Here is a 144,179-nt window from a genome sequence, read left to right as displayed (position 1 = left end):
AATGGTCTCTCAGCCTTTCTTCCAAATCTTTGAATTTGCAGGGTTTGGCTGTTCTTCTCAAGGCTGCAATGAATTCCTTGGCTGATTCACTTGCCCTCTGGTCCCTCTGTTCAAATGTGTGTCTCCACACAATGACAGACATCTTAGGCTGGAAATGTTCTTTCAATAACTTCTTTAAGTCTGGGTACGTTACAGACTCTAGAGGAGCAGGGGCCGTCAAATTTTCCGTAATTTTTTTTAAAAGGTTCTAAGGAAAGAGTCCAGTCAATCCATCAAACATTGAAATCTTTCTCTCCAAAATATACAGTTGGGATATGATGGTAAAATACAGATTGGGAAAATTGTGTTTCCTAAAAAAACTCATGAGATATGAAAAAAGATGTTACAGTTTATGTTAAGTCCTTGAGTTAATGGCAAATGAAGAGCACGCATTCTGTAACCAACAGCTCTTTATTTCTCTTCTGCTCACTCCAACAACAAACTCTGAGGCTCGCAGGCCTCTTTATCTTGTGACCGGATCCCCGGGTTACAGGGAAGGCGTGCTTTCGCGCCTCGTGCATGCGCGCAAGGCTGGCGCCACTCAGACTAGTCCTGGGCAGCTTGCAAACACCCGGGACCATAGCAATGTCCCGAGCCTGCTTTTGCAGGCTCAGGACACAACAGTTTAAATATAGCTTTTTGAAAAAATGGTGACAAGAATGGCATTGATGTCAAACTACCTGTAGTGGTTTCTATGTCAAACTATCTGCAGTGGTATCATTTAGTATGAGGTTCAATAGACAAAACTGCAAAATACATGAAAATTAAGGGGACCACAAAGCCACAGCAAAATTAAGGATTAAATTGTTTAATGAAAAAACACACAACACAACAGTAAGTGATAAAAGTTATTTGGGCAACTTGAGATATCTATACATATTAATTAGAGTGTAGAAGAGAGAGGAGGAGAGGGAGAGGGGGAGAGAAATACAGAGTTATTATTTGGTCACTAGATCCTTGGATTAGCTGGCACATTTGCAATGTGTGAAGGGTATATCTTGGATTCTGTAGCTAGCATGGGTATTGTTTTATCAGAATCAAGTCAAGCAAATTGAGGACCAAAAACAATATTCATGGACAGAAATCCCTAGATCCTAGATGTGCGGCTGTGCTATGTAAGATAAGTACAAACTATGCAAAGGTTTTGGTGTGAAAGTCTCCTTTTTATGATTCTTTGGGCTCAGAGGTTTAACTGTTTTGATTATTCTGAAATACAGGTGATAAGTCTGAGACTTCAGGACTGTGTGATTTACCTTTTTACATGTGTAACTTGTAATTTGACAATTGCAAGTAAATTAGAAATAACTTTGTTCTCTTATTCCTTCCTGTCCTGATATATACTAATCTGAGCATGCAACTTCAGAAAACAGAAGAATTATAAAATACTTTCACAGTAATCCATGTGTCTCCATATGGATAGTTTGTCCACAAAATAAAGTGTCCCCAAAAAGAACAGCTGAACTGTAAGTAAGATCAATATGTACATATTATTTATTTATCAATGTGTTTGATTGCTTTCTGGGGTTTATATGTCACACTAATCTAGCTGAGCAGCCTACATTACTTTCTTACATTAATTAGTCTAAAATAATAAAACAATATGACAAAGTGATAAACTAATAAAACCACAACAGAGAAACAGTAGCAAAAAATTATACACACAAAAATAATATTATCAGAGATACTATCCAACCATACCACTTACAGACCTCAGAATGTTAATTCTGATTTATATATATGATGTATTCACTTGAAGCTTTTATTAGTAACTGGATATAATTCTAATAATAAGGAAGAAGCAAATTCTTTTGTTTGTACTAATGCTATGTTAAATTGGTAAGTGGTTTTCATCTTCCAGTTGCTACTAGCTTGGGCAGATAGGGTGCGCCGGGGGGGGGGGGACGGAATCATCCACTCATGCATTTTTCTTTCTTTAAATAAAATGATAAGAAACTGATATTGCCTCTGAGATTTATATTAATGTCTCAGTGAAGAATCTAAGCTCATTTTCCATGCTTCCTAACAGTACTGTTTATAATTACAGCTATCTCCTTCCTAATTGGTTTGCATTGTAACCACAAAATGGACTTCCAAATCATTAACCTTCGATGTCTTTCAAGAAGGATGTACTTTTTAAAAAGATATGCTTGGAGAGGCTGAATTACTCCAATGAATTACCTGGACTCGTTCCCAAGGATTGCAGAGGTACCTTTTAACAAAAATGACATTTAATGTACTTAGCGTCAGATGAGCTTGACCCTAACCAGTAAGTGAAAAATTGCATTTTATGAGTTCAAGAAGTGAAGTAATCTTGGCAGCTGCTCACTCAAAATCATCCATCACCAGAGGGACAGAAAATAGAGTTTCTCACACATCACATACCTAGTGTTAAAATGTGAGGAAAAATAATCTCTTTTTACTTGGGTTCTGTTACACTTACATATTCTGTCAGTTACTAGCAGAGAAACATGTCTGCATCAGTCTCAAAAGAAATGGTAGGCTTTGGTGTTTTAGTTTCACGATACACACTTAGTCCATGTAAGCAAAATGTGAATTTCAAGGGTGCCCCAGGCAGAGTCAAACAAGTCAAGATGGAGGCTAGAACCATTATGTGCACATGAAAAAATCCTTCAGTTGTGTTGTTGCTATCTTGTCTTCTTTGAAATACCCACACAACTGGGTGGAATTCTTAACAAATTTGTACTTGAAAGACTTTCTCAAAATCTCTGCTTCAGTAGTTTTCCATTTATAAGAGGGGGGAATGTATCTCCTGCAGGAAGGGAAGAGAAGCAATTATTTAAAATTATTATTGAAAAGTATTTTTTTATTTATAGCAAGAAGAACTGATGGCAGGTGCACCAAGGCAGTCATAGAATGAATCCCACTTGATAAAAATCATCCAGAAAAGAGACTTAAAACAAGATGGATCAACGACATCAACAATTGTTGCAGGCCCAGTCAGCAAAAAAAGGTCAGGACCGTGTTAGTTGGAAACATGCAGAAGAGGCCTTCATCCTGCAGTGGATAGACAATGGCTAAAATGATGATGGTGGTGGTGATGATAATATTTAAAAATATGTTGCTAGATTGTTTTGATCACAGCAGTGCTATGGTGGGTGCAACAGACATTTTAAATTTTACACAGATTTTTTTCTTGTGGAATTTTGCAAGCGTGGGAGGAAGACTGGTATACAAAACAGTATCATCGCCATCACCTAGCAGTTACTCCTTTTTTACTCAAAACACAGCACAAATATAACAATGGTCTTGTTTTTAAAAGTTGCCGCCCATATTACCATGGCAACCTAAATTCTTCTGCACCTATTTGAAGTCTGTAAATGTGAACTCATATGAAGGTTTCTCCTATCCTTATCCCCATCATTCCTACATCTTTTAAAGGTTCAAACATCTCAAAACTTTCTTTTTTCCTGAAGAGTGGTAATAATAGTAATAATAATAATAATGATGATGATGATGATGATGATGTCCAACAAGAAGAGGATATCTAAAACGAATGCACCAGTTCTGGAAAGAACAACATCCAGAATCAGAAATAACAGAACAGAGACTAGCAGATCAACGCCGATTTATAAAACGAAATAAAATATTCACAGAAACAGAATTGGACGAACTGCAAAGGTTTACCCAGGGCAAAGAAATCAAAGCCTTACCAGAAGTAATTCAGAATGTAGAGGCAAACCAGGGGAAGTTGGCAGTGAAGGAATCCAGCAGAGATATACAACTGTTCTCATTTGGAAACCAGGCAACTCTTCCTCAGGAAAAACAAAACCCTCTAACTAAAGAAATAAAAGAATTGAAACAAAGAATAACTGAGCATCTAGAACAGCACAAAACAACAGAATAAGGCTACCTGCATTGAAGCTTGTTCCAAAGAAACAGCTAGCACAAGCATTAAAAGATGCAAATACTGCAATATCAAGTATAAGCACCAATTCACTGCAAGAAACAAACCAACTAATGTACAGCACAGCTGCCGTTATAACTGAATACCTGGGATGCAAAATCAACAAAGAAGAAAAACAAACAAACAGTGCACCACAAAAATGGAAGGTTAGACTAGAAAATAAGATCAGCAAGTTAAGATCACATGCAAGCAAGCTAGAACAGATGAAAGAAAAGAAGCTGAAGAACAAGAAGACCAAAGAATACATAATCAAGAAATACCACTTAGAAACAAGGAAGATCAAGGAAGCACTGGAAATAATAAAGCAACAAATAAAAGCTATAGCCAGGAAAATCAGTAGATATGAAGCTCGAATTGCAAACTATAGGCAGAACCTCCAATTTCAATCCAATCAGAAACGTTTCTACCAATCCATCAATGGAGAAACTGCAAGGAATCAGTCAGTACCTGACAAGGAAGAAACAGTGCAATTCTGGAAGCAGATATGGGATAACCCAAAGAAATACAACAAGGATGCAGCTTGGTTAAAAGAGGTGGATACAAATAAAAAAGAAGTTGAAATGAAAGAACTAGTAATAACAACAAAAATGGTAGAAAAAAGAGCAAAGAAAATCAAAAATTGGTCAGCACTAGGTGAAGATGAACTGCATGGGTTTTGGTTGAAACATCTAACTGTTATATACCCACTCATTGCCAAGCAGTTCAACAATATACTACAAGGAGGAGAAATTGAAAAGTGGCTAACAACTGGGAAAACCTACCTAATAATGAAAAATCCAGCAAAAGGGGCAACACCAGGCAACTACAGGCCAATTACCTGCTTACCAACAACTTTCAAATTACTAACTGGTGTGGTAGCTGATGCAGTACAACAGCATCTAGTTGAAGACAATCTCTTTCCACCTGAGCAGAAAGGAAACCGCCCCAATAGCAGAGGAACAAAAGATCAACTCCTAATAGACAAAATGATCTTGGAAAACTGCAAGAAAAGGAAGACCAACCTGAATGTGGCATGGATTGACTACAAAAAGTCATTTGACTCTCTGCCACATGACTGGATAATTAAGTGCCTAGAAATAACAGGAGTCAGTAGAAACATCAGAAAATTTGTGCAAAGATTGATGGCACAATGGAAGACACAGTTGCAGATCAATGGTGAGAGGCTGGGAGAGGTTAATATCAAGAGAGGAATATTTCAAGGAGATTCATTATCACCATTACTATTTGTTATTGCACTGTTTCCTCTGTTGACAATACTGAATAACTCAGGACATGGCTATCAAACATCAAAAACATCTGCCAGACTATCCCATCTCCTTTACATGGATGATCTGAAGCTATATGGAAAAACATCATCTGAAATAGAATCGCTGCTCAACACTGTCCATATATATAGCCAAGATATTGTTATGGAGTTTGGCTTGGACAAATGTGCCACACTTATTATCAAACAAGGAAAAGTAGTGAAAACTGAAGGAATCAAGACGCCCCACGAAAATAACATTAAGAGTCTGGATGAGGAAGATTACTACAAATACTTGGGTATTCTTCAAGCTGACAACATCAAGCACACTGAAGTCAAGAAAAAGATTAGAGGTGAATACATCAAGAGAGTGAAGAAGATCTTAAAGTCCAAAGTCAATGGAGGAAATACCATAAAGGCAATCAACAGCTGGGCAATTCCAGTCCTTAGGTACACATATGGAATAGTGGACTGGACTCAAGCAGAACTAAAAGCAATGGGTAGGAAGACCAGAAAAATAATGACAATGAATCATGCCCTTCATCCACGCAGTGACATTGACAGACTTTATCTACCAAGGCAAATAGGTGGGCGTGGAATGCTACAAGTACATCAGATGGTTGAAGAAGAAAAAATGGCTTGGGAAGAATATCTGAAGAACAATGATGAAGATGCACTGAAATTAGTATATCAGGAAGGCTTACTGACTACTGGAGACACCAAACTGGCCTACAAGAAAGACCAAATGAAGAACAAAATAGATGCATGGGAAGACAAAGCACTACATGGCCAATACATTAAAAAAATAGCCGGGAAAGCAGATATTAACAAGACCTGGCAATGGCTAAGAGCAGGAAAAAGAGACCGAAGGACTAATTCTGGCAGCACAAGACCAAGCCTTAAGGACAAATGCATGTAAAGTCAAAATTGAGAAGATAGCAACAGACAGTAAATGCCGCCTATGCAAAGAAGCTGAAGAAACAGTGGACCACCTGGTAAGCTGTTTCAGGAAGATTGCATAGACTGACTACAAGCAGCGGCATGACAAAGTAGCAACAATGGTGCATTGGAAAATCTGCAAAAAATATCATTTGCCTGTAAGCAAAAACTGGTGGGATCATAAAATAGAGAAAGTCATAGAAAATGATAAAATTAAACTGCTCTGGGACTTCAGAATTCAAACAGACAAGCACCTGCAACATAACACCCCAGACTTAACAATTGTCGCTAAGAAAGACAAAAAAGTCTGGATAGTGGGCGTGGCAGTGCCTGGAGACAGCAGAATAGACGAGAAAGAACTGGAGAAGATAACAAAATACAAAGACCTACAAATAGAAATAGAAAGACTGTGGCAAAAGCAAGCAAGGGTAGTACCAATAGTAATAGGCTCCTTGGGTGCAATCCCAAAACAACTGGAGCACCACTTGAACGCCATTGGCATTGACAAATTTGCTAGTAGTCAATTGCAAAAGGCAGCCTTACTGGGAACTGCTTCCATCCTGCGATGATACCTATAATACCATCAAACATCCATATTTGTCTGTCCCAAGTCCTGCGTAAATGCCAAATCCAGTCTGAACATCTGGCTGACTGTGCGATGATCCATAATAATAATAATAATAATAACAATAAAGTTGGAAGGGAACTTGGAGTCATCTAGTCCAACCCCTGCTCAGGCAGGAAACCCTATACCATTTCAAACAACTGGCTGTCCAATTTCTTCTTAAAAACTTCCAGTGTTGAAGCATTCACCGCTTCTGGAGGCAGGTTGTTTCACTGGTTAATTGTTCTAACTATCAGGAAGTTTCTCCTTTAGTTCTAGGTTGCTTCTCTCCTTGGTTAGTTTCCATCCATTGCTTCTTGTCCTGCCTTCAGGCGTTTTGGAGAATAGCTTGACTCCCTCTTCTTTGTGGCAGCCCCTGAGATATTGGAACACTGCTATCATGTCCCCCCTCGTCCTTCTCTTCATTAAATTAGACATACCAATTCCAGCAACCGTTCCTTGTATGTTTTAGCCTTCAGTCCCCTAATCATCTTTGTTGCTCTTCTTTGTACTCAACATCTTTTTTACATCGTGGTGACCAAAACTGGATGCAGTATTCCATGTGTGGCCTTACCAAGGCATTATAAAGTGGTATTAATATTTGATGTGATCTGATTCTATCCCTCTGTTAATGCAGCCCAGCACTGTGTTGGCTTTTTTGGCAGCTACAGCACACTGCTGGCTCCTATTTAAGTCATTGTCCACTAGGGCTCCGAGATCCCTCTCACAGTTACTACTATTGAGCAAGGTATCATCTATACTATACCTGTACATTTGGTTTTTCTTGCCTAAATGTAGAACCTTACTTTTTTCACCATTGAATTTCATTTTGTTAGATAGTGCCCAGTGTTCAAGTCTGTCCAGATCCTCCTGTATCTCAAGCCTATCTTCTGGAGTGTTGGATATTCATGCCAGCTTGGTATTGTCTGCAAATTTGATGAGTTCCCCATCTATCCCTCATCCAAATCATTGATAAAGATGTTGAAGAGCACTGGGCCTAGAACAGGGCCCTGGGGGACCCCACTACACACTTCCTTCCATGTAGATGCAGTTCCAGTGAGGACCACACGCTGAGTACGGCCAGTTAGCCAGCTATGAATCCATCTGGTGGTGATGCTGTTTAATCCACATTTTTCTATCTTATAAAGTAGTAGGTTGTGATCTACTTTATCAAATGCCTTACTGAAGTCCAAGTAAATTATATCCAGAGCATCTTATGATCCACTAATTTTGTCACTTGGTCAAAGAATGCAATAAGATTCTACAAAGGGCAGGTATACATTATTACTACACTTATTAATGGCAGCAAGAATTGTATTTGCCCAACATTGGAAAGATGAAAATTTACCAACTGAAGAAGTACTAATTAAGAAAATCCTAGAGTGTACAGAAATGGATAAATTGACTTTAAAGATTAAAGAGAAAGAAGACTCAGTGTACTTTAGAACATGGTATAATTTCTATCAATGGCTAGAAAAATGAGTCAAAGGAACATGATATGTAATTTTGAATATATATTAACAAGAAGAAGGCTATTGAGTGATCAATTAACATATTGTTTATGATAATTAACTATATCTATTATTGTTAGTTAAATACATGTACCCAGACATTATGCTGTTTGCTAAATATTGAAAATGTTATTTGGAAAAACCCCAACCCTAATCTCAAATCCCAACCCTAATTCCAATCCCATTTTATCCCTAACCCTATAAAAACTAATAAAATCTATATATATAAAAAAGATTTGTCTGGCATGATCTGTTTTTTGACAAACCCATGTTGGCTTTTAGTAATGACTTTGTTTGCCTCTAGGTATTTGCTGATTTGTTGTTTGATTATTTTTTCCAGAATCTTCCCAGGTATTGAGGTCAGGCTGACAGGTCTGTAATTTCCTGGATCCATTTTTTTTTCCTTTTTTGAAGATGGGAACTACATCAGCTCTTTTCTAGCCCTTTGGTAGTTTCCCAGTGCTCTTTTATCTTTGAAAAATATAGTTTAGTGTTTCTGAGATCACATCTGCCAGTTCCTTGAGAACCTTAGGGTGTAATCCATCTGGACCTGGTGATTTGAACTTGTCTAGGGTGGACAGGTGCTCACTTACCATTTTCTTGCCTATCTTGTGTTTCTATTCTGTTTTTTATGGCACTGTTTTTGATAAGACAGATGCAAAAAATGAGTTAAATAGTTCTGCTTTCCCTCTGTTGCTTGTCACCTTCTTGCCACTTTCCCCCACTAATGGACCAATCATTTCCTTAACTTTTTTCTTGTTTTTTTTTTGAAAGAAACTTTTTTTGTTATTTTTGACTTTGGTCGCAAGCCTTAGTTCATTTTAAGCCTTAGCTTTCCTCACTTCATCTTTGCAGGCTCAGGCTATTTGCTTATATTCTGTCATAGTTATGTGCCCCTTTCCACTTTTTATACTTGTCCTTTTTATCTTTCAATTTATCAGAGAGTTCTTTATGCAACCATTCCCGTGCACCGTCCTGATTGGTCTGTTGTTCGATCCAGTGTCTCGTTCCCTGCATACTCCTAAAACATTCTTCACCGCCGTTCCATTGATAGTACTTTGCATTCGGTCTGGTGTTGGTGAGCACCATTCTCGTTCGACCCTAATCCCCCGTGTTTACTCTTTACGGAGTTCCTCTGTCATAGCCGCAATTGTTGTTCCACCACATGTCCCCGTGTCAAATGTACTGGAGAGGGGTGTCTCCCGTTGTTTGCTCATGACCAAGTTATCATTATGTGTCTGACAGCATCACTTGTAGACAGCTCATCTTTGTCACCATCTTCAGATCTCATTACAACCCATCTGCCCTCCGGTCCCCCGGATCCCACCTCATTATTCTGGATGTTATCCTTCCATTCTAGGGGCAGTCTGTCTTTATGGCATCGTAGGGAAGTTTGCAGCAGTTGCCCGCTGGAGCTGATCTGCTGTTGACCAAGCACCAGATGGATACTCAGGGCATGCAGGATGTTGATTGAAGCTCGGTTGGTGCAGTTGAGCAGGGCATTCTCTCTGCCATACGATTTACAACCCGGTTCCCTCCGACGGCTGGGGCGGCGATCTGTGATCCATGTCCTTAGTGCCTGGTGGGCTGAGCACAGGTCCACAATAATATATACATATTATTTAATTTCTAGGTTTCTGCAAATTATTGTTCAGCCCACAGATACATGCTGAAGTGTTTTATAATAAACTTGTGCTCAGTGTAAAAAATGTTAATAACATTTAATTATTAGTAAGGCTATAATTCTTTCAATTATGTTGACTAGTAACAGGAGTGTTCGACAGAGATATTTCATTTGTAGGAAAAAAGTGATGATGGGGAAGGAAAGAAAACACACTTCAGGGCTAGACTAAAATAACTAAGGTATTACTAACATTCAAAAACTAATCTGGCCTTGGATTCTGTTTCTGGGACTTACAGTCTTATTTGAGGTGATTATTTGTGATGCATTAAGATCCAGTCCTTCAAATCCAATTATTTCAAAGTGTTCCTTAAACTAATGCAAAATTGTACAGTGTGTTATAAGAAGATACACATGACCTCCACATGAAGTGCAAATGAATTTATTCTGATCAGCAGCATTAATCAACCACTTAATGAATTCATCATGTTTGAATAGTGTATTATAAATCTCCCAGGCTTTAAGATCATTGAATTATGTCCCATACTTTTTCTCCTCTTTGAAACATAATGAAGCATAAACATAATGAAGCATAAAGGACCAGAGAAGATATTGTTTGAAGCATCATACAAGTACACCTTCATTTTAAAACTTCAGGAGAAAGTAATCACTTATGAGAAGACATACAGAAATAATTCTACTGGTAAAAGTCGTCTCAATCTCTTACTATATTTGAAATTAAAGTTTCTCAAAAGTTAGCTGATTGTAGTAGGAATGAGTCTCATATCAGCTACTTTCAACTGGAGCAAAAATGATGAGATTCTTCCTGCTTCAGAACTGATCTAATTTCTACAAGGCATCGATACTGGAGCAAAGGATAGAATTACTTTATTTTTATACTTCATGTAGATTTGCACCAACATACTGTATATTTTGTGAAATTGCAAGGGGTAATTATCATTGTTATTTAATAAGAATTCCCCATTATTTCAAAATAGCGGATTGTCTTCAAGAAAAGCTATTTGTGTGTGTGTGTGTGTGTGTGTGTGTGTGTGTGTATGTATATATATATATATATATATATATATATATATATATATATATATATATATATATATATATCCTTAATGGTTATAAAAATACGAATCCCGGGCATTGGTCAGCAAGGGGATAAAAAAGAACTTCCCACCCCCTAAGCCCCACTCTGAGGACGCTGGCAGAGGACCAGCGAAAGCTAAGTTGTGTTTAATCTTGTATATAACTGTTTTTTTTATTGTTTTAAATGTTGTTTTAACAATAAATAAATGGAGTATACTCTTCCGGAGATCGAAGATTGCTCATTGAATATATATATATATATATATATATATATATATATATATATATATATATATATATATATATGATGTCGCAGTTGGCGACTGCTGCTTGTGGATGGCTCTGGATTGAGCTGATACAGGCAAAAGAAAAGAAAAGAAAGAAGATTTCTTTCTCCCATATTTGGGCTGACAGGGTGCACATTCAAGGTAAAATCTCCTCCCCCTGTCTCTCTCCTGATACAGCTGACAAAGTGAGGGAGAGCCTGTGGCTTAGAGGTTATAACAACTGCCTAACATGCAGATAGCCCAGGTTCGAATCTCAGAAGAGTAAGTCTGGCTGAAGAGAGTTAAAGGAACTCGAAATAGCTATACCAGTTCTCTCTTTATTCTTTGTTAGCAACCTATATATATATATATATATATATATATATATATATATATATATATATATATATATATATATGTCTTTGGTTATTCGGGTTTTCTCCCACATCAAATTGGAAGTGTCTTGGCGACGTTTCGACGAAGTCTCATTCGTTATCTTCAGGCTGGTGTTTTTGGCTTCGTGTTTCTAGGAGCAATGTGTGATCATAGCTGTTTCTTCCTTTTAACTGCCAGTGGGGGTATGAACTGATTGGGTGAGAGCCTGGCTGTGTTCTGATTGGGTGGAAGTGTGTTCTGATTGGTTAGGAGCTTGGCTGTGTTATGATTGGATGGGGGGGTTGGCTGTGCTCTGATTGGATGGGGGAGTGTTCTGTTTGGGTGGGGGCTTTGTTGTGCTCAGGTTAGTCTGAGTTGCAGGGGGATGTGAGATGCTGAGCTGCATTGCTATTGTTTGGCTTTGCATTCGTGGTCGTGCCTCATCTTCATGGTGGGTGTCAGTTTGCTTCATGTATGGATTGGAGGGGTTTAAAGTGGCTAATAATGCAACTGTGGTCTGGCTTCTGGTCTGTGGTCGTGCCTTATCATCGGTGTGGGTTTGGGTTTGCTTTTTGTGTGGATGTGTGGTGGTGACATCCTGTGTGGTTATCATGAGTGTGGGTCTGGTGTCCTTCTTTGTGTTGGGGACTCGTTTTTCAATAAGGGCGGGTTTCCAAATGGCTGCTAGGCGGGAGGTATCATCTCGCTTGTTCATGCTGTGTGGGTGTTTTTCTATCTCGATGGCTTCTCTGATTATTCTGTTATTAAAGTGTTCAGTTTTGGCGATAGTTCTGGTCTTTTTAAAGTCAGTTTCATGTCCTGTAGCTTTAAGGTGTTGGACCAGGGAAGAGGTTGGTTCCTCTGTTTTGACTGAGTTCTTATGTTCTTCAATTCATGCACTTATTCTTCTGTTGGTTTGTCCGATGTATGTGGTGGGACAAGCGGTGCATGGGATTTCATATACGCCTTGATTTTCTAACTCAATTTTGTCTTTGGGGTTTCTTAGGATGGTGGATATTTTTCTGTTTGTGCAGAATGCTGTCTTGATGTTATGTTTGTGGAGGATCTTGCTGATTCTGTCTGTGGTGCCTTTTATGTATGGGAGGAGGGCTTTGCCATTTTCTTGTTCTCTGTCTTGGATTTTAGTGGGGGTTTCTTTTTGGATTAGTTTGGTAATCTTATTCCTTTGGAATCCATTGGATGTTAGTACATTAGTGAGAGTGTGTAGTTCAGTTTTTAGGTGTTGTTCATCAGCTAAGCATTTTGTTCTAGAGATGAGTGTTGATGGAAAAATTTGATCACAAACCCAAACTCTGGGTCAGATAAGTAGACGACACCTTCATAATCTGGCCACATGGGAAAGAAAAACTGGACAACTTCCTTACACACCTCAACAGCCTACACCCCAAAATACAGTTCACCATGGAAACAGAAGCTAATAACCAACTTCTCTTCCTGGATGTCTTAGTCTACAAGAAATCCAGTGGCTCCCTAGGACACACCATCTACCAGAAGAAAAAACATGCAAACCACTATCTGCACGCTCTCTCACACCACCACCCAGCACAGATCAACTCTATAGCCAAGACACTCATCTCTAGAACAAAACGCTTAGCTGATGAACAACACCTAAAAACTGAACTATAGACTCTCACTAATGTACTAACATCCAATGGATTCCAAAGGAATAAAATTACCAAACTAATCCAAAAAGAAACCCCCACTAAAATCCAAGACAGAGGACAAGAAAATGGCAAAGCCCTCCTCCCATACATAAAAGGCACCACAGACAGAATCAGCAAGATCCTCCACAAACACAACATCAAGACAGCATTCTGCACAAACAGAAAAACATCCACCATCTTAAGAAACCCCAAAGACAAAATTGAGTTAGAAATGAAGGAATATATGAAATCCCATGCACCGCTTGTCCCACCACATACATCGGACAAACCAACAGAAGAATAAGTGCATGCATTGAAGAATATAAGAACTCAGTCAAAAAAGACTGGTCCAACACCTTAAAGCCACAGGACATGAAATTGACTTTAAAAGACCAGAACTATCGCCAAAACTGAACACTTTAATAACAGAATAATCAGAGAAGCCATCGAGATAGAAAAACGCCCACACAGCATGAACAAACGAGATGATACTTCCCACCTACCAGCCATTTGGAAACCCACCCTTATTGAAAAACGAGTCCCCAACACAAAGAAGGACACCAGACCCACACTCACGAAAACCACACAGGATGTCACCACCACACATCCATGCAAAAAGCAAACCCAAACCCACACCGATGATGAGGCATGACCACAAACCAGAAGCCAGACCACAGTTGCATCATTAGCCACTTTAAACCCCTCCAATCCATACATGAAGCAAACTGACACCCACCATGAAGATGAGGCACGACCATGAACGCAAAGCCAAACAATAGCAATGCAGCTCAGCATCTCACATCCCCCTGCAACTCAGACTAACCTGAGCACAACAAAGCCCCCACCCAAACAGAACACTCCCCCATCCAATCAGAGCACAGCCAACCCCCCCATCCAATCATAACACAGCCAAGCTCCTAACCAATCAGAACACACCTCCACCCAATCAGAATACAGCCAGGCTCTCACTCAATCAGTTCATACCCCCACTGGCAGTTAAAAGGAAGAAACAGCTATGATCGCACATTGCTCCTAGAAGCACGAAGCCAAAAACATCAGCCTGAAGATGACGAATGAGACTTCGTCGAAACGTCACCAAGACACTTCCAATTTGACACGGGAGAAAACCCAAATAACCAAAGACCTACATACAAACACCCGCGAAAACCTACATACAAACACCCACAGGTGTTTGTATGTAAGTCTTTGGTTATTCAGGTTTTCTCCCGCGTAACACCAGCCTGAAGATGACGAATGGGGCTTCGTCGAAACGTCGCCAAGACACTTCCAATGTTACGTGGGAGAAAACCTGAATAACCAAAGACCTACACACACACACACACACACACACACACACATATGTATATACACATACATACATACATACTCAGATACATAATCTTTATTACAGTCCAAGGTGGTACAAAAATAAATGAAAACAACCCAAAATCATAACTGCATTATACTGCAACAGTTTATACATAGTGTGCTTCAGTTGGTAAATCTGGATATGATGTAACATTGCGGTAAAGGCACTGTAAGGACCTGCTTCCATTTCTCTACCAAGAAAGCAGAACTCTTGAAACTGGCATCATTTCAAAAGGAACTTATATTGGCAGGTACAGAAAGCAGGAAAGCTAGGCAGGATCTGAGGGCTTCCCGCCCAAATCAATAGGTTAAACCTGCAAAGTAATAACCCCACCCAACAGTCCATCCGGTTGGTTCAAACAAGCCAATCCACAGGTGACATTGGGCTGTAGGAAACAACCCAATAAGGCACCTCTCTCAAGGTTGTTAGGTCTTCTCTGGTTCCTTCTTCTGCGCTGAGATAAGGCAGATGGCCCCGAGGCATTCCATTTATACCCCATAGAGGATACATCAAGGCAAATAGAGGAAATGTTCTATGTGCACTACAAGGCCCTGGCCTCCTTCCTCCCCCCAGAGGAGAATGGCAGAACCCGAATAACCTAAACCCAGAGAATATGTATGATTCATAATTGAGGGTTCTGACAGGCACTTGGCAATTAAAAAGGTGACTTCAGGACACGGTCTGGCACAGCAGCTGCAGTGTTTTCACTGAGGTCCTGCCTTTTTCATGCATAAGGTATTTTTTTCATTTCTTTCAACCAGGCTGTGATTTAAAATTTCCTCCACAGATATTCTCAGCTTGTTTTTCCTTTTCACATTGCTCAGTATTTTAAACCAAGACTAGTTTTGGAACTTTAAGTTAAGGGCATATGCAAAGATTGTTTTCACCGATCAAAGAATTTGCCAGCATTTGGCAAGAGGCCTCTTGTAAAGGCCTCTTCCTCATCTAGTGCAAGTCTGAACACTTTGAAAAAATAACTGTGATCCACTATGCTAATAAACAACTTAGATTGTGTGTGTGTGTGTGTGTGTGTGTGTGTGTGTGTGTGAGAGAGAGAGAGAGAGAGAGAGAGAGAGAGAGAGAGAGAGAGAGAGAGAGAGAATATCTACCTAATAACCAAGATCTAAAACTCTAGCAGCAGCACCTATAATGCTACAGTGGTAAGTAATCAAACTGGACTTGAATTTTTACTAAACAAATATTTTTTGATGGCTGAAAGTTTGTCATATCTCTTTGAGAAATTTCCAGAAATAAAAAAGGGTATAGCTTGTGAAAAAAATGTTTATTTCTTAATTGTTTGCATATCCTATGGCATTTTTATAAAAAGTTAAATTTTCTATATTTCATAATAAAAACTTTAACTTATATTCCAGAAAATATTAGGTACATTTGTCTCTGAATTTTAAACACTTTTCAATGTAAATAAATTAAACTAGCAGTACAGAAACCACATTCTGAAGCTTGGCCTTACTTGGTTCTTAGTTTGCACTGAGCTCACAGAAAGAATCATTCATGTATGAAGAAATAAAGGTTCAAGTTTATGATTAAACACCTATGATGGTTGCTTTCTAGAACCCTAGGGCTTAAAACAGGGCAGCAGCATATTCCATGTCTTGAGTGTTAGGTAAAAAATTCAAATTCATCCCAAATTGAGAGATGATTACAGTTTCCATTTTGACAATCAGAAATGAGTTACAACTTAAAGTGAGCCTTTTGCATATGTAGAATTAAACAAGAAGAAACACATTTTCCAATTATTTGCAAATTCAAACTTGTAACGAAATGTCACTTAAGAAGTTAACAAGCAACAAATATCTTACCTGGGAATATTCTCCTTGGTGTGACTCAACTGTGTTATTTCATGGCTGTCAGTCATAACTGTATTCACAAAGAAATTTGTCTAAATGTAGGCTGTTAAAGATATATTGTACATTAATCTATCATTCAGGTACAGTGAAATGAGAAGTCTGACCATTGCCTTTGAATTCATAAGTTACAAAAAATAAGATGAGAGACTGGACTCTGATGTCTTCTTGAACTCAACAAGCATAAGCAATGGACCAATGGGACACTAAATTGCTGGACCAAATGACAAATGAGCTACTTCATCTTTCTCGTGCCATGCATCCAAGTATACGCCAGTACAAGGAATCCACAAACTGTATTCCTTTGTTAGCCTTCTAAAAGAGCCGAGGTGGCACAGCAGTTAGAGTGCAGTACTGCAGGCCACTTTAGCTGACTATGTTCAGCAGGTCAGCGGTTCAAATCTCACCGGCTCAAGGTTGACTCAGCCTTCCATCCTTCCGGGGTAGGTAAAATGAGGACCCAGATTGTTGGGGGCAATGTAAATATATATATACATTGCTTACTGGTGTACACCGCTTAGAGAGTGCTTGCACTTAAAGCAGTATATAAGTCTCATAAATAAAATAAATAAATAAATAATCTATTTTTTCTTTTTCATTTTTAAGCATCACTGTTATGTGAGCAGCTTCCTGCCATACCATAATGGTTTTTCTCAGTCATACATTGGAGCATTCAGCCAGCATATTTGCCTTCTAAAAAGTGTGGTGGGAAAGAGAGAAAAAGAGAAAAATTTGACCATTTTCTTTACTATATAGCAAGAAATCGGTTCTCTAGAGATTACTTTGTAATGCAAATAGATCAGGCATGAAACAGATTGCCTAAGTGAAACTGTACAATGACTATAGTGCTAATCACAGCTGCCTTTTCATAAAAGGATAGAAAAAGGAGATTTGAGTATGGCAAAGCTAGGAGATGCATTGCAAAAGACAGGAATCAGTTTTATTTTCCAAATTTAAAAAAATCCCAAAGACTGTCCCAAAGATAAATCTTCAGGCTTGGGTTGAGCTATACAGGCATCCTTGTATAGTCTAGCAATTTGTTGTACTTCAATAAATCCCATTCTATCTCCACCCCACTCTGTTACCTTCATTTAGAATGAAAAAGTGCTGCCAGAAAGCACATGGACATTCTGTTAGCTCTTTGGGTGTGCTTACTGAAGCAATTTGGAATGATTATATTCTCAGATGTGGCCGATTGCAACTTGCAAAGTGGTAAATACACCGTGCAGGGACAATGACCTCACTGGAAGGTATTTTTAACTTCAGTCAGCCTACATGTAGCACAAATCCTGTCATATTTGTGTCCTTTGGTTTGTTACATGTTTAATCCACTCCAAAAGAGGCAAGTCTAGGTAGGTTAAAAAGTTGTTAAAAGAAAACAAATCGATTTGGAAATAAAATAAAAACAGGACACAAGAATATATGCATGCATGTATGAACACTGAAAATACTAACCTTACTAATAAATTCTAAAATTTAAGAAGAATAAATGTGGCTTAGAATTACAGCAATATAGGTGACATATTACAATATGTCTCCCTGGGGGGGGCATTCCATCAATGGGGTCTCATCGCTAAGAACTTCTCCTTTTGTAGCTACTAACATAGCTGCATTGTCCAAGTAGTCCAGAGGAAAGCTCCTGGTGCTGACCCATATGAGAGGCATTTCTTTTTTAAAAAAATATCTTTAACTCCTAGTCCTTAAGTTATTCAAAGGTCAACAATGCTTTGAACTATATTGGCAGCCCCAACACTATTCTACATGATTGCATTGATTAGTCTACTAGTAACTTCCAAGCTCTGTTTGGAATTTACTGCCAGAAATTATTGTATAAAATGAACAATTACTTTCTCTTGCTCCATTTGATATTAATTAAATTCCTTGACCAAGAAACAAGTACGCTAGGTACTACTGAATCTTATTTATGATGACTTTATGACAGCTAGGTTATTTTACTTGGCATTGGCCCATGCTAACAATAAATAGACGAAGACTAAGAATTAACAACTACTCTCAAATACATATAGAATTCACACATTACAACAATGCTGGTGGACATAGAGATTTTTCTTCCCTGCTGACATTCTCCTGCATAAATTACCTGGAAATTGATCTTGTTTAAGGATTCCCTTTGTGGATTTCAATTCTTCCTTCTGCTTTGAACATGAACCCTGGTTCTGCTGGAGCATTCACCTATTTCAGGGAAAGGCAACTATGGCCCCTTTATAAGCTGTGGATAACCCCCAGAATTCCTCAGCCAGGAATTCAGGAATTCTGGACGGTGAAGTGTACAAGTCATAAAGGGGCCATACTAGGTAGTTACCCACCCCTGACCTATTTGCTTTCTTCCTATTTGCTGAATCTACCAGCAAACCAATAAAAATAAAACATAATCATTTCACCATTCTTTTTATCACTTGGCCCAGAAAGAAAAAAAAGATTCTTTTTTAAAAAAACTCCATGTTTCGCCATTTCATCAGTGAATGGTTCCATTGGTGATAAACATGTAAAACATGATTTTAGGCACTCTTTCTCATCCCAATTCAACTCACCTCACAGGGTTGCTGTTGGGGGAAAATAAAAAGAGGAGGAAGGAGGTATATTTGTCATCTTGAGTTATTTATAAAAATAATAAAAGCTGGATAACAAAAATCTGAAACAAAAAGGTCAAGCATTTCACTGATCCACCAGTAAAATGAAGAAAAAAAGAGATTAGCTGATAAAAACTGATCAAAATCATGGCCTGCAAAATGACCCTGAGCTGCATTGATCAACAGCTAGAGATAAGTATATGTTTCTGCTACAGTGCATAGCAGCCAACTGGAATTGTTTGCGAAAAATGAATGAAGCAAAGTGGGTGAACCAAACAGCAGTGTTTGTGCTGGCACAAGACAGAAAACACTCTTGTTGACCTGAACATGTAGAAAAACATGGTAGAGTTCACCTTCACGGGTAGAGGATAACATTGGACATTCCTGCCCTTGAGACTAATGAATAGCACATATTCACACTGGGGCAACCAAATTTTACAGATTTGTCTTAAATAATCTGTGTTCCAGCCTGCTCACTCTACTTTGTTTGTTTGATTTTGTTTTTTGATGGTCATCTTTGAACAACTACTGTCCAGTTTTACAGAGAAACAAAGAGAAATGTATTGCTATTCTGCTTTACAGATGACTCAAGATGTGACACATAACTGACATTTGCCCTTCTTATCAAAACAGTTATTTTGCAAATGGATATTGAGTTGAAGTAATAATTATGGTAATCAAAGTTCTGAAGGTAATATGAGTGAAAATGCCCTTTTTAATAAGAGAAGAGGCAAAACAACATTGCACAAAATAACCTGTGGACCAAACTTTGACAAATTGTTACTATTTTCTTTCTTAGAAGAATAATGAAACTATGCTGTAGTTACAAAAAGAATTGGCTTTGATCCACAGTAAACATATTTCAATTTTGCCTCAGCCATATTTGAAAATGGACAAATCTCGCTTTTCATTTTAACTTGATTTTGTGGATACCATCATCAGCTACATTGTTTTTCTCTTAGTGTTTTTGATTAAAATGAAGTGCCACATATCATTTTTCCAGCTATATTTGGTGGTCAGATTTTTTGCTCATAGTTTTGGAGGTATTTGCAGTAAATACTTATTTTCTTTCTGTCAACATGTATAAGGAAATTCAAGAAAAAAAATCATATTTTTAGTATGCCTAAATCAATTTAAAAATAAGCAATTAATGTGTATATATAAGAGCAAAACTTCCAAAGAGAAAGAAAATCCCAATTGTTTCCATATTTTAAATTATAATAGCTCTGAATACATAACAATCGCATCTTTGCTTAATAACCTGATAATTTAAAGGAGAGGTGATGTAAATTAATTGCAAAGAAAATACTAGCAAAAATAAATCTCCCATAAAATTAAGCTTGCCCCAAACAAGCTGTAAGCTTTTAGAATAGTATTTTCCACATTCATTTTCTGCCGACAGCTAAGGCATTGCAAATAAACATACAGATGTGAAAAGGGAATGGATCACAGTTTCCCAAACTAAAATTCCAAACCATAAAGCCTCATTACTTGAATACATATTTGTCATGTGAATCATTACTCAAACAGAAATAAGGACTAAGAATATGTGTAAACACTTGTTTATAATCTCAGAGTATACATGTCTTTTCCAAAAGTGATTATAGAGAGTGATCTCAAATTAACCAAGGTTACATGATTCAGCCATAACATTCTTTTTTTTCTTGTTTTTCAAATCTTTTTCATTTCACTTGAAAACAAAATGGAGTAACCCTGACATCAATAGAAACTTCCACTTCATGCCCATGGGAAAAATAAGTAGGGAACAAAACAAGCTACTTATCTAGAATAAGCTTGTTCTGAATTCTATAATAGTTTCAGTTCAGCTATTGAAAAGCTAGCTGTTAACAATAATCCCAGCTGAGTCTGGAACCAGGGATAAACATTGGGGGGGGGGATTTACTTTAATACTAAAACAGATTAATACATCATTCATAAAATGAAGTAATCAATAGCTCTTCTCTTTTAGCTGTTTTGTTATCAACTGAGTAAGATTAGCATATGTGGATACATCACAGTGTTTCTAGGTGAGTTTCTACAAGACCTGCCTCAATACAGGTTGGGTTTTTTATATTTGAAAAGATGAAGGTATTCTTCATGTTGACCTCATATTTATTTCAGTTTCTTGAAGGATATTATTTCTTTTGCTGTGGAATGTAGTCACAACTTATTTTTATCCACTTTCCTACTCTTTTCCCCTTACCTCACCTCACTTCACTTCATGCATATTATTTTCCTAGCCTTTTTTATGCCATGTCCTATTTCAGTTGAGCACATATTGTGACAAAACTGAAAGAATTACTGGGATTATGATGAATCAGCTGTTGAACAGGTACTTCATTTTCAGCTGTTGTAAATAAAGGCATACTTCAAAGCACACACATGTAACCAATTCCAGTCATTGAAAAAACATGAATCAGGATCCACCCATTCTTCAAATTGTAAATTTTATGTGTATTTTGGCAAATCTGCAGCTATAAAGTTCAATATTTTACACAGATTCACTGATTGTCCTTTTTACACATATTGTAGTATAAATAGTAAAGTACAGTTTCATTTAGTGACCATTCAAAGTTACGATGTCACTGACAAAAGTGACTTATGACCGTTTTTCACATGACCATTGCAGCATCCCCATGGTCACATGATCAAAATTTGGATGCTTGACAGCTGACTCATATTTATGATGCTTGCTGTTTCCAGGGGTCATGTGATCACATTTTGCGGCCCTTTGACCAGCAAAGTCAATGGGGAAGCCAGTTTCACTTAATAATTGTGTTATTAATTTACCAACTGCACTGATCCTGTGGCAAGAACATTCATAAAATGAGGCAAAACTCACATAATAAATGTTTCACTTAGCAACAGAAATTTTGGGCTCAATTGTGGTCATAACTTGAGGACTACCTGAAAGAATTACTGGGATTATGATGAATCATCTGTTGAACAGGTACTGCATAGACTTTGAGTAGACTTCCAAGTTGAGTTCAAGATGAAAGCTAAAAAGCTTTCTTAAGTGATGAAACACATATTATCTTAAAAGTAATGCTGGATCATGATACCCTCAGAAGGATTGGTGGTCCCAGCTTTAATGATTACTCTGCTGATAAAGATTGTGAACAATGTAGTCCAAATGAATAGTGATTATGCTACTTTGTCATTTATGCCGCAATAGGAAAAAAAGTTGTACAGTGTTGGATGAGGTTTAGTCAAGTCATCTGTTGGAGTACTCAGGATATGCAAATACAGGGCCAGAACCCAAAACAAGTGACAAAGGTCAGCAAATTCAGGAATGAAACTAGGCAATGGTGTTAGGCTTAAGCAAATCTGAAACTAAAAGATTCAAGGATTCAGTATAAAGATATCCATAGTAACAAGTTCAGACCAGAGTGCAAGTGCTGGAAGTTGGCTATAACCAGATGGTGTTCCAGGCTAATCTGCTTCCACCTAGAGGCTTATGCTCCCATCTCGAAACATTTCCTGGGGAGTTAGCAGAATTCTGTCTCTTGATCCAGATCAGATGCATCTGAAGATGACAAGGATTAACCTCCCATGATGGATTTAGATCAAACTGTTCCTTTCTCATCCACAAAACTCTTCAAAGCAGCTTAAGAAGATGTCCTCATCTTCTTGGAACAATAAAAGCAACCAGAAGCTACTGTCAATAGCTACCATATCAAGTCCTTCCATGATCTAATGTATGGGATCTCATGATGCAGTTTGTAACTATGTATGTATTTGATGCTTGTAGAAATCTTTATAAACCAATTTTCCTTACATGCATTTCTATAGTGTAAGCTTTTAAAACATGTTTTCCACTTAGAAGCTTTTTTCCCCTTTTAGCATTACTGTTTTTTACTTTGCACACAACTTTCAAAAATAAATGTTTTTCTTTTGGATAATTCCTCACATAATTTTTTTTTTAAAAAGCAATTGATTCAAAATAATGATAGTAGATGTTCCAAAGCCTCAGTAGAATCCATTATAGTAGATCTCATAAATCTTTTCCATTAACAATTCATGGAAGATTATTTTATAATTACTTAATGGCCAGAAGTCAAAACTACTGTGTGTATAAGCTTATGGCAGCACTCCTGTAGCTGTTATGTTAATACCCCACAGGATATATACATTATATTTTCACCATTGAGAAAGCATAAAGTTGAATCTCAGGTATTTTTGTCCTCTTCATATTCTTACTTTTGCTGTAGTAATCTTTCCAATCTTAGGTTTCTTCAAAAGTATTATCATCATGACTGTCTTCCTGTGAGATTCTCTGAGTTGACTGTAGCTTCCAAAACTTAAGTTAGTCATAGAATTCTAATTTCCCATAATGAAACTTTGATAGGTAAAGAACATCTGCTTTATCAGGAAAGATGAAAGACCTGAATTTAGATCACCAAAACAGAAGGGCAAAGTGGAGTGTGGAGTTCCAACACAATTCACAAATGACATTTCCATTTTTGTTCTCTTAAGTCATTAACCACTTGAAAATTATAAGAGTGGCTGTTAATAAATTCCAGCATATTCCTGCAAGGTCAGTGATTCTTGAAAATGGTGACAACTAAACAATATAATTTGACAGGTGTCCAGTGCATTGAGAGTAGTATAAAATATATAATCTGTATTACAGAGGAGGAGTTGGTGCCTGCCAAAGAAACATCTTTGGGGAAAGCTTCAATATAGAAGCTTTAAATTCTTTTAAATATTTAAAACATATTCTTTAAAAAGAATTTAAAACAAACAAAAAATATCTTGTATAGACAGCATAGATATCATAGGATGAGAACATGTGAGTCTATGTGGAAAAAAAATGAGGTAGCATTTTTTTCTGAGTAACAAATTTTATTAAAATGCTTTTTTAAGTTGAAGCTCACTTCATCAGAGGCATAGAGTGGCTAGACTGATGTAGCTTTAAATGGTGGGGAGAAAGGAGGAATGGAACTAGGTTGGTTATACAAATGCAGCTTAGATGTGAGATTGATTGTAAGTCTCTTATCAATCAACAATTGTAATATATTATAAACCATTGTGTATTTGATACCTTCTGAGGCTGCCTGAAATATTTTTTGCTTAATGACACTGGTAAATTCCCACTCAGAGTTATCCTGGGAGGCACAAATACTCTGACGATATTAAATTTGTGTCCATTACTTCTTTTGCTCCACTTCTTCTATGTAGAATTTAGAAGGGCAATGTTGGCAGATGAAGCATATATCTCAATGGATGAAAAGCAGATGGAGGCATCTCTAATTTTGTTGGGGCCTCTGATAGTGTTGTTAATGTAGGCAAAATGACATCTGGGTTTGTTGCACGGTCAGATTCCCATGTTGGAATCATAGTCCTGTTATTTTTGTTGCTTGTGAAAGGGGGATGGTTGTCCATATGCAAGAGTGTGCCTGCAATTCAATACTTATTAATAATGTCAATTATTAATAATGTGTTTGAGTGGCTTCAGGCATTAGCTGTAGTGACAACAAGTGGTGTTTATTTGTTCTGTTTCTGTGGATTATCTTTTAATAGATCCTCTCTGGGTCCTTTCTCTTTACTGATTTGTTTATTGATCTCTTTGGATTGGTAGTTCAGTTTCCTGAATGTTTGATTTAATTCTATCAATTGGGTGTCTCTGTCAAATGGAACAGAACAAATATAGTGTAGTGTCGAGCCTGGTTGTAAATGATAAATTTGGGTCAGTAAAATGAGGACACAGATTATTATGGTCGATATGCTGACATTTGTAAACCACTCAGAGAGTGTTGTTAAGCATATGAAGCAGTATATAAGTCTAAGTGCTATTGCTAGAGTTAGAAGCTGGAAGTATATAGATATGAATGACAATCTGTGGTTTTCCTTAATATCAATGTGTTTATGGGTCTTTGTTTACTTTATGATAACATCAAGGGACTGAAATTGTTCTATACATAGATCTAGGCTGAAGTTTCTAGTAGAATGCAAATTTTTGATGTCATGATGGAATTTGATGAGATATTCCTTTCTGTAGGTTTGGATAATAAATATATTATTAGTGAATCTCAAATAAAGGGGTAACTTCAGGAAGTAAAAGAAAATATTTTTCTAGATCAACCTGAAGATGTTGCCATTCTGAGGATCCATACCCATACCCATAGCTGTGCCCCTGATTTGGAGGCATATGTTATTGTCCAAGATAAAGGAATAATGGGGGAATACTAAGTTACCCAATTTGGTTGCAAAGTGTACTGCTTTGCCATCAGTGATATGTACTTGATGGCTTAAAGTCCCTGTTTGTGCAAAATATAGTGCATCAACATCTGACTAAAATGATGTCGTTAAAGAGATTGGAATTAAATTTTCTGAAATTTATGATGTGTTTTATATTGTAGGTAGTGGTTGTGGCATAAGGGTATGAAATGCATGACACCTGATATTTCTATTGTTATAGTTCCAATGCTTGAGACAATAGGACAGTCTAGGTTTCCTTGTTTGTTTATTTTCAGAAGTAGAAGTTGCCTGTTCTTAACTCGTGGGGTGTTTACATGTAAATGTATATCTTTAGGAAATTGTTTCATCATATTGCATAGTTCTGTTGAAATCCTGTGGGATTTGAAGAAGAAAGTTGATAAAATGTGGTGTTGGAAAGTTGTTTCTCAGCTTCCATAACATAATCCATTTTATTCAGGATGAAAATTGCCTCTCCTTTGACAACTTGTTTGATTTTGTCCTATTACAAAACTGTATAATTACAATGCAGTCACTAAATTATACTTCATTACAACAGGTAATAAATATTGGCTCAGAATTGTGATAAGAGTATCAGGGATTTTTTTAAAAAATAGTACAAAACTAGCAAAAAACAAAATTTGAAGCATGTTGAGGCAATGTTTTCACTTATTTTGCTAAGCTTAATCTTTATTCACAATTTTCTTATCCCGCTGTGCTTTTCCAACTGCAATATTTTGTTAATATTTGCAGTCAGTTAATCTATGAAATATCCCATACATTTTTGCCATTTAAGCTCAAGGAGCACTTTGAGGACAATAAACAACACAGAAGAACAACCATTGTCAAAGTCCATTCCTGATTCCTAACTTACTTTTCATTCACTATGAAAACATTGTCTGTATTAAAAGTTAACTGATACTTGATCAAGCCTCAAAAGTTTAGGGTGGTGATGGTAATAAAAAAAACTTTCTGATTCAGATTTTATTCTCTCCTTTTAAAAACGAAGTCATCTTTTGAATCTCAGATGTAAAACCGCAATAAATTTTATAACTGCTTTCATGTAGCCTTAATATAATTTTATAGATTATTTTTCCAACATTTCATTCATAGTAATATTAAATGTGCTTTACATTTCATAGCTTAGTGATAATATTAGGTACTATTTTTAAACCTGAGTCTCTATCACAATTCTGATCCAACATTTATTAGTTGTTTTACTGAAGTATAGTTTAGTTTACACCATAATTATTCAGTTTTGTAATAGGACACAGAATATTCCATAAAAATAAAATACTACATAGAAGAAAATGTAAGCTCAAAACTATTATCTTTTTACTGTGATGAGATTCCTGCAGATACATGGAGTTGGTATATGATCAAAGCTGAAACATAACCAGGAAGACTATGACAAGCAGGGCTGTCTCATTTACAAGACCTATTTCTTTGCAATGGATATTAAAGGAAGCTGGAAGGCAGGTGTTTGAAAGAACAACCAATTCCCAAAACAGTCCTTTCTTTACTAAAATAACAACAAAGAAATACTCATCGAGAAATTTTCCTTTGCTATAGCTGAAGAGAAATTGTGCTCTGTTTCCCCTCTATATCCCTATGCCACTCATTTCTTGTGTCACCTCTTTTGGTTTTTTAAGGGAATATGTGTTATCTATCTATTGTGGAAAGGAAATCAAATTCTTTCACCACACATTCTTCTCGCCATAATCAGAGCAAAAGTTTCAAAGTTTCAAAATCATGAATTAGAATAGTTCCAAGATAAATGCAAATGATGGCATTTTCCCTCTCTCAGCTTATTGCCATTTTCAGTTAACAAATGCTAAATAACCAAAAATCTCAGTGGTGGGATTCAAATATGTGAACAACAAAAAACAAAAAAACAAAAAATTAGCTACCGGTTCTGCCGAATTGGTGCAAACCAGCTGAATCCCACCACTGAAATCCTCAATTCAGCAGGGTGCCTGACTGCAAAAACAGGAGCACTGGCTAAGTACGCTTTGGTGGAATTCTTGTATGGAATACTTTCACATCCTTTTGAGAAACAAAGGCAAGGTCTTTCTATATCGGTGATGGCAAACCTATGACACCTCTGTCAAGGTGACATGCTATGCCATTTTTAGTGACACATCAGGCTTCCAGAGCCTCTGGAAGTTGTACAAGAAAGCAATGAGGGCCCTGCGCTTGCTGATCTCAGAAGTCCCAAAAGGCATAAAAGAATGAGGGGCATGCTTTCCCGCTCTTTTCAGAGGCTGCAAAGCTATACAAGTGTATTATCCTAAATTTCAAGGTCTCATGAGACCCAGAGCTGCCTAAGACAGGCATGTTGAAAAATATTTACAATCATGTAAATTTTATTTATTTAATAAAAAAATTAAATAATTACATTTGCTATTCTTTGTTATGAATTGTTTCTCTTTTGTGTGGAGAAGGGTGGGGACGATATGCTCACAGAATCAAATTATTCATTTTCCAAATTTTTGACACGCTGAGCCCAAAGGTTCACCATCATGTTCTATATAAAGATTCTCAGAAAAGACTCATGTGTGTCCACCTCCAACGGCTGATTTTATATATTGCATTCTCAAAATAAACTTCACCTTAGATTCTAACAACTGCCTTGCATTTTTTATTCATCTTTCTATCTCTATCTATCTATCTATCTATCTATCTATCTATCTATCTATCTATATCTAACTGTAATTTTAAGGACTTCTACTATTGCTATTGAAACACTAGGTTATAATAAAACTGCATCACTGAAACCTGGATAAGACAGGTAAAGTTATTTTCTGGTTGCAAAAAAGCTGTGGAATACTTTTGGATCTCTCCTCTCCTCTCTTCTCCTGAAAGGAGAACAGAAGCATAGGATATTGCTATAATGTTTTCCTGCTATGCATGACATGGAAATAAATGTTGCACTGTAAGCTTAATTTATGTCTAGCCATTTAAGGGTGTGAACAAAATAACTTGTGACTAACAGTGAAGCAGAAGTGTAGGGAACAGTGCAAGTGACAAGAATAATAATCAAGCAAATAATTAATCTTTCCTAGATTTGGGCTGACATTTGGGGGGAGGAGGAATATATGGTGCGTATCTGCAGATTCAATTCTATTTTTTTTTTGTTCAAAAATAGATTAGCAATACTCAAACACATATATAGTTCTCTGGCCATAAATGGATTGATTTCTTCAGAAAAATTAAAATCTTGCTGTGCTAAATAGTTCATAAATTGTATATAGCAGCAGGCTGCAATTATTTAAGAAAAGCAAGCAGAAAGAACAGAAGACTAACTAGAATAATGATATATGGAATCAAACAGGAAAAAATCCAGCTGCATTTCATGAGAAGAAAATAGTTTATCTGATGGTTAAGGCAAAGGACCAGATGGCAGGTGTCTGGATAATTTATGAAAATAAATACTAAGTAAAATTCAGGTGGCTATCTTTTCATCAACACAAATAGAAAATGTTATTTCTTGTATACTTCTCCATATCTCAATAAGTTTGAATCAATGATTTATAGACTGACTAAAAGATGAAATTAGTTGAGGCTGGCCCTTATTGAACTTCTTCTGTTACATGATCTGGCTTCCTGTGAATTATAAGTTCACTGTTTTGTGAATAGGTTGAAGTAAATATATCCACACTGATAGTACAATATATTACAGCAAATAATGGAATAGCTCCTCTCTTCACAGTCTGCATGCAGAAACTTATCAAAGGTACAAACTAACTTATGGATGGCACAGCACACTCTATATTGATATCCCAGGACCTGGTATTTAGACAAGCTGCTTCACTTCATTTGATTGTTGCATTCTCTTTTCTCTGATTGGAAGAATTATACTTTTGATTTTCTCCTTGAACTTGAATCCTATAGGACAGAGTATTTATTGTTGCTGTTAATGTTTTTCTTTCCTTAGCTATGAGGGCAGAATTCTCAGAGATGCAGGGTTACTATTCAAACATGTCTTAATTTTTTTTGTCCTTAAAAAATATGTGACTAGATATTCTTAAAGGCATTGGTTGTACTCACTTGTAAGCTGTGGTAAATATTGAGCTCAGTGAACAAACTGTAGAATTCCAGCCAAGGTTATCTCAAAATTTTCTTTATAAACTGCCAAAGCAAGATTGTCCCCAATTAACAGTCATCCAGAGATTTCTTTGAAGTAGGAAAATAAGGAATTGTACATTATGGGTATATAATATTGCCAATTTAATTTCATTCCTGAGAAGTATAGACTACCAATGAAACAGTAATTTGTGACACATTCTTTTTCAAGTACATTTTCCACAGAATTCTCTAATATGATGCCAACCACCAACTTCATGAATTCTGAGGTACACATTATAACACATGCTGACGGTATAAAATTTGCCACATCTTCTCACTTTCATGTCATGATTTTTAAACATTAGTGGAAGAGTATTATAAGAGGAAAAAAACCTAACTGGGAATGGAGAGATAATTGAATTAATAACCAAATGTAATGTTATTATTTAGAGAACGGAGGGATGCAATTGGAGCTGAAAACCCAGGGATGAGATGAAGTACGGACTATATTATTGCAGCACCATAAATTATGCCTATGTTGCTGTGATCTGAGAAACAGTGGGAAGCAGCCTTGATAATTGGAACAAAAGCTGCCCTGATAATTGGAACAAAAAAAAATGCATGATGATCGTACCTCTCAATATCCCCTGCTGTACTTCTATGTTCAAATGTAAAATGAAAGCAGGAACATTCTAATTTGTCTTTCAAATAGGGTTATTTCTGGCAACCATATTGATTGAATGCAATGCAGTTCTGTAGCATGCTGATCAACAATTAAATGAGCAAATGCTTTTTTCTCAGCTTGTTCTGGAGCATTTGAATTTCTGTGTTTTATGGTCAGAATAGTAAGATTCTGTAAATAGGTTATATTAGATAGTAGCCATGCAGGGAAAGGCTCTTTCCTGAAATACTGGAATAATTCAGAATAGTCAGCTAATACAGTAAAGACAAAAGGCAACAATTACAACTATGCCCCAAACACTTTAAAATAAAACTACCTTGATCACCATCAAATGGAGAAGAGAGAGACCAATAATTATTCAAATTTAATTTTTATCTGGACAAATGTAATTCTGAACATTTTACTACATTATGGCTAAAAATACAGTACATTTTGAAAACCTAACAAAATTATTTTTACAGCTTAAAATTATTTCTTAATAGAAACAAGTTCCAGGCAATAGGGATTGACCTGCTGCTGCTCAACCTGTATCAGGAAAATTCAGTAAACTTGTTGACTAAGGCAATTTTATGCAGCTATAACCATGGTCACATAAGGCAGAATTCTTAAAATCTATCATTAGTCCACTATATGCTTGCTCTGAATACTAGTTTTGTAATCTTGTAATTGATAACAGGAAATAAATTCAATCTGCCAAACTCAAACGATCACATTCTGACTCTAGACACTGTTAACTACTAATTTCCTGTTGACTTTAAAAATTAGAAAAAAGTAAGCCTAAACATTAAACAAAGAATATTGAGTTCTTTTTCATTATTCTTTTATGCCATCAAGAAGGCGTGCAAGATCAAAAAAATAATAATAATGGAGCCTGGAATTTGGAATCTACTGACAATGTTCCTCTTTGACCATAGATGTCAATCAAGTATAGTTTAAATAGATACTACACTGAGAGGTATGGAATTATTTGTTATCTTCAATATTTAGGACCAATGCAATTCTATTGTCTTACATGTAATATTCTGCCAATGGTTGATTACTATTAGCTCATTTAATATATTTTTATTACTATTTATTAAGCTTCTTGAGTGTTTTGCTAGGAGAGAAAAATATAAATATTTTAATAACTTGAGTATTCCCATCTTCCTCTATGTAACTAGAGAAAATGAAGCTTCCCTTTGCTAAGAAATACAATGTGATGTCAATAGGACGGTGGACGGGGGGGAATTGTCTAGATAGGGTGACAAAGGGTTGATCACAGTGTACTTTGTATAAAGGAATTAGATTTATTCATTTATTTATACATATATACAATTTATGCACCATCTAAATCCTAATTGACTCATGGTATTCTGAGTGTGCATGACTATATTTTTGTGAATTGGTAGGCTGTGGTCAACATTATATTGGCTTATAAATAATCTATAAATTAGAATGTCCAATTTTCATAGAATAGCCTGAACCTATTGGAATAAATAATAAGTGGATTAAAGTGGCTTTTACTGCCCTTGTCTCATATTAGTAAAAATGTGTCAGAACTGACTGGTACTACCTTTATTGTTATTAGAAAATGTTATATGTGGCCTGGATACAAATATTGCTAATAGCAAAATTTACAACTTCTTTATCTTCTATTTCACATTTATGAAAAATAGGGAAAGACTGATATCTCTGACCCAGAACAATGGTAAAGAATGTGAAATAAAATGGAAGGAAGGAAGGAAGGAAGGAAGGAAAGAAGGAAGGAAGGAAGGAAGGAAGGAAGGAAGGAAGGAAGGAAGGAAGGAAGGAAGGAAGGAGTTGGTCTGATCTTGCAATGTGGAACTGATGCATGCATACTGGAACTATAGTTTCTATTACAAATGAAGGGTTAGACTGCATATTATAAAGTATGAACTGGAATCATTTAGGTTGTTTTAAGTGTGTATGAGAGTGGGGATCCAAAAGTTGTTTACAGTTTTATGTTAAAACTTCAATGAATGGTGACAATGTAATAATCAGATATGAGTTTGTGAAAACTTTTGCAAGAGGTGACATGAAAGGACGAGAGGAAATGAATTGAGAGATTACAAAAAAAAGTCATGGGCTGTTTAGAGACCAAAGAATCAATGGGAATTGTGACTGCTTAAGAAAAAGTCTATTTCCTTCATATTATTTATGAAGGAAGGTTAAAAGAATTAGCAAAGATGATCTCTCATAAAGATGAGTGATTATAAATGTGATGCAGATTGTTCCTTGGTAGTGTCAAGAATGATCTGGGGAAAATGGATGTGGAAGAAAAGGAGTTAAAAAAATAATAATGGGAAAGTAGAAGTAGTAAAAGGACGTATGAGTCCTTTTAAGCTAATTTCTGAGCCAAAGATTGCAAAATGATTATATAGAAAGAAAACATAGAATCTTCTTGGAACAGAATGTAAAGAACATTAGACAGTGCCACTGAAGAGCATAGAGTTATACTAATGGAACATGTAAAAAAAGTTGCTTAACAAAATAATGAAGTAAAAAAGACTATGGATGAGAAAAGTGGCCATATACAATAATGATTATTGCAAAAAACCTGATATACAATATTTTATAGTAGTTAACTGTTAAGGCACCAGGCTAGAAAGCAAGAAACCATGAGTTCAAGTCTCACCTTAGCCATGAAAGCTAGATGGGTGACTTTGGCCAGTCATTCTCTCTCAATCCAATCCACTCACAGAGTTGTTACTGTGGAGAAAAAAGGAAGAAGAAAATGTGTTGGATATGTTTGCCGCCTTGAGTTATTTGTAAAAATAATAAAGGCAGGAAATAAATAATCAAATAAATAAAAATTAAAAAATATAAAGTTTTGACAGATAACCATTTGTCTCTTTTTGAAACAATCTAGTGAAGAACCCACCACATCATGGGGCAACTTATTCACTGACTGCCAGCTTGTGCAGTGGTCATTATGTCTAGTCAAAACTTCTTTCCTTGTAATCTTAACTGAACACAACTATACACGGTATTTCAAACAATGTCTGATCAGGTCAGAATACAGTTGATCAATTCTTTCCTATCATCTGGATTTATGTTTTTATTTGTGCATCCCAAGACAGCATTTGCTTTTTAGCAGCTGCATCATTTTGTTGGCTCATGTTTAACTTATGGTGACAAAGACATCTGGATCTTTTTCATATATATTATTGGCAAGCCAATTCTTTCTGTTCTAAATTTGTGTCTTTGTTTCCCTCCCATATGCAGAAATTTATATTTCTCCCTATTTTTTTCAATCCATTGCTCAAGTCTGCTTAAAGCTTTTTGAAACTTCTCTCTTTTATTTAAAGTGTTAATCGTCTAGGTTTGTGTCATCTGTAAACTTAGTATCCATCATCTTTCTACACTGAGCAGCAAAAGGCACTGGACAAAACTCTGCAGTATTCTACTTGATACTTTCCTTCAGGCCGAAGTGGAATCAATAATAAGTGTTTGGATCCAGTCATTCAGCCAACTGTGAGTACATTTAACAGTATTCTCATCTAGTCCATGTTTCTTGAAAAATGATATCACGAGTCATTCTGTCTGAAAGCTTTTCTGAGATTTAAGAACATTATATGTATGACATTCCCTTCTTCTACTATTCTGCCAACTCTAACCAAAGTAGATGGGATGGCATGATTTCTTTGTGGTATAACTATGAATATCTAAACTTCCATTTTCCTTCTTAGAAAAAGATAGAAACACGATAAAATTAGGATTAGAATTTTTGTCTTCAGCATTTTTGAGATCACTGCAAATACTCATACTGTCTTCTATACATTTCTCCTATGTTTCCTCCTTCAATATGTCATGTTGTAGGAATTTGTCATTTCTCATAGATATTTGTCTCCTTCAGATTCCAAGCCACTGGATTTGATTTCCTCATTAGCTGCCTTCCCTTGTTCAGATTCTATTATCGAGTTATCTTTTCCACTTACCCTGCAATATGCCTATTGCTTATTATTATTATGGATCATCGCACAGTCAGCCAGATGTTCAGACTGGATTTGGCATTTTCTCTACCTATCGAGTCCTTACCCAGGACCTGGGATAGGCAGATGTGGATGTTTGATGGTATTACAGATATCGTCGCAGGATGGAAGCAGTTCCTAATAAGGCCGCCTTTTACAATTGACTAATAGCAAATTTGTCAGTGCCAATGGTGTTCAAGTGGTGCTCCAGTTGTTTTGGGATTGCACCTAAGGAGCCTATTACTATTGGTACTACCCCTGCTTGCTTTTGCCACAGTCTTTCTATTTCTATTTGTAGGTCTTTGTACTTTGTTATCTTCTCCAGTTCTTTCTCTTCTATTCTGCTATCTCCAGGCACGGCCACGTCCACTATCCAGACTTTTTTGTCTTTCTTATCGACAATTGTTAAGTCTGGGGTGTTATGTTGCAGGTGCTTGTCTGTTTGAATTCTGAAGTCCCAGAGCAGTTTAATTTTATCATTTTCTATGACTTTCTCTATTTTATGATCCCACCAGTTTTTGCTTACAGCCAAATGATATTTTTTTGCAGATTTTCCAATGCACCATTGTTGCTACTTTGTCATGCCGCTGCTTGTAATCAGTTTGTGCAATCTTCTTGCAACAGCTTACCAAGTGGTCCACTGTTTCTTCAGCTTCTTTGAATAGGCGGCACTTACTGTCTGTTGCTGTCTTCTCAATTTTGACTTTGTATGCATTTGTCCTTAAGGCTTTGTCTTGTGCAGCCAGAATTAGTCCCTCGGTCTCTTTCTTCAATTTTCCTGCTCTTAGCCATTGCCAGGTTTTATTATTATCTGCTTTCCCAGCTATTTTTTTCATGTATTGGCCATGTAATGCTTCGTCTTCCCATGCCTCTATTCTGTTCTTCATTTGGTCTTTCTTGTAGGCCAGTTTGTTCTCTCCAGTACTTAGTAAGCCTTCCTGATATACTAATTCCAGTGCATCTTCATCATTGTTCTTCAGATATTCTTCCAAAGCCATTTTTAGTTCTTCAACCATCTGATGTACTTGTTATTATTATTATTATCGATCATCGCACAGTCAGCCAGATGTTCAGACTGGATTTGGCATTTTGTCTACCTATCGAGTCCTTACCCAGGACCTTCAACCATCTGATGTACTTGTAGCATTCCACGCCCACCTATTTGCCTTGGTAAAGTCTATCAATGTCACTGCGTGGATGAAAAGCATGATTCATTGTCATTATTTTTCTGGTCTTCCTATCCATTGCTTTTAGTTCTGCTTGAGTCCAGTCCACTATTCCAGCTGTGTACCTAATGACTGGGATTGCCCAGGTGTTGATTGCCTTTATGATATTTCCTCCATTGAGTTTGGACTTTAAGATCTTCTTCACTCTCTTGATGTATTCACTTCTAATCTTTTTCTTGACTTCAGTGTGCTTGATGATGATGATGATTATTATTATTATTATTATTATTATTATTATTATTATTATTATTATTATTACAATGTGTTAGTTTACAAATGTTTAATAGCCAAACTGGTATTTACTAAAGATCTCTATATGAGCCTATAGACTGTTGATTGCAATGATTAAATATTATGTGATTATTTGATTTTATATCATTAGCTTCAATATTAGGTAATAACTTCTATATATTAAATTCTATGCTTGTTCAGTAACCTATAGAGTCCAATGCTAATAGAATCAATGGCCCAAGAAGCCCCATTTGTTAAAGAAATAAGAGTGGGTATATAAAGAGAAACAGAAAAACAATTTGTATGTAGTAGAAATAGGGGACTTATTGAAAAATATACTATACAACAAGAAGAGAGAAAGTCAACAAGGAATGGACAATAAATGAAGGTGGACTGAATATCAAAATGAGCAATCAATATAAAATGTTATATTGTTAAGTTGGTTTAATTGCAACAGAGAATATGTAAGGATAAAATTGTAAAATAAATGTACATTGAATCAGTGAACGGGTTGAAAAGAAAGGGAGAATACCAAACAAAGATATGGATGGATAAGAACTGATAGGATTGTTAGAAAAAACAGAGTGAGAATTTTAAAGAATGGGTAGCATGTAAGAAACAACATATTTACATATATAAAAATATAACAAATAAGTTTAGGGTTAATTAGTTTACTTTTTTTCAGTTTATTATATCAAGCTTGTGCTGTACTTTTCCTAGCATAGTATGTTTCACTTCTTAACTATGTGGTGCATCATTTTGCCCACCTTAAAAGAGAATAATGTAATGGGTATCTATTTATGTTGTTTATCATAAGACTCTTCCATAAACGAAATGCTAGTATAAAGCAGCATCTTCTTTTTCTGGCCTTCTTGAAATGGCTTGCACCAATAAAAAATATCACAGTACATGATATATTGATTTTAAAAGAAGAAAACTCAATTTTTGTCACATAGAAGAAGGCTAAATTGCTTCCAGTGAATGCACTGAAAATTGCTTTACTTTTTTGCTTAGTAGCAGCAAATTGCTTAGATCCTAATTTGCAAATGTTACAATAGAGGTTTTTTCCCTAAGAATATTGACTATAAAATATTCTTGGAAGACATGAGACAAATAGGAAATAAACTTTCTTATATTTCTGTAAGTAGGAAAGCAAAATCATGTACAGAAATTAGAAAAGCTTGCTTCTCATTTACTATGGAATGAAATAACAAAAAGTTATTTATATTGGATTTATATAAAGAATGTGTATAAAATATGGGAGGACACTGCATGAGTTGCTACTTATGTAAAATCCTGAAATTCTATGTTATCATTTGAGGTCAGAGAAATTATGCTGCTGGATGACTGTGGTTCAGCCAGAAATAATATTTGACTTCAAGTGCAGAATCTGCTAGAATTCTGTACTGCTTATTTGCTTTCATTAAACACACCCACAAAGGTATCTTTCTAGTTTTCACAGATGCAGAGAAAAGCTTGAAACTGGGAAGCTTGTTTTCTTAATTATAAATCCAACAACGTTCTCAGTGTTCGGGTTTCTTGCCATGCAAAGTCTAACATAAAATCCCTTTTTTATTCCTGCTCTCATGCTCTAACATAACTCTGTCCAACATGATATCCTCTAGGTTTCTTAAAATGACAAACTGCAGAATTCTTAACTTGCATAGTTCAATTTATCTAAAAGGTACCTGGGTAGGTGAGGCTGCTTGGAAGTGTTTTTTCTTAACCAGTATTACTAGATGTGCCATTGTGGTTTTAAAAAAAAACTTTTATTGATTTAGTTTAATATGCAATCTGTCTATGTGAAACATAAGAACATGCTGAATTAGTTGCACTCCAAATAAGAGAAGCTGTGATCTAGAAAGTCTCCCTTATTTCTCTCACAACCTGGAAGTTGTGTCTTTAGTACTGGCTCAACAAACTTGTGAACTCAATGTCATAAATGTTTCGATCTAATCAAAATGTGTATATATAAAAGGTTTTTTCAGGCTCTTTTTGATATCTGGCCTGTTTGTTTGTTTTTTTAAACACATTTTATTGGTTTTTTAATTTTTAAGAAAAAGTACTCAGGACACACCATGGTGTCTGGGTAATCAAACATTCAAAAGTGAAAACATATATAAACAACTCAACTCTATACGTTCACTGTCCCCTCTCTATTTCCCTCAAATAGCATAATACGTTTAAAATATTCCATTTCTAATTTAAATTTCTATTACTGCTAAACCTGTTTTAAAACTTTGTCAGTTTACAATTACCATAATCAAATTTAACTTTAAATCAACAAGTTATCAGTTCAGGTATCCCTTCCAGATATATTCTAATGCTTAATCTCTCACATCCCTCATTTTATCACCAATCTCATTTATTTCTTCTTCCACTACACAATAGATATCCTAATTAAAATAAAATATTAAACTACCCTATACATATATAATCCCACAATCAATCAATCTCTTTAAGATAACAAAATAATGTTAAACCTTAAATCATTTCAGTTCATTGAACAAAATTTAAATTTCATCCAGTTGATTAACATGCCTTATTATATCTATGTTATCATACAGAAAGGTCATCTTACTAATTTAAAACACTCAGTTAATTATTGAAACCATCCAAATCTAAAAAGCCAACATTTTTTCAATTCCAATGCTTAATAATTTTCATCAAAATAAACCTATTTGACAAGGCCGTGGCAGTTCAAGGACAAAAGAACATTTTGACAGTTCAGTAAGCCCCAAGATAAACTTCCATATCTGATACCCTGAAAAGAGATCTGCAATATATATTTACATTATTGTACCCTTCTCTTTATTAAGTGATGTATTATGAAATTGCAAGGTTATTTCCACAATGCCAATATTTTGCAATACATTTTTGCCTTCTGAAAAAGGAAGTAAGATGGTCTGTGGGGTACATATTTACTTCCTTTCCTAGGGCTTAAAATGACCTGAAATTCTGGATGCTCCCCTCACCCTCTACCTGTGCACCTGACTAGTGGGAACTGGAGAGAGCAGGGAAACCGAATCCAGCAGCACTCTTGCGGGAACAGCTGCAAGAACTGGGTGGGGAGCCGGGAACCTATAAAAGGAGCAGGTTTTGGTGGGAGTGCAGCGAGAGAGCAAATGATCAAGCAAATGGCATTTGGAAGTGATGGGTGTGAGTTTGGAGAAGACAAGTAGGACATGGCATCCGTTTGTGCTTTGCAAAAGGCTAGCGGGCGAAGAAGGACACGTAAGTTTGGACTTTGGAGAAAGAGAGAGAGAGAGAGAGAGAGAGAGAGAGAGAGAGAGGAAGGAAGGAAGGAAGGAAGGAAGGAAGGAAGGAAGGAAGGAAGGAAGGAAGGAAGGAAGGAAGAAAGGAAGGAAGGAAGGCCAGACCTACCAGCGCCACTGGGCAGATGCATGGCCAGGCCTGCCCAGGTGACGCCAAAGCCAGCCAGCCTATCTGTGGGAGTGTGGGAGAGAGGGGAGAGCAGCTACCCCCGATCACCACGCCTGCCTCCCTTCAGGTTCCCTCGGCCTCTCCCCCCTCCAGACTGGGGCTGGTCAGATTCCCCTCATGGCCAGTGCACCCATCCCCGGCCAGCATTCTTCCTTCATCCTCCTCCTCCTTCTGCAGGCAGACCATGGCTTACTGATCCAGATGGCACCTCTCCCCACACTCGTCCTTAGGTGGAGGAGGCGGGCAGCCGTGGCTTTTGCTCCCCTCCAGCCTCCATCTGCCTGAGGCCTGAGCTTGGTGCACCTAGCTAGCCAGCAATGGACTGGAGAGTGCCGGATGGCAACAGCTTCCCCAGGACGAGTGGTAGGTGGGGCGGGCACTCCCAATGTCCATGAGGAAGAAGCGGTGAGAAAGCTCAGCCCAGTCCAGCCCAGCCTCAGCATGGCATGGCAAGCAAGGCAGCAGCCCCACATGGATCCCTATGCGTGAGCATGCCCCAGCCCTGCCAGGCAGGCATCTGCAGCAGAAAAGTGCAAGCGGGCAGCTGCAGCCCTTGATCCCCTCTGGCCTCCATCTGCCCAAGGCCTGAACTCAGTGCACCCAGCCAGCTAGCAAAAGTGTGGACAGTGCCAGATGGCGGCAGCTACCCTAGGATGAGGGGTAGGTGGGGTGGGCACTCCTGATGTCTGCAGGGGAAGAAGCAACAAGGAGGCTCCACAACCAGCCCAGTACAAGCTCCAGCATGGCACGGCAAGCAAGGCAGCAGCCCCCACCCTGCCAGGCAAGCAGAGCCACGGCATCTGTGGCAGAAGAGCGCAGGTAGGCAGCGGAAGGCACGAGCCATGATCCCAGCATGGCCCCTCCCCACTCTCCTCCTCTCCCCTTGGAAGAGCTGCAGGGTTCAGGAGCCTCCCCTCATGCCCCCCACCCCCTCGGTCTCCAGGGCATGCTGGCCAGCTTTCTCCCCAAAGGAAGGAGATGAGCCACCTTGGCAGCAGCTGCTGGGCATTGGATGGGCATTTTTCTAGTCCAGTTTCACACACACACACACCACTCAAGCACCATTTCTGACAGATGGCAGGCCAGGGAGGGGGAGAGCAGGATGCTGGTGACCCGAGGAGGGGTGATCTTAGGGGACGTCACCCACCCTGCAGGCAAGGCTGGGTTGGAAGACACACACACAGGACATGAAGGTGAGACAGACTGGGCCAATCTGCCTTGGTGCTGCTGAGCTGGCACCCCTGACTCAAGAGGGGGGACCCCCTACCCAACATTCTGCAATTAAGAGGCTCTGGCAAGTGGGGGGTGGAGTCAGAGGGGCAGTGAGCCTACCCAGATGGCCTCTAAGGACTGTTTGTATCATTGAAAGCTCTGTTATTGTGTTTTTGGGAGGTGGAGTGAGTGGGAGATTTTTATTTTTTGCTTCGTTTTGTTCTTTTAAAGAGAACACACACCCAATACCCCCCTGGATAGCCAGAAGCCTTGTGCCTGCATCACTCCCCCAGCCCCTCTCTTTCCCTTCCTTTGAAACAAACAACCCCACCAATTGTCCCATTCCTCCTTCTGAATTAAAACAAGAGAAAGCCAAGTTTTTTCTTTTGTGGTCTTTACATATTTAAACAGCAGCTAGGAGGAAGTGGGGAAGAAAACCATCACAAGATACTCTTCTGGTTTTTTTTTCCTTGTCACTTTTTGGAGTTTTCATCCTGCTTTTGTGAGATGGTAGCATTTGGGAGCAGGTGTAGTTGTCCCCTTCCCCAAGCCCTCAGCTGAGCAAGACGCTCTCTTGCCCACTGCCCCACCTGCTGGAGACCGCCTGGATCTCCCCCAATCCTGCCCGGCCCCACAGGCATCCCTCCCCAGAAGCAACATCGAGATGGCCACACGCACCCTGGCCATGCCCACCCAGTCTGCCACGACCACCATAGCCATGCCCACCCAATGAGCCACGCCCACCCAGTGGGCCATGCCCACCTGGCACCTGGCTATACATAAGTGGGTTTTGGGTTGCAGTTTGGGCACTCGATCTCTAAAAGGTTCGCCATCACTGATCTATGTGTTGCATCAGTGCAAGTGCACAAGTTCAAAATATAGATTTCTGCTTTATCAACAGCAACAGCACGTAAAAAAATTTTGACCAGTTCTATTATCCACATCCTGATCTAGACTGCATAACCTTAAATTATCCTCTTGACACTCTACAAGATTCTTTTCCTGCTACCAATGTCCTGAAAGTCAAATTTGAAGGTGTGAATATTTATTCTTACCTTTCGATGTTATGCTAATAAATATTACTATGCTGGCATTATAATCCTTATGTTTATATAAAAATCCACAAATATTAATTTAAATATCTGTATAATAGTCCTCATGACTATCTGAAAACCATATTGCTTTAAAAACAAAGAAACATTATGTTCTTGTTAAACAGCCTCAAGAATTCTCCTGAGAAATAAAAATCTAATAGCCACACAAAGGGTGAACCAAATATATTCCTCAGCACATCAAGTCTATATAACACTTCAATAGTAACAAATAAATACAACAGCACTTCAAGACATTACCAGTTACATGGAATTGCTTGTAGAGCACAGACAATCTCTAGTATGTTATTACTCCTAAAAGTGCTAGCTGTACAAATTATCCCATGGCAATTCTGACTTCAAAAGAAGTGGAAAGCTCGGCTATCATGACAGATTAGCTATTTTACACATGTATAAATGAAAACTATTCTATCAATTTGCTATATCAAAAATATCGTCATTATACAGTAACAGAATGTGAGAAGGCCTGGGATTGTTATTTTATTATCAATCTAAATAATACAGTCATATTTGCAAAAAAGCTGGTCCTGAATTTAGCTTGATTTTTTAAAAAAATTTCAAACTAGAAGTGATGGGACACATTCTATTTGCTTGTCCAATAGATTATACTAATGGCAAGCGTACACTATTTTCACTAATGTGTCCACCTGCTGAACAAACAAAACAGAAGAATAATATAGATGACATGAGATATTTGGGTGACCTGTCATCAAACAGAATGGAAAAATAAAGATCTAAAAGAAAAAGCGCTGCTATATTTCAGATCTAATATCAGTGGCTCTCAATCGTGGCAGCTATGCACTAAAATCATAATCCACGTTCTTTTGAATGATGTCTTAAAGAGAACAACAGTGGAGAAACAAGGCAGCCTGAGAACAAGATATGGGACTTGATGGATGTAAGAACCTACTGAGTAGAACATACCATACTGTAATATCTTGTTCTCAGATATAGATCATTCTATTATCTGCAGCAGAGGCCCCCAACCTTTTTGGCATCAAGGCCCAGTTTCATGGAAGACAATTTTTTCATGGGCCGGTGGGGGAAAGGAAATTCCAGGATGATTCAAGTGCATTACATTTATTATAAATTTTCTAAATAAACAAACAAATAAATAACAATGCACTTTATTTCTATTATTATTAAATTGTATTAGATTAGACCAGTGACTTTCTGCTTCTAAGAAAGGAGAAAGGAAAAGAGACAATCCTAAATTCAGTGGAGATTCCTTTGGAGACATAGTGCTTAATGTAGCTTAATGTAGCTTAATGTAGCTTATCCCCATCCCCCTCCTCCATTGCAAGCTGGATAAGAGTGCACTTGGTTTGCAAACTTGGAGAGCTGCACAAAGAAAGGAGGAACACACATACACACACAAATACACACTACAAATTAAACCATGAAAAGCAGACAGGATGTTGCCAGAACACGAGGCACCTGGAGCAGGAAAACAAAAGCAAAAAACTCCAGTTGAAGTGTAACGGAGCCCGGTGGCCTTAGAAAAGGTGCAGACAAGAGGGAGATTCTCTTGGAGATGTAGTGTTTAAGGTGAAAAGTAGCTTCTCCCTGTCTCTCTTTGCACCCTAAGAAAGACACCCTCAGACACATAAACCTTGGTGTGATCCCCATCCAACGAGGCTTTGGAGAAGCCCCCCGTTGAAAGCTGGGCTGGCACGCACTTGTCTTGCAAACTTGGAGAGTTGCACAAAGGGAGCGCAAGCCCAACTGGGGTGCCGGGAGGGGGAGAGGGGGAAAGTGAGGAAGAAGAGGAGGAGGAAGAAGCAAGACCAGGAAGAGGAGGATGGGCTGAAGAAGAGATAGCAGAAGAAGCAAAAGGAAGAAGAGGAGGAAAGAAACAGATTTGCAAGCCAGTTGCAAACGCAGCTGCCGGAAGACATTTGCACTAAGCAAGACTGCTTCTGCCCCACCACTTTCCTGCTCCTGCCCAGACCCCTGCAGACTCACCACATGCCTGAAGGTGGAAGATAAACCTGCAGTGCACCTCCAGGTGCGTGGACCGGTTCCTAACTGGCTGCAGATTGGTACTGGTCCATGGACCAGGGGTTGAGGATCCCTGATCTACAATAATTATTCAGATATTCTAGTAATTATTCTAGGTGTTCCACAAACAACAGTGTTTCCTCCATTTTCTTTCCTAACAATGGTGTCCACTCCAAATTCAGATATTTTGTTTAAACTAGATTCAGGTCCAAATCCATTCAAATGTTTCATATCTTTAAAATGATAGGAAATGGGGTTCAATCTGCAATGATTATTTCACATAGGCAATATTGCTGTTATCGAGCAACATTTGTTCTATTATTACTATATTATGTTCAGTATGACTTATTTAATGTATTAATTAAATTAATACATTAATGTATTAATGCTATTATATTATAATGCTAATATATTAATTGTTTGGTTGTGTTGACTCATAATAACACTCAATCCCCACAAAATAGAAGTGACTGTAAAATGAAAACTTTTTTGGTTTTATACAGATCAATAACCAAATAGCCAAATATTTTTCTGAAAATATGGACTTGGTCATATTAAGGCACAGTTGGGCAACTTTTGTCTATCAAGGACTGCATTCCTTCAGAGAAAATCTGTTGAGGAGAGTCATTTCTTTCTTAGAATACTGCATCCTGTTTCTTAGAATACGGTATCCAGTTTTGGTCACCATATTATAAAAAAGATGTTGAGACTTTGGAAAGAGTGCAGAAAAGAGCAACAAAAATGATTAGGGGGATGAAGGCTGAAGGATATGAAGAATGGTTGCAAGAATTGGGTATGTCTAGTCTAGTGAAAAGAAGGACTAGGGGTAACATGATAACAATGTTCCAATATTTAAGGGGCTGCCACAAAGAAGAGGAGGGGTCAACCTATTTTCCAAAGCACCATTGACAAAAAACAATGGATGGAAACTGATCAAGGAGAGAAGCAACCTAGAACTAAGGAGAAATTTCCTAGCAGTGAGAACCAGTGGAACAGCTTGCCTTCAGAAATTGTGGGTGCTCCATCACTGGAATGTTTAAGAAGAGGCTGGATATCCATTTGTCTGAAAATGACATAGGGTCTCCTCTTGAACAGGGGTTGGACTAGAAGACCTCCAAGGTCTCTTCCAACTCTGTTATTTTGTTATTCTATGAAGGAGAGGCTGAAGCAAACAATGGGTTGACCTCAGGCACATATGAGAAGAGATATCATTTTCTATCTGATATCGCTTCCACACACACACCCTCGCATTCCTTCTCTGTCTCCTAAGTAACCGGCTGGAAGGAAAGAATGGATAGCTCTTATGAGAGATTTGAAGTGATTTCTTGTACAGCAGTTTTGAAATTAGGCCAGGGTCCAAGTGAAGTCAGGCCAAAGAATGACTGGCCCACTTTTAGGATTATTTTCTTAGATTGGTAATAGAGTTTTGTCTGCTTCAACACACAATAGTAATATTGAAAGCATTACGTGCATGTGTGTGTATGTATGTGTGTGTGGTAAGTGCATACAGGTATTTGTCTACCTATATAGATATGTGTCCCTGTTATGAGCATACTGATTCATATTTTGGCTAAGAAGCTACAGTTTCTGCTGCAAATAGCTTCCTCTCTAATCCTTTATTGGGCCTTGCATAAATATGGTAATTGAAAAAGGAACAGGAACCAAAGGATAAAATAAAACCCCACAAATATGTTCAGATTTTCCAAATACCACATTGAGTGAATGGAAATATGTTCTCAGTATTGCAAAAGAAATAGCTACTGTTGTCCAACTTTAGCTTGAAGTCACAGCTACAAATAGAACACTGACTTTCTCCTCTTGCTGTGTGGTTTCATGCCGAAGAAATTCAAGATTAGGCAGGTACAAAAATGGAGATGTTGCTTTGCCCAAATGATCTACCAATAATTTATAGCTGCTCACTTTCTTTTTCTTTCTTTCTTTCTTTCTTTCTTTCTTTCTTTCTTTCTTTCTTTCTTTCTTTCTTTCTTTCTTTTTCTTTCTTCAGCTTGATTTGGTACAGGAACATTGATATAACCAGAGCAATGCTTTATTCTTTGCATGGAACTATGTTGTTGTCTTTCCCAGAGCCAACCTTTGCTTTTCATAAAGAAAAAGAGTGTTAACTCTTCAAAATGCCATAGCAGATAAATCTCACAACCTCTTTTGTGATTAACACATTTTACTGGTGTTATGTTTATAGTTTCAATAACCATGTGAAGAAACATCAACTGGAAAGAACATAGGAAAAAGAAGGAAAAAGAAATGTATGAAAGCCTTAAGAAAACTGGAGAGTTTAGAAGCTGATAACATTTTCATCTCCTAATAAAACTAGAAGTGAAAGATAATTTTCCTATTTTGGATATTGGCCAACAAAGAAACTGCTGCTCAGCTATTCATTGTAACATCCAAGCATTTAGTTTTCTTGAATTTTATTGACATACTAAGCTTAAGAAGGATGTTACTGAATTTAGTGGTGCAATTAGGTAATTTTCAGTCCTAGGCTTAAATGGCTTAAGACAATTACTTAGATAGCCATGTACATGGAAATAAGCATCCATCTGTTTTGGAAAAAATAAAATAAAAAGGTAATAAAAATATGAAACCCAACACATGCTGATCTGTTCCTCATGTGATTATATATATATATATATATATATATATATATATATATATATATATATATATATATACATACACATACATACATATATATGGGCCTTTGGTTATTCGGGTTTTCTTCCGCATCAAATTGGAAGTGTCTTCGACGAAGTCTCATTCATCATCTTCAGGGTGGTGTTTTCGGCTTTGTGCTTTTAGGAGCAATGTTGAAACGTCACCAAGACACTTCCAATTTGATGCGGGAGAAAACCCGAATAACCAAAGGCCTACATACAAACACCCACGAAAACCTCAGAAAACATACATACATACATACATACATACATATATACATACATACATATATATATATATTAAAAAAATAAGAAATGAAGAAAAAAAATGCTAGAAAGTAAGCAATCTTACCCCCAGGTTACATTATGATGGTAACAGTTTATATTTGCTTCTCTGTGGGTGATTGTTTTGGCTGCCCCCTACTCTACAGGTCCTCAAATCAGTAGTCTAGTCCAACCTTAAAAGTCCACTATTTTCTCATGCTGGATGCCATTAAAAATTACATGCAGGATACAAATGTTTCCTCTTGGCTGCTCTCAATATCTTGTATCAAAATAAAGTTCAGAACTTAAGAAGCCTGTTTGGATGAGAAGTGAAACCTTTTCAAGGAAAAATCCAAGAAAGTCCAGTTGCCTTTTCAAAAGCACCTTTGGAATTTCTGAACATGCTCCTACTCATCTGTGTTTGACTTAGGAATGCATTTGTTTCATATTCTGATTAAAGTTTCAATCATGGGAAAATATTTTTTTTCACTTTTTCTTGTGCCCATTGACTTCTCATAAAGTCTACAAAGATGGGAAAGCAATTCTGGACTAGGAAAGGGAATCTACTGCAGAAGGTGCTTACTTGCAAAAATTCTATATCTTGTTTCTCCAAGATCTTCTATTAGATCAATCTAGCTTTCGGGAAGACCCTTATGATCCACCTTCTGTTCATACTAAATCTTTCAGTTGTTCAGATCATACTATATTGAAATTTGTATTCTTATTTTCCAAAAATGTTCCTTTCAATTAGACGGGATTGGGATTTTTCATCTTAGGCTTTGGAAACTTTACATGTCCTTTGATGATGTTTTCTGAACCAAAATTATTGTTGTGATGTGTTTCCTACCTATTTCTCTGTCTGGGAGTTGCTTTACAGTATCTCCACTTAGAACAGGAGCCGCATGTGGCTCTTTGAGTCTTCTCCTGCGGCTCCTAGCCTCTTCCACCATTTGCAGAGAGAGAGGGGGGGGCACTTGTGCTTCCCTTCCCTCTCTCTCTCTCTCTCTCTCTCTCTCTCTCTCTCTGTTTGTGTGTGTGTATAAAAGAGAGAGTGGCCTCATGCTGTTCTCCGACAAGCTGACAAGCTTATTGGGCAGGGCTTCTGCCTTTGCTGTGACAAAGTAGGAAGCAGCATCTCTCTCTCTCTCTCTCTCCCTCTCTCTCTCTCTCTCTCACTCACTCACTCACTGAGTGGGGGAAGAGGACTGGCAGATCAAGGGCAGGAGAGAGCCAGCCCAATAAGAATGTGTGTCAGCTTGTCGGAGAACAGCGTGAAGCCAGCTTGCCAGGTGAGCAGAAGATCGGAGAGAGGGGAGGAGAGAGAGAGGGAGGGAGGGAGGAAGAGAGAGAGAGAGAGAGAACTCGTGCACAGCAGCCTCTATTTCTTTTTAACTAAACTCTTCAATCAAGCTCCCCCCCTCCTGCACGCAAGTTTTGCAGCTCCCAGTGTTTTCTTTTCTCTGGGAAACAGGTCCAAGTGGCTCTTTGAGTGTTTAAGGGTGCTGACTTCTGACTTAGAACATAACTGAAATAGAAAACTAGGGATAAGACAGCTATATGGAGAGGAGATACCTATTTGTTTGTTAAATTTATATGGTGTCAGACTCCCATAAATGCTGGGCAGTTTAAAAACTGTTAAAATATTTTTTTAAAAACACACAAAGTGAACAAAGATGGTAGAAATAACAAACTCAAATGGGAACAAGGAAAAAGAAAAGAGGGCTTCAATCACATTTACCAAACGCCTGGTCAAAAAGCTAGTTCTTCAGGTCCCTTCAGAACACTAGTAGCATGGATGCTGTTTGATTGTCCAGGGGAAATCTCATTCCAAATGGCAACATTTCTCATTCAATTGACCCCAGTTTCTTTTCATGAAACATGTCCCAAAATGTTTAAGTATTTGAACAGGAAGAAAATTATTCAATTAAAAAAAATAAACATTCTGACAAGATTTTTGATGGGGTAACAGAGCATTGCAAAATCTTCCTAACATTACAGGCAAAACACCTCTGGTAGGCTTTTATACGATCCATTATTTCAATGACTTCACAATGTAAAAAAAATCTAATTCATAAGTATTAAACTGAAGGATGAAGATTGAGAATTACAAGAGACAAATCATTGGGAAGTAGCAATAGATAACAATATGGATATATTTACTGGACTGATGTAGGCAAAACTTTGTGGGGCATAGAATTATTTATCACATTCATTAATTAGGGAAACTGCTGTTTGGAAAATTAAATGATTGGGACGAAGGGCAAATGAATAACAAGTCAGAATAATATATTCCCCAAAGGCTAGAAATGAGATTAAGCAGATATTTCTGGCATGTTCCTCCAAAGGCTGAATTTCAGAGAAAATCAATTACTAAATAGAAGGGCATCCAGCAAAATGGATTCAAAATAAAATTGAAGTGCCAAACAAAATGGCTTGCAATCGACTTTTCATGCTCACTATGTTTAGCTCCCATCAAGTCAGACCTAACAGAGCCCAAATTACAACTTTTTTCACTAGAGAAAGAGTCTAGTCTTTTATGGATACTCGTAATACCACATCATACTAACAATTCATGCTATCACATTTTACAAGAATGATGGAATTAATATTTTGTGCATTAAAATTAATTATAAAATATATTAAAATGTACACATTTATTTACTGTGCAAAACAATCTGAGGTCAATTGTTTTTTAAAAAAAAAATATGGATAAAACAAATATTGAAGTCGTACCTAACACTATTTAAACGATTCAAAAAAGCTTTTCCCTGATATAAAGCTATCAGTTTGACTTTGCACAAACTAATCCAAGGGGGCCAATCTGATCTGAGAGAGAAAACTCCAGAATCACAGAAAAGACACTGAATTATATCCCCTACTTGTGTGGCCTGAGGATGCAACATGTAACAAAGTCAATGGAGGAATTTAAAGGGAGAGGAAATTGTTCAGATATCTTTTTCCCATAACAGTCTTAATCTTAATGACTTTTATTGTACCAATAGTATCTTTATGTTTTACTCAATTAATCTAGTGTTATGGCTTGTACAACAATAGAATCCAAACTTAACCCAAAGATGCTTTTTCAGAGACAACTGGACTTTCTTGGTTTTTCTTGGAAGATGTTTCCCTTCTTATCCAAGCAGCTTCTTCAGCTCTGACTGGATCGTGGAGAATGAAAAGATTTATACTCCTGCAGACAGCAGTTCATTTCCATTCTTTTAGTGAGTCATTAAAGCTACCTGGAGGCTTATCTGTGTCTTCAGGGTCACAGATAAGCCTCCAGGTAGCTTTAAGGACTCACTAAAAGATTGGAAATGAACAGCTGTCTGCAGGAGTATAAATCTTTCCATTCCCCAACATCAGAGTTGAAGAAGCTTTAAATTTGGACTTGGCTCTGGAAGGATGGAATTAAATTGTTATTTGTGTCCTTTTTCGGGTCATGCCTTTGTCTAATGTTAACATTTACTGGTGAAGAACTTTTAGCCTGAGGAAACCCTCCTGAGCTTCAAAACGTGAGAGAATAGTTCTAATGGTCCGCTTTGCTTTTTTCCCTCGTGACCTTCCCTCTGTCTCTGTTTTACAGCCCCCAAAGTCTCCTCTCTTCAGTTTGGAATTGGCTTAGGGAATTTGTCTTACAATTTAAAAAATAAAATCTGCTCTGTTTCTATTCCTTAGACTTGCATCCTCCCTCTCCCTCCTCCTTTCCTTCTTCTGCGGAACAGTTGTCTTTTTTCTTGGATCAAAGCTGAGGAATTTGGGCACCACCAACCAACCACGTGCTGCCCAGAGCAGACGCTATGTCGCTCGCCGGGATCTCTTCCTTCTGCAAAAAAAAATAGCGGAGAAAATGCTTCATTTATTTGATCGAAGAGCTCCACCTAGGGGTCCTAGTAAGAATGACCGCCTTTCCATCTTGAAGCCCGACGAACAACAGAAGAGCAGCAGACGTTGACTTGCTGAGTCTTCAAGGTCTGGTCGCAAAGGAGTTTAAAGCAGCCGGTTTTCTCCGCATCAGCAGTTACTGCCAGACTTCAACACTGGAGCTCCTGCCCTCCCCCACTTCGACTACTTTGCCCATCATTCACGTTCAGCCGAGCGCGCTCTTCTTCGCGGCTGAGCTCTCCTCTCTCCATATCCCGTGTGAGCTGTCCTCGATTCTCCGAGGATGGGTTTTTAGGTCCACCCCTCCCAACTTTTTTTCCCCCTCCACGAGCATCAAGGGCCGCTTTGTTACTGAAATAGGAAGACTTTCCTCACCATCTAAAGCTACAGGGCGGGATCATGAATCAATGGGACTATCTATTTTCCCTGGGCTTCCAAATAGAGACTTCTGTTTGGTCTACCAGGAAGGGTGGTGCCCCACCGACGTGTTTCCTCGCCCATGTCTTTAGACATTCCCCCCAAAAGCCAACGTCCCTTTCTGACTGCTATTTCAGTTTACAGCTTAAGGAAGATTATCAGCTGGTCTATTCTGCTGTTGCAAATTATGTTGATATTCATGCAACTCTTTAGAGCTGCTGTAGGACCAACAGAGCTGAATATGATGGAAATGAAAGCTAAATAGAGTAAACCCGGTTAAGTCTGGATAAGACACCAGTAGTAAATCCTGGTACAGAAAAAAGCTGCAAGGTAATTTTGGATTGTTTTAAAGATTATCCAACTATGAACCATCCATACAAAAGAAAGCTGATCTGGATAGATCCTTTATCTTAAATTAGCTATTGTCAGTCTGTATACATATATTGCATATTACTTATTATATGGTACTTTGGAGGACATGAGTAAATTAAAAGCTACATACTGCATACTTAGTTGGAATACTACTCTCTCCCTAGCAAGGCTCTGCATATACTGTATAGATCCAAGTCTGCAACCTTGACAACAGATGGCTGAGGAATTCTGGGAGCTGAAGTCCACAAGTCTTAAAGTTGTCAAGGTTGCAGACCCCTGGTACTATAGACAAATGTAACTCATATATAGATAATAATGAGAGGCTGTTTCTTTTTATTAATTAAAGGTTTAAGAAATATACCTATTTATTCACAAATCCCACCATCGTGAATGATTATGTACCATCAAGTCCTTCATCTCCTAGCAACAAATATCATGAGTGGGGCTTCCTTAAATAACAATGAATATAGAATTTCAGCCATATTCCCATGCATGTTTATATTGGAATAAATCCCATTGGATTCAGTGGTGCTTATTTTGAGAAATTTTGCTCTATGATTTCCCTGTACCTGGTACTCTCCAGCATGTTAGACTACAATTCCCATTGTTCCTGACCATTCATATTGTCCCATCTATCATAGAGAAGACCATGACATTTGCATAGCAACTGCATGAGAAGAGCCTTTTCTCTTAATAAACAAAAATTTAATCAGGTAGCATAGCATACCCATATATTTTCATGAACTTATTCTGGCACCAGCATTCTTATACGAAGAGGGAAAAGACATAACTAGTTTTCTCCAGCAGTGACTGAAAAGGTCCTTTTTTATTTAATTGCATTATATTATCTTATAATTTCTTCACTATTTCCCATATGGACAATATTAAATGGTAAGCAATAAAAGTCAAATTTAATAATAGGCAAGATATAAAATTGCTTTTGATCATATATAATTTCTAAAAAATAATTCAAGATTCTGTCATTATTTTAAGAACTTTCAGAGTTTTGCTAAGTTCTTTCCAAAACATACAGTACATCAAACCAAAGTCCCATCTATAGCTTTTCCCATTCACTAGCTTTCTGTAGACAGATTTAGCATGCCATTAATCCTCAATTGGAAAAAAATGGACTCAAAACTGGATAGCAGGTCTATCTGAAGTAACTCACTCCAGAGAATCCTTCTTCAACTTGGCAATGTCCAGATTGTTGTCTTGATCTCCTATTTGGTTGGAAAAGCTTTTTCTAAAACACATAAAAAATGAAGGTACCTTAAAAAGTTAAGACAGAATAAAGATAAAAAAGGATGACAGAGATGGAAATGAAAAGTAGTCTTATCCACACCAAAGCTATAACAACTAAGTACCAGAGGTAGAGCTATAGCAATTAAGTATCTGAGCTATGAATTAAATTGTTCCTAACTTAAATTCCATGGTCTTCTGTGAATTCCATAGATAGCTTCATATAGGTCACTCTGGATAAAACTACATGTAAATATAAAGATGTAACTAACATATGTATCTTTCCTTACCTTTTCCATTCCAGAAATAATCTGGAGTAGGTACATAATCTGATATCAAACTCACATCCAGATCAGCAAAGTATATTACTAAAAAGCTGTTTGTTTTCTTTCATTTGTTCATTACAACAAGAATAAGGCCTGGATTTGGTTTAGGATTGCCATGGGAAGTTCTACAAAGCTCTAATATCCGTAGCTTTTTCATGCAAAAGTCTGAGAACTGATTCCTCTGTATTTATTTTCAAGAAAAATAAGGCAGACCTCCAGTGACTATCAGACCTTCCAAGTACTGTATGTATCAGCCTGACCCTGATTAACTTCTGAGCTCAGACAAGATCAGGACACTTGCTGAAGCCCTAATTCATCTTTACATAAAATTTTATTCACATCAGGCTTGACTTCTGAGAACACTATGATATAACTGTTCATTTTTCTTAGCAGTAGGACAAATCTGATTTGCCCCTGCATTAATCTGAATTATTTTTTTCAATTTCCCAATCTAGCCAACAATCCTGATATTTCCTGGTGGCATTCCATCCAAATAATATGCAGACCTAAGCCTTTGGGGCTTTGGAGCTAGGCAAGGTTGGCAAGTGCTGCCATCTGATGAGTTAATTTATCTTTATAAATGATAAGTTGTCTTTCCTGTTGTAACTCAGCCAATATATCTCCTTGTACCAATGATAGAGTCAATTCAATTTCTGTGTACAATCATCTGATTCTAGTTTGTTCATTTTTCAAGGTATTGTATTAGTGGTTTGGTGTTTGAAGTCTGTGTTATCCACTCTCATTGAAGAAACCACTAGATTGGCAGAAACTAATAAACAATTTCATCAGTTTCTTTGTGCTTCTTACTTGCATGTTTTATCAATTACAGATTGAATTTGATCATAAAACTCATCAACCTCTTCTTCTTCTATAACAGTGGTTGGTGCATAAAGTTGGATAATTGTCATATTAAAGAGTTGTTTTCGAATCTAACTGGTATTATTCAGTCATTGATTATAGATTGCATCCAAGTATTATCTTTGCTGTATCCTTCCTACCTATAAAAATAACACCATTTCTTCTATTTTTCTCATACCCTATGTAGAAAACAGTATGATTTTCTTATTGAAAGGGTCCCATTCCATTTCATTTCAATTCACTTAAATGGAAGATACTAATGTGTATTCATTTCAAATTTTATTATATTTGAGCTTTCTCACATTCATATTTCTTATGGTACATCTTTAGATGCTCTTTTCCTTCAGGTCATAAACACATTATGTTACCTGTTGTATACCAACCAACCTGAGGGCAAATTATCACCCAGAACTATATAATCAAACATTTTATACTGTTTATTCATGTGATTTTCTTGGTAATATGCAGGACCAGCACTGCCTTCTCCCATGCAATACAAAAGGATGCCTTTGACAATGTCATCAAAGTGATCATCTGCTTCCAGCCACATCTTACATTCTACTGCCCAATATAAGTACCTCTTTGTTTGTTTATTAAACTGGTTTGCCACCCATCTTTGGCTAGGCCACTGGTATTCTTCACTCATCATTCCCAGGAACACTCCTGCACCATGTTGAGGTAGCAGAATAAGACTTGAGGAGGATATTTATGTTAGAAAATGCATATAAAATTACCATTATTTTTTTAATCTCTCTGAAACATAAAGGTTGAGAATTAGTGTATTTGAAGCAGTTGAAGATGCCATACTTATATTATGTTTTCAAATTCTGTTGATAGACCTTATTTTTGTAAGCTAATTGTAGGTTGCATGGTATTTAAAAAAAGGAGAAAGGAAAAGATGAAAAGTATGTTTGAAACCTTAATCATAATTAATACTTAAAATTGGAATGCTTCATTCCCATGGAATATTTTCTAACCTTTTCTTGGGCTGTTTGAAAATTTCATTAATTTAGAGGTGATGTAAGACCCTAATATGGTTTTCTTTTCCAAATGTTTCCATCTCTCTGAATCCTCCCTGACTTTTCACACTTTCCAAGAAGGTTTTTTTTTCTTCTGGATTACCATAGGAAAATTTGAGAATAATCAGAATAATGAAATGAAGTGATAATGAGTGAATCTGTACACTACTAAAACTCCTGTGTCTGTTTGATACTTTTAAACCATCAATTAGACCAAATTGTTCAATGTGTAGCATCAGTTTTTGAATCAACTCATTCTGCAAGTTACTGTATATGGCGGCGTATAAGACGACTTCCAGAAGCGCTAAACTCGGCGCCAAAGACGGGGGTCGTCTTATACGCCGAGCCGTCTTATACGCCGGAAATACTGGTAGTTTCCAGCGTATAAGACGACGTTCTAGGAATGCGGCTCGGCGATAAAGACGGGGGTCATCTTATACACCGGGTCGCCTAATACACCGGCATATACGATAGCCTTCAAATTGGCTAACTTACAGAAGAAGTTCAAAATCTGGGATTCTTAAATCCCATGGAATCGAAATTTGGGAAAGTTGTACCCATTTCAATTCCACTGTGCCTTCTGATTTCACTTCCCAGAAACCTGAGAGTTTTGGAAGGGGCTTATGTCCACCCTCTTTCTCACCACCCCCTGGTCCCTCCATCCAATTGGTTAGCAGCACTGCCTAATGAGCAACTTTGGAACCAAGGCTGAAATCTGAAATATCTTAACGAGGGTGGCCAATGAAGGAAGAACAAGAAAAGCAACTCAGATGTCTGCTTGAAAGGTAGGGCTTGTTGGAAGTACTAGCAGTTGATTGATGAAGTTCGGAAAATGGGAAAAGTCCCTTGGGGATACACCAGAATGAGGAGCAGGAATACAGTTTTCCTTGTTGTCTGTAGTTACTTTTGTTCCTCCTCCCCACAACAAAGTGGTAGGGAATTTCACAAGTCAGCTGAGGGAGGAGGAGGACAAGAAGGCTTTACCAGAGGTCTCCTCGGGGTTGTGACAAAAGGGTAAGTGCTATACTATATAATATGTGGAAAAAATTACAACCCAACAAATCAGGGATTATCTAATTATTCTTTATATGCCTCCTTGTTAATGTGCCTTGCATGAATGTATCATTTTTGTCCTCCTCCCAGCTGTTTCTTAGCTGTTTTATAGAAACATAATTATGTGCTGAGATGCACAAACTTTATGAACATGAAGGAAAACTAGTGAACTTACAACCTCCATTGTCTTTTTGTTTTTTAAGAAAAACTTTATTTAACAATGTTCCTTTGTCTTCCTGAAATAATCAGCACGGAAAGAGTGCACCCATTTAGGATTTGTAAAAAGGTTTTGAATGACCAGTTTCATGCATTAAAAATAGACATGGGTGTGATTCACAACTCCACTGCTGATGCATTTACTGATGTCATTCCTACCAAATGTAAAATCAAGAAGCACAGAAGAAGGTCTTTATACCCATACCTGAAAGGATGAAGTATCTTTGCTCAAGCAGAAATCCATGTTATGAAGCATTCTTTCCCTGAGTTAGTTTACATATAGAGATAATTTATGGAATTGTTAAAATATAACAAATTGGCTCATCAGGACTATTTCAGCCAATTTATCCTACCCCTATCAAGGAAAGGGCTATGAGGAGACCCAGAACGAATTCCCTTATATATGACGCAGGTAGGGTAATTGGCTGAACTGGTACTGATGGGGCAATCTGATGCATTCTCCTCTCTTCTCCTTTCGTCTCCTCTTTAACATCTACCTGAAGCTGCAGGGTTGTACATTATATACAATTATATGCAGTGCTTTTTTGTAAAAAAAAAAAAAAAAGGTGCCGGAACTCAAACGTCATACAACCCGCCTTGCCTATCCTACAAGGTTCCATCCAAAAAAGGTGCCAGAACTCCATTCTGGGTGTTCTATGACAAAAAAAAGCCCTGATTATACGTCTCTGTCCCTAGAATATTAAGCAGTTCAGTGAAGCCCTGGATGGAGAACAATAAGCTTTAGCTGAATGTGGGAAGACTGACTGGCTTAGGATTTTAGGGCCCATTGGTTCCAAGAATATGTCATCTTTGGTGCTAGGATGGGGTTACACTGACTCTCACAGATCCTGTGTGGAATATGGGAGTAATACTGAGTAATCTAGAAATTTTCAACATTCTGTTAAAAATAACACAATCAGCACGATCAACAACATTGGTGTACAAATTACTTAATTAGATTATTTTATGTATTTTGTAGATGAAACTGTATTTACATAGATAGCGATATTAATTGAAAATAATAACTTTACAAATATTAATTAACTTTTTTCACATTGTTCTTTCAGAAAGTAGAATTTTGTACCCTAACAATTATTTGAATAATCATTTTATTCTGCTTTCTATTTTCCAGCTTGTTTGACATACTCAAAACCATGTTGGAAAGACAGAGTTTTAAAGCTATTTTCACACAGACTTAGATTCTATATTTATATGCTTTAGATAGAATAGAAATGTAATTAAAAACATTTTTCTGTTTTCTAAATTGAAAAAAAGGTTCAGATTTATTACTATCCGTGAAAGCTTCAATGGAATTTCAGCATTCAGCATAGTTTAGTAGTACTTAACATGTACTCTCCAAATTGTACAACTATTTTCCAAAATGCTACTGTGGTAATTTCTTTTAGCAAAAATAAAATAATCATATTATGTAACCTTAAACACCTTATGCCATAATAAAATAGTTCTTAAGGTACCATAAGATTCTTTGTTGTTTTTACCTGATGTTCCTGAAAACCTAAGTATGTATATATGGCCATTTTATTTCAACACAAAACGATCTAAAGGCTTTATCCTTTCCTATTCCTAAGTATATAGGTATACAGGCATTTATAGGAGTTTAAAAATAATAACTAGGAATGTTGAAAACTCCTGGTCTGGAGATGGAACATTCTGTTCTCAAAATGGCAAGGTTTGCTCACAGATAATAATAAATAGCATTTTATAATTTGCCTAGAAACAAATTAGCAGCCAGTGCAGTGCCTTTAGCACATGCTAAAAACAACCCATGTAGAATATTTTACACTGTGAGTTCCAAAAGTTCCAATACATACTTATACCATGGTTTTAAGGACAAGCTTCGTGGAAAGCAGAGGTGTCAAACTCACAACATCACGTGTCGTGTCATGGTGTATCGCAATTTTTTCCCAGTGCCAGCATCCGTTTTGCCATGATGCATCTGGCCCCTGGGCCGGCAGTTTGACACCCCTGGTGTAAAGGATGCAGTTGATGAATCAGTCAAAAGAGATAAATGTGTTTCTAGCTATTGCTTCACCTGATGTAGTTTGAAATCTATATCAGAAAAAGAACTGGAACTATGCAAATCATTACTTTTTATTCCAAAACCTGCCAGATAACAGAACCACATTTTAGCTGATTGTATAAAAAGCTTGCAGAGATTGAGAAGAACCAACAGAGTCACACTTCCTCAATTGATCTCACATTAGACTGAAAAGATACTTTTAATTCCACAGCCACAGTTCTTTTTTCAGAATGAACTAAATTTATGTTTTATGGTTCAAATACATAATCCAGCTCCTACACCGTCAACAAGAATATTGTTATCAGCACTACCTTTTTCAAAATGTGTTAAGTATTTCACCAACCTGAATGTTTTCCTTAAGAATTTTTGTTTTTAACCAATTTATTCAGGAAAAAGCAAATAGATAGCATGGTTGACCCCAAAAAATCCACTTAATCAGCATCATGATTAGCCTCACTCTGAAATTAATATGAAACTTTTTAAAAGACACAAAGAGCATTCAGTTAACACTGAGAAAAAAAAAACATATGTATCCTTTAGCATGAGTACTGTAGGTCCCATTCTATTTTTTTAAAGTGGAACTTAACAAACTTCTTTGGAATTTCCTGCTATATTTGACATTAGGGTGTGAGGCAGTAAATTTACTACACCTATATCTATATATGGATACTTCAACTCACTGTCAGGTTGCTAAATATTCTTGTTGCTCACTCATTAGATGTTTGTTGCCATAATGTTAGTGCTGGATTTGGCAAGATCATTCATGTTTTTGGTCAAGCAACAGTACTAAATTCATATCAAGACAGAAGTCTCTGTATTACATTTAGTTAGTTCTGACATAGTGCCATGTCCTGCCTACATAAAGTTGAAGTTTTGGAGCAAATATGTGATATCAAATCATTGATTTTGAAATGTGGAAAAGAGAATTCCAAAGGACAAATGTTTAGAAGAGAATTAATAGAAAGTCTTTTTCAACCTAAAACTCTTGGGAAATTCAGGTACTTTGGATTTTAACACGTACATTTCCTAAATAGTTGAGGGAGGCTTACCCCAATCTTATTGATTAAATCACAGTTCTGGGATTTCATGGCAAAAATACAATGTCAATATTATGAACACTCTCAAGACACTCAGAGCTTACACTTCAACAAACAACTGTCATTATGAGCATGGCCAATCATAAAATATTTGCTCCCAAGAAGACAATATGATACAATAGTTCCCTCCACCCAAGAATGATTTCTACAACCATGTTTAATTTTTTTCTTTTCCTGAATGCATTTCAGGCCAATGCATTATTCAAAATAAAGGTAAAGCTGGAGGTTAAACTTTGCTTTGCAAATTCACATTCTTCTTTTTAACTGTAAGGATATTTTATTTAATTATAAGAATAAAGATATACAACTAAAGTTCAGGGAGCATGTCAGGTGCCAAAAAACATGGACGTACTGAAGAGTCCTATTCCAGTTTATGCAGTTCATCCATGACCTGATGCCAAAGAGACTGACCAAATGAGTGGAGGCATGTGCTTCTTCTTCCTTGCACTTTCTCTGGCCACACTGAAGTACACACGCTGGGCCATAGTTGGTGATTCTCTTTCTCCTGTTTTTTTTTCAGTTTCTGCTTGGAAAGGAAAGTTAATTTACTATTTAATTTCCTCATCATTTGCCTTTTTTGTTTCAAAAGAAAAGTGATAATCTTGCACAGTATTCTTTTCTGGATATGTATTTCATGTGATAATTATTAGAATATAGCAGGGACTTACATTGTGTCTGTTATGTCCCGAGCCTTGCAAACGGCTCGGGGCGTTTGCAGGCAGTCCCGGGCAGGTGCAAAGCTGCCCGGGACCAGACAGGCTGTCGCCAGCGCCATGCGCATGCGCGGGTGCTGGCGTGGGAAAAGTATCGCATTGACCCGGGAAATGCCTATATAAGAAGCTGGGAGGTTTTGGGAGCTGCTGAAGCCATCTACTTGTGAGCTGAACACAGAATAAAGAAAACTGAGAACTACAACTGCTTCTCGTGTCTGCTTTTCCGCCAAGGACTCAACACTGGCGACGAAGGTGGGATGCCTTACATCGCCTGGAAAGGAAGAGGTGTAAGCTTACCCAAGTGAGTCCTGAGCGGCGGAACGGTGTTGACTCGGCAGCTACTCGCCAATCCAGTGCGCATTCGGGGGTAGGCTGGCTGATAGACCCGTCTCCTGAAGATGGCAAAGGTTGGAAGGCTTTCGGAGTTCAACGTCTCACATCCAGAGCGGTGGGAGTCCTACGTAGCCAGGGTGGAGAACTACTTCAAGGCAAACCAAGTGAGGGAAGAGAGCTTGAAGGCTGCCACCCTGCTTTGTGTTTGCGGTCAAGACGCCTGCGAAATCGCAGAAAACCTTGCAGCACCTGTTCCAGTAGAGTCTGTCAGCTACGCAGATCTGAAGAAGCTACTGAAGGAGCACTTCCAGTCCAAGATGTCCGTCATCGCATGGCGCCACACCTTCGAGCAGAGGGATCAACGATCCGGTGAGTCGGCCAAAGAGTACATCGCCGCATTAAGGAAGGCCGCCAAGCACTGCGAGTTCAAGGACCTCGAAGAACGACTGAGGGACCGATTCGTGTGCGGGTTAAGGCATCGAGATCTACAACAGAGGCTTTTCGCTAAAGAAGAATTGTCCTTCCAAGATGCCTTAAGAGAAGTCACCGCAGAAGAAGCAGCAGGCGGCGCCGTCAAGAACATGCGGCCGATCAGAAACAGTCCAGAAGTTGCATCCGTGCACCAGGAAGACGTCCAAGGAAACTCCGAGGAGGATCCGGACGAGGAAGTCGACCGTCTCCACCCCACGAAGGAAGGAAATCAGAAGGGAAGCTCTTCAGCTCCACTCAAGTGCATCGGCTGTGGAGGTCGCCACAGGAGAACCGACTGCAAGTTCCGCTCCGCTACCTGCCGGGCATGCGGCAAACAAGGACACATTGCAACTGTGTGTCTGGGCCGACGAAAGGTACAACCTCAGGAAGAACTGCGCCTGAAAGGTACCAGATTCCCCAGCCAGAATAGGGTAGGGTTTTGCGCTTCGCGAAGAAGCATCCTTAGGACAGGCACACACAAGCCCATTAAGAAAAAGCTGTCACTCAAGGTGAAGCTACAAGGGGTTCCATTAACTATGGAACTAGACACAGGGTCTGCCCTTTCAATCATCTCCTTGCATACATTTAGGAAGATTTGTTCCGGTAGTGGAACTCAGGCCAAGGTAAGGCCTTCTGACATTGTGTTAACAGATTTTCAAAATTCAAGAGTGTGTGTTAAGGGGGAGGCCACCCTTAACGTGCAATACAAGAATTTTGAAGGTCCACTAGACTTATTAGTAGTAGGGGTGAACGAACGAGTCTCATAGGACTCGATTGGTTTGAGGCCCTGGGGATACATGTCACAGGACTCAACAGCTTACAAACACTCGACCTACAGGAAGTCTGCAAAGAATTTGCAGATGTTTTCAGCCCCCAGCTGGGCACATTCAAAGGACCCCCTGTGTCCTTAAAGCTAGACCCTACTGTCACTCCCATTAGAATTAAAGCAAGAAGGGTCCCTTTTGCTTTAAAGAGTAAAATTGACACTGAGTTAGACAAACTGATCCAACAGGGAATTCTAGAACCTGTTGATTCCAGTCCATGGGAGACCCCCATTGTCACGCCTCTAAAGGCAAATGGGGACATTCGCATTTGTGCTGATTACAAATGCACTCTTAATAAGGCATTGCAGCAACATGCCTATCCTGTTCCTGTGGTCAGTCATATCCTGCCCTCCCTCAAGGGGGGGCGTGTTTTTGCAAAGCTTGACCTAGTTCAAGCATATCAACAGCTGCCTGTTGATGATGATGCTGTTATAGCTCAGACTATTGTGACCCACAGAGGGGCCTTCAAGGTAAAAAGGCTAAAGTTTGGAGTGAATGTCGCTCCTGGGATTTTCCAAAGCGTAATGGAAAACACACTACGGGGTATACCAGGGGTTTGCCCCTACTTTGATGATGTCTTGATTGCAGGAAACTCCACACACATTCTAGCTGAAAGGCTAAGGGCTGTTCTGTTAAGATTCAGGAAAACAGGCCTCAAGCTCAAAAAAGACAAATGCAAGATTGGGGTGCCTTCTACTGAATTTCTGGGGTTCAAAATTGATGCTGCTGGGATTCACCCTGCTGAATCCAAACTAACTGCTATTTTAGGCCAAAGTCTAAGGCCGAACTTCAGGCCTTCCTGGGCCTCCTGAATTTCTACAATTCCTTCCTTCCACATAAAGCCAGTGTGGCTGAGCCTCTTCACAGGCTACTAGACAAGCAAGCAGTGTGGCAGTGGTCACAAACGCATGAGGCTTGTTTTAACAAAGTCAAGGCCTTGCTCACTTCTAACAGTGTACTTGCACATTTCAACGAGTCCCTTCCTGTGTGCATCGCTTGTGATGCGTCCCCTTACGGGGTAGGAGCTGTCCTGAGCCACCTCAGGTCTGATGGAACTCAGGTTCCTGTTGCATATTACTCCAGAACACTGTCTTCTGCTGAGCGCAACTATGCTCAGATAGACAGGGAAGCTCTGGCTGTTGTTGCTGGAATTAAAAAATTCCATGATTTTTTGTATGGCAGGCAATTCACGGTCTTCACTGACCATAAGCCTCTGCTGGGATTGTTTACCACACGTAAACAAACTCCCCAAATCATTTCCCCAAGAATGCTTAGGTGGTCTATTTTTCTGTTTGCATATGATTTTTCCTTACTCCACAAGCCTGGGAAAGAAATGGGCCATGCTGATGGCCTCAGTAGATTGCCTCTGCCAGTAGTAGAAGCTGACCCTGCGCCAGCTGTCAACATTCTATCTATCCAAGCCTTGCCGAGCTCCCTCTTAGTGCCAGGGATGTTGCCGCTGAAATAGGTACATATCACACACTTTCACGTGTCCGTTCCTGGGTTTTGTCTGGTTGGCCTGAGCACTGCCCTAGTCCTGAGTTTCAGAGTTTCTGGTCCAAAAGGAACGAGTTGTCCCTTTCTCAGGGTTGTCTGCTTTGGGGAAACAGAGTTGTCATTCCCACCTCAATGAGGACTAGGGTCTTAGAATCCCTCCACGAGGGTCATCCTGGCATTGTTCGTATGAAGGCTCTTGCGCGCAGCCACTTGTGGTGGCCTGGTTTAGATAAAGATAGTGAGGCTAAGGTGCATGCATGCCACCTGTGCCAACGATCTTGCCCAGAGATGCCCCAAGCTCCCGTGCATAGATGGGAGGAAACACAGTCCCCATGGTCTAGGGTGCACATTGACTACGCTGGGCCCTTTCAGGCCAGTTCTTCTTGGTCCTTGTTGACAGCCATTCAAAATGGCTTGAGGTTGTACCTGTCTCATCCACCACCACTGCAAAGACTATTCAGGTACTGAGGGGAATTTTTGCTGCACACGGGCTTCCAGATGTCATTGTGTCTGACAACGGCCCTCAATTCACTTCCTCCGAATTCCAAGCTTTCTTACAGGCTAACATGATTCGTCATGCCACGTCTGCACCCTTCCACCCGTCCACTAACGGTATGGCTGAATGTATGGTGCGCATCACAAAGGACGCCTTGAAAAGACTCACCTACGGGGACTGGCATCACAGGTTGGCTGACTTTCTTCTTTCTTATCGCACCACACCGTCCACTTCTACAGGGAGAAGCCCAGCTGAACTTCGTTGGGGGCGTCAACTTACTACTAAACTTGACCGGTTGCATCCGGACAGATTGCCTTCATCTACCTCACATCCTAGGGCATCTAGACAACTACTTGAGGGTGCCCCGGTCTGGACTCGCAATTACGGGCCTGGTCATACCTGGGTCCCCGCTTCTGTTTCCAGGGTCACGGGTCCTCTATCCTACGAGGTAGCCCTGGACAACGGTCGTGTCCTGCGCAGGCACATCAACCAACTCCGCCCTAGGCGGCATCTTCCAGCTGAGACTCGTGGGTCTTTTTCCGGGGGGGAGGGGGACCCTTTGGAGCAAAGGGAAGGGCACGAGCTGCTGTCCATCTCCACTGATGGAGCCACTGACGGCCCATTTCAAGCTTCCGCAAGTGCTCCGAAAAGGAATTCATGGAGCTTACCCACACAACAGGCACTCACGCCTACTCCAGCCAGGGAGTCACCCCGGGGGCATACTCACTTTCCACACACATCACACAACACTCCAGTCACGGAGGGTACCCGGGAGCATCCCAACAAATCAGTCCCCGCAAGAGAGCTGGCACACAATCCCCAGAGTTGGCCTGACCTTACCCCTAATCCTACAGGGGGTCAAACTTACAGGGAGGTGGTCGAGGAACCAAGTCCCGACCGCAACACCGCTAGCCCAAATCAGGGAGTAACTGAGTTTTGGGAAGGTACAGAGACCCACACGAGCCCGGACACAGAACGGGGCTTAGGGATTGGACAGCCTCCTGACAGGTCTTGGACGGACCTAGAAGGTTCTATAGAGACGCCCAGCAGTGGCTATCACTTCAAGGGGCCCGAGGGCCTACAGCTAGGCGGGTCAACCAGGTCACAAAGTGACAGGAGCCCTGGCCTGACGAGCCCGGTGGGCAAGCAAGCAGGCCAGGCATTGGGGCAAAGTCCTTGGAAGGCACCAAGGCATGATAAGGGGAACAGGCTCTTGTCACCCCTCAGTCAGGGAACGCCTATCAGAAACCCAGAACTGAGAAGGTCAAAGAGAGCAAGGAAATCTCCTAAATACTTAGAAGATTACATAACATTGCTGGCTAAACAACAGCCAGGTAACGATAGGAGCACTGGGAAGCAGAACACTGCATAAATAAATGATTATATGTTGGTAGTAGTTTTAGCCTGGGGGAAAGGGGTGTTATGTCCCGAGCCTTGCAAATGGCTCGGGGCGTTTGCAGGCAGTCCCGGGCAGGTGCAAAGCTGCCCGGGACCAGACAGGCTGTCACCAGCGCCGTGCGCATGCGCGGGTGCTGGTGAGGGAAAAGTATCGCATTGACCCGGGAAATGCCTATATAAGAAGCTGGGAGATTTTGGGAGCTGCTGAAGCCATCTACTTGTAAGCTGAACGCAGAATAAAGAAAACTGAGAACTACAACTGCTTCTCGTGTCTTACCTTTCCGCGAAGGACTCAACAGTGTCCTTGCTTCTTCTTGACTCATTCATTAAACACACTTCATCAGCTTTCCCAATTAGGCAGCCTTCAAGTGCCTATTCACCCATGGTTAGTAAATTTTGCCTGGCTGGCTAAAAATGGTGGAAACTATAGTCTAAATGCCTTGGAGTCTATTGGGGTAGAAAAAACTGATCTTGTCAGAGAAGATGGAGAGGGGTTTTGCTTTGTTTTTTATCTATGTTTTTGCATCTACTTTTTTTCCCCTCCAGCTTGATGATCCATACATCTATACACTTTCCAATTTAATCCATAGCCAAATCCAGCTTGCAGAAGCTGAAGGCCAACAGCCTTTAATCATTACACAATTGATTAATCTTAGAGCAAGTCACATAGCCTATGCCAAACAGCAGGACACTCACAAACTTGCTACCCATGGTGCATGCTGCTGTGGCACATCTGCACATACCTGGAGAACATTAGTGTGGTGATTCTGCCTATACGGTTTCAGTATGCATTATTGTAAAGCCAATGATTGCCCTCTTCCAATCAGCATTTGAAATTCTGTGAGTACTGCATATTTTTCTTTTTACCAATTTTGTCATGCAATCAATTGCATCACAAGATATCACATTATGTTACTTTGTACCACTGTCTTTGGACCATTTACTGTTTCCTTCTCATGTAATAGTCTTTGGAAGAATATCTGGGACCAGCAATGGGTTGAATCAGTATTACTAAAGAAGTGGTTTTTGTCTTACAGTCACCATGCATGGTGTAAGAACATGCTGTATATCAACAGACAGCGATATCACCTAGTACACTGGATATTTGACTGCAATTTATAGCAAAACTTACAGCATTTTGGATTCATCCTATACAATCAATTCATCACTATCTACCTCTCCCCATTGTGTCCACTAACAAAAGCAACTACAAAAACATTTTCTTCAGGCTGAGGTTGAAGTACGTACTTTTCTGCAAATGAATACATAGAAGGACTAGGCATTGCCAAAACCTAGGTGTCATAGTTTATCTTTGTCTCTGTTTTAGCAGGCCTTCAATCATGAGGATCTTAGTCACCACGGATAATGTTTATCCAAATCAATTCCACAAGTATGGGGCTAAGTACCAAGGGCACATTCATAGTGCACCCAAATCTCACTGGATAGCCACCCTTGTAGGGACAACAATGCAACACAGCACATCCTGTATATATCAGGGGTCTTCAAAGATAGCCTTTTTATGACTTGTGGACTTCAAATCCCAGAATTCCTCAGCTAGCGTGCCAGGGAGTTGAAGTCCACAAGTCATAAAAGGGCCAGGTTTCAAGACCCCTGGTATATATGCTCCTAAAGAGATCTACTTGTAGCTGTGCTCCAGCATCTATCCAAACCATGGATCCTACTCAACTATTATAGAAATGAGTGAATACTCAGTCCTACTGACTAAGGTAGAAGTTAGTAGTAGAAATCAAAGACAGCCTGAGTTATGGTGGGCTATAAGGAAAAGGGAAAGAAAATTTCAACATTTCACATAAATATCCTGCAACATACTAATACAGAGTACACAGCTACCTTTTTCTGCATATAACAGCCCATGCTTCAAATACAGGGATAAATGAAAAATTTAGGGAGCATATCTATATCATACTGTGAAAATTCATACTGTGAAAATAACAAAGGTTTGGATAAAAGACTCAATAGTGTTGAGTAGGAATAGGTATTGTGAAAATCCATACAATTCAGAAAATAATAATGATTCATAACTTGCATTCAAAGCATAAATTGGTTCTCAATGGTTAGTTTGAGCAATTGTTGCCTTGTACGTGTGTGTGTTTGTGAGTGAATGAGAGAGAGAGAGAGACTCTCTTGTATGTTGTGTGATCATGACCAGTGGCTGCCCAATTACTGATGCAGTTGGGATTCCAGCCATATATGGAAAACCAAAAGTTGCCTATTTATGACCTATTTAAAATACACAAGAGAATTTTGTATTTATTGCAACTGCTAGTATTTTTACAGACAGCCCTCCTTAAGTTAAGAAAAAATAGATCCTGAAAACTATTGTCTAGAGTCTAGAGGATAGAAACAATACTATCTACATAATATTAAAATGTATTCTTTTAATATAAGCCAAGTATCAAAATCCTACCTCTAAATGCATAGTTTTGCTAGGAATTGCTAAAATGCATGCATTTTTTTCCTTGCAAATATTACATATTGCTGGTAGGAATTTAATTAGTGAAAAATACATATCTATGTAGTTGACTAGGTTATCATGAAGATTATATAAATATTTCTTTGAATTCTAGACAGAAATTGAAAATCCGGTGCATGAAACACAAACACAGAACAACAGTGGGAATTTAGCACATTCGGCTTTCCAACAATGCATCGAAAAATCAAGACTGTGTGGGCAAAAGAGAATTTCAATAATGTTTCTCTAGAAAAGAAAGTAATGATGGTGGGATGCTGACTGATACTTGCTGGAAAAGTGGGCAGTGTTCCATGAAAGTGTCTTCTCTCCCTATACACTGCCTTCCCCTGCACTCCTTCCAGCAGACCATCCCGACTGAAGGAAGAAGGGGTGTTCATGGAGGGGGGGGGCAAGGCCCAGCAACTCGTGCAGGACAAGTTCACGTTCCTGAAGATGCTGGCCATGCGCCCTGCTGAGCTCCGTTGACAACTTGTCCTCCTCTGAGGCAGAGCTGAGGCGTCGGTGGGTTGTGGGCGGGCGGTGACCTCAAAGGTTGGGCCAGGAGGACAGGGCACCTGGCAAGACCCTCAGGGACGCCCCCGTCCAGCGCCGGGGAGGCTGAAGCAACAAGAGGACGCTGTGCTAGAGAAAGGGGGGGAGCGTTGGGCGTGTGCGCGCGCGGTGTTTGGCTTTCTAGTTTTCCACCCCTTCATTCCTGGGGTTTGAAGCAGCGCTCGCATCGAGCAATAACAGCATTCTTGGAAACGTCCTTCGCGTCTGACGTGGTCCTTCGTCGACTGAAAGGAGTCTCTCTTTCGTTCTTCTCTCGGATCGGGACTTTCGTCTCTGGCTGGCGCGGGGCACAAGAAGCGAGAGCGCAGAGAATAGAGTTTTTGGAAGCGGCATCCCTTGCTTTGAAACTGTGGAAAGGTAAAAAAACAAAAAACAAAAAACGCAAAAGCAAATGTGCGGGACTGGGATGGGATAGCATCCGGCTACTCTGAACTAACTGTAACTTTTAAGCTCTACTGTCTCTCCCATTTGTTCGCTGGTAACCTATGGAGCTCTGGAGGAGCAGAGCTTGCCAAACTTTTCTTCTGACAACTCTTCTGCCTTTCCAAAACTAGCTTTTGCCTATGCTATATCTCTCTGCGGGGTGGGGAGAGAGGAGTTCATCTGTCAGTTCCTCTGAATATACGTCCCAGTGAATTTCTTGAAGTCAGATTGTACTGGGATTCCCATCATACATAGCCGGCATGACCCACTTGTTGCCAAAATGGAATGATGGGAGTTGAATTTGGCGGGAGGAAGGTTAGAATTATTTATTTATAAATTAATTCTTTATAGAATGACTGCATCAACTGCTCTGTTTTCTGCATTTGCTTTACAGAATAGTAATCCCAGTAGGTGCAATAATAGTAACCAAAATAATACTTCTTGAAAGCCCCCTAAAATAAAGGAAATGTAGGCCATCCAATCCATAGTGTTCCCCAATTTGGCATTATCCAATTATGTTGGATAACTCTCATCATCCCTAACTGACATAGGCCATGTTTTACTGAGCAGGGCAGGAATAATAGTTCCTGGAAGGTAGGAAATTAAAGACATCACAGGTATGGTGAGTTTGGGAAAAGAATACAAAGAAAGGGAGAAGGGAAGGACCAGAGATCAACTTTAAGGAACTTCAGATAAGCATCTCGTGTATTACTAAAGTCCCCAAAAAGTAACCTTTCCCTTGTTCTTCATAAATCAGTTCCTCTTTCACATACAGGTATGAACTGAATATCAAGGACAATCTGTCTGTTCCTTTTCAAGTCTTGAATCATGTTGTTGGTAGAAAACAGTGCTCTAGATAAAAATTGCAACTGGTGATATGATCTTGAATGAAGGATAGGAATTGTGAAAATTCAGGAAACAATATTACATTCAAAAGGGTGGCTGGTTTTGCATTGTGTGGTGTTTCACAGATCAAAAAGCTGCATGAGCAACTATTGCTACACTGATCACCATTGCTGACTGTTGGGCACCATCATTGGATTGATGGGATTCTAGCAATATATGGAGAGACAGAAGTTGCCTGTAAATATTGTTTTCTTGAATTCAAAATTTAAATTGGGAAAAAGTACATAAAATATAGACATAGATACTAAGAACTGTACATTAAACACGATTTTAAGAAAAAACATATACAAATCAAGGGAGTAAAGTAAGGGTAAGAATTTTCCAGATTAGTTGGAAAAACTGGGATTTATAAACCCAAGAGGGGTATGGTGCACCAGTTTGGAGATCTAATCTTCCACTTAAATTATAACATTTTAAAAGTGCTTAGTTTGGCTATGTCCTAAATGTTTTCAGTTATTCACAGTGTATTTGGCATATAGGGACTAAAAATGAAGAAAATGGTATTATTATATTCAGCTAAGGTACATGAAAGAAGAAACAAGCAGACAGTGGCATTCAGCCAATAACTGAAATATCATCTGCTCTCCTTAGGCCCGCTCTCCTTAGGCCAGCTTAGGCATGTGTTAATTTTCTGATTGTGATTTAAAAAAATAATTACAATGAACAGAAAAGTTATTATGAAGATGAAGACTTCAGAGAATAATGTTAGGAATAAATCATCTACATTTATACTTTATATGTGTGTGTGTGTGTGTGTGTGTGTGTGTGTGTAGGTTAATAAATAACATAAATATATTAATAAATAAGCAATCATGAATATGAACAGAAATAAACAAAGGTAATTCCAAGAAATACAAATCTTCTAGAAAAAGAGCTTCTTTTCCAATATTATTTAATTTGTCATGGTTCTGAATCATCTCATAGTGTATTGTATTATTTATGCAGTGCATTAATTTGGCTAAATATTGGGAGGGGGAAACAGCAGTTAAATGTACTGTAGCAAATTGACATTAGTGGGCTATTATTTTTGATAGAAAGTGTGCGAAAGATTTAAAAAAGTGGAATGTATCTTCAGAATTCTTTTCCTGTGGGAGGTTACTATCTTTTGATGCAAAAGTTGTCATATTGGCTGGAGAGATTGTGACTGTACATTTAGTTGGTGAACCTGTGGAAAATCTGAGCAAGAAGGAATGTGACTGTTATGGAACTACTGCAGAGAAGGATAGGTTAACCTTTTTCACTGCAAAATAGCTGAGCAATTCTAAGGAAATCAGTTGTTGTTGTTGGATAAAGCCAAGAAGTAAAAGATCTCCTGGGTAGGAAACCAACGTTTTAAATATATAAACGTTCTCCGATGGGAGTGAATAGTGGAGTTTTGTCTTTAAAGAAGTTAAAGATGTCTGATCGGTTCTTAGGCAAGACTAAGAAAAAGCCATTCATTCCCCTTGAGTTATACAACTGAAGAGAGACCTGAATAAATTTGAAATAAGGGAGGTTGGTTGTAAAGGAATGTTGGAAAACCATCGCATAGGAATTTGCATTGTTAATCTATTGTGAAAACAAAAAGAAAGGTATTATAAGCACATCTCAGCCACCTCTCTATCCCTTAGAAGTTTTTGTTACATGATTCTGGTTAATCAGCTCACTTCTATTTCCCCTGTTACAGACAGTAAATAGCAAAGAAACTACCAGTGATAAAGCTATAGGTGGAAGAGTGGTTCTGTGTGGAGGGTCTCAGTGGTGGGAGCAGGAGAACAGTTCTGAGGGAAATGCCTGATTCCAAAGAAAGGAAGAGATTGATCCCTAAGCTTCCCTAGAACACTTACGGTCCCCTAGCCACTGAATGGCATACCATGCCACAATTGTGTTTGGAGAATGGCATTCCCATCCTATTCAACCATAACCCACCATGACTTGGTGAAAACACAATAGGAAGGATCAATAGGGACTCAGGAGGAGGAAGAAAATTGTAGTTGCTGAGTAAGAATAGGTAAACGCAGCTAGAAAGTAGCAGAAAATAATCCATCAAAGACAAGAAGAACACTGTATTTTCCCCAAATAAAACCCATAGAACAGGAAATGAAGAATTTGGGGCTGTAGCATGCTAAAATTTCAATTGAGATTGATTGGAATGTTAAGGTGGAAGGCAACCCATTATAGTGAATATGTCATTCCCAATGTCTGAGAAAAAAAAAATCATGGGTTCTAATAGGACAGCTTACTAGTCAGCTGTTAGAAGATAAAGAACTTTGTGCCCTAATACTAAAGGTAGGGTTGTGTTTGTCCATGTGTTTTCAGTGATCACAGCAACAGAGTCTATGAATTCTGTACTGTTGGATGGAAATGAAATAATCTCCCAGAAAAAACAGGAAAGTGGATGTGAATATTAGAAATTCTGAATCAAATCTGGTTTTCCATTTACCTCAATTCAATATTACTATGGATTAATGGATTTTAACAAAACAGATTTTGTTTTGCTAAAATTAATGCTCAACAGAAGTACCCTTCAACTGGTTCCATATTTATTGAATTCTATTTCATCACAGAAAAAAGCTGCTTGAATCAAAGGTATTCTATTTTGAGATTGGGCAGGCTTTAGTTAACCTGATTTCATCATTGTGTGAAAACTTTCCAATAAATCCTAATTTGATGAAAAACCTAATGTATAGTTTTGGATTAAAAAACTAAACAGGATAATCAGTTTAATTTAAATAAAAAAACTTAATTAGCTAACTTTTACTTAATTATACTACTATCAATTTTATCAGTTTGCAAAGGTGTTTAATTCCATTATTCTCAACAGATTATCTTGTTATTTCTAAAGATTATTAGACATTCTGGCTCCACATTTAAAAGTTCAAGTGTTGCCTTGTACTTGAAAAGACAGCTTGTAATATGTAGGTAACAAAATGTTCTTTGGGGTAAAAAAAAAAATCCTCAGAATGTATTTGGGATTTTAATCAATGGTGTTTAAGCAGGATTAGAGGAAACAGCTGGCTAAACAAACATTGAGGCAGAGTGGATGCAATGGTATAAATTAATAATGCTGGTCTTTATTTATGGCATGAATGGGAGGTTTTGTGGAAATAAATGTATTTACCATGGTCATCATGTGCCATCTAGTGGATATAAAAGCATTTTACTACCATCTAATATACAGTGTTTACTAATAGTAAGGCAAGAGTCCCCCCCCCCCAAATATCTGTGAAAGAGCTAACATTTTCCATTCTTACTGTTGATAGTAGTGAATAAGCAGGAGAGGCAAATGGTTGCATACATCACTGCTGAAAAACATGAGTGTCTTTGAATATTATCTGTAGCTTGCATAGGCTATTTTGTAAAGGCTGTTCTTCTAGTGAATCAATTACTTTGATAAAAGGAGTACTATGTTTTACATATAATTGTATTTAATCAGTAGCTATTCATTCAATTATTGGTTTTGCCTGGAGGAGGGGCTTCTTATACATACTCACATACATGCATGCATATATATATATACAGATACAGATCTGTCTCAGATCTTATTGTGAGGGTGAATTTTAAAGATTGATCTGAACTGGAAGTGATAACCCACATGGGAATGTTGTATATCTATGGAGATTTTCAGTCATCCAAGTCATGGTTGTCCCAAAGGTGCTTTTTCATGGAGATGCTGAATTTTGCACAATTTTTGCTCTCTTTATTTTCTGTCTACTCTGTCAGGGTTGTATGTGTTAGATATTATCTTTATTTCAGGATCATCTTCTCCTTTAGATCAGCACTGGATTTTTCAGCTAGCTCTTTTTTCATTCTTTAGCTTCTCTTGTTTTTGATTCTTCTCCAAAGTAAATGCCACCCATCTCACTATTACAATCACTGAGTGGTTTACATATAGAGTGGTACCTTAGTACTAATCATTAATTGGTTCCAGAAGGATGATGAGTACCAAAAACAATGAGTACCAAACAGATTTTTCCCATAAGAATGTTGTTCGTCCATCGATTTTGATGAAGACCTTGACATCTTGTGGGTTGTGGGCCATCAACGATGTGTCCAAAGGTGGCTAAAAAGACTGATGTTAGCACGGAATGTTCTGCCACATACTGAACAAAGAAATGTAGACACTGTTACTTCTGCATTTACAGCTCTGGCCTTGCGGAGTGCTCGCTTCTCTTGTGCCAAGATTGTCCTTCTGTGTTCATATGTCTGGCAACCCTGGTACACCAAGGTGTGCCATGTCGGTCGATCATGCGTCAGAAATTCCCAAGAGATGGTGTTAATATCCAGGGACTTAAGAGAGGCTTTCAACGTGTCTTTGTATTGCTTCTTTTGTCCCCCGTGAGATCGCTTTCCTTGAGATAGCTCACCATAGAAGAGCTGTTTAGGGATGCGATGATCTGACATCCTTATAACATGGCCTGCCCAGCACATCTGGGCTTTCATCAACAGAGTGTAAACTGATGATAGGCCTGCTCTGGAGAGGACATCTGTGTCTGGTATCTTATCCTGCCACCGGATCCTCAGAATTCTATGAAGGCAAGTCATGTGGAAGTAGTTCAGTTGCCTAACGTGCCTCCTGTACGCTGTCCAGGCCTCACTAGCATACAACAGGGTAGTTAGCACTGCTGCCTGGTAAACTTTAAGCTTGGTAGCAAGACTTATTCCACGGCAGTCCCACACGTTAGTCTGCAATCTGCCAAATGCAGAACTTGCCTTGGCAATTCTACAGTTGACCTCGATGTCAATTGTCACTGCACGGGAGAGGGTACTACCAAGATACGTATATTGGTCCACTGCTTGCAACTTTTGTCCCTTTACTGTGATGGTAGGCTCTTGATATTGGGCTTTTGGAACTGGCTGGTACATCACTTCAGTTTTCTTTGTGTTGATGAAGAGGCTAAAGTTGTCACAAGCAGCTGCAAATTTGTCCATGCTGGCTTGCATTTCCTGCTCCGATCCTGCATTAAGGGCATATCATCAACAAAGAGGAGATCTCATAGCACAGTCTCCTTTACCTTGGTGACAGCCTGAAGTCTTCTCAGGTTGAACAGTTTCCCATCGGTTCTGTACCTCAGATTAACTCTCACTGAGCTGTTCTGAAAGGCGTCTGACAGTATGGCTGAGAACATCATGCTGAACAGGGTTGGTGCCAGCACGCAGCCTTGCTTAATGCCATTAGTAACAAGGAAGGACTCTGAGGCTCCACCATTACTCAGAACACGAGCCACCATGCCATCATGGAACTGTCGTACCATCAGAATAAACCTGTCAGGTCACCCATTATGTCAAACTTTGACATAATGCGCCATAATCCTTCACGACTAACTGTGTCAAAAGCCTTGGTGAGATCCACAAAGATGGTGTATAGTTCACGATTCTGCTCCTGACATTTCTCCTGGAGCTGTCGAGCTGCAAATATCCTGTTCCCATAAGAAATAATAGAGTGAGTCACAAGACAGCTGACACTGACAAATTCTAGTACCAAACAAATTTTCACATTAAAATGTGTTGAGTACTAAATTTGATGAGTTTCAAAGAAGTTGAGTACTAAGGGACCACTGTAAAAAAAAGTAAAAAGTTAAAAAAGGAAATACAAGGCAATTACAATTAAGAGAATTAAATTAATTAATAAAGCTGAAAACTAAGGCAATGGGTGGCTGGGGTGGTGATCTTCTCTACCCCATCAGCTACCCCCAATGCAACACACCGCAGGCCAGGCAGCAGAGCCAAGTTTTCAGGCTCTTCCAGAAGGCCGGAATGTGGCCAGGAGAATATTCCAGAGGGCAGGTTCTACACCAGAAAAGCCTCTTCGCCTGGACCTAACCAGCTAAATTCTTTGGCAATGGGATCTGATGTAGGCCTCTTCCACTAAAATAAATGGTGTGGACCAAGACAACTCCTCAGATTCCCTGGACCCTGCCATAAAGGGGCTTAAAGGTAATAACCAACAATGAATTGGACCTGGAAGCAAACTAGCAATCAGTGCAGGTTGCATAACAATGGTCTCACATGTGCCACCTGAGTGGTCTTCAAAATTGTCTGTGTCACTGCATATACATACATATACACATACACACACACACATAGAAATGGGGGAAAATATTTTCAAGCTTTGTAGATAATCTCCTGGAAATGCTCTTGTTCTGGATTTTGTCAATCAAGTAATGATTTGAACTCAGTGACCTAAGACCATTCTAGTTTTACAATTCTTATTTCTAATACACTATCCAGACCAATGCAATGATCCATCCTGTTGCTTCATTCTCAAGCTTCTGAATTCCTCTTAGCACATTGTCAACATCTCCTCTAAAAAGCAATCTTTAGAGAGCAGGCAATGAAAGAAAGAAGATTAAAGATGTGAAGATTTTCAGCAGTTTGGAAAATATTCAGCAGATAAAGTGTTGGAATACAAGCAGTTGTCAACTGACAACCATAATTGAACCCAGAATTACAAAATTGGCCATTAAGAGGGTCAGCACATGACCATGCCCAATTTTATGACCTTTTTTGTGGTGGTCATTAAGGCAGTAGTTTTGACCTGCAAGATCATGAATTACTTATAAATCCCATCAATGCAATAAGAAAACTTTAGCTTTTAGGCTTAGCCAAAACAATTAGTAGCATGTGATCAACCTAATCTGGAGAACTGCCATGAAGTTTCATGTGAAAGTGCCCTTATAACAGAGAGGATACCTTGAAGATAATCCGATAAACTGAAACAAACAAAAGAAACCAAACAAATTGTCAATCTAAAGGCCATTCAGAAGAGTTGGAACATATGTTTTCTTTAACAGAACAGAGCCTTGTGAAATATTACTTTTACAACAGTGTAATGTTAATGGCTGAAATAAGCAAAAACTCCCTCTTAAAAGAAAAGTGGAATTTGCAAATTGATACCATGTTGTATAAAATGTCTCTGCAGATGATAGAACCAACTGAGCAACTACAGGCTTTATGGAAGAGACCAGAGATCAAATTTAACAAGCTGGCAGCTGTAGAAGTCTGTACATGAGTTCATACTTGAATGTCTAACTTATTACAATAGAAATCTTCTGTAGAGATAGAACTGGGTGTAAATTATAAAAGCAGTGTTATATTGTTGTAGTGTAAATCTTGCCCCTTTTGTACCTATATTGTAATATTACATTATATGAAAGGAATGGAGTTTGTGTTATAATAAGTGCAATACTGTTTTTGTCTATGTAAAGGAAACACTGGATATTGTGGATATCTCAGTACAGAGTTAAAAGGCCCAAGAATGTATGGAGTTGTATTGTTTTCTCTTGAATATAAAGGTAAAGTTAATCTGAAGCAAAATATTTTAAATGAGAGATGTCAAAATGAACAAAGCAAACTAAGCATTTGTCCAATTTATGCTGTTTTGTACTGAATTATAGAATCATGCAATTCTTATAAAACACTCTCAAGTAGTTAGATAATGTACATGTACATCTTTTAATATGACAGGAGCAGTGGTGGGATTCAAATATGTGAACAACCAGAAGTCCATTCTAGGCCTGGGCAACAAAAAATTAGCTACCAGTTCTGCCAAAGTGGCGGAAACCGGCTGAAACCCACCACTGGACAGGAGTCTAAGGTATCTCAGAAAACAGCCAAATTTTGTTTGATAGGAAACAAATGCATGAAATTATTGTATAAATTAGACTAGATTGATTGTCAAATAGACAATACATACATTTTAGCATACATTTAGTAATATGATTTTAGTGTGTGTGTGTGTGTGTGTGTGTGTGTGTGTGTATAAAATGTGCTATTAATCTTTTAGACTGAGGTATATATGAATAAATGTATTCTTTTCTTCATCTGTGATTGAAATACTATTTCTCTATGTAATGATAGCCTATGGCTCATTAAACACATAGTATTGAATAGCAGAAACAAAACTATTGAAGCAGAAGTGTTACAAGATACTTGCCATGTACTTATAAAGTAAATGCCATCTTAATATTTTAACTCATTGCAATAGTCTATTATCTTGCTGCAGTATTTCATTAGCAACGTTGCTTGATTATTTAAAGTTTATGTAACACTATAACAGAATAATAGAGTTGGGAGGGACCTTGGAGGACTTCTAGTCCAATCCTTGCTCAGGTAGGAAACTCTACATCATTTCAGACAAATGGTTGTCCAGACTCTTCTTAAAAACTTCCAGTGTTGGAGCATTCACAACTTCTTCCACTGATTAATTGCTCTCACTGTCAGGAAATTTCTCCTTAGTTCTAGGTTGCTCTTTCCTTGATTAGTTTCCATCCATTGCTTCTTGTCCTGCCTTCAGGTGCTTTATTATCAAGCAATAATAGCTTGACTTCCTCTTTGTGGAGATATTGGAATACTGCTATTGTATTAACCCTAGTCCTTTTTTTCATTAAACTAGACATACCCAATTCCTGCAACTGTTCTTTATATGTTTTAGCTTCCAGTCCCCTTATCATCTAAATTACTTTTCAATGCATTCTTTTTCAAGTCCCAACATGTTTTTTACATTGTGGTAACCAAAACTGGATGAGGTATTCCAAGTGTGGCCTTACCAAGGCATCATAAAGTGGTATTAATACTTCGTGTGATCTTGATTCTATCAATCTGTTAATACAGCCTAGCATTTTGTTAGCTTTTTTGGCAGCTGCTGGCTCATATTTAAGTGATTGTCCACTAGGATTCCAAGATCCCTCTTCCAGTTAATACTATTGAATAAAGTACTGCCTATACTGTACCTGTGCATTTGGTTTTTCTTGCCTAAATGTAGAAGCTTACTTTTTTCACCGTTATTTTGTTAGATAGCGCCCAGTATTGAAGTCTATCAAGATCCTTCTGTATCTTAAGCCTATCTTCTGGAGTGTTGGCTATTCCTGCCAGGTTGGTGTCGTCTGCATATTTGTTTAGTTTTCCATCTATTTCCTCATCCAAATCATTGATAAAGATGTTGAAGAGTACTGGACCTAAAACAGAGCCTTGGGGTACCCCACTGCATACCTCCCTCCATGTAGATGCATTTCCATTGAGGACTACACGTTGAGTGCAGTTGGGAGTTGAAGTCATAAAAGAGCCAAGGTTGCCTATCCCTGCTCTAGGTGCTTGCAGATTTGTTGCTTTGATTATCTTTTCTACAATCTTCCCAGGTATTGAGGTCAGGCTGGTAGGTCTGTAGTTTCCTGGATCTATTTTTTTCTTTTTTGAAGATAAGAACTATATCAGCTCTCTTCCAGTGGTAGTTTCCTGGTGCTCCAGGATCTTTGAAAGATATAGGTCAGTGATTCTGAGATCATGTCTGCCAGTACCTTCAGAACCTTAAGGTGTGATCCAACTGTAATCCATCTGGATTCTGGATTGGACTAGAAGGCCTCCAAGGTCTCTTCCAACTCTATTGTTCTAGTCTATTCTGGTCCAGGTGATTAGAACTCATCTAGAATGGACAGGTGCTCTTTTACCATTTTCTTGCCTATTTTAAGTTGTGTTCCTAATCTGTTTTTTATGGTACTGTTTTTGATAGGTTGGACTGTTTCTTTGACCTTTTCCTTGTTTTCTACATGTTGAAAGAAGCTTTTTTGGTTATTCTTGACTTTTGTTGCAAGCCTTAGTTCATTCTGAGCCTTAACTTTCCTCCCTTTATCTTTGCAGGCTTGGACTATTTGCTGATATTCTGCCCTAATTATGTGCCTCTCTTTCCACTTTTTATACTTGTCCTTTTTATCTTTCAACTTATCAGAGAGTTCTTTGTGCAACCATACTGGTTTCTTTTGAGAGATGTTATTTTTCTTCTTCATTGGTATTGTGCTAGACTGGGCTTTTATAATCCCAAGATTCTTGGATTGTTTTCCCTTTGAGGATTCTCATCCATGGAGAATCCCAACCTCTAAGTTTATTGAAATTAGCTCTGTTAAAGTCCAAGATTCTAGTTTGATTTTGTTCTATGGCTTATGCTTGCATAATCTTGAATTCCAATATTGCATGATCACTCCCCCCCCCCCAAAGTTCCTGTAGCTTCAACACCTTCCATTTAATGGCAATATATAATGTAGATAGTGGGATATGTTTAGCTAACCAATATAACAACTGGTTTTAATGTGGAGCATATAGCTAACATGGTGAGGGGAGAGAAATATTTAATAATTTTTTGAAAATATTGCCTTACACAGTAATCATGGATGTTACTAAAATAGTTCAAGTAATATCTACACAAACATTTTTAAATATATAGTTCTAACATGGAAGTCTTTTGGATATTTTTTCTTATACAAATTAATTCAATAATCTTTGTTTGGTCTTTTAAAAAATCTGTTTAGTAGTTCTAGTCTTCTCACAGATTTATTGGAATATAGTGTCCTCCATTCAGTATTGGATGAACTGGAAGATGGCCTTTATAAAGGCTTGGATAATATTTACTGTCCATGACAATGCAGATTAAATGAAGAATTTTATGGCTTTAGGAGGAATGTCTAACAGCAATTCCAAATCCATCTGGAAAGCTGTTCTATGTAAAAAAATATTTGTCTCTGCTTATTAATTGTAGTATACCCAGAATTCTTATTTTGGAATAATCATCATCATCAAATAAGGAGAAACTAATTATGAAGGCATAATTTAATAGAACTCCATTGAGTTTTATTTAAGCATTTTTATAATAGAAGAAGGTGAAGTGGAGAATCTTATGGATTTAGATTAACCTATAAGAGATAGAAAGCTATATTGAAAGAGATTTTTGTTCCATATTTTATTCATTGATGATATCACTTTAGAGTTTGTGGGAAGGTCTTTTCCAGTCTTAACTGGAGAGATCTACAACCTTATACAAGCTGTGAATTCAATGCCAAATTCATATGCTTTACAATGAAATTCTGCTTTGCATTTTACATAGTATATTTACATATTTAACAAAGTAGATTTATGTATGCTTATATACATACTGTAATGCATCAACAGATTATTCTGAATGTAGAGCTTGTTTTTGCTTTTCTCCTAAAGCCTATTGTTTAAGGCTGCATTATCTTGTGGACTTATGGTTCTTTGCACTCTAACCATAATTTCCCATTGATTCACAACTGGTACCTCATTGTTTGCATGGATAGAAGCTGGTACCAATTGTTACAGCTTTGAAGCTCATTTTCAAAAAAGCTCACATTACAATACAATATTTAAATATGTCTATAACTTGAATTACTATTCTAGATCATGTTTCTTGGGAATTAAACATAACTAGCTACAATGTTTTCAAACATTAGTTATAATACATTTAAAATTATATGACAGGCAACAAGCTTTCATAAAATAGGATATAAAGACATATAAAGATTATAAATGTAAGTACTTTTTTGCAGAAATGGTACAGAATGATTTTGAAAACTTATTTTAAAAATGAACTCATGTTAAACATTTTCAGTATGTACAACTCACAGAAGAAAGAAGACTACTATGGATCCCTACCAAATTTCTTGGCATCTTTAAACAAAGGTCTGCATTATATATTTCTTTATGTTGAGCAATGAACTATCAACTGTAAATGTTAATATAATAGAAGATGGAAATTAATCAAAACCCAGGGAAAGCACCATCTTTATTGCACTAAATTAGCTGAATTGAACTTAAACTAGCTTTTGTCCTGCTTCATCTTTTCAAAGGCTGAATGTGATCCTTCGTCCTATAAAAGGCTGTGCAAAACTGTTTTAATATATCTGATTACTTTTCCGATAAACCAAATTAATATTTTATTTATCTACTTACATACTTAAGTTTCTATGGTGTTCAGTTCTCAAGGTTCTAATTAATTTGCAGTAACTAACAGAACGCAGAATTAAAAGCAGAAAAAAATCATAAGTCACAAAGAGCCATCAACCTGATGTATCAATATTTGGGAAAGAATAATGCTAATTTATCATAATGTGATCTTCTGAAGTGCCATGTTTTCATATCATTTTGAAAGCAAACTAAGGAGTGGTCATCTAAATGTCTGAGGATGGACAGTTCTATGAAATGGGCTCTGTTAATAAGAAAGATCCGTAGCATTCTGGAGCAGTGGAGAACTACCAGAGGACTGGAAAAGAACTGATGTAGTTCCCATCTTCCAAAAAGGGGGGGAAATGGATCCAGGAAACTACAGACCTATCAGCCTGACCTCAATACCTGGGAAGATTGTGGAAAAGATACTCAAGCAACAAATCAGTGAACACCTAGAGGCAAACAAAGTTATTACCAAAAGCCAACATGGTTTTGTCAAAAACAGATCAGACAAATCTTATTGCATTCTTTGACCAACTGACAAAATTAGTGGACCAGAGAAATGCTATGGATATAATATACTTGGACTTCAGTAAGGTATTTGATAAGGTAGACCATAACTTACTACTCAATAAAATAGAAAAATGTGGGTTAGACAGCATCACCACCAGATGAATTCATAGTTGGCTGACCGCCGTACTCAGCATGTGGTCCTCAATGGAGATGCATTTACATGGAGGGAAGTGTGTAGTGGGCTGCCCCAGGGCTCTATTCTGGGCCCAGTGCTCTTCAACATCTTCATCAATGATTTGGATAAGGGGATAGCTGGGGAACTCATCAAATTTGCAGATGACACCTAGCTGGCAGGAGTAGTTAACACTCCAGAAGATAGGCTTAAGATACAGAAAGATCTTGACAGACTTGAACACTAGGTGCTATCTAACAAAATGAAATTCAATGGCAAAAAAAGTAAGGTTCTACATTTAGACAAGAAAACCAAATGCGTATGTACAATATAGGTGGTTCCTTGCTCAATAGTATTAACTGTGAAAAGGATCTCGGAGTCCTAGTGGACAGTCACTTAAATATGAGCCAGCAGTGTGCTGCAGCTGCCAACACAATGTTGGGCTGCATTAACAGAAGGATAGAATGAAGATCATGTGAAGTCTTAATACCCCTTTATAATGCCTTGGTAAGGCCACACTTGGAATACTGCATCCAGTTTTAGTCACCACAATGTAAAAAAGATGTTGAGACTCTAGAAAGAGTACAGAGAAGAGCAACAAAGATGATCAGGGGACTGGAGGCTAGAACATATAAGGAACGGTTGCTGGAATTGGGAATCTCTAGTCTAATGAAGAGAAGGACGAGGGATGACATGATAGCAGTGTTCCAATATCTGAGGGGCTATTCTCCAAAGCACCTGAAAGCAAGACAAGAAGCAACGGGTGGAAACTAACCAAAAAGAGAAGCTACCTAGAACTAAGGAGAAATTTCCTGACTGTTAGAACAATTAATCAGTGGAACAATCTGCCTCCAGAAGCTATGAATGCTCCAACACTGGAAATTTTTAAGAAGAGTCTAGATAACCATTTGTCTGAAATGGTATAAGGTTTCCTGCCTGAGCAGGGGCTTGGACTATATCAGTGATGGCGAACCTTTTAGAGACCGAGTGCTCAAACTGCAACCCAAAACCCACTTATGTATCGTTGGGTGCCGGGTGGGCGTGGCCCACTGGGTGGGTGTGGTCCATTGGGTGGGCACGGCTATGGTAACGGCACACTGGGTAGGACTAAAAAGTTCAATCAATTCCAACTTTGCGAAATCTTTTTTTTTCCCGCGAGAAGTTGAAATTGATTGAACCCCCTTTTTTTTTGCACATGGCAGTGGAGGCCTAAAGCGAAAAGGTTTTATAAAACTCAGCTGAAGGCCTAGAACTGGGGTGACAGCGCACATGCCCACAGAGAGGCCTCTGAGTGCCACTTGTGGCACGCGTGCCATAGGTTCGCCACCACAGTACTATATGATCTCCAAGGTCCCTTCCAACTGTATTATTATTATTATTATTATCAGTGCTTTTTTTCTAAAAAAAAAAAAAAGTTGCCAGAACTCACACACGTCATACAACCCGCCTTGCCTACCCTACAAGGTTCCATCCAAAAAAGATGCCGGAACTCCGTTCTGGGCGTTCTATGAGGCTCTGAATTGTGTAATGTGACAACTGGTAACTTAATTGCGCCTGGAAGCTGAGTGACAACCAATACAATTTTTATAGTACAGTTGTGGCATTTTCTTAGTGAAACATGATGCATCCATAACTCCCTGCATACTGAATTAGATAAAGTTTCTGAATGGTCTTCTAGGAAGAACCTATATAGTACTAACTATAATAATTGAGATGTGACGGGTCAAGATTATGAACATTATCAAACCATCCTAGCCTTAGCATCCACTTGCTTCTCAAGTAGGAGCTTTAAGTTTAGGATGTTCTTCAAATTGCAGATCAGCTCCAACTAGGAAAATGAATCCTATCCAGAAGTAGTGACAGACAATATCTGGAAATGTCAGTTTTCTAATTCACAGACACTCTATCTTATTAGGATTCAGTATAATCCTGTTTGTCCCACCCACAACCCTCAGTACCAGTTCAGTACATCTTTGCCTGGCCTGAGATGGAGTTCTATAGAGAAGAATCATCTGATGGATAACCTCTGCCAGTAGCTCAACCACAGGCAAAGGGCTAAGCTCTGTAGCACCTATCATTACAGTATCTCTGGATACAATTTGTCTCATCAGCCAAATCAAAGCCATTCTAGTAGGAAGAGGACTGATGTAAAACCATTCTTCCTTCCCACCTTTCAACCCTTACAACCAGCCCATGCTACCATGGTTAATAGCATTACAGAAAGGTGAGTGATCCAGCAGATCCAGGAATCCACGTTCCCATTCTACATGCCTAAGTAAATGATTTTGCTGCATTGTATTTAAAAGCAGAATATAACATCTAATTCTTGGGCATATTTATGAAGGATTATTTAATTCCAAAAGTTGGTAGGATGATGAAAGGACTTTTGCTGCTAGGTTAGGCTTTTTTTTTTTTTTGGCTAAGAGTCTTTTTCTCACTCATGATTTATTATCAAGGATATCAGTTTTCCAGGTTTATTAGGAATCAAGCGGTTGAATGACACCAAAATAGCCATTTTTATATTCATTATTATTTTTAAAGATGTATGCAGCACATTAAGCAAACAGATTATATATCTACCCATTGTTACCATGCAAATGAACTTGTATGGATTATATAAACAAGTATATAATAAAATATTATAAACAGTTATGTAAGCAATTAGCAACAATAAAACTAGTATTTTTTCATGAATAAATTTATCCACTTGAAATATTTAAACTGAGAACATCACAAATAATAACTGAGTGGTAATGTAATAGCCTGGCTCTGTTCATAGCTGCATTATTTAAAAAATAATGCAGTGTTTATTGTACTGCCACCAAGTGGTATGCTCTTTCATTGCCAGATTACAAAGGAAAAATCTACCCTAAATTGTGGAGATATGTGCTTTATAGTGAGGAAAAACTTCCAACAATTTAGATTATTATAATAACTGAGGTTTTTATTTATATTTCTAATTCTTAAAATAATAAGATTCCTCACTTCTCTGTGAAATCAATATTTTATTAAAAATTACAGTAGACTTTTCCTTTTAGAAAATAGGCAACTTTTCTTAAATAATATCAAATTGTGGGCCTGCAATTAGTGCACATATTTGATATATATTTGCAGTGCTTTTTTTGTAAGAAAAAAGGTGCTGGAACTCACATCTTGCTAATCTTTTATTTAAAAAATTATATATTCAGTTCTTAACATAAATTTAATTTATTGTATTTAAGGCAAATGTTCATAGTAATTTTTACACTAAAAATTAAAAAAAGATTTTCAATTCACCAATATTTTTTTAAAATAAAGAAATTATTTACCATTTGCACAGTCAATCAGTGTACACACACCCACACATGTCAGTTGTGTAACAAAACATAACAGTCTCTGCAGCACGTGACTTCAGCGCGACCACATGAGCAATCACAAGCTGAGCAGTGCCACAAGCCGAGCAGCGCCATCACAACCAGCCCAGAGGAAGTACGCATGCATCAGACTCGACACACCAGCAACCTGTATGCACCGTTTTAATGATTTTGCCGCCGACCTGCTATGCTCAACAGTGAGATTCAAGTACATGTAGACTAAACATCAAATTTTCAAAAGTTACTTTTAAAACTTGGAAAATCCGTTGAAAAAAGATGTTGGAACTCCATTCTGGTGTGTTCTATGAAAAAAAAAAAACACTGTATATTTGAATTAATGGGCTGGATATTGTGGCTTGCCTATGGCTGTTTTGGAAATTATAAACTATTCATAGGTAGATCAAGGATTTATTGTCTGCTATTTACAGTTAAATTACTGAAGACTAAGCTCCAATGAGTTCATCATGATTTAATTTGGAGTAAGCACATATAAGAGTCAGCCTCCTGCGGTAAACCAGATAGGAATCACAGCCAGATCAGCTAACTCTACTTTATTGCAAAGCTATGTTGACAGAATTCTGTGAGTCTGAAAGTACAATCCTGCCCCCCTCTCTTCTTTACAGCCTGAGAAACTTGAATCTTTTCTGAGCCCTATCCACTATCCAGTTCCAGACTATGCTATCTCTTATCTAACCACTTTCTTGGCAGCATCCCTTTGCCCAGGATCTTTCCCAAATACCATTATGATAAAAGACTGGAAATATTTCACCCACAATTTTTTCCAAATTAAATTAGGTAACTCCAGTACCCTTCAGTTGTGTTAAAACACAATTCTCATATATCAGTCAGAGGAACATAATATTTGAATGGATCTGTGGAAGAATTGATACCCAGTTTGCTTAGTAATAGATCTGCTCTGTCTTTTTTAAAATTATTGTTTAGGACATCTTCTTTATTATAAGCAATACTGTGTTTTGTTAATTCAAGATCCTCTTCTCATAAACTCCTTTCCACAATTACTTGTAGTAGTGTATATGGTGTTGCTTAGCTTTGGCAAAGATTTATTTAGATTGTACTAATTTACAATTGTACACTTTAACAAAACTAACCCTGATGGCACAATGGTTAGAATGCAGTACTGCAGGCTAACTCTGCCCACAGCCTGGAGCTTGATCCTGACAGACTCTAGGTTAACTCAGTCTTCCATCCTTTCAAGAAAAATGTGATTATGTAGGATAGGCAGAGAGGAAGCTAACCATCATGTTGCAAGAACACAAGCGAATGGTCAAATGAGGAGATCCAAACTCATTGGTAGCCTTACATTGCAGTGAACAAGGACATACATTCAAGATTGTTGACTGAGCAGGTACAAAAATACCCAGGGAAAAAGTTAAAACCTGGGAAATGGACCCCTTGTCAATTAACAGGAGTGCTGATTTATCACAAACTTATCAGGGACCAAGGACTTGGCAGCACATGGAACAACAGCCAACAACTTAATAGCCAGTCATCAACATACCAATCAATAACTAAAAAGCCACATATAACCAGGCTGTACATAAATACTCTGCGTAGAATAGCCCAAAGCACACATTCTTGTGAGAGAAAAGTTCCTTGGGGATGGCTCCAGCATGAATCCAAAACCTTGGAAGACTAAAACTCTGGTCTCAGTGACTGACCCATATTGGATCCTGCAACATTATCCTGGGTCCCGTATATTTGCCTCCTTCTGAATTTAGTTTTCTGTGATTAAGTTCTAGCTGGTCTAGCAGTATTGTTTTAATGCTCTTAGTATTCCTTTAAGGCCAATAGATGTTCTTGACAATATTGATGTATGAGTAGAAAAGAGATGTGTCTTCCAAAAAGTTTTGGGAAGGCAAGGTTAATGCTATAGAGATGGCCTGCCATAGAGTTTACAGAAATTGAATAATAGGAACCAATATGCAGCCTTGCCTTTCTTAGTTTCAGTGGTGCTAATGAGATGGTCTAGGGGTGGAGGTGGGGGTTACCTCTTGCTTCCAGTAAAATTCCTTCATATAGAATATGTATTAAAGTAGTAAACATCAGTCAAACAATAGTTCTTCCCACTATTTAGCTTAGAAAATGGAATTAAATGCTACTTTGAGGGCTATGAAATGGCATAAAGGGAGGTTGTGTTATGAGGAATATTTTTCAATGAGATGATCAAGTACTAGGCACTGATCAATGATCTTCCATAAAGCCAACTTGCTCTTCTGCAAACATATTTTCTTGTTCCAACCAGTCCTGGAACTTCCATTGTAAACATCTTGCCTAGCATGTACAGATTGTTCTGCAGAGGCTGGTAAGTCTATAATTAGCAGGTTCATCCAGTTCTATTTTTTGTATATAGGGACAGTGGTCACAAGCCCCTACTCTTTGAGGATTCAGCCATAGGGGTCGATGCAGAGAAAAGGGAGGCCAGAGACCAAGACCAAGTTGTTCTTAGTGGTCTCTCTAATAAAATAATAATAATAATAATAATAATAATAATAATAATAATAATAATAATAATAATAATAATAATAATAATAATAAACCCTTTATTATCAAAGTATAATATGTATGCAGTGAAATTGGCTGAGCCCCCCTCTGTGCCCCCCCTCACCACAAACTCACGGTGACTACAAACCTTCAACTTATTTCACCCTGTGAACTAATTGCACATCACGCCTGCCTCACGAGTCTGTCATGCATAAAGTTATAAAGTTATGTCCCATTCAAAAGCCTGACAGCCCATGGATAAAAGCTGTTCTTCAGCCTGTTGGTACGGCTGGCTATGTTTCTGTATCTCCTACCCAATGGTAGGAGAGTAAAAAGGTACCAACCAAGGTGTGAGTCATCCCTGAGAATTTTCCTCACTCTGCCAAGGCAACGAGCCCTGGTAATGTCATCCAGTGGAGTCAGGGAACAGCCCACGATGTCTTGTGCCGTGCTCACCACCCTCTGCAATACGTTCCTGTCCGCGGCTGTCAGGCCAGCATACCAAACCACAATACAATATGTGAGAACGCTTTCAATAGTAGACCGGTAGAAGAAGGTCACGAGTCATCATTCTACCCTGTTCTCTAGAGTGATTAGCTATTTTCCTGAGGCTTTTTCTGGTCTTACTTGAGCAACAAGGTACTTGATCTCTGTCACTCGTGTCCTATTAGCATATTTTCTATAGTTTGACTATGGAATCCACATTCAACAGAGATGTCCATGTAGTTCCTGAAAGTATGCTTTCCAGGAAATATACTGTGGATGAGTTATTGCTTTGTGAGCTTAATGTGATATGTCAGAATGAGTCTGAGTCATTGGATTTTACTGCCTAAATGAGTTTTGTCCAGTTATCTTTTTATGGCTTTATTTTTCTTGCATGCTAGCAGTTGTTTGTAGTATCTCTTCTGGAGGAGGTCCAGTGCAGCTGTCTGTATAATATTGGATACATAAGCCTGATAAGTGGTAGCAGAAGCTTTGTTGGCATTAACAGAGTCCTTGTCAAACAATGACTCAGAATGGTGCTATTGTTGCCTGAAGGGTGCACTGTTATTACAGGTTACATGCAGTTATAACTCTTGGGTAAAGGTGTTAATAATTCTCTGAGAGTGTATCAGGAGATTCAGTAATCACTCTCAAATAAAACTTAGAAATACTGTAAGTAGAAGATAATGTAGTTAGAATTCAGAGTTAGTTATTGACACAAGATAACAGTCATGTGCCATTGTGAAACCAATGGGCCCAAGTTCAAGTCTCCCCCTTCCCTGCCACAAAAGCTTACTTCACCATGGATGGTTATTGTGAGAAAAGAATGGAAGAGAGAACACTATGTACCCTTCCTTAGGCTCCAAAAGGGAAAACAAGAAATAAACATGACAAATAAATAAATAACAGTCTAATGGATTAGATATCTTTTAATAATTTAAAGAAATATCATCTTTAAAGGAAAGCAAATGTATTTAAAAACAGTAAGCATAGTAGCCTTTTTCTATGTTGGATAGTATGGGATACTATTATTTTATCTAAAGATGTCTCAAGGATCAGAGCAAAAGTTTAAGCATCTTAAATGAGCATCTTATACTAGTCATAAAATATGTTGGATAAAATGTAGAATCATTACTGTTGTTGAAAATAATCAGCAGGATCCTACCATTGACAAATTAAGAAGAATTACATTTTGGATCCAATGAGCAGATTGGGAATTTTGTAAATATGCTACTGGGATAGAGTGAGTTTCTGAAATGCTGAGTTGCAAAACACAGCTTTACCAAATAGTAAAGTAAAATATTTATTTATTACTCTTCTGTCTTCTACCTTTCCACCATCCAGTTTACTTCTGTCTCTCAGCCTGCTATTTCCATACATGTAGGTAATTTCATAAGGTACTAAGCTGAAACTACATTTTTAAAATTTTCTATAAATATGTAGGAAAATTTTGCATGCAACAATTGATAGGTATAATCCCAGAAAATATACAGTTGTGAAGATTTCCTGTCATGCCACAAAGATATCCTAGAAACATCAGCATCTCCCAGAGATCACCGTATTATTTTTGAGCTCTGATTAACTAGACAGAAAGATGAGATAGTAAAGATAAGTATCTGCAACTATCAATGATAATGCAAAAATGGCATCATGATATAAACCAGGGGTCTTCAAACGTGGCCCTTTTATGACTTGTGGACTTCAACTCCCAGAATTCAGCCAGCGTGCCTGGTTAAGTTAGGTAGTTGCAGATACTTATCTTTACTACCTCATCTTTCTGTCTAGTTAATCAGAGTGGAGTTTTGTGTTACAATGCCCATAATACTAGATAAAAATATTAATTTCACTTTTCAACTTGAACAAAGAAGCCTATTCTTTGTTGACTAAGAATAAAACTTATTTCCAAATATAATGCATCAAAAATCTTGAGGATGCAGTTTAAAAATTGAGTTGGCATTGTATAATATTGTAAATATTGTAAATCCCAGCACAAAATGACAAAAGACTCTGAAAAATAATGGGTCCCAATATTGAAAAGAAAAAAAATGGAAATATGTAAACCACAGCTTCTGCATGTTTCCAATCCCTTAATAATGTAAAAACTTTTCTTTGTGTCATGTGACAAGGAGGAAGGAGAGAGAAGGATTTAATCCCAACATTATAAATTCCTGCCCAAATGCCTTTCCTGGAGGGATTCTCCCATTTAGGATATTTTTTTTTTCTGGATCTTTTTTCTGCAGCTTCTGATCTATCTAGTCCATTGTTTGAACTTGATATTTCTCTTGTTGTTTTCTTCCCTGTTTCAAAGTTAATCCTTTTTTGTTCAGTTCCAGAAAGCTATCTTACAGATGGATTAATGGGCAGATAAATGGAGACAATTCCAAGCCTGTTTTATAGTTGCTTCCAACATTTCAGTGGGCTGGGAAAAGGAAAAAGAAAACAAATAAGGAAAAGGGGGTAATAGCCAATATATGGACATATTAGACTTCAGAACTGAAGATTTATGTATGAATTAAGCATGAATGGCCATGAGAAACATTCCTTTAAGTAACATTCCTTTAAGTGAAAATTGATTCCCAATACTTAGAAAGCTGTTTTTGATTGTGGATTTTGACTTCAACCTTCAATGTTTACAATTTCTATCTAATTTTTTTTTGTTGCAGTAGCCCAATATGTCCTTTTTTAAAAAAAAGATCTATTTCACTGTTAGATGCATTTTAGTAATCACTATCCTTTTCATATGGGCTGTCTAGACCAGGGGTCCCCAACCTTGGTAACTTTAAGACCTGTGATGTCCAACTCCCAGAAAACCCCAGCCCGCATGGCTGACTGGGGAATTCTGGGAGTTGAAGTCCACAGGTCTTAAAGTTGCCAAGGTTAGGGACCCCTGGTCTAGAATAAACCCATTAGTGCGCCAAGCAAGAATTGGTGGATGGTTACTATTTTGGCAGCAATCTACTACGGTTGTAATTAATTTTGTAATTCATAGTTCCTGTACTTGCATTAAATAAATGTATCGGTGGTTTAATGAGTGAAAGTGGATTTTGTAAGAATTCAGTATGCCTACAATTTGCTTTTGAGTAACTAGACTAATAGGAGGCAGTTTGATATAGCAATTGAGGCATGGGTTAGAAATTGGACAACCAGATTTCTAATCCTATTTTAGGCACACAGCCAACTGGATGACCCTAGGCCAGTCACTCTCTCTCAGCCATCAGAAGGAGGTAATAGAAAACCATTAAAACACATGCTAAGAAAACTGCAGGGACTTGTCCAACAGTTACCAAGAGTCAACACTGACTTAAAGGCTTGCATACACGTAATCCAAACATGGACTAGCAGTAAACTTCTGGATGATCTTATTTCATGTATGCTGCTAATCACTTTGATATTTAACATTATCCTATTTTTGCAAATTTGTTTGTTTGTGTATTGGCATAACATGGAGCCATGTCTGCTTTTAAATCTTGATTCAAATATGGCATAAACAAACAGCTACAATTTCAAGTTTGAAACCACAGCTTGGGTTAAATATTTTACAGAGCAATCCTAGCTAGCAAGATCATTTCATAACTTTTCTGAATCAAGGTTTCGCTAGTTCAAAGCTACTATTTTTTCTTAAGAAGATTGAGGCTGGATACTTACTATTATCTGAAATTTGTAGTTAAATTTCTGAATATTATCTTTTTTCTGCCCGACTTAATTTTGGAAATAGTATGTGATTTATCATTTTGGATTCTTTCCAATACTAGGATTGTACTGTTGATGACTTATTGTCTATTACTTTTTCTGTATATATAATCAAAGAATTTCAAATATTGAAGTTGAAAAACATAACTAAACATGACATTCTACATGCTTTCTGTATTAAAGTCTTTAAATAAGAATTATTTAAATAAAGAATTAAATAATTCTTTAAATAAGAATTAGTAGACTAAATAATTCAAGGACTGATTCTCAAAGCTCCAATTAAAAATTAATTTATGTAGATACTGCAGGCCACTTTAGCTGACTGTGTTCAGCAGGTCAGCAGTTCAAATCTCACCGGCTCAAGGTTGCCTCAGCCTTCCATCCTTCCGGGGTAGGTAAAATGAGGACCCAGATTGTTGGGGGCAATGTAAATATATATACACACTGCTTACTGGTGTACACCACTTAGAGAGTGCTTGCACTTAAAAGCGGTATCTTAAGTCTCATAAATAAATAAATAAATGACAATGCTATGCAACAGGAACAAATCATTTTCATGGCTTGATTTTCTTTAAACTGAAAACTCTATTTGATTATTCTAAGTATTCCTAGATGAAATAGGAGAGTATGAGTATAATTTACAATTTCTTTCTATTATTCTTATTCTTCCTTAAGAATACTCTCTTAAGTGTACTTCTTTTTCAAGCAATCTAGGGGTTTCCTTAAAATAATGATTACTTTTGCTTCCAGTTCTGCATGTTTGTCATTTTTTGTGTATCAAAATACATCATATATATATATATATATATATATATATATATATATATATACACACACACACACACACACACACACACATACACACACTCACACACACACTTATACATATACATTAGTATCATATGTGAAAATAGAAATATTTCTTTATATAATTCTATTCATTATTTATAGTTGAAGTCTTTAAGACTTTATCTTCATTTTTTATTCTTATGTCTAGCACTTGAACAATCTACCATTAACTTTCTTTACTATATCTCGCTTCAGCCACATTGTAGTTTTTTTTAAAGGTGAAAGTTATTCAAGAAATTGTTGTTTTCTTTTTATGGATCACTGCCTACAGATGATTACAGGAACAAATACCTGCAGTTTTCTTGGCAACATTTTCAGAAGTGGCTTGCCATGGTTGAGAGAGTGGTTGACCCAAAACCACCTACCCATGTTCCTTGGTTTGCAGCTTCTAGTCCAAGACCTAAATAATTAAACCATATTGGTTTCAGTTTAGCTATTAAGCGTCATATTGTAGACATCATCTTTGTGCATAGTGATGCAGGTAACAAAGAAAACCTAGAACGAGGACAAAGAAGAATTAAGGAAATGAGATAGGTTTGAGAAATTTCCTCATTATTAAAATTTATCTAAAATATGTCTATAGTTTTTTTATTGTAAGCTGCCCAGAGTCACATAGGTGAGGTGGATGGTATAGAAATGTGATGAATAAATAAATTAGTTATAATTAATTGCTGCTAGGCTAGCAATTAAATGGCAAATATTTTTTTAAAAAATGAGAAATCAGAAACAGTATTCTTTTGTTAGAATAATAAAAGTAAATCCTTTAATGGAATTTCTATAAACGGGATATGTAAGCTAAAAGTGTGATACTGTGATGGAAAAAATACTTAATTCTCTTTGTGTTAACATCATTTCTCTCAATAAAATCTATTTTAGGAAAGATAAAGATAACTTCATTGGCAAGGACGTCTTTTTTCCTTTAAAACAAATTTGTCTGCCATTTATCATTTATGGATTACTGTATGTGACAGAGGAGGAAAAAAATCTAAAAATGTTGACTGAAGGTCAAAAGTAAAAGGATTTTCCCATTTTGACATTATATGTGCAGCTATGATTTTCAACATCCGGGATAACTATTTCTACTTTGAATTCAGCATGTCAGCAAGCATATGCATTGCAAATTGTGTTCTTAGGCATGTTTAGTTCATAAAGATAAGGTGACCAACTGTCCTCCTTTAGGGAGGACAGTCCTCCTTTTGTGAGTTCTGTCCTCCCTCGAAAAGTGTCCTCCTACATGTCTTCCTTTTCGATATTTGAAGACTAATCTGCAGGGCTTTTTTTTCTCATAGAACGCTCAGAACAGCATTCCGGCACCTTTTTTTGATGGTTCTTTTTCAGCTTTTGCATGAGCTGTGCTACTGCCCCTATTGGCTTTTGAAAGCCAATAGGAATTGCTGCTGAGCATGCCAAAACACCCGGCCAGCAAACTTTGCACATGTAAGTTGTCTGCAGCGAAGGCGAATTGGCAGGAACTTTGCACCCCTCCCTGCTACCCAACTACACCATCTCCTAGGAGCGGCGACGCCATGCTAACTTTCTCTTGATCTTTGGTCCTGCTAGGGCAATAACGGCTGCGGGCGCAAGAGGCAGGGGCAGCAGGGCTGCTGTGGGCGGGGGTGTGAGGGGTGGCAGTGGCCGGCTGCCACCGTGCTGTGGGAGCCATGGGGCCTGCTCTATACGGGGCTGCACAGGTTAAGCAGTGGTGCTGGCGGGGTAGCTGCAGGCGGGGTGTGTTGACGGCGGCTGCCCCCCAGGGCTGGAGCCAGCACAGCTGGTGCTTTGGGAGCCATGGGGCCCGCTCTACACGGCGGGGCAGCAGTGCTGGCGGGGCGGCTGGGGGCGGGGGCATGGCATGTAAGCATAATTACAATATAAAATGTTATTGTTACAAATGTTTTTTATTATGCATTTATCATATTATAGTGTATTCTGTATTATTGTTGCAATGAATAAAATATTTCTTTTATTTACAATATTTTTTTCTTCAATTTATTAGTGTCCTCCTTTTTATTGTAAAAAAATTGGTCACCTTAATAAAGAATAGTGCAGAGCTGCATTGCAGTCTGTGTGCTTTTTGTGAGCAATTTTGCTCAAGGTAAGGTAGTAATATGTTATCACTCCTACTTACTGCAAACCCTTCCCTGCCTCCCATATAACTAATTTCTTCTTTATATTTGGAACAGACACCTTGCTGAGTTGGTGTCATCACATGTGCTAATTTCAAAAGTATCTTGCTGTAGCTGAGACAAAAATAATGTTAAAGTACACAGGGAATAAAAATATATAAAAATACAGTTGAAGCTCCAAATTAATGTTGACTACTACATAAGAAAGCAATCTGAAGTTTCAAATCTATATATTAGGGGTCCCCAACCCCCATGGCCTGTTAGGAACTGGGCCATACAGCTGGAGGTGAGCAGTGGGTGAGTGAACAAAGCTTCATCTGTATTTACCGCCACACCCCAATGCTCGCATCACTGCTTCAGCTTCACCTCACATCATCAGGCATTACATTCTCATAGGAGCATGAACACTACTGTAAACTATGCATGTGAGGGATCCAGGTTGTGTGCTCCTTCTCCTCCCTCCCTGGTCCATGGAAAAATTGTCTTCCATGAAACCAGTCCCTGGTACAAAAAAGGTTGGGGACTGCTACTATTTGTGGCTCTAATCCTAGCTTCAAATGTTGTTTGCAGTAATCAGGTCAGACTTCTACAAAACAATCACTGTTTGTTGACAGCCTAAAGGAAATATCATTCAGAAAGAGATGCAGGAATACAAGCTAATTTGAGGGCTAATCCACATAGAGCTCCATTTCCATCTGTCCTGTTTGCCATAGTTCGCTCCCTAGAGATTAAAATGGACGTTCTGAAACTTGAGCTTGTGACCCTTTGAGTTGGTGACCCTTTGAGAGTTGTATGCAACAAAATTTCATTTTGATGTATGCCAATTGGTGTACATTCAAAGTGACAATAAAGTAGTAGTTGTAGTAGTAGTAGTAGTAGTAGTAGTAGTAGTAGTAGTAGTAGTTATTTCAATGAGTGAAATTCATTTTAACCAAAGAAGCTATAAAATATATCCATGAACCTTTCTATTCAAAAATGTGTTCTACCAATGACTCTGGGTCCTCCCTTCTAGAACATGCATAAAGGGTGATCTATAAACTGCTCTAACATGAATTCTTCCTGGAAATGATGTACTATTCACCAGATTGATCAGAGTTAAATACAATTATACTGATTTTACTGCTTTAGGGAATGTAGCCATTAACATCCAAGTCATTCCAGTGGATTTTGGAAGTCATCCCTAAAACCCATCTGTGAGAAATCAGCTGTTCCAAGCAGGAATTCCCCCCATCTCTCTGTCACACACACAAGCATGTATGCACGCATGCGCGCACGCGTACACACACACACACATTATACCTTTTTCTATAACAGGCATGTCAAACTCATGACGTCGTGCGATGTATCGTGACTTTTTCCCCAGTGCTGGCAATGGGGTGGGTACAGTTTCAACATGATGCATCTGGCTCGCAGCCGTCAGTTTAACATGCCTGCTCTATATGCTTGTTCTCATGGCTGTTTTCCCCTTCTAGTGATTAATTTCTATTCACCCAAGGTGAGATACTCAATTAGTATAATATCTGGATTTTTCCTATTAATTCGTATACACAATAAAGAATAAGACTCTAAAAGACTCTTGCATACCGTAATTAAAAATAAAATACACTTGAGAAGTAAGCAATATTGTTCTCATCTCAATTTCCTTAAAGCTTTGCTGCCTTCAAAATATTTACACAGCCTTAGAGTGTATACTTACATACAATACAAGCAAACAGCCTGAAAGCATATGCATATCTGGTTATGTTTTAAGAAAGATAACAGAAGTATTCTTTTATCTATCTACATATCTTTTCTAGTGAATCAAATAATTAAGCAGAGCAAAAGGCTTACACTTCATTTGTATCTTGCAAAAATCCTAACATTTGAAGTAGATAAGACAGCATTTCCCTTCAAGTGTGTTTTTAAATATTATTCTACTAATGATCACTATTGATTTAAATGAATTGGTGAAATCATTAAAACCAACATTTCTCACTTAAAGAGGTTGTGTTCATTCATCCATGATAAACACTATCTCCAGGGAATGGATGGTGGAAGAAATCCCACAAAAAATAGTTAACAATTATTTTAAAAACAAGCAAATGAGGCAAGTGTACATTTTGCTTTAAATATTTGTTAAATAATGACATTTAAATGTGAATTGATGTAGTATATATGCATAGGCATCTACTCATTTTTCAATGAACTAGTTATTGTGGAGGATTTAGGCAGCAGGCCAGCCAACTGCAGTCTTATTGTATGATTCCAATAAGATCAGAACCCTCAGAGAGAATCCCTGATTCCATCTTTGGTATATGTCAGCCTGCATTTAACATATTGTGCTGCCTCCTTGATAATCTAAATGTCAAATAGCACATTGGTTGGAATGTATACCTTTATCTCAGGCTTACATGTAAACAAAAGACAGATTTGCTCCACATGCCACTGTCCAGAAGGATTTTTGGGTGTGTATGGTGGAGGAGGAGAGAGTAGAGGACAGAGACTATAGACAGAATTCAGGAAGAAGATAACAAGAATTTGTATACTGGGATGGAAAAAAGGAGAAAACTAAATTCACTATCCTTCGGTTCCAGATTAAAATTTAGAACATCCTGAAAAAGGGAAAGAAAACCCATGTAAATGCAATCAGAAGGAATATTTGTTTCAATGGTCTTTGGGGGGGGGGTGTAGACATAGGTAAATGTATAATTAGAATTGTGCTAATTTATATTTCTTTATATGTTTGTGTGTGTCCATGCATATGCACTGCAATTATGTTTATTTTTTGAATAATTTAATGCTATTTATTTTCTCTCTATTTAGTTAGCATATTTGTATAAACATCCAAAATGTGACTCTCTGGGTAGCACATAATTTTTAAAACATTTAAAACAATAATATAAAAAACAATGAACAGTTTAAAAAAATAATGTTACAGCTTTTGAAAGGCAAAGAAAGAGCAACAGATATAAATCATAATTTGAACAAGACCTTCAAGGAATCACTTAAAAACCAGTTTTCTTTTATTGGTAGTAGATAAAAATCACCTTGGGATCTGCCCAAATTAGTAAGTTTATTTATATATTTCAGACAGATATTTTGTTTGAACAGATATTCATTTGTTCCATTCATTTGAGGTTACTGGCTACAAAGATTAGAACATGTTATTATTTATCTTTGCAACATTACCAAAGTATTAATATTTGAAGATAAAAGATTTTTACAATTATATTTTTCTTCCTAATAAAATTTAATTTTGTTTATATCCTGAGAGATTAATTTGCTTTTAAAGGGGAAGCAACTGACACTTTTAGGCACATACCTGGAAACTATATGGTCATCACTATAGATTTTTTTTTTTTTTTGTAATTATCAGAAAGTAACACAAGATATGGCAGTCTTACTTTTTTACACACTAGAGTTAAGAGCATATAACACCAGACAGTATACTCTAGATCAGCGGTTACCTTTTCTATACCCCACATCCTTAGAACGCTTCTGATATATTCTCGCCCCCCTTACAAAAGTAATACCTGATTATGCATATATATATTATAATTTTGAAACTTCGAAACCCAAGTTTTTGCACCCCCTGAAAAATCGTCTCACACCCGATAGGAACCCCTGTTCTAGTTGATAAGTGTGTCATTTAGAGCTACAAAATCATTTCCCCAGGAAGTAAATGGAAGAGCTGTGTGAAGACTCAGATGATGTCTGACAGAAGTGGCTCAAAATTTGTACCTTTCTACTTCCTATGTTCCACCATTCAAATATGACTTAGACCAGTTCCATTTGGTGACTAATCTATCTAAAACCACTCCCCGTAAGTGTTCTTCCATAGGTTCAATGAATTTTAACTGTGATAGGAAAGGAGATTAGATTATTTATATCTACTATTCTTACAACATCTTCCCATACATATACTTGAAGAAATGTAAACATATGTACCATTTGGAGTGATCTTAAAATAGGAAAAATATATGTTTATAATCCTGTATGTAAAAATAACTTTTGAGCCTTCATATATGCATGTGAATATCATCTGAATCCTACTAAATCTTGGTCATCTTCAAACATTCTGCTTTGCTGTCTATTATCTTATCCTTTGCTTCCAAACATCACAACTGTACTATTATGTTTAGTAAAATGACAACCAAAAGCTTTCTTAAACTGGGAAAAATTTTAATATTCTGTCAGCCAAAGAAGATTATGTCTTTTTTTTTGTAAAATTTTGCTTTAATGCAGTTTATTCAGCATATTGTAATCCATAGTTAAATTAAATGCATGTGTACAAGAATGAAGTGCTAATCCAAGTAAATACCACCAATTGAAAAATATTTTAATCTATCCTAGTATATTCTTTATTAAGTCTAGCAACCGCAAGTCAGTTGCTTATTATTCTAAGCATATGACAAGCTTATACTTAAAACATTTATACAATTTTATTGTTATAGTTTGATCATGTATCTCAATTTATAATCCTATCTCTAACATTTTCAATAGTTATATGAAACATTCAGACTATGTGGGTTAAGCATATAGAAATTCAATTACATTTTCAGATTCATAAATAACAGAGATAACAGCAACCTACATCAATAGTAATAACCAAATAGATCTTGAATCACATTTCTACTTTTATGTTAATGCATTAGTGAATTACAGTGAATTTTGACACTTTTATCACAAATAACCAATAATTTACACTATGTTTAAAAAGAAATATTCAGAAAATCTGTGCTCATACAAACATAAACAGATATATTTTTCCATTTAGTATTTCATTTAAAATTCTGTTTAGAATGAAACAAACAATCTACCCAGACAGCCATTTATTTATTTATTTAGAATGAAACAGACAATCTACCCAGACAGCCATTTATTTATTTATTCCTCAATGGAATAGAAAGAAAATTAAAATAAATTGGGAACGTATTATAAAAAAGTAAACCAGATTGGAAATTCAGATTGGAACTTCAGAAACCTTAATATATATTATGTGCATTTGTATGCACACACACAAAGAGGGGAACACAAGACATTGGAGCAATAATAGAATAGAGCTGGAAGGGACCTTGAAGGTCTTCTAGTCCAGCCCCCTGGTCAAGCAGGAGAACCTATACTATCTCAGGCAAGTGACTGTCTAGTCTCTTCTTAAAAATCTCCAGTGATGAAGCGCCCATGATTTCTGGAGGCAAATTGTTCCACTGGTTAATTGCCCTTACTTCAGGAAGTTTCTCTTTAATTCCAGGTTGCTTTTCTCTTTGATCAGTTTCCAACCATTGTTTCTTGTCTTTCCCTCTGGTGCTTTGGTGAATAATATGACCCTTCTTCTTTGTGGCAGTCTCTCAAATACTGGAATACTGCTATTATGTCTCTCCCATTTCTTCTTTTCTTTAGACTAGTCCAGTGATGGCAAACCTTTTAGAGACCGAGTGTCCAAACTGCAACCCAAAACCCACTTATGCATCGTCGGGTACTGGGTGGGTGTGGCCCATTGGGTGGGCATGGCTGCAGTGGTAACAGCAGACTGGGTAGGACTAAAAAGTTCAATCAATAATTCCAACTTTGCAAGATTTTTTTTTTCCCGCAAGAAGTTGAAATTGAGTGATTGATTGAACCTTTTTTTTGTACACAGTGGTGGAGGCCTAAAGTGAAAAAGTTTAATAAAACCCAGCTGAAGGCCTAGGACTGGGGTGATGGCGTGCGTGCCCAAAGAGAGGGGCCTGAGTGCCGCCTCTGGCACCCATGCCATAGGTTCGCCACCACTGGACTAGTCAAACCCAAGTCTCGCAGCCGTTCTTGTATGTTTTGGTCTCCGGTCCTTTGATCATCTTAGTTGCTCTTCTCTGAATTTTTTCCAAACTCTCAACATCTGTTTTATGATATGGTAACCAAAATTGGCTGCAGTATTACTGGGATTTTATAAAGTGGTAGAAATCTTGTGGAAAAACGAAAGGACTCTTACGAATTCCAGAGGGTTTCATTACTAATACTTCACATGATCTTGATTCAATGCCTCTGTTTATACAATCCAGGATTGTATTAGTTTTTTTTTTTGGTTTAAAACACCAATGACATATAATTAAGCAATTCTGATAACAAACTTCAATTATAGCAATATATCCCAAACTGGCTGTAACTGGCATACTCTTCTGAATAGTATAAAATAGTAAGCCTATCATGTCAGCAGTAACCTTCTAAGAAAATCACATTCTGTAATAGTCTTTTCAAGACTTGAAAGTTATGGAGGAATGGAGGCAACCTATGAGCATTATTTTAAAAGCCTGGAAGGAAACTTCAGCTATACAGTGGCATATATGTGACATTGTTTTTAGGCATTCCAAGTGTCATAAATAAGTTGGAAGAATCTTCTCCCTTAATGGCATTCATTATATCAATAACCCCTTTATGGATTACTGCCTTGTCGTGGCGAAGGGGCTTGCGTAACTCAATGAAGCTATAAGCTATGCCGTGCAGGGCCACCCAAGACGGACAGGTTATAGCAGAGAGTTCTGACAAAATGTGATCCACTGGAGAAGGAAATGGCAAACCACTCCAGTATCTTTGCCATGAGAACCCCATGGACAGTACTAAAAAAAAGATATGACGCTGGAAGATGAGCCCCTCAGGTCAGAAGGTGTCCAATATGCTACGGGGGAAGAGCAGAGGGCTAGTACTAGTAGCGCCAGAAAGAATGAAGCGACTGGGCCAAAGCCGAAAGGACGCTCAGCTGTGGATATATCTGGTGGTGAAAGGAAAGTCCGATGCTGTAAAGATTTTTTCTCCATAGGAACCTGGAATGTAAGATCCATGAATCAAGGCAAGCTAGACGTAGTCAAAAAAGAGATGACAAGACTGAACATCGACATCTTAGGAATCAGCGAACTAAAATGGACAGGAATGGGTGAATTTAACTCAGATGACCATCAGGTATACTACTGTGGGCAAGAATCCCTCAGAAGAAATGGAGTAGCCTTCATAGTCAATAAAAGAATAGGAAAAGCAATACTGGGATACAATCCCCAAAATGACAGAATGATCTCAATTCGAATCCAAGGCAAACCATTCAATATCACAGTAGTCCAAATCTATGCCCCAACCACTGGTGCTGAAGAGGATGAAATTGACCGGTTCTATGAAGCCCTACAGACCTTATAGAATTAACACCAAAAAATGATGTCCTTATCATCATGGGGGATTGGAATGCTAAGGTAGGAAGCCAAAAGATAACCGGAATAACAGGCAAGTTTGGCCTTGGAGTACAAAATGAAGCAGGGCACAGGCTAATAGAATTTTGTCAAGAGAATACGATGGTCATAACAAACACTCTTTTCCAACAACCCAAGAGACGGCTCTACACATGGACATCACCAGACGGTCAACATAGAAATCAGATTGACTATGTGCTCTGCAGCCAAAGATGGAGAAGCTGTATACAGTCAGTAAAAACAAGACCAGGAGCTGACTGTGGCTCAGATCATGAGCTTCTCGTTGCAAAATTTAGGCTTAAATTGAAAAAAGTAGGGAAAAGCACTAGGCCACTCAGGTATGAACTAAATCATATTCCTGATGAATATACAGTAGAGGTGACAAATAGATTTAAGGAACTGGATCTGATAGACAGAGTGCCTGAAGAACTATGGATGGAAGTTCGCAACATTGTACAAGAGGTAGCAACTAAAACCATCCCAAAGAAAAAGAAATGCAAGAAAGCAAAATGGCTGTCTGAGGAAGCTTTGCAAATAGCTGAGGAAAGAAGGGAAGCGAAAGGCAAAGGAGAAAGAGAAAGATACACCCAATTGAATACAGAATTCCAGAGAATAGCTAGAAGAGATAAGAATACCTTCTTAAATGAACAGTGCAAAGAAATAGAAGAAAACAACAGAATAGGGAGGACCAGAGATCTCTTCAAGAAAATTGGAGATATGAAGGGAACGTTTCATGCAAAGATGGGAATGATAAAGGACCAAAATGGCAGAGACCTAACAGAGGCAGAAGAGATTAAGAAGAGATGGCAAAACTACACAGAAGAACTATACAAGAATGAGCTTAACATCCCAGATAACCACAATGAGATGGTCACTGACCTCGAACCAGACATCCTAGAATGTGAAGTGAAATGGGCCTTAGAAAATCTGAGCAACAACAAAGCTAGTGGAGGTGACAGTATTCCAGCTGAGCTATTCAAAATCTTAAAAGACGATGCAGTAAAAGTGCTACACTCAATTTGCCAGCAAATTTGGAAAACTCAACAGTGGCCACAGGATTTGAAAAGGTCAGTTTACATTCCAATTCCAAAGAAAGGCAATGCCAAAGAATGTTCAAACTATCGCACCATTGCACTCATTTCACATGCTAGTAAAGTTATGCTTAAAATCCTACAAGCTAGACTCCAGCAGTATGTGGATCGAGAACTACCAGAAGTACAGGCAGGATTTCGAAGAGGCAGAGGAACTAGAGATCAAATTGCCAACATACGCTGGATCATGGAGAAAGCTAGGGAGTTCCAGAAAAACATCTACTTCTGCTTCATTGACTATGCAAAAGCCTTTGATTGTGTGGATCACAACAAATTGTGGCAAGTTCTTAAAGAGATGGGAGTACCAGACCATCTCATTTGTCTCTTGAGAAACCTATATGCGGGTCAAGAAGCAACAGTGAGAAACCGAACACGGAACCACTGATTGGTTCAAAATTGGAAAAGGAGTCCGGCAAGGCTGTATACTGTCACCCTGCCTATTTAACTTATATGCAGAGCACATCATGAGAAAGGCAGGGCTAGATGAATCAAAAGTTGGAATTAAGATTGCCGGGAGAAATATCAACAACCTAAGATATGCAGATGATACTACTCTAATGGCAGAAAGTGAAGAGGAACTAAAGAGCCTCTTGATGCGGGTGAAGAAGGAGAGTGCCAAAGTTGGCTTGAAACTCAACATTAAGAAAACCAAAATCATGGCATCCGGCCCTCTCAATTCCTGGCAAATAGATGGGGAAGAAATGGAGGTAGTGACAGATTTTATTTTTCTGGGCTCCAAGATCACCTCAGATGGGGACTGCAGCCAAGAAATTAAAAGACGCTTGCTCCTGGGGAGGAAAGCTATGGCAAATCTAGACAGCATTCTAAAAAGCAGAGACATCACCCTGCCAACAAAAGTGCGTATAGTCCAGGCCATGATTTTCCCAGTTGCAATGTATGGCTGTGAAAGTTGGACCATAAGAAAGGCTGAGCGCCAAAGAATTGAGGCCTTTGAACTATGGTGCTGGAGAAGACTCCTGCGAGTCCCTTGGACTGCAAGGCGTTCAAACCGGTCAGTCCTAGAAGAGATCAACCCCGACTGCTCTTTAGAAGGCCAGATCCTGAAGTTGAAACTCAAGTACTTTGGCCACCTAATGAGAAGGAAGGATTCACTGGAGAAGAGCCTAATGCTGGGAAAGATTGAGGGCAATAGAAGAAGGGGACGACAGAGAATGAGATGGCTGGATGGAGTCACTGAAGCAGTAGGTGTGAATTTAAATGGACTCCAGAAGATGGTAGAGGACAGGAAGACCTGGAGGAACGTTGTCCATGGGGTCGCGACGGGTCGGACACGACTTCGCAATTAACAACAACAATATCAATAAATTTCCAAACAATTCAGGATGATTGTACTTGAAAATGAATTATAGAAGGGACATGATTTTTCCAGAAATTTAAATAAAAATACAACCCTACTAAACTTTTGAAGATTGGAAACATGCTCTCCTACTTTTGGAAAAAAATGATTAAAGGTCAGTTTCCTTTAGTTACTCCATTGCAAAGCAATATATCAATTTCTGATCTGAATCTAAATTAAAATGTAATTGCTTTCAAATCTTTCTTTGCAAGAAAAGTAATGGCAATTGTAGAGTGCCAGTAAAAATGGATATAATATTTTCAAAATATTAAGAAATATCAAGAAATGAAAAAAGTAGGTTAGATAGTCTTCAAGGTGTCATTAAACTGTGATTTTTTTTTCCTTATAAAATGTTTACTTAACTGAAACATATTTTTTGACTGTGCCTAGCTTCAGTTTATTACATTTGATAATTTTTTTGAAACCATCTGATAAGCGGACAATAGGAATGGAAAGTTCATTGTGGTTGTGTGTAATTTGGCAATATCTAAATTAAAGTATTGGATTAATGAACTCCACGTGTTGGTATTTTATGAAATCCCTTTAAGCTTATAAACAGAAAAAATAGTAAGTATTAAAATATTTCTGACTGTCTATTTTTCTTAGCACTACATAGCTAGTTCTGTTAATAATTTACCTATTGGCTGCAAAAAACTGTTCTGTTGCATACAATATATTGTAACCATTTTTTTTTAAATCATTGTTTCTCTCATTGTAATGAGTTTGAATGGATCTATGTATATTTAGGTACAAACACAATAAGGATAGAACCTAAAAATATTACCTATTTGTATTTTAGAAAATCACTTTGGTGTAGAAACATCTATATTAATGTATAGTTTGCTGTCATGCAATATTAATTTGGATGGTTTTAAAAGAGGACTGGGAAAATAGTTGAGAATAAGGGCTATCAATAACTTCTCATCTTAATGGCAGTTGCTATTCCAAAATCACAAGTTGCTTAAATGCTGTCCATCAGTGAATGTTAGATATTAATCATCATCCTCTTATTCTGGGTTTTCTGAAAATACAACATGCTAGATCAAATGGGTTATTGGACTGACACTTCAGAACTGTTACGAACTTATATTCATATGGTTTTGATGGCTGGAAAAGAAGCATGACTAGATGTCAGATTTATTTTGATAAAGAACCAGAAATATATAAAGAAAAGCATCTGTGTATAAGAGGCTGTTAACCTCATTAATCACATGTGTTGTTATTTGCTCTGGCATTGCATGGAGGAAGGTACTGAGAGCATAGTTATCAATGTAGCAGCCAGGTTATATCATATTACCAATATATTAATAACTTAGCTTTGGAATTAAAATCAACAGCATTATTTTTACTGATTAATGAAGACTTCAAGTAATCACTTATTTCAGTTGTACAACATCCATGAATCTTTTATTCTGAAGGATGACAAAAATCAAAAAGCATGCAATGCACCTTTGCCATGGCATTTTTCAATGTGTCTTCATTAACACCAAATAGTCTTCTGGCTTTTCCCTTGTTCCTGATAAAGCTGTTCCAGAGGAGCTCCTTTATAATCTTCTATTGCTGATTTCTTAGGAGCCTGCACTACACAAAAGACCACTGCTGAAAAAGTCCAGAGCTTCAGGCTATACTGCTCCTCCTGTGAAATCAGTGTGGTCTTCTGAGATGGGTTGACTCTTTCACCACATACTTCCTTCCCCATGTTTGCAGTTTTCGATTTATAAAAGGATTTCTGTGGGAGTTTGAAGAAATGAGAATTGTGGCACAGATGCAACAGATTCTTTCCTTCACTGCCTTCTTCACTTTCATATAAAAGAGATGTGATCCAGTGACACAGATTCTTCTCCATGCACATGATTAATATTTTATTAAGATTGACTGTTTATAGTGATTCCTTAAAATAGCTTGATTTCCTTGAACAGTAGGTGTCTTCTTTCCCTAAAAAACAAGAATTAAAGGAATTGTTTTAGTCTTATTTGAATAAAGTCAATTTACTTTAGTCAGACCAGTTTGGTGTAGTGGTTCAGGCATCAGACTAAAACTCAGGATACTTTGATTTCCAGTCCCACCTTAGGCACAAAGCCAGCTGGGTGACTTTGGTCCAGTCTCTTTCTCTCAACCCTCGGAGGGAAGACAATGGCAAACCACTTCTGAAATACCTTGCCAAGAAAATTGTGGGGGCTTGTCCAGGCAGTCTCTGAGAATTGGACAAAATTGAATAGAAGAAAAAATTCACTTTACTCATTGAAAAGACTGTTTATATTTTACAGACTGTTGGATACAGGTATTTATATTTAAAACATATGTGAGCTTTTTATGTGATCATGTTCACAAACAAAAATATGCTTACAATAGTCTAAATGACCTTCTAAGATGCAAGATTTTTAACGGTATTAGGAAAGGTGATCCTATTCCAAAATGCATGCAAGTGAACAAAACTCACATTTTACAAATCTACTAGAAACTTACTATTTCTTCCTACATTTTATTTATTAATTTAATATGCATTTAGGTCATCTTCTGAAGTTTTATATATTTCTATTCATAAACATAGCTTGCGTGCCCAAAAAGTAAATCCTCTCCTGTTTATTTTCGTTTTACTTCATTATGGCAGCATGATTTGAAGAGGAAATAAGATTGCTATTTAATCTTTATAAACAAGGACTCCTTGCTGATAGCTGAAAAGCATGGTTCTATTAGTAAATCCCAAATGATCATCTACCTATTTCTGATGTAACTCACTGGGCATAAAGTCAATATTTAGCACTAGATAATATTGTTCAGTTTATAAACAATTCTCTTATGGAATGTTGTTATGCTATCTAGCTGGGATTTCATAGGAAGTAAAGAATGGAAGCATCTTTCTATCTATCATTTTAAATAGTCCCAGTAGTCAGGCTATTTCACTGAATACAATTTTAAACAAGACTGCAATCAAATAGCCATTATAGCAATAGGTAAATTGATTGAAGTCTTTTAGTCTGCATTCCCTATGACATGTCTATCAAGAGAAATACATTATATGACAAGAAATCTAAACTGAAAAGAATAAACATTTTTAAGAAGCAGAATAAGAATAGAGCTGGAAGGGACCTTGGAGATATTGTAATCCAGCCTCCTGTTCATATATTATTTGTAAGGAATATTTAAATAGGGCCAAAGCACCAACATTGCTATACAAAATAAACATTATGAACTCTAAGCATTTTTATGCACACTTATTTGGACGTCTTACTGTCCACTGAACATCATGGATTTTACATCTGTGTAAAGACTGCATTATTTTAGAAAGATTGTCTGAAAAAACCCTCAATTATCTTTTTTACTTTTACTTCATTTAGATCTGAATAAGGTAGAAATCTTTTTAAGGAAAAAATATTAGTTTCTTGCTATTACAGTTCACATCTTCTATGCAACTGTTTAAATTTAATCAACATGATTTTTCCTGCTGATACTCATTAAAAGAAAAGGACCAGATTTAAGTACAAAATGTTACATTCATGAAAACATTTCTGGAAGAATCTGTTTGGGCTTCATAATATTTACATGAACTAATTTCTACTCATACAGCAAATATCTTGTGCAAACATTCTTCTGTGAAATAATCCTATTACTATCATTATCTATAAATTTAACCACAGTTCATGGTTAAATTTTATTTTGCTTAGATTCATGCGAAATATTTTTAAATACATACAGCTTTGACAATTAACAGAATAACAGAATTGGAAGGGACCTTGGAGGTCTTCTAGTCCAACCCCCTGCTTTAGCAGGAAATCCTATATCATTTCAGATAAATGGCTGAAATTCTCCAGTGATGGAGCACCCACAACTTCTGAAGGGAAGCCGTTTCCACTGGTTAATTGTTCTCACTGTTAGGAAATGTCTCTTTAGTTCTGTGTTGCTTCTCTCCTTGTTTAGTTTCCATCCATTCCTTCTTGTTTTGCCTTCTGGTGATATGGAAAATAGGTTGATCTCTCTATTTTGTGACGGTCCCTTTTTTTCTGCTCCATAGGTTGTTGTCTATTGTGGAGTTTTATGGTAACATAAATTTTTTAGACTTTGGTCTTCTATTGACTATCATTTTCAGTGTTACAAGTAAATTTACCCATTTATAAGATTATGGACCTATCAAATGAAAACAAAACTGTCATATTAATTATATCTTCAAAAACAATCTTGTTGCTGCAAAAGAAAAATGGATAAAACTCTTCAGTGAGCTACTGAATAATGCAGTGTAAAACTTCCACTCTTTAATTAAAGCTAGTAACCATGAAAACTATTAATTATGTGAACTCTGGGTAAAATCATAGTCCTTAGTTGCTTTGAACATGCAAAATAATATGAAAAAAGAGAATGTTATCATTCTATCAAAGACAAGGAAGATGAAAAATAGGTATAATAGATAGGTGATCAAAGTCAGACCCAAAAAAAGAAGCAAAGTCTCCAAATGGTGCTCAGAAAAATTGCAAACTTATTATAGTGTATAATAGTATAACCAATGCATTTTGACCTCTAGTACTTCCCAGGGTAACATAAACATTTTTTATCTTGTTCCAGCAGCAGCATTTATTTGATAAAACAAAACCTGGTAAAGTTCCAAATGCACTGAACTGCTATAGCGTTGGAATGAGAAATTATGAGTTCATAAATTGAAAGTTGATTTGATATATTTTATGCTCTATATTAACCTTCCATTTTTAGAACACTACTATGAAAACCTGTCTGTTTTCTTTATATGTATGCTCCTTTTTAGTTCTGTCTTTTTTGTTTCCATTTTCTCCCAATACAGCAATGTCATATGGAATCTTTTTATAGAGATTGAGAAATATAATCTATTTCTTTCATATCTCTTATTCCAACAAATAACTTCTCAATATCATAATTTGTTGGATACTACATGAGTGGAATTTAATGTCCCACTCCATACCTACACATACTTATCTCCTTTTGACACCTTACACTTACACATGCACACTGTTTTCTCACAGTTTGGTATCATAGGATGGTATGTATATTTCTCTCCTTGCAATTCCAGATAAAGCTAATTCCCAATGCTGCTATTAGAATTTTCCCCAGATTTCCTAAATAGGGGAATGTCAGAAAGACTGTGGGAGTAGGGAAGGGATAAATGTCCTTTATCCAACCTTATTCACTACAGCTGCAGAATGGATCTGCAGGGAAGAGCTGACTGATAAAGCGAAAAAGGAGTGCTAAAAAGGGTTCATTTGCTGAAGCCCATTCCATCTTACTCAGTGCTCAAATATTTCTTAAAGATGAAAGAAGGGTATTTTTGTCACAGTTGTTTGTTGTTATTTTAATGCAGGTCTAGCGGAATCCATGTTTTCTTATGCTGTAGCTGGGAGGAAAATGCTTTGTCCTTGCCCCTCATGTTTGAAAAAAGAGATCTGGCAAAATTTGCTTTTTCAAAGCATTCATTATCTAGCTAGAGAATGCTATTTCTCTCTACACATATGCAAAGAATGAAACACTATGAGGACAATGGACTATATGTGTCTATTTGTGCACTACTTATTAATATTTATTTGCAATTATTTTTAAATTTAAGACAGACTTCCTTTTTTGGAAAAATAACAATTACAAATATATTAGTAAATCTATGCAACAATAAGTTGCAATTAGTGCTCAAAGCACTAATGTTTCCTGTTGTTTTGTCACTGAACTTATTTCAATGTTTTATCATATACTCAGAGTTCTGTTTGGACTGGAAAGATATATAAATAATAGTAAGTAAATAAAATGTCAATAAATCAGTTATAAGAAAGGAACCAAATTAGTTGTCAAGAAATCTTCTATGTTCCCCCATCATATGAAATTATATGGAAAGGGTGCCCAGGTTAGATATGGTATCATGATTCTTAAAGCAGGACCACTTTCATTTTTAATTTCAGAATGACTTTAACATATTCATAAGCAATTATTGTTCTTAGTCTGCCTATTATTGTACCTATGATAACAGGGATCCTTCCTCTTTATTATATAGTCCAAATTTCATAATTTAAAATTATTGCAGTAAGTCTCCTTCAATAATGCTTGAGCCTTAGTGACTTAATGGACATAGACATGTAGTTTTCTTTGCAACAATAAGTATTATGGTTTGCCATTGCCTTCTTCAGAAATATATGGGGGACAGTCCTATTAGCTTTGACTATGGAGATTCTCAATCATCCAGGTCTTAGTTATCCCAAAGGTGCTTTTTCGTGAGGCAACTAGACTTCCTTGTTTTTCTTTCAAGATGTTTCATTTCTCATCCAAGAAGCTTCTTCAATTCTGACTAGATGGTGGGGAAGGAAGGATTTATACTCCTTGCAGACAGCTGGTCATTTGCATTCTTGTAGAGAGTCATTGATGCCACCTGGAGGTTTATCTGTGTCATCATGATCATCTGAGTAGTGCAAATTGGTGTGGAGTCTTCTTGGAACTGCTGAAAGGTCTGTTGTGGACTGGAGATAGATGATGTCGTATCCTGGCCCCTCTGTTAAGAAACAGCTGTTCAGTTTTGACATAGATGGCTTCTTTGACCCCTTTTTCAAACCAGTAGTCATCTCTGTCCAAAATGTGAACTTAATGTCTTCAAAAGAGTGGCTTTTGTCTTTTAAATACAGATGGACTGCGAATTTTGTCCTGATGGGTTTGTTCTCCTATGTTGTGCCATGCATTTATGAAGTGCATGGCACAACATGTTTTGTTTCCCCAATGTACAGATCTGCACATGGGTCACTGCATTGTACTGCATATACCACGTTGCTCAGTTTGTGTCTGGGTGTTTTATATTCCTACAACATATGGAATGACAACTTTGCTACATTTATTGTTTTCTTCTTTGTCTGTTATGGAGGAGCTTCTGCTGGGTCTTTTTATAAGTATAAAATTCCCCAGCATCCAGTCAGAGGTGAAGAATCTTCTTGGATGAGAAGCTAAATGTCTTCAAAGAAAAACAAGAAAGTCCAGTTGCCTTGTGAAAAAATATCTTTGGGAATAACTAAGAACACTTTGTATTCTTCTGTCCAGCTATTAAAGTCCTTAAATTCTTGTTCTGTGTTTCTGCCACCTTGATCTTTATTTTTTAAAAAACATGTTTTATTAATTTTTAACATACACCTTAATATTTGGTAAACATCGTGTTGTCTGGGTTAGTGTTTAAAAAACAATCAATAACAATTAATTTCTATAATTCTGTAGTCCATATAGTAGCTTTACTTGATTTCCTCTTCCAATAATATTCTTTTTTGCCAACCTTAAATTAATACAGTTCTTATTTAAATAAATGACAATTGAATATAACATTTTTCTCGTGTTTCTGCAAATAATAACCACATCAATATAAAGCTTCTTTTCATTGATCATCTTGATTGCCTGGTCATAAATCCCATTTATATTCTTATTTAAATTTGTTTTCCCCACAATATTCAAAACATTCTTACTGGTTAAGATTTTCTCAAAATTAGTTACACTTAAGTATTTAAGTATTTTTTTCTCATGCAAGCCATCACATTTTTACATTTCTCATGTCTTAAAGAAAAATAGGAGAAAAAAATAGGGAAAAAAAGACAAAACAAAGAAAACATTTCTTTTATGTAAACCATCTCTCCAACACTGGAAGTTTTTAAGAAGAGACTGGACAGTCATTTGTCTGAAAAGGTATAGGGTTTCCTGCCTGAGCAGGGGGTTGGACTATATGACCTCCAAGGTCCCTTCCAACTTTATTATTATTATTATTATTGATCATCGCACAGTCAGCCAGATGTTCAGACTGGATTTGGCATTTTGTCTACCTATCGAGTCCTTACCCAGGACCTGGGATAGGCAGATGTGGATGTTTGATGGTATTACAGATATCGTCGCAGGATGGAAGCAGTTCCTAGTAAGGCCGCCTTTTGCAATTGACTAATAGCGAATTTGTCAATGCCAATGGTGTTCAAGTGGTGCTCCAGTTGTTTTGGGATTGCACCCAAAGAGCCTATTACTATTGGTACTACCCTTGCTGGCCTTTGCCACAGTCTTTCTATTTCTATTTGTAGGTCTTTGTATTTTGTTATCTTCTGCAGTTCTTTCTCGTCTATTCTGCTGTCTCCAGGCACTGCCACGTCCACTATCCAGACTTTTTTGTCTTTCTTATCGACAATTGTTAAGTCTGGAGTGTTATGTTGCAGGTGCTTGTCTGTTTGAATTCTGAAGTCCCAGAGTAGTAGTAGTAGTTGTTGTTGTTGTTATTATTATATTTCTTATGTCAGAAAAACCAAACACAAAAGAAAAAAGAAAGAAGGCATACTATATTACTTGAGGGGTTCATCCCTCTTAAACTAATCTTCATTTATATTCAATTTTTTTCTATTTCTTTAACCATATTCAAACAAATGTTTAATTTTTAAATACTCCCTCTGGTAACTTCCATCATCTAATTTCTTAATATCACTTTAGCCTTTTTTTTCTTTTTGCCCAACATCTTCCCTGTTCAATATGCTTTGATGAATCAAACAATCTTCCCATAATCTTATAAATGTTGTTGCAGGTACAAAAGGCAAAACAGGTAAGCTGTTTTTATAGGAAGGTTTTGCCCCTTGGTATTCATTGAAAATATTTTGCTTTTTTCCTTTCTTCATTTTATTTATTATTTTTGTCTCTCACATTCTCAAAATTCTTCTGGCAAAGTCCATTTTGCCAAATCTTTTTTCTTATCCTTAAACTTGTTTTGTAATCTTAAAGTCTGGTTTGTCCTTTCCATGTCTAGAATTTCTTGTAATTTTTTTCCATCTGGGTTAAGTCGCTTGGGCTAGCCTCAGAAGTTAAGCTAGCCTCTTCTCCTGCCAGTTTCTGGAGGACTTTCCCCAACCATCAGGTCGACCACCATCTCTTCGCAATCGGCGGGACTTCCCCCCTTCCATGTTGCCTCTACGGGAAAGCTTCAGGCCCATTTAGGTCCCTTGGGAGGCAGAAATCAGTCATAGGGTACGGAGCACCATGATCCCTCGGCTGCTGAACTACTGCGCAAAACCAGAAGTCCCTCTGGCACCTTGATCTTTAAACCATCTTAAAATAATTCTGTCCAGACTGAAATAGTCTTTCCATTGGAATGTTATCCTGTTTATGAGCCTTCTTACCTTTCTATTCTAATCATTTTTCATCAGGTTGGCAGGACTTATCAGATATATGTGTGTATTATTTATACCACTCAGACAATTTAATTCATTAAATTGAATTATTTTATATATGCAGAGTTATGGCGTCAAAATGCAGATGCATAAAGGCAAAATAACCAGATATCAAACTCCTTTATAGCTACCCTATAGGTCTTCAGGAGCTTCATTTAATAGTAATGCTACAATAGTGCAATGATTATAACATTTATCTTGCAAATAGAAGGTTGCTGGTAAAGATCTGGAATAATTTTATTATTGTTTTTTCTTTCGATGAGCTGTCTGCTGTACTTTTCCTTGGGCTTTTTCTTGTCTTTGGTCAGTCCAGTAGCATATTGTTTTATCATATTTCGAGTGACTTAATGTAGATTCACATGAAATCCTTCCATTTCAAGTGACTGGAAAACTGATGAAAGGATGCATCATTGCACTTAATAAAGAAAGAGGTATCCAGGGAAATGTGGGTAGTAAACAGAAAAGAGAAAGAATAATTGAAGCTGTAGAAAACTTAACTAAGTTAATCCTTTAAGTATGGTAGCATTTTTCCTTTTGCGAAATACTGTATAAATTGTTGGGATTAACTGTAGCAAAGTAAAGTGCGCCATCCAAAACAAATAGTCAACTTAAATGGAAATAATACTTTAAATTCACAGCAGAAAAACACACTTGGAGGTTACATTTGTGATAGGAAATGGGAAGAAAAAAGCAGCAAAGGGGAAGAGGCAGATGGTTAAACCCTAAGCCTAACCCTATGCTTCATTTCAGATTTGGGACAAGGTTAGCCAGTTGTTGCTGCCTGCTGGGTGCTATATACGGTAGAAATATTAAAGTACACTTTAAAAAAATTCTTGTAATCATAAAACATTTTATTTTTGTCTCACAAGTTGTTTATCTGAGTGTTTATTATGCTGAATGGTCCTTATTAATGGTTCCATGATATTTTAGTACATGAGGCAGTAGGAAGGGAGGCTAGTTATGCAAAGACTAGAGAGTAGAAGAGAATGTTAATATGCATTGGAAGCATCAGCTTCCATACAGGAGTAGAGGCTTAAAAGGGAGTCAAGATGGCAATCAATGAGGGACCTCAAAGCCCCACCCTTTTTGTATGTCAAGGTCTTGTGTATGTACAAAGGGGTTGGGCTTCAGTCGTATTGCCATGGCTGCCATCTTGCCTTTTTGACACTTTCATCCATTGATGCCTATGATCAGAGGACAAATAATTGTCCTTAATCTCAGTAAACCATACACCCTTAGCTAAAACCCAGTAAGAATTAGATGCCTTAGATGTTAACTTTTTAAAAAGAAAATATATTAAGTTAAATCTATCACAAAAACTTGTAGTAAGTACTTTCAAATATATGTTTGATAATCTCCCCTTTATTAACCATGCAGCCCCTGTTCTATGGACAAGTCCCTATTCTTCTGTCCTTCCAGAGACTGTTCAAGACCTGGCTTTTCTCACAAATGTTAGAATGGGCAAGGTCCAGAAAGTGTGGTTGATGACACCAGGTTTTTCTGTTTTTAATTTTTTGTTGGTGGTTTTATATCATTTTATTGCTCGTAAACTGCCCAGAATTGGTTTTAAAATGGGTAGCTGTACAAATTTTAAATAAATAAAATTTTATTCTGCTAGCAATATGATAGTTGCATTTGTGCATGTTAACTCATCATTGAAACTCACCAGCTAGCAATAAATCTACTTATAGAACTGCTTTTTTCAGTTGAAAAACACATTCTTCCCTTGTACCAATTTATCTGGAAAGAGAAAACTTTATGAGTCATTCTGTAAACTTGCCATAGATTTTAGAAAGCAAGGTATGGCAAATATAAAGAAGTAAATGGTTTTGTACATCTCTACATTTCCTGCCCATAATCAGTCCAATTTCTAGTAAACAAGAAGAAATCTATTCAAATCAGCATGTTTTATTGGATTCACAAGACTTACTTTTTATGATGTTCCAGAACTTCATGTATGCTCTTGGCACAAAAACCCGTGACTGTAATGGAAACTGAGAAGTCTTTCAAATATTGTGTCTGTTGGCAAAGTATAACCAAATTACACTAATGTACAAATTCTGAAAACAAGCTTCTCCTGAAAGGGACAGAGAATCAGAACTCTATTCTAACAAAAGGGACTTTGAAATGTGTGCCACCACATGTTTTTCCAGTTCTGTTTCAATTCCCCAAGCTTGCAATCAGTTGAAAATGAGGAATAATAAATATGAACTGCGCTATCTAAAATGAGCTAGTATTAATCTTATTTTTAAAAATCTCTTTTTTAAAGGCAAGTTGTGTTCTATGAATGTGTTATGGGTTTTTATATAACAAGAATATTAGGATCCTTAAATGAAACAAAATAAAGCTTACGATTTTTTTTCTGCAATGGTAAGTGCATACACCCATTGAGTTGCTCCATTTCAGAGTTCAAGCAAGGCTTGATTCCTAAAGGCTTATCCAGACTATCAGATTTCCTTGTCTCAGAAAGTTTTGGAAAGAAAAAGTGGAAAACATTGTCCTGTTTTAGCTCCTAGGGACATGTTTTTATGCTTCACTTCTGCAGTAAACTTTTCCATATTCTGTTGCCTCAAGCATTGTTGGTCTTTGAAGAAAATATTTAAGCTTGATGTAGGCTAACCTACAATAGCAGTTTTAATGACTATTATGCAGAATCAGGAACATCCCTGGAAATGAATCAGTGTTTCCCATACTCTGTAATATCTTTCCTATGAATGCTATAACAGCTCAGTGTGTATAATACTTGTCTTGTAATCAGTAACTGGTTAGTTCAAAACCCTGCAGACCTTTTGTCTCTATTGTTATTTTTTTTCCCTTGAGCTTTCTACTTTTCACCACTTTTTTCAGTCATCTAATACAGAAAGTTACCTATGAACAACTACAGATTATTCAGGTTATTTGGAAGCTAAGGATGAATGACTGAAAAATGATTAAACAATGTACTGTGAAAATTATAAAAACAAAAACTATATAATTTAAAAAGACCAAATAACCAAATAAATGGTCTCTTCTCCTATCTCAAGGACTTCTCAATTTTAAATGTATTGAATATTTTCAGTTTAGAAGGCAAAGTTTATGGAAGATCACAATGCATTGGGAAGGCAGGGCTTGTTTGACTATGGTTTGTATAGTAAACCACACATTTAGGACTAATCATGCTGCATGAACCAGTTAGATTCATGAATCATGCTAAGCCATTAAGTATGGGTTACTCATTACACAATAAATTAAGCCACAAACAAGCAAACTAATTTTGTGCGGATCAGATTAATATTGTTCAAAAAGAATCAGTTGTGCTGTATCATCTTTTCCCAAATGAGCACAGACTTCAACTTTTAGAATGCTTCAGCCAACACAGCACCACTGCTGAAAATACTGGGAACGGAGGTGCACACACTTGGAGAATGCCCAGTTTGAGGAATGCTGACATAGGGAATAATGGTTATAAACTTCTCTGTACAAGCCTCCATATATGAGGATTCACACAGGCAGTTTATTCTATGTCTAAACTGATAGTAGCTCTGCTCAAAATAAATAGTCACAGAAAAAAAGCTTATTGAATAAGCTATTTGGTCTCCATTTTCTCTCAAGGCATTGTAGATAATGGCAAGTGTTTATAATTATAAAAACTGCAATTTTTAAAAAAAAAATAATACCACCTATTTAGTAGATAGACATCTAATGTTGTTTTAGTTACACATTAGATGATTTTCATTTTGAACCATCTCATCCTAATCTTGAGAGCCAGTTTGATGTAGTAGTTAAGATACAACGCTAAAAACAGGGGGACCATGAGTTCTAGTCCTCCAGTGGACCATTGGGCTCCTTTCTCTTGAAGATGACGTTGGCAAACCACTTCCAAAACTTTCCATGAAGACTGCAAGACTTCATGAAAACTTTCCATGAAGTCCAGGCAGTTGCCAGAAGTCAACAGTATATGAAGGAGTACACATACACAGAGAGAAATACACAGAAACACAAAACTTCTTAACCTTAACCTATAATTTCCTTCTGAGATGAGCAAAAACATACTGCCAGAACAATGAAATTCCACACAATGATAGCTCAGTCTCACAATGTTAACTCAGTGGGTTAACTCAGTGCCAGAGGTCATCAGGTTCTCTCGCAACTACTTTAATACAACTACTTGTGCAAAAAGCAGCCACTTGTGCAAAAAAATCTCTGGGTAGAATACCCAACCAGAAAATGTTTCTGATTAAAAAGTTCTCTACATTCAAAATTTGCAGAGGTTGTGAATCTTGCTTTAGATTCATGCCACATTCACACCCCATCCCACATCTTCCCAAAAGAAGTTAAATATATTTTTCTGAATAAAACTTATTTTACATCTCTGTCTTATTCTGGGCACAAGAATTCTTTCTGAACACATATAGGACAGTAGAGAGGTATCCCAGCTAAAGAAAATGCCAAACTGAATCTTCTGTGTAAGAAATCTTGAATTATATTCTTTCCTATGGATTCCAGGTCTTCATTTTCTTAATTATTCCTCTGAGGCTGCAGAATATTATTCTGCAGCTCTCAGCAGCTCTGCTGGCTGCAGGGATCCTGACACAATAATTTCATGCGTCAGCATTCTAAATAGAAACGAATAAAAATCAATCAGGGCAGCTGCAGTAGTGGAACCTGCAATTCTAACCTGCTTTATGTAGGTTTCAACATTTATCTGCAGACTAATCTATAAAATGGTGAGTATGCCTATTAAGGAAGCATGCCTCTGCAGTCTGCCTCTCAGATCAGTTGAAAACTTGCACTTGCGTGCTAAATTAACTGAGGTGCAAAAAAACAGTCACAAGACGTAAAACAGTATTTATATTCTGTGTCTAAGATACAGTATGTTTTTGTTTAACGGATACAACAGAACAGTTCTGAATATTTAAATTGAAGTCCACTTAACCTTTAAGAATAACAATCTTTATTTTTTATGGTTTGGAAATGACAATTACTCTCTTAATGGGCAGAGTTACCCAACAGTATATTTCATTTGGTAGTCAAATAATTGTACAGCTAACTTCCTGAGAAAAAGGACATTCCTAATAAGATTTCTTAATTATGTGGCTCTGTAATTTTACAAGCACAAAACAATGAGCAGTAAAAGAAGGATGGAACTCAGAGAAACTGTATAAAGTGTCACTATTATAATTTCCAGATGCAATTAGCTTCTTTGCAATGTGATATTTTTGCAGTGAAGAAGATTCTTGACTATAAAGATGAAGAGTCTACTTTTTCTGGTGCTGATTTTTTTCTACTGGGCTGAGCATCATGCTGCTAACTTCACTCTGGAGCATGATAGAATAATTCACATCCATGGTGAGTAAAAGAAATTCAATGAACAATTGTGATGCTGTAATAAAAAGGTTAACATTTGCTACATTTATAAAACTGATTAGCTAACTTTGCTGCAGCGTTACATTTTTTATACTGCAGTGCTTTTTAGGTTGGAACTGCAGTCTGCAGTTCAGCATACCACATTTCTGTGATTTTTGCCAAAGAAGCAACGCTTACTAACATCAAAATGCATGCATGTTAAACACAGCAAGTAAGCAATTAGGCTATCTGATAGATATCTGCCTACTCTATAATATATAAGATATAAAGCCTTTCACAAGTAGACTCCCATAGCACAGAAATATGGTAATGATAGATTATTAAAACACAGTGATGCAAAAAAAGAGATCAGCAGCAACTTAGACAACATAGAAAGTAGCTTACCTCCCTAGATGATGCCTTCCCATTGCTTTGATTTCTATGAAATACTACCTCTTATGTACATCCATTCAAATCCTAAAGCGTATGATTGGCTGTGAAAAGCTTTGAGGTGATAGCGGAATGCAGCTGTTTTTCAGTTCTTGCTTCAGCAGCTAAAGATCATCCTGTATGTAGCAAGCCAATACATTTATTTATGCAAAAGTGACAGGCAGGATAAATGTCATGCAGCTTCTCTGCTTTGTATAGCTTACATTTTGACAATTTAAACTATACAGCCTATGGATATGCAGGATAAACTCTGGAGAGTCAATGCAATATAGTGAATGCTGGCCTCATTATAAACTGTTCTTCATGTTGATACTTAGAAAGAAATGTTGAGCATCAGACAATTTTGGGAGGATTCTAAGAAACAGTTATCATTTTTAGAGTTATTATCAAGCTGCTAATACTCTTTTGAACCATAATGTGAAAATTTCTTGTCTACTTTACATGAGAATGTAAAACTTTTGAATGTTTCAATTTTGAAATTTTGTTCTAAAAATGTTCAATTTAATATTCAATTTAATGTTTGGTTAAGGTTTGTTTTGAAACATTTTGAAGGATTTTGCATGGTAATGGGCATCAGTAATGTAAGAAAAAAAACCAAAAATTTCATGAGAATTGGCAAAGAATATACCCCAAACTGAAAATATGGCTAACTAAATACTTAAGAAAGTTGACATAGAATCAGTAAAATATATAGTTCCAAATACATGGCTTAGAACAGACATGTCAAATACAAGGCCCGCGGGCCAGATACGGCCCGCCAAGAGCCCAAATTTGGCCCCTGGAGCTGTTCACAGAAATGGCAAGGAACCGGCCCCTGCTGCCCCAGCCCTGGCCCATCCCAACCTGGCTGGGCGATCTCCCAGCACACGCACAGGAAATGGTGAGCTCTCTGAGGCTGGTGGTGCGCAGGACGAGCTGCAACTCATTTGTCTCACCCCACCCCACCCAGCCTGTCACGCTTTCACTGGGATCGCGAGTGGGAGAGCCGTGGCTGACATGAGCATGGTGGAAACAGAATGGGAGCTTTAGGATTCTGCCTGCCAGTGTGCAATAGGAGTTTGCAGGGGCTGTCGGGGACATGGCAGGTGAACAGCAGCAGTTTTCAGTTTCTGGAATGGGGAGGTTGAAAGCAAAACTGCCCTTTTGGCAGGCGTAGATTCAACCCCAGCGTGGAGGCAACGGTGGGGAGGGTGGACTGAAAGGGAAGCCACTGCTCCACTCGTTTTTTTAAGCTGCCAGAGGCTCCGGATAGAAGTTAGACCAAAGCAGGCTCCCTACAGGAAAGCCCTTTTAAGGATTATGTATTAATAGAAAAACAACTAACCTACCTCTGCTCATGAAAGCTAACCTGTTGCACATAAAAAACAGCGGAACTCTGATTAACTATCACAGCCACCATTTTGACAGTTTTGCTGTACTGCTGTCTGTGGACATCTCCACTAAATGCAAGCACAGGATAAATTGAGCCTGGTTTGTTCTCCGTCTTTTAAGTGGCCACAAACTACTAGCAAAAGTGGCATTTGATCACAAGGCAAGAAGGCATGGAGAAATGTTTCCCCTTTTGCATTTGAGCATCCAAGAAGGGACAGGAAAGGAGAAAGGAAAGAGGAAAGAGAAAGAAAAAAGAAGGAAAGGGGGGAAGAAAGAAAGGAGAATAAAGAGGGAAGGAAAAAGAAGAAAAGGGAAGAAGGAAGGAAGGGATTACAATGAGAGAGAGAGGGGGTCTGAGGGAAGTGCTGTCTTAGCATTTGGCCACCAGCAGCCCTGCTGCCCTTTTGCCATCCCCTTGTCTCCTCATCTTGATCTCTCCTGGTGGCCTCCCATCCTATTGCTGAGGATACTTTAGTTACAAAGCCAGGTTTCCTCATATGGAGAGAGAGTGGGCTCCCTCTGACCCACATACTTTGCCCTCCCATACACATCATGGCCAAGGAGAGCAAGAACAATAGCAGCAGCTTCGAGGAGGAGATAAGCACAGCAGGGCACCCTTTTGGGATATCAGGGCTGGGCTGGGCTGTGGGATCCCAATGCCCTGGGAGCTTGAGCACCAGGCTGGATCCCCCCAGGCTCGCCCAGACCACACAGGTGTCCCCCAACACAAGTGATGTTAAGCTGGCCACACCCACCCTGACCATGCCCACCGGCCCCCCAAGGTCAACCACAACCCTGATGTGGCCCTCAGTGAAATTGAGTTTGACACCCTGGCTTAGAAGTAACTGTTTTGAAAGAAGGTAGATGATGATGATGATGATGGAGAGTCTTTAAAGGAAAAAGGCTCCCAAAATAGTTTAACAATTGATTCAATTATTGTAGAGGTTTCTCTGTTTCAATGAAAGCCATTGTCGGGGAAGCTTCAGTCTAGATTTCCCACATTGAACAAAGACTAAATAGCCTTCAAGAGGCCAGCGAACACTTTAACACTGGTGAAAAAGCCTATGCCATTTGGGTACAATTGATAATTAATGCACTTGAGGATCAGGCACAAGAGTCCCAGTTCAAATAATGTGGATTTTTTCAGTCATAAATGTATATTTTGAACAGGGGTTCATGTATACATAGGAATAAGTGTATTCATACTTATTATACTCATGTATATTCATATATAATTATACTTGAATAATTCTTCCTGAATTTGGTGACTTACAGATAGATTGAACTCAACTTTCATGGTGCATGGGAGGCTACTAAATTTTATCACTATTTGTAGTTGTCACCCATTTTTTAATTATGAATTTGTTTTTAGCTCTTCTATTTATAGTTGCAATTAGTGATACAATTAATTTAATTTGGATTAAGCTCATCTGAATTCTATATCAACAAATAATGAGAAGGTATTCACCATATGTGGCAATAATAACAATCTATGAAAATTATTTAGGGGATTTGATGCAGGATAAAGACATAACATTTTTTTCACTTTTGCCTCTCTTGTGACAGAAATGAACTGAAAATGCCAAATCAAAATAGTGCACCAAAGGATTCACCAAAGTGCACCACAGTGCACCAAAGGATTCCTACTTACAAAACAAAATTCAACATGTATAATCAAAGCAATGAGCCTCTACAAAAAGACATCATCACTTTTCATTCACTTTAGAGCACACATTATTTAAGATGACATAGTTTTGCATAAGCCAAATAGGCAGAAATCCAAGGATTTATCATTGTTCAATATGTATGTTCATCAAATATGAAAAAATCAATACCATAAATGTGTACATTGTGTTTATAAAGTGATTTTTCCAATTTGTTAAATACAAAATTTCCATAAGATGTTTATAGCAAATTTGACAATGCTAAAAATCCATTTAAAAAGGGAATAAAATGCAATTTTCACCACACGTGTACTTACCATTATGGTTCATGAATATGATGAGATTTATTTCTCTATTCTGTGTTGGTGAAAACATAACTGGAATATGTTTTCCACATTTTAGATGATCACAGTGTTCCATATGACAGCAAGTGAGATAATAATGGGTATGGAAATAAAAATTAAAGAGGAGTAGTTGAAGGTGTTAAATTTGTTTTGCATGGAGAAGAAAGGATTGCTAGGAGATATGATAGCTAACTTCAAGAGAACTGTTACACAGATAATGGAGCAGAATTATTAGAGTTATTTCAGAAAACAGCACATGAAAAATGTGTTAAAATAATATATATTGGTTGTTAATTCTTAAGTAATGTTCAACAATGGAAAATATTACCTCTTTCACTGTTAGTATTTAAATAGAGACTTATGGCCATTTTCCAAAAATGCTTTGGTAGAATATTCCTGCTTTGGACATAAAGTTGGACAAAATGATTCTTAGGGTACTTTTCAAGTACCGTAATTTCCGGCATATAAGACGACTCGGCGTATAAGACCCCCGACTTCGGAGCCGTTTTGCATGCCTAGAAAGTCATCTTATATGCTGGAAACTACCATAATTTCCGGCATATAAGATGACTCGGCGTATAAGACAACCCCCGACTTCGGAGCCGATTTGCATGTTTTAGAAAGTCGTCTTATACGCCGGAAAATACGGTACCTTAATTCTGTAATTTTATGCACATATGCCCCAAACATGAACATATTTTTCCTTCCTTTCAGAATTGCATTTTTCACAAGATGGAACAGGCCTAAATGGTCTAGGATATGAGAATCCTATTTGTCAAGATTACAGCTGCAAATAAGTGGAGGGTGTGTGTACCTATAAACTCACTCATATTGTTGGAATAGGCAACAGTTTGATGAAGTGCCCTGTGAGATAGTAAGAGCACTAGGTGGCACTGTTATTTTAGAAAAGTTTGTAAAAATAGGAATATGAAATTATCTGGAACCAGGACAAGAAAGGTGCTTCTGATCAGGCATGGACATGCTCATTGTTCCTGTCCGCAGCTGCATCTTTTCTGGGCTCACATGGTAGTTTTGTGGTCCCAGGTGAAAAAAAGTACAAACCCAGAAAAATGCATGCCTGCTTTAAGGAAATGTTGGCAGGTACAGTAAGATTCTGATTGTGGATTTAAAGCACTTTTCCCACATCAGATCCAAACAGCTGCACTATTCCTAGAAACAGAATAGGATGAAAAACCCCGTTTTTCTCCTTCCTGTAACTACATCCTTTCTGAATGCCAAGGGAAGAAAGGAAGGAGAGAGGAAGGAAGGAAGGGAGGGAGGGAGGAAGGAAGGAAGGAAGGAAGGAAGGAAGGAAGGAAGGAAGGAAGGAAGGAAGGAAGGAAGGAAGGAAGGAAGGAAGGAAGGAAATCATAAATGGAACATAAGTGGATCATTCACTGAAATGATCACTAAGTGTGCTTAAAGTCTTACTTCAGCTTTTCTTTGCTCTACAGACCTGCAAAGTTGGTCTCAAAGTTACTTTTTATCATTCCCTGTATTATCACAGATTTTTCATATCAGTTTATCTCTTGTATGTATGCATAGTAACATAAATATCTAATGTCTAGATTTTAGACCAGTGTAGCCATCCTGAAAAGCTTTAATTTGTCAACATTCTTATAATGCACTATACAAGTTATAAAAAGTTCAGGGTTAAAGATTCTTAAAATCACATATGGTGAATTATTTTTTACTACTTACTGTAATCCCCTGCAAAGCAAAAATCATAAAGGACAGGGTACTATCAATTTCAGGAAACCATTCTGAACTTTTAAAATTTAATTGACAGATATGGATCAGAATGGTTTCCCATGTTATTCTCTGTCAAAGCTCTTTTCTGGGCAGGTTTATTGGTTCTTTCATCTTGCAAAACTCCAATAATTTTCTTAATTTGGATTTTACCTCCCCATCACTGTCCCATTGTAAATGAATAATTTATGAATAATTTACTCAACCAAAATGAGTTGGAACTTATTTCTATATGGGGGGAGAAGGGTTAATGATAACAATTGAAATGAATCTCAATTATTACTACTATTGTTATTCATTCATATACAGAAGACATAAAGAATAATAAATGACTGATAATTTCAGGATCTAATAAATTCATTGTTTTTTATGCATTCTGCTTTGAACATTCTAACAATAAAGAGACAGTTGCATTTCCATCCTAGTTCAGAGTTCTTGTAAAATATTTGAAAAAACAGAATCAGGTTGATACTGTGGCTGACTGCCATGTTCAGATTGGGAATTCCTGTTTTCCCCAAGGCAGAAATGTATTATATAATATTTATGACTCAGTGAGGCTCTTTGGTTTTTGTGATTGTTTAAAACATAATTTGCATGCAAGCTTTCAGCACATATTGATGTGACTGAGAATCACTGAAACTTAATTAGTGGAAAAAATGAATCATATACTGATAAATGAAAATAAAAATGTTTTTTCAGAAAAAAACAGTTTTTCAGAATATTAATTTAATTCCCTTTTCCCCAGTATATGGTAATTAAGGCATCATGCCTAGGAAACCATGGGTTGTAGTCCCATTTTAGGCATAAAGCCAGATGGGTGACCTTGGGCCAGTTACTCTCTCTCAGCTCTAGGAAGGAGACAATAGAAAGCCACTATTGAAAAACCTTGCCAAGAAAACTGCAGGGAGTAGTCCAGGCATTTGCCATGAGTCAACACTGCCTTAAAGGCACCACAGTCTCCCACCCACCCCCCCCAAAAAGGACTCCACTTCTTGGAATTGATTTCAGGTGTCATGAAAGGACAGTGAATTCTTACAAGCAATTCTAATGGTCTCGAACCATCTTTCTTTGGAAGGTTGTGGAGGAAGTACAAGAGGCTCTGAAGAAAACAAGTGATTTCAGCCCAAGCAGGGTTGAGACAGTATACAGTGTCGAAATCATATTGGTCACAGTTGTGAATGGAGACAGTAGAATCAGGAGAATACCAATCCGTTTGGACAGTCTCTGAAAGAATCAAGAGAGGGTACTGCTGTGCAGTCAGTATCCATCTTCCTTACGGGTTAGTTCCAGTCAGTGCTAATAGTGGAGGCGAGATATGGCCAGAGACCCCTACTTCTTGCAGTCCCTTGGGGATCTGACCTTACTCCACTCCTTTAGACACTTACATGAATCTGGGGGTGTTATATGTTGGTTCAGGATTTGGTATTATCAGTATGCTGAAATTGTGCACTTGTGCATCTTGTCTCTAGGATAATGCTAACCGGGTGCCTGGAGATTGTCAGAATCTAGATAGGAAAGAATATTGTGAGCTGCTATAACCAAAACTGACTTTCTGCAGCTCACATAAAATTCAATACAAAATAAATCCCATATAAAAATTAAAAATACAGCACCAGAATGTCCAGAAAATAATAAAAGATGAAAACAACAACCCAAAATAGGGAAATATAGTTAAACTGAATCCTTCCAACACTGAGTGACTTTGGATTTGTGGAATCCTGGGAAATTCTCTGACTCTCAATAGGGTTATATTATCCATGATCAGAGATAGATGCAATTTAAGAGTTCTCCTAGACTTACAGTTCCCACTTTAAGTGGGAACTGCATTTTATCTAAGAGGGTTTTTGCAAAGTCACACCTTAAGTGCCAGTTATGATTTTTCCTTGACCCTACTCACAGATACTCATGCTCTAGTCACCATCAGTTGGGCTACTATAACATACATTACCCAGGCTAGCTTTGAAGAAGATTCAGTAGCTATAATTGGTAGAAAATATGGAAACCCTGGCAATGATGAATGTATCTCGATATACTCAGTAACATCTGCTGATTCAGGAGCAGCATTGGCTACCAGTGAATTTGGGGATATAATTCAAGGTGCTAGTTGTCACCTAAAGTTACACCCAGAAATCAATTACACCCAGAAATCAATAAGACCCTAAATGTGTTATGACTTGGTTATCTGAAGGACTGCCTTGGCTATATTTATTGACCCATCCAACCACATCAAATTGGGTTAGTTTTTTCAGGTCCTTTCTCTATACAATTGTCACTGGCATTCTCAGAAACTAGTCCTACCTTTGGAGATTCCTTCTTTATAGCGATTCATTTGCCTTAGCCTTCAGGAAGTATTATAGACCTACATGTTCTATCTTGCACAGGAGGAGTTCCTATAATTTGAAGATGGTTTTCTGCATGTATGACATTTCTATCTAGTCCTCATTTTTCATCATCATCAACAACAACAATACCACCACCACCACCACCACCACCATCTTCCTAGCATTATTCCCTCAGGAACAGGATCTGCTTTTTGGATCAATGAGTGCTATCTTGCATGATAAAATGTAGCATCTGGATCATGTCTGAATTTTGATGGAGATAGTTGGAGTAGTTATTTCATATATGTTCACACTGTTAGCCATTTATTGTTCATGAATGAGAGGCATGAGAGAGAAAGAGAGAATACTGAATCATATTGTACATATCCATAGATTTTTACTTGCCTAGGAATGTGGCTATTTTCATTTCTGAAATAGTTTAGTGTATCTCATCCATTTTAATCAATGTTTTTTTTCTCCAACATGTGATTAGAAAATGAACCTCACCTTCTTGTGAAAGCAGAACAAACCAAAATCTTCTCGCATCGTGGTGGCAGTGTTACTCTGCCATGTAAATTTTATCGTGACAATACATTACCAGTCTCAGGATTCCATAGAGTTCGTGTCAAGTGGACCAAACTCACTTCAGATTACCTCAAAGAACTGGATGTCTATGTTGAAATGGGCTACCACAAAAAAAGTTATGGTAATTACCAAGGAAGAGTATTCTTGAAGAAAAGCACTGAAAATGATGCCTCTCTGGTAATCTCAAATTTAATGCTGGAGGATTATGGGAAATACAAATGTGAAGTCATTGAAGGTTTAGAAGATAACTCAACTGTTATAACTCTAGACTTGGACGGTAAGCTTCCCAGCTAAACAGAAATTGTTCATTAAAAATATTGCTATTACTATTGTTCTGACAATATAGCTTTCATATCTTAATATAACAAGCTATCAGAATCTAGCCATATTAAATATTTTTCTTTAATTAATAAGAAAGATTATTGGATAAGTTAAGCTTGTTAACCTACATTTTATTTCTGCAGACATTTTTAAGGTGGCTTTATTTATAGTTCTCTTCAAGCTTTATAAAATAATTTAATTCAACTTAAGACTTTAGGATAACAAGCTCTGTCCCTAACATCATGCAGATGCTATGTGTCCATAACATTGGGACAAACCTCATGAGGGCAGAAGGCCTTGCTTATAGGTGAAAGTCTTTATGAAATCCTGATCTTGATTGTGTGAAAGTGCCTCTGCATATGTTATTAAATCAAACACATCTTTGCCTTGGGTTTTGAATATATTTAATTCAATTTCGAAGCAACCTGACTTCTGAACAACTCTGGGCAGAGAAAACAATATACATAGAAACAATCGTAACAGATTAAAAGACTCTGCAAGGCTGAAGGGATCAACCTTTTGGCCATTCTGACTTAAGGCATTTTTATACTGGATGTTTCTGACTAAACAGCTGAATTTGATGGGATGGAAAAATCTTGGCTGGAGAATGTACTTAGCCACAGAGGCTAAGCTGAAGCTGTTGAGTTCTTTTAAGCAGTTATAATCTACATTTCTTCCATTCTGTTTCTTAAATTAAGCATCTTATTTCAGAGGGAAAAATCAATTTTAAGAAGGAAATGGAAGCTTTACTCACATACTAGGCGAGTGTCAACAATTCTGATCTAGTGTACTGTAGTTTCCAGTTTTGCTATATTCATATGGCCTTCTCACTTACAAATATAGAAAGAAGTTAAGTTTCAGGTAGAGACAATAGCTACTGCAGTGTTTTGCTCATGGAAATAGCATTAATGATAAATCCAAGCTTATTTGAAGGTTTCATTCTAATACAAATGACACATTTTCTGGCTGTTCATAAAGTTTATGTGCCAAAATCAAACAATCCATTTTCTTGCTCTTTAAAAACAGGCATGCTAATAAAGAGGCAATGAAGCCAAAATAACTTATCAGATAGGTGAAAGCCCATATTTGAGTATTGCATGAAGAATTGGTGGCATTCCATCAGGAAAGAGTGAGCTTCAATATATGGTCTAAAGAGACAGTCAGACAAAACTGTCAGACTAAACCAGGGGTAGGCAACCCAAAACATTCAAAGAGTCACTTGGACCCATTTCCTACCGAAAACAAAACACTGGGAGCCGCAAAACCTTTTTGACATCTAAAATGAAGCTAACACTGCATATATCCTTTTTTACCTTTATTATAGGTGTGTGTATATATATATCATAAAGGTAAAAAAGAATATATGCAGTGTTAGCTTCATTTTATATGTCAAAGGGGTCTCTCTGTCTGTCTCTCCTCTCCCTCCCTCTCTCTTTCTCTCTCTCTCTCCATCTCTCTCTCTCCCCCCCTCACCCTCTCTCCGATCTTCTGCTCACCTGGCAAGCTGGCTTCAAGCTGTTCTCCAAGAAGCACAGGGGTGGGCAACCTCTGCTCTTTTATGACTCATGGACTTCAACTCCCAGAATTCCTGAGTCAGCACAGCTGGGCTACCTAGCTCTCTCCTGCCTTTCCTGCTTCCTGCAGAGACGCAGCAAAGGGAGGAGCTCCACCCAATAAACTTTTCAGCTTGTTGGAGAACACCATGAGTCCACTCTCTTTTTTACACACAAACACACACACAGAGAGAGAGAGAGAGAGAGAGAGAGAGAGAGAGAGAGAGAGAAGGGAAGGCAAGTGCCTTCTCTGTCTCTGTCTCTCTCTGCAAATGGCAGAGGAGTCTGGGAGCCACAGAGGAAGGCTCAAAGAGCCACATGCGGGTCCGGATCCTCAGGTTGCCAATATGTGGACTAAACAGTTCACTTGTTGTTAGGCCACATCCCCAAATATAAATTTAACAGATTGTTGTTTTAGTGGTAGTACAAATCTCCATTCAGTCTTCTATCTATTCTAACAAATTGTAAATAATTTTTAAAATGCCTTTCAGTTGGGGGAGAGCACCATTTATTTTTTTCAGTTTCCATCTGTAAACTCATTTTCAGCACTATTGTGATATTAGCAGGGATGGACCAACATTTTGGGGCTGATTTTGTTTTCATTCAAAAAAAATGTGCCACTGAAAAATAAGTAAACTTGCTGCTGAATTCTAGTGTATGATCTGAACATAGTACAAAATAAAGGCTTAAGACCTTGGGCTCCTGCTACCAGTGGATTGTCCTTCCTTGATTAATTAATTGATTAAGCAGTCATCTTTTCTTCTTGTGCTCTCTTTTAGGCATTGTATTCCCTTACTTTCCACGACTGGGTCGCTATAATTTAAACTTCTATGAAGCTCAGCAAGCCTGCCTCGACCAGGATGCAGTTATAGCTTCATTTGACCAGTTATACGAAGCATGGAGATCAGGACTGGACTGGTGCAATGCGGGCTGGCTCAATGATGGATCAGTGCAATATCCAATTAGAGATCCCAGAGAGCCTTGTGGTGGGAAGAACACAGTGCCTGGAATCCGGAATTACGGCTTCTCAAATAAAGAACAAAACAGATATGATGTCTTTTGTTTTACCTCTCACTTTACTGGTGAGTAATTTGACTCCTTGGAAGTTCTCTGGAGTAAAGTGTGACCCTTGATGTTAGTTTTTATTTATTTCTGAAGGAACCATAGCTCAGATGTTCAATGTGTTTTACATGCAAAAAGTCCCAATTCAATTTCAGTTCAAATTCAGTTCAATTCATTAATCCTTCTATTTAAAAAGATCAAGCATCAGATCATGGAAATACCAAGGGGCTGTTCTTATAACAGGAGAAGGCAACTTTTTGATAATATTTGGAATGTTAATATAATAAAAATTCTCTTACAAATGGCTGCTATTGTGGGATAACTGATCACAAAACAGACATTTATCAAAAGGCATAAGGTTGCTCCCTTATCAATTCTGTGAAGTTCAACTATTCCACAGTTTTGGTGGAAAAGATCACAGAATGCAGAAATTTTACTCCCATGTTTGGGGGCTGATATTTGATATGAAACTTCTTTATACATATTTGAAAAAAAAATCCTCTAGCATTTGTAGTAAGAAATTCTTATGCAACAAGGTTGCCAAAAATTAATCCTAAATGAAAACGGTTGATTCAGAATTTAAATGTACGTTAAAAATGGGGGAAATGTTACATTTTAAACAGAAAACAATGCTGACAATATTAAACAAAGTAAAATAACAATGCCACTATTTCTAGGGAAATTAACAGAAAAATACTTATCTACACAAGAGAGAAAACAAGGAAGCTAACATGGAAAACCCTTTTAGCAGGAACTTGGTCAACTCAGAACCAGGCATTGTATGCCTCTTGAATAGCAGATGTTTGGCTTGCAGCCCACAAACAAAGGGATGCTCCCTTGCTCTGAATATTCACAATAAAATTTATTTGTCTCAGAACATGAGAACAGTAAACATTACTATTCATTGGGCAATCCCGAGGAATGCATTTCCAAAACAAATAGGTTTTAAACCTTGGACAAATGTTTACCTGATCCAGATCCAGCTATTTTAGTTCCATAAGGCAAATAAATCTTGTGCCATTTAAGCATTATCTGAAATTTTTGGAAAATGAATAAATACACACAATGAGTTCCAAAGAGACTGACCACTATTTATAATGAAAATTCAGTTTCTCATAAGTCCTATCATCCCATCCCATATAAATAACATAGCTTGCACATAATTTGGGCTTTGAGAAAAGGCTTCAAACAAGAGATAAGATTTGAATTTGCCTTTCTGTAAAGCTGTTGAATCTGCTTCCTAGGTAAAGGGAGAGGTGCTGATTTTCTCTGTTTCCACCTTTCCCTTATAATCCTGTGCTGTCTTAAGGAAATGGGCCCTCTGATTCTTCAAAATAGCCTTGCAGATCAATGGAGAAAAAAATCAGGGATTATTGAATCAAGGAAATCACTTTGTTTAGATGAGGCATCTGTAATGTAGAATTCACACATAGTCTGGATCCAATTTTTTATTTTTTTTAAAAAAAAATAGTACCTTGTATTTAACTGAAAATATTAGAGCAGTGGTTCTCAACCTGTGGGTCGGGACCCCATTTGGGGTCGAACGACCATTTCACAGGGATCGCCAAACAAGGCTGTCCGCCATTTTTTCCCCCTTTTCTTTGGCCACGCCCCTGGCACCCGGTGATGTATAAGTGGTTGGGGGTCACCACAACATGGGGAACTGTATTATGGGGTCGCGGCATTAGAAAGATTGAGAACCACTGTATTAGAGAGTACAGTATAAAATTAATTGCACTAAACATGAAAATCTAAATCAGAATTATTTAGAGACATAGAATTGTCCAATATGAATGAAATATTCATATAGTAATGACAGTGTGAAAAGCCATGTAAAAAGCACATTGAGCAGTATGTACAGTATGTATGAAGCGAAGAACCATTTCTGCTGATTTAAGTCTGTCACAGCCCTTGTTCCTTCTATAGTATGCTGACAGTATTGAAATTGGATGATTTAGAGATAATTAGAAGTGTTTATGCATAATTTTACAAATATTTCTGAAGCAAATTTCAGCTAGGTAAGGACTCAACATTCTCTTTAACACAGTGGTTCTCAACCTGTGGGTCGGGACCCCATTTGGGGTCGAACGACCATTTCATGGGGGTCGCCAAACAACGCAGTCCGCCATTTTTCCCCCCTTTTCCTTAGCTGTGCTACTCCCTTTTATTCTATTGGCTTTTGAAAGCCAATCGAATAGACTCTCTTGAATAGAGTCTAATTCTATTGGCTTTCAAAAGCCAATCGGAATTGTCCAGGCTGTCTCTGCCCTGCTGAGCCCGCCAAAAGTCCCATTCTGCAAACGGTGCTGCACCAGTTGAGTAGTCCTCGACTTACGACCGGTTGAGTAATCCTCAACTTACGACCGGTTGGGGGTCGTGACATTAAAAAGGTTGAGAACCACTGCTTTAACACAATAATATCACTTTTTACCTTTCTCCGTAAGTGCATTAGAAAATTTAATCTTGTCAGTAGAAAAATTCTGCATATTTATAGAAAGAATGAAATTTCTCCCCCCTTAATTTTAGGGATAACTATAACTATAGTAAGAATAGTTTTGAACTGTTTTACACACAAAAACATAATAAATATAATGAAATATTTTTTTCTTACAAATCTTTAAAAAGTATTTTAATTGCATAACTTTTTTCATATGTATTATAATCTTTCTCTATTCCATCAGGCCGTTTTTATTACCTAATACACCCGACCAAGCTGACCTATGATGAAGCCGTGCAAGCCTGCATCAATGATGGTGCACAGATTGCTAAAGTAGGCCAAATGTTTGCAGCTTGGAAACTCCTAGGATATGACCGCTGTGATGCCGGCTGGCTGGCTGATGGCAGTGTCCGATATCCCATCTCAAAGCCAAGAAAACGCTGTAGCCCTAATGAAGCAGCAGTACGTTTGGTGGGCTTTCCGGATAAAAAGCACAAGCTATATGGAGTCTACTGCTTCAGGTCATACCAGTGAAAGGACCAAGAGCACAACAGTGTCCAGTGAAGATTGTTTCAATAAGAACTTATACAAATTGCCAAAACTGTGATAAATCTTTTTTTTTCTTACTATAAGGAGTCATTTCGTAAAAGCAACCAATTAATTTGTTCGGTTATTATTATTTTTTTAAAAAATCATTCAATAGATATTTTAAATTAATATAATTTAAAGAAAGTTCTAGGTAAGGAAGTTTTGAAATGTAACTCTTTAAGCTACACAATTCCAACAAACATATTTTTCTTGAATGGGGCATGCAATAGCTTGATGATTGCTAGGACTCAGTTAAGGAATGTAAGGCTTATCAAAGGATAAAGTTTACATATTTGCATCGTATTAAAAGATACCAGAGAATAATGACTGAGATCTGATGTTATGAACTGTGTCCATCTTTTATTAACTGCCATTCCATGTGATTTTGTGAGCAGTTAAAAAAAGATGTGAATGCTGTTTAAAGCAACAGTATTTTATGAAGTCTTCAACATAAAAAAAACAAGTTTCACTATTTTAAACCATGCCTTTTAGCAAACTCTGGTAAAGAATTGTAACATTCCATCAAGCACAGTTAAATCTTCTGAATATATTCCTGGTTTTCTTATGTATGCAGTAGAAAATGTGTGTATGAAAAATTAAAGATTGGAGCCATTTTTCTTCTTAATATAAACTAAATATGCCTGAAATATATTGCATTACTTTGAATAGTTTTATGAACTTTTATATTGCTGCAGCTGTTGTTTTAATTTTGAAATCCATTTTGCTAAGCAGCATTTAGCTTTTACTCAGGGCAGTTATCTATAAATGAACTGCTGGACAGAAACACACATGTATTAAATATAGCATCTTGATTTCATTGTAGCTTTTAAGTATTATTGCCTTTATAAATGAAAATTTTAAATATTTAAAATTTCCTGTCCTAGTTCCATGTGTCTAAGATAAACATTATTTGAATTTTGAAGCATATTGTCTCCTCTATAAATAAGAGGAAGATATTTTTTATCCTGTTTAGGAGAAGGAGAAATATTTTAATACTGAGTACTCTTGATAAAATCAAAAACATTTGCTTATTTTAATGGAGACACCAACTCCCTCATTTTCATCTTATTATGCCTTGTATGGTCCAGTTTCTTGTGTGCAAAGAAGAATTTATGTATGGCAAAGCTCTTGGGTTCCCCAGTAGAATATGACGAACTATAGCTACAGTATATTTTAATTGGGATTATTTGGTCACTATTAGGATTTCTAGTTATTTTTCCAGATTACTTTCTATATTACCATAATATGCTGAGTTATGTATAGGACAAATGACTTATTAACTTTCTTCAGCCTAGAGTTCCTAAATATATGGGAGTTCACATATCCATGATCCTTGGGAATGATGAGTGTTTAATTCTAAAACATCAGGAATGCTCATGATATTTCTGGTGAAAAATAAAGGTAGCAAAATATAGTAAGCACTGGATGAATCTGCTTAGAATTAATGGCTCTGATAAAACAAACATTAAACTATGACTAAGTTATGTTTAACAAAAGAAATTTCAGATAGTGTAGATCATGCTATGATTTACTGTGTAATCTTAGGCTCTGTTTTTGGGATTTGTTCCAAGGATCATAAATGTCTTTATTTGGATTCAGATAACAGAATCATATTGTCAATAATTACATGATTTTCATATATATTTCTGGATCATAATTCCAGCAAGAGGAAAGCCTTGTAACAATATATTTGTGGTTTGGTCTATGTACCACAATATTATAACTAACCAAGGGATTTTATCTTGACTGTTTTCAGAGGATTGTGCTCCAGCGGACAGCTAAAACAGCATATAGTAGGATTAGAAAGCATTTGCACACATCGTTAAACTTGTGTATTCTATGCAAAATGTTCCCATGTCAACATTTACGAACAATCAGTGTGTTGTATAAATGACATAGAAATAAAATATCTAATGCTCATGGATTGATTAAGATACACATTGCAAAAAGAAACATTGATATAATTGTACAAACATGTAAATGAGTATCTGTACCTTAGCAGAATGTTCATTAAAGATGGAAAATAAATGGAGAAATTTTAAGGTGTGAATTGTTCATAAAAGAATAGTAGAATGATAGTACACTGGTTTACTTCAAACAAGATTGGCTACAAAGTTTGAGTGAAATTTCATAAACATCTGCAAGCTTTATTGAGTAAAATAACATGAGATACCTAAGACTAGATGCATGATGCACCTGTTGGCTCTTTAGAGCAGCCAATGCCCTAATTATGGACACACCTTGAAAATGTTCAGATCTTTTGTAATTGCCTAATACAGAATAACAAAAAAAGGAACTAAAATATGAGAGGTGAAAATTAAGTGGGGCAACCTCAGCTAGGCTTTGTCGGCCATGAAACTAGCAGTAATAGCAAAGGAATAGCACATGGTTTTGAAGGGTAAATTACTACAAATTATTTTTTCTTCCCAACTTGAGCGCCCTCAGGTGATATTTTTCAGTTGACAGGGAAGCATCTAGAGTGGAGGTTGTGAATAATTATTCATGCAGTTGAGAATAAAGGACAGATACGTTTTTCTTATCCTTATACTTGCTGACTTCAACTATCTCAAGATCATTTTTTTTAAATGTCTATATTCTCTATTAATTGTAATTTGATCAAGTGTTAATCACTTTAAGACAAAACTTGTATTTTGTGACTGCTTTTCTGGAGACAGCTGGTAGATATTTGAAAATAAATAAATCTGCTTCCAGAAAAGTTGTATTTCCTTTTTTTAATATGTTTTATTAATTTTTAACATAATCACCTTAGTATTCGGTAGACAGTGCATTGTCTGGGTTTACATTTATCAAACATTTACTAACAATTAAATTCTATAATCTATAATCCACATGATAGCTTTACATGATTTCCTCTTTTCCCCATAGTGTTCTCTTTTACCAACCTTAAGTTAATACAATTCTTATTTTTTTAATAAATGATAATTAAGTATAAAAGTTTTCTAATATTTCTACAAATAATAATCACAACAATATAGTAATCCTTTTCTATCTAGTCATTCTGGTTGTCCATCATATATCCTGTTTACATTTGTTTTTGCCACAGTGTTCTAAACATTTTTACTAGTTAGGATTTTCTCAGCATTAATTACATTTAAATATTTAAATCTATTTTTTCTCATGTAAACCAACCCAATACTTTTATCTTTCTTAAGGAATAAATAAAACTAAAAAGAGAAAGAAGAAGAATGAGAATAAGAAAAAGAATAAAATAAGAAGATAGTATATTACTTAAAATCCCTATTTCCTATAAGCTAACACATATTTATTTCCATAAATTTTTCATTTTTTTGCCATAATTAAAAATGTATTTAATCTTAAAATAGTTCCTTTAATAAACCTAATCCACTAGTCTTTTAACTCTTAGTCAAAACATTTTTAATCCATTTATAGTTTTCTTAAAGTCAATTACCTTTAGATATCTAAAACAATTCCTTTATATAGGCCATTCCAATTTTTTTATATTACTCATATCCAACAATAAAATAAAAAGGAAAAAGAAAAAGAAAGCACTATATTACTTAAAGGATTCCTCCCTCTTAAAGTCAAATTCATATCCAAAATGTTTCTATTTCTTTAACCATTTTCAAATAAGCTGTTATTTCCATCTACTATGTGGTATCTCTGCATTAGAAATGTATTATACTATAAGAATATTTTATTGTCATTCAAATATAAACTAGTTTCAAAAAAGTTGAACTTTACATAAGATAATGGTCATATCAGTGGGAAAAAGTACTACATCCTACAGAGGAAGATTTTTTAATTTATTGTACTTGTATTCAAGATATATCTGGTATTCAAATATCACTATCATTCTTGGGTATACTGAAAGAGCCTGTTTGGTCATGCAAGGGAACAGAAGGGTTTATTGCTTGCCATTATTTTGCGTTAGAAACTTTTTAAAAAAAATCTTGAACACAAGCTTAACTTTTATACTGCCATTTATTCACATAGAACTTTTTTTCCTAACTGCAGCTTTTCACACTAATGATAAAAACCAGTGATGGGATTCAGCCAGTTCTCACCAGTTCAGCAGAACCAGTAGCTAATTTTTTGTTGCCCAGGCCCAGAATGAACTTCCGGAAGCAGCATTCACACAGAGAACTGGTTGTTCACATATTTGAATCCCACCACTGATGAAAACACAGAGATAAATACCTATTTTGTAATTAATTCTTTTAAATACAATATTGTGAATAGGGTTTCTAAAATTTAGCTATTTCATTTTCATGTTTAGAAGATAAGAATAAAGAATAAAAAAGTAAGAATAAAAGAGCAATATGTAGCAGCATATTTATTATGTTGATATTTTTTTATTTTATAGGTCAACTATTAACACTAAGTGAGTTAATATGCAATTTTTGTTAATTAATAGAAAAACCACTACCTTACATGCCGGCGTATAAGATGACTTCCGGAAGCGCTAAACTCGGCGCCAAAGACGGGGGTCGTCTTATACGTCGAGTCGTCTTATACGCCGGAAATACTGGTAGTTTCTGGCATATAAGACGATGTTCTAGGAATGCGGCTCAGCGACAAAGACGGAGATCATCTTATACGCCGGATCACCTAATACGCCGGCATATACGGTACATCATAATTAATATTACAGCTTCTTTAAATGTATATCCAGAAGGTTCCTTAGATTTTAGTGCAGCTATCTGCATGTAGATGAATAAAAAAAATGACCAATCATGATAGAGTAGCAATTCATTTCTTTCATGTAAAAATACAATGTTATACCTACAGTTTGATAATCATAATTCTAGTTTTAGTGCCATGTATTAAGTGTGTACTCTAACTGAAATTAAAAGATAAACATTAGATGCTTCAACAATGTAGTCAGATGAAAGGTCTTATTAGGATTTTTGTTTTTTAATCTTGTGCATGTAGAATACTTTGGAGATTTTTACTATTGCTGTAGTAGTACTACTGTTCAGCATTAGTTAACAAGCTTAGGTCTCTTAGATTATACCATTTAAAATACAGGAGAGATTACATTTGTGAATGCTGTGCACATTCAAAGATAGCATTCTGTCATTGTTTTCTAATTCACTTTTTTTTAAATAAAAAGTTTTTTATTTTTCATTTATTCATACAAAATACAATTCAATTAAAATCCTAATCATTGGTACCGCCTGCCCATTCCCCCCAGGCCGCGTCCACCCTCTCTAATCCTTCCCTACTTCCCTCCCCTTTCTCTCCTCCCCTCCTACTCTCTTCCCCTCCCCTTCTCCTCTAACCATCCTACTTCCTCCCTGCTCCTTCCTCCCCTCTCATCCCTCTCACACACATGAACGCAGCATAGGGGAAATGCCCAAGCATTTACCATGACTATATTATCATTACCCACCCACCCACCCACCCTCAACCCTCCCCCCCTCGCTTCCCAGAGCAGAATACAGGGTTATTAATAAGAAAGTTAACAATAAAAAAAGGAAAAGAAGAAAGAAAAAAGAAAAAAAGAAAAAAAAACATCATACTTAACCTTTAACTCCCCTTAAATTAAGTCATATAAACAAATCTCTACAACAGTTACTATAAAATTTACTCATAAAATAAATGAAATTTTATAGTCCCATATTTTTTCTGAATATAATCTACCCATCTTCCCCATACAATAATATATCTTTCTTGTGTATGATCCTTCAAATAAGCAGAAATTTTTGCCATTTCTGCAAAGTTAGAAACTTTAAATATCCATTCTTCTAAAGTAGGCAACGAATCCTTCTTCCAATATGAGCCTACTAGTAACCTTGACGCAGTTAATAAATTCAACATTAAAGTAATTTCTTTGTCATTTAAATCCACAAAGATACCCAATAGGAATAATTGAGGGGTGAACTTTATCTTCCTTTTAAAAATCTTTTGAATGTTCCACCAAATCATAATCCAAAAAGCCTTTACCTTTTTACAATTCCACCAAACATGAAAATATGTCGCATCCATATTACCACATCTCCAACATTTGGGTTGTAAATTTGGATACATACAAGATAATTTTTTAGGATCTAAATGCCATCTGTAAAACATTTTATAAAAATGTTCCCTCAAATTTTGAGCTTGTGTAAATTTAACATTTCTAATCCAAATTGTCTCCCATAAGTCCAATGGGATCGGTTCCTGGATATTCTGAGCCCATTTAATCATACAATCTTTAACCAATTCTGTTTCAGAGTCTAATTCCATTAAAGCATTGTAAATTCTTTTTATATGGGCCTGACTCTGATCTTTAATCTGAATAACCAGATTTCCATCTTCTAGTGTTATTCCTCTTTCTTCTCTACAGTCCACCTGTCCACTATTTGTAAATATTGAAACCATGACTGTAGAATATTTTCCTGCCTTAATACATCTAGAGATTTTAAATGCCAATCCGAACCTGACCAAGTTAATAATTCTTTATACGAAATTTTATCAAAGTTCATCCCCTTAGAAATCCCCTCAATTGCATGTCTAGGAATCCCCCAGATGGGTATTTTATAGTTTAACCTATAATAATACTTTTTCCAAACTCGAAGTAAGGCACTCCTCAAAATATGTGATTTGAAAGCCCAGTCCACTTTCTTATTAAAAATTAAATATGCATGCCAACCATACATTAAATCCCACCCTTCAAGAGCAAAAATATCCTTATTTGTTAAATTACGCCAATCACAAGTTAAGGCGGTTGCATCATAGTATAATTTTAAGTTAGATGCTTTAAGTTCTCCTCTTTCTCGGGCATTTTGCAAAATCTTAAACTTAACCCTTGGTTTTTTCCCAGCCCAAATGAATTTGTTGATACCCTTCTGCCATTCCTCCAAATTTACATCTTTTTTTAAAAAAAGGTATCATCTGAAACAAGAAAAGAAACTTTGGTAGAACATTCATTTTTACAGCTGAAATTCTCCCCAACAGTGACAATTGCAGTTTTTTCCAGTCATTTAAATCCTTTTGCACTTTTGCCCATAGTAATTCATAATTATTTTTATACAATTTTCCATTTGAGGCAGTTAAATATACTCCCAGATATTTAACCTTTTTCACCATCTGAAAACCTGTGGCTTTAACCAAACTTTCCTTGTCATTGGCTGACATATTCTTAGATAATATCTTAGTCTTATGGTTATTGACTTTAAAACCAGAAACTTTTCCATACTGTGTTATAAGTTCTAATAGACAATCAACCGCTCTAATCAGTTGTTCCAAAATCAAAACCAAATCATCCGCAAAAGCCCGTAATTTATACTCATTTTTTCTTATCTTATGCCCTTGATGACCGTTGATTCTCGAATCAGGATCAACAAAATCTCCAATGTTAAAACAAATAACAATGGAGATAGTGGACATCCTTGTCTTGTCCCTTTTTCAATATTAAAAGTCTCAGTCAATCCCCCATTAACAACAATTTGAGCAGATTGTTGCTGATATATAGCTTTAAGTGCATGCAAAAAAATTATCCTCAAAATTCATTTTCTCTACCAGTGAGAATAAGAATTGCCAATCTAATTGATCAAAGGCTTTTTCAGCATCCAAAAATATAAAAGCCACAGGAATCTGATTGTTCTTATCCAAATACTCAATTAAGTCAATAATTTGTCTAACATTATATTTCATGTATCGCCCTGTTATGAATCCTGATTGATCACTGTGAATCAAATCCTTCATAACCTGCATTAATCTATTTGCCAAAATTTTTGTAAAAATCTTGTAATCTACATTTAATAATGATATCGGCCTATAATTCTTAGGCTCTGTAAGATCTTGATCCTTCTTCGGAATCAATGATATAAACGCTCTTTTCCAAGAAGGAGGAAGATACTATTAAAAAGCTCCTTTAATGGCTCCAACATTTCTTCATATAAATTTTTATAATACGTCGACGTCAATCCATCTGTTCCTGGAGACTTTCCCACCTTTAACTGGTTGATAGCTAAACCAATTTCCTCCACAGTAATTAAACAATTCATCCCATTTTGCTGTTCCTCAGAAAGTTTAGGAAAATGTACCGATTGTAAATATTTATCTATATCCATTCCCTTTATATTATCACTTGAGTATAGTTTTGTGTAAAAATCTAAAAAAATCTTTTTAATCAAGTTTTGCTGAAAAACCTCAATACCTTTATATTTTACTTTCTCTATAATCCTAGTCTTCTGTTTCTTTCGTAACTGATAAGCCAACCACCTCCCAGGCTTATTCGCATTACAAAAAGTATTATGTCTCATATAATGCAAATTGGTAGCCAATTTAATATGCCATCAACATATTAAATTGTTCCCTAAGCATCTTTATAGAAACCTTTAAGTTATTATCAGTTGGGTTAAGAGCAAGCGCTTCTTCTTTTATTTTAATCTCATCTTCTATTTTTCTATGTCTTTGTATCCTTTTATCCCTAGAAACTTTATTTAAATGAATTAAAATTCCCCTCATACACGCCTTACTGGCGTCCCAGACCATGGGCATCGATGTGCCCTTATTCATATTTAAAGCAAAAAACTCCTTTAAATACTCTTTACATTTTTGTACAAACTCTCCCCAGGTAAACAAATTCTCATTCAGTCTCCAAGGCCTTCTGTTCCCATCTTCCAAGTATAGCTCCATCCACACAGGACTATTGGTCTGAAAGGGTCCTGGGAAAGATTTTTACCTTTCTCACCCTAGAAAGAAAATCACTAGTAATCAAAAAGAAGTCAATCCTTGAAAATGACTGGTGTCTATCCGAATAGAAGGTAAAATCTCTATCACTTGTGTTCCTTTCTCGCCAAATATCAATAAGTTCCAACTCTTCTTTCAAATCAAAAAAAGTTTTGGGTAATTTAGTTTGAGTGAAATTTTTTGGAGAGCTCTTTTTATCTATAGTTATATCCAAAACTCCATTCCAGTCACCCATCAAAATTACAGATTTATAATCCAACTGGGATATCTTCCCATGCAGAAGCTTATAGAATTGCTTCTGTTGTTGATTAGGGGCATATAATCCAACAATAAGAACTTTCTTGCCTTGTAACAGTAGTTCCACAAAGACATATCTTCCTTCAGGATCAACCTCAATTAATTTAGCTGATAAATTTTTCTTCACATAAATTACAACACCCCCTTTTTTTCCTGGAGCTGGAGCTATAAAATGTGATCCCAAATGAGAATTTGTCAGATATTTTGAGTCCTTTGAAGTTATATGAGTCTCTTGCAAATATATCAAGTCATTATTATGTTGTTTCAAATAGTGGAAGACCTTTCTCCGTTTCTGAGATGAATTTAAGCCATTAACATTCCAGGTCAGGAACTTGGCCATCTTCACTGGCCTGAAGCCTTTGAAGCATAGCCTGAAGATCAACTGTCGAAGATCTTTTAGGTCTTGCCCCTCCCACAGGCTCTGTAGTAACCATTCCTTCTACTTTATCGCCACTCTTCTGCTGCTGCTCTTTTTCTTTGCGTTTATGGGCCGCTCGTGTCATCCTTTGATCTTTTATCTCAAGATTCTTGAGACTTTTTAATTTCCTTATATTGTAATCCTTTTGTAATTTTACATTTCATGTCATTCTTCGGAAATTTGTTCAATTCCTGTCACAAAAGCTGGTTTTCTTCTGAAGCAGACAACAATTCTTTCATTGTTAAAATGCACACTACATTGTAAAACACTTTCTGAAAATGGAGTTTGATCAAAGATTAAATATATAGGATTTGATCAGTCTTGGTAAACCATACATAGCTCTCAGAAAGTTTAATCTTGGTAGGTTAGTCTTCATAATTTACACAGGGCTTATTCATCTATAGAAAGATTGTGTATGAGCGTCATCAGTCTATGTTCATGCCAAGTAAATAAAAGATTGTTGAAATAATGGGAGCTACAGACTAAAATTTCAGGATAATATACTACTTGCTTTGTGACCAATATGCAAATCTTCCAATTTAGTACAATAAATCAAAAGTCAAAACTATTTAAAAGTAAGTAATGTTAATTGGTTATAATGGGAACAGCACATCTAACCCAGTGTGTCTCAACCCTGGTAACTTTAAGATGTATGGACTTCCAGAATTCCCGAGTCACTATGTCTTGCTGGTGAATTCTGGTAGTTGAAGAACACGTGTTTTAAAGTTGATAAACACTGCCCTAATTAAACGGCACAGAGGCAAGAAAATACACATGAACGAAGGCGAAAATACTTGTCCCAGGATAATGTTGCAGGATCCAATCTGGATTGGTCACTGGGACCAGAAGTTTAGTCCCCCGAGTTTTTGGACTTGTACTGGAGCCCATCTTCAGGGAAGTTCTCTCTAGCAGAGTGTGAATTGTTCTGTATTTATAGTGCCTGTTGTACGTGACTTTTTAGATGTTCATTGGGGTGTGTTGATGGCTGACTTTTAAGTCGTTAGCTGCTTGTGCTGCCCAGTCCTTGCCTTCTAAGTACTTGATGGGTTGGTGGTAAATCAACACTCCTGTTGACTGGTGAAGACCCTGTTTCCCAGGCTTCAATCAATTCCCTGGCTGTTTTTGTGCCTGCTTGTCCAATAATCTTAGAAGCTGCAAAATTGAATGTGTGTCGTTGTTCATTGCAGTGTGAGGCTACCAATGAGTTCAGATCTTGTCGCCTGACCACTTGCTTGTATTCTTGCAATCTGGTGGTTAGCTTTCTCCCCATTTGTCCTATATAGTCACAGGGGCAATCCATGCAGGAGATTCAGTAGATTACATTGGAAGTATCTCCTACCTCCAAGCAATCTTTATACAGCATATTTGTCCTCGTATGGTAGATGCCCACTTGCCTACTTCAGATCTTGGAAACTGCATTCTACAGCTTCCGAAATGTTTTTGATATATAGCAGGGTGTGCCATATGATTAGTCTTGTACCTTATTTCTTCCTTTTCTCTCCCTACTCTGTTGCATAGACATTTTGTGACAAATGATTGTGGGTACCCATTCTGCTAGAATTGTTCACGCAGGTACCTACCTATTATTGACTGATAATCTCATTTAATTTTGGAAATATTTGCAGAACTACAGTAAGTGTAAGATTAGGAACAAAATGGACAAGGCATTGAGAACATATAATTGGTATATTATGGCCATTGCCTTGGGTCCTATTCCATGTCTAAATTCATAGCTTAAGACCAAATATTTGAAAAACATTTGTTGCCATATGAATCTTCTCATAAAAGATCTAGATAGAGACTATTTTACAGGGGTCACTGTCATCTAATTTTGAAAATCTTCTATGGAGACTTCCTGCCACTCATGATGAATCTTCTAGCACCAGATAGAATCATTTTACCTATTATGTTTTATGCTTGATACATAATTCTGAATGGTTTATTGCTCCATCACTTTTTGTGAATATATAATTCATAAATGAGAATAATGTTTTATTCTCCTAAGCCATC

At 37.3% G+C, this 144,179-nt stretch overlaps 1 protein-coding gene across 2 annotated transcripts; it reads left to right on the top strand.

The window, feature by feature from the left end:
- Nucleotides 1-67,212: 67,212 nt before the first annotated feature.
- HAPLN1 (hyaluronan and proteoglycan link protein 1) lies at nucleotides 67,213-135,504 on the top strand. 2 transcript variants are annotated; one of them, XM_039352622.1, is made up of 5 exons: nucleotides 67,213-67,846; nucleotides 118,228-118,351; nucleotides 126,741-127,109; nucleotides 129,486-129,788; nucleotides 132,450-135,504. In XM_039352622.1, exons 2-5 carry the CDS (start codon nucleotides 118,252-118,254, stop codon nucleotides 132,737-132,739), a joined length of 1,062 nt encoding a protein of 353 aa, XP_039208556.1. In that variant the 5' UTR covers nucleotides 67,213-67,846; nucleotides 118,228-118,251; the 3' UTR covers nucleotides 132,740-135,504. The 2 variants fall into 2 exon arrangements, with proteins under 2 accessions (XP_039208556.1, XP_039208557.1); XM_039352623.1 differs by lacking the exon at nucleotides 67,213-67,846 and adding an exon at nucleotides 117,610-117,729.
- Nucleotides 135,505-144,179: the final 8,675 nt, after the last annotated feature.

Source organism: Crotalus tigris, unplaced genomic scaffold (genome assembly GCF_016545835.1).
Source record: "Crotalus tigris isolate CLP2741 ecotype Arizona unplaced genomic scaffold, ASM1654583v1 scf7180000018455.1436977, whole genome shotgun sequence".
Taxonomy (NCBI): domain Eukaryota; kingdom Metazoa; phylum Chordata; class Lepidosauria; order Squamata; family Viperidae; genus Crotalus; species Crotalus tigris.
Note: the sequence above shows the minus strand (reverse complement) of the source record. Positions and strands in the feature narration are given on the sequence as shown.

Excerpts from the sequence above, each read along its gene's own strand:
- HAPLN1 (XM_039352622.1), top strand. The coding sequence starts at position 118,252 with ATGAAGAGTCTACTTTTTCTGGTGCTGATTTTTTTCTACTGGGCTGAG. Across the intron at positions 118,352-126,740 it reads TAGAATAATTCACATCCATG|AAAATGAACCTCACCTTCTT; the intron begins GTGAGTAAAAGA and ends ACATGTGATTAG. Across the intron at positions 127,110-129,485 it reads TATAACTCTAGACTTGGACG|GCATTGTATTCCCTTACTTT; the intron begins GTAAGCTTCCCA and ends GCTCTCTTTTAG.